The sequence below is a fragment of the Denticeps clupeoides genome, chromosome 2 (assembly GCF_900700375.1).
Source record: "Denticeps clupeoides chromosome 2, fDenClu1.1, whole genome shotgun sequence".
NCBI classification, from domain to species: domain Eukaryota; kingdom Metazoa; phylum Chordata; class Actinopteri; order Clupeiformes; family Denticipitidae; genus Denticeps; species Denticeps clupeoides.
In genome coordinates this window covers 34725679-34837438 of record NC_041708.1, presented here as the reverse complement: position 1 = coordinate 34837438, position 111760 = coordinate 34725679, and the positions used below count along the sequence as shown (strand labels likewise).

The window sequence follows — 111760 nt, the reverse complement described above, 5'->3', positions numbered from 1 at the left end:
GGATGGGGAAATGACACTTCCAGATGATTAGTGAACAAAGGACCGCCTGCTTTGACATTTGTGTCTTCATCGCTCTAAAGATATGTCTTTTCATGAGAGCAAATTAACAGCTCTTAATTAGACCTTGTTTTTCACTGAGTGATGCTTCAGGCTGAAGAAGAGTCCGCACGATCTAACTGAAGTCAACTTCAAGGAGACTGCTGGAAGCAGTGGGGAAATGGGATGTTATTTCAGAAGACACATTCATCAGCGCACCTCTTTCATATGCAAAATCTTCGCAAATTGCAAGAAATGGTATTCGGCTGATACACGCCGTCGTTCAAAAGTTTGGGGTCATTTAGAAATGCCCTATTGCAGCATACAGTCAGTCAGCAAATGTGGGTTCAAGCTTCGTCAATTTTGATCCATTCGGACTCATTTCATGTTCTTTTTTTCTTGTTTGTGAAGTTTTTTCTTGTTTCTAAGCATTTAAACATATTGTTACGAACTGCCCCCTAATCTACCAAAAACGTGTTTCGATATTGCTAGGACATCATTAATTTGTACTTTATACACAGAATACACAGACACACTTATTTTATTTTTTTCATTTTAACTCTCAGGCTATAGTATAATGATACGGTACGGCATATCATTTTGTGTGAAATGATAACATTACTTAAAAACTTGTGCTTATTGTGCTTTCACAATAGAAAATGCAGCCTTTCATACCGACCAATGCAACACCATCATTTAAAACGAGCCTTTTTATTTTTACAGGCCTGCAAAGCGCTTGATTAAAATGCTTCACTGTTCCCTCAGTCCTCTGTGTCGCGAAACAGCTCGCACCCTGCAGATGTCATTTTCGGCGATGGTTTGGAGTGCATGAACCAAATGGCTCAACCGAGTGGGTAATTGTTCGTAAGGGGTCCCACAGCAGGTAAGTTTACTCTAATAAGAACGTCTCGTCTGTGATTGCATTACAGCACTGGGCAGAAAAGAGGCGTATATCTCATGAATTTTAAAAGCGGGCCTCCGTGGCAAAGGACAAGTGGCGCCGTGATGAACAGTCCCGTCTGTGGGAGAATGTAAATGCGCTAGCAGCTGTTTGCTCACATCGGCCTTCGGCATCCAGAACTTTGGAAAGCAAATGAAGCCGCCAGCCACACGACAAAGGTCGTTTGGCAGCGTGAGGGCAAGGTGAAATTCTTAGGGCTGGCCAATGGGCGACTTTTTGCGACCCGGTCCTTTCCGTCGCTCGTCACATGACTGCCATATTTTACACCTAACCAGAACTCAGCATTTAGCCACGGACGGCATCCCTGTCAATATCTTTGTTCTCCTGCTCATTAGATTCATTAAAATGTACATTCTAATTGACTCGTGACAGATATGCCACCCCGTACAATAGGATCTGAATGTGAAATGTTAGCGTTTTCATAACGTGTGCCTCCGAGGGGTGGCAGGAAGTCGGGCGTGTTCACATTAACCATGCAGAGAGGAACAATTACCAGATTCTCAGTCTCTGTCCCTGTCTTACACTCGCTTTCTCTCGCACACACACATACGTCTAGACCAAATGTAGACGTTCAAATTTAAAAATGCAGATCACCAGTAGATTTCACGTGCTTGTGTGTAGGCTTTATGTTGACACGTCTGAACAGCGTTCTCATATCCTTCAGGATTATGTAGCCCCCCCCCAAGAACAAAAGAACAAATGAAAAATGTGGAAAAAATGGCTGCATCACATCAAATTATATTCAGGTAAAGTATCAGACACTTTTATCCAAAGAGAGTTACTGCCAAGAATGACAGCCTATGGAATACCGATGAAGGATGACAACTTGAACCTCCTGTCACTTATGGTTCATCAAGAATAAATAGAATAATTGATATTACGAATGGATAAATAATTATTCTGGAAGGTTCTTGACCCCATTTATTACCCCACGGGGTTCAGCTGCGCCTATCACAAAGGTCATCGTCTACGGTTTGTCCATACGCAGGGTAATAAATAACTGGAATAGCTTTTTTTTTGGTTTGTTTACGTTGGATTTATTACGTGGGTTCCATTCCCTGCAGGGTGAAAAAGATTCGAAGATCAGAGAACCACGGTGGCCTCACACCTTCAACCTTGTGAGTTGGAATCCCGGCTCGGACCTTGTGTGGGCGGAGTTTGCACGCTCTCCCCCCGGTTTCTCCAGGTTTCTCCCCACCTCACGAACACTTGGTAGATTGACGACTGCGAATCGTGCGTAGGTGTGTGTGTGTATGCGCCCTGCGGTGGGCTGAGTGTACTGTGCACTGTGACCTGTACTGAACAGGCTGCCTGAAGCTATGATGTGCGCTTCCGTAACGGCAATATGAAACAGAACCACGGTAGATGCTCGGCTCTCCGCGCTCTCACCGCGAAACAAGCGAAAACAAAGACGATTACAGTGTGCTGTCACTCTGAAAGATGGCTCCGTTATTGCGGGCCGGATGATAGGAGTTAATTAGGAGATAATGCAGCTCCGTTCGCAGCGAGGAACCGAAACAATGGGAGCCAAAGGGTGAAGGAAGAGAAAGGAAAGCGAAGGCTTTTAATTAATCCCAGTGACAGAGTTTAACAGTGTAAAATGGCTCGATTGGAAATGGGAGATTGGACCTCATTACGTTTGCACCAGGAGAAGTCTTTGTCTAAACGGTTTTGGACGAAGCTGCGTCCCACTCGGAGTTCCTCGGGGCCACAATCAAAATGGACATAAATATCAGATAAAAAGGAACGGAAACTCTGTGAAAGGACATGCTTGATTCTCCCCCATCGTATTTGCGATCTTGAGGGTTGGACACACTTGACAGGATTCCTCAGTTCCCCATGGGAGACATGAGTGGACTCTGGTACGGGATCTTTGTTCAACGCAGAGAGGCGCTGCTGTGCACGTCTGCCCCGCCCGATGCGTGTTCGACATGCTTTACTGTCCACGTCACCACGTATAAACATGAACAGGTTTTTACCAAACGATTAAATCTGCGGTCTAGACAAGGTTAGGGTAAAACTTACAGGGGAAAAAAGCGTAGTGCGGCACAAAGGAACACGCATGTCATGCAGTCTTCTGGAATTTCAGCGTATTCGGATCAGTCACCATCCTAGTCATCACTGAGGAACAAATCATCTGCTGTGCAGTCTACACAATGATCATCTACTTATCTACTAATCCATCATAATACTTCTTTACACATGAATTTGTAGCAGAAGTAATAAGTTACATTACTAGTTATATTAATCTTTGACTTTCAATGGCCATGCTCCCCTAAAAGAAGTAGCTTCTTTTAAAAGTGAACCCTGCCTATTGGAACGATTAACCTTGCACAGAAGCACTGATCTCATTATGAAAAATCTTAAAATTAAAGTTCTGTCAGCGCCAGCATTTCCCTCCACAAGTCATACATTGCTGTTGTGCTTTCAGACACTGTGATGAAATTTTTATTTTTTTTTTGCAAGTGAAAGCAATTCGCTGTTAGGATGACGTTTACATGAACATCAATAATCTCTGGATTTTTGACTGAGATGAACTGTGTAACGATGCTCTCTGGTGTCCAGGAGAAATTGCCTGAGTGCAGGCCCCTTCCCGAAGTACTCCCCACTTCTGTTGTCCCTGCACCAGTGTTCCGGATACGATCTACGGCACCGTGTGTGCTTGGTACGAGTGAGCGTGTGGTGTGCGGTGTAGGGTCAGAGGGTTGGGATATCTCAGGGGTCTGGTGTCTTGGTGTGTGTGTGTGGTAAAGGTGTGTTTTAGCGTGGTATGAGTGTGAGTGAGCCTTCCCCTTCCCTAAAGTAGATTCCTATACGCTTGTCCCATCCTTAAAAAAGTTTTTTTTTTTGTTCGAGCACGTGCGCCTGGATCCTTCCCTTCCTTGGTGCTGAGATAAACAGCAACAAATTGATTGATTGGTTTTGAGAGCCGAGGAACGTGTGAAGTGAAATTGAACCCAGGCCTGGAGGACACCTTGTACCCAAAGGCTGCAGGAATTTGCACACCGACAGAGGGGACGGATTTCAAACAGCCGCAGAACTGGATTTAAATGTACATCCATCTCTTAGGGAAAGACAGAAAGCCCTTCCTGCTTCTACTGTATCCCTGCGAGACCTTGCAGAGAGGCAGGCTCTCCGCGGTCCGGGGTCGTCTATCACCGGTCGTTTGGTATTCGGCGGCACGCGGTGGAAAATGCACTCTGTGCGGAAAATGGCTCTTGAGATTTCATCCGCGATCCAATTTTTCAAAAGTAAGTAGACCATACAAGCAATTACAATAGTCTTCCCCCGCCGATTACGACGAGCGGTATATCACCGCGCCATGTTCGTTCTCACGCGGTGCCGTATCTGTTTCTCACATTTCTACGCCGCCGTTCCTCTGTTCTATCACAACGTTACGGTGTGGCCTTTTCCTATCTTCCATCGCCACCGCTGGAGGCTACGGTGGTACTTTCAGGCAATGATGGACTACTACCCATCATGCCTCATGTCCCGTGGGGTGGTAGTAGCCTAGTGGGTAACACACTCGCCTATGAACCAGAAGACCCGGGTTCGAATCCCACTTACTACCATTGTGTCCCTGAGCAAGACACTTAACCCTGAGTGTCTCCAGGGGGACTGTCCCTGTCACTACTGATTGTAAGTCGCTCTGGATAAGGGCGTCTGATAAATGCTGTAAATGTAAATGTCCCCAAATGAACTTGCCAGAGTGACCCGTCTTTGAATGAGGAAATTACTTTACGCTTTTTACCTTGGTTTATATAAACGTGGTTTATTCTAACGCACCAAATAGTTGCAGGAAAGCGTAGGCAACATAAACAGGCCCCCCCACCGCTTTCCAGCAAAAAAAAACCCTGTCCCCCCCGCGAGCCACACAGTGACAAACTGTACTCCCTCGTCCCCGAGCCGGGCCCATTTGACTGACCCGCGCTGAGCCTTCCGTGTGATTAAAATTAATTAACTTGTCTGGCGCGCGGCGGAAAACCAATTACGGCACCGCGCGCTCGCTTGTCAACACACTTCCTTTCATGCGGAAAGTACGGGCAGCTTGTTAAGATGCGGCGCGGCCGGGGCCCTGAGCGGCCGGGGCCCTGAGCGGTGATGGATGCGCGCCTCTGCGGAGGTGGACGACTCTTAATGAGAGTCCTTACCTGAAGACCGCGCCGTTACCAAACAGGAAGCGGCGTTGGGGCGGGGGGGTTATGAATAATGATGATTAAAAACAATGACAGCGACTAATATTTCATTTGGTCCTTTTCCTGCACGTCGGCCCGTTTTTAAAGCACCTTTTTTCCACACCTTCTTCCCTTACGGCACGATGGGGCCTTCAGGTGCACAAGTGGATCAGTCGTCAAAACCCGGTGTTATCTGCAGGAACGGATCTGCCAGGAGGCTGGTGTCAAGATGGCAACTGGACAGAATCCTCTAATTAGCAGGTTTGTTCAGGCCAGGACGGGAGAAAGGAGGAGGATTAGCGTCTAAAATGAAAACCCTGCGGTCTTTGGGTCGTGACTGCAGACGGCATCGACATGCGAGACGGTGTAGATTATTGCCAAATCCGAGGACGTTAATGGCCTGCATGTCCCCAGATCTGTAACGTGGGGCTTTAGGCCTGCTTTCACATAAAAAGTTGTGTCACAGCACGGTCATTTTACATTCTACATTTACAGCATTTATCAGACGTCCTTATCCAGAGCGACTTACAATCAGTATTTACAGGGACAGTCCCCCCCCCTGGAGCAACTTAGGGTTAAATGTCTTGCTCAGGGACACGATGGTAGTAAGTGGGATTTGAACCTGGGTCTTCTGGTTCACAGGCGAGTGTGTTACCCACTAGGCTACTACCACCATTCAAATGATCTGCCCAAATGACAGATATAAAATAATTCTCTATGCCGGTATATCTATTTTTTTCCGCTTGTACAACTCATGGCGCTTGTTATGGGGCTCAACGCTCATCGCTTCACCTCGGCTCCTTTGCTACCACACTCACCAAACACTTCATCTTTAATGATGTTTGTGGATGTGACTTAGTGACCAGTCCGAGTTTAAATAATCCAGAATGAGATGAGGCCGTGTCCTGGGTGGCAGATATAATTACGCACGGGAAGGGCAGTTCGTTTCTCTTCCTCACGATAGAGCTGTTTTTTTTTCTTGTTTTAAATTAGTTTTTATGCCTTTTGAAAACAATGGCCAATATCTAATTCAAATTTTCCTTCAGCTTCGATGCATAATGGAATTTACAGAAAAATACCTTGATTCACATTTCATCTAAAAATGGTGAATTTCTTTTCAGATGATCTATTTGGGTGTAAGTGAATTTCCCTGACGGAGGGCACACTTTCCGACTTTCTCACCACTCTGGGAAGGAATAAAACAATGAGCTTTATTCTTATTGCCATCCATCATGTCAGAAACATGGTGGACAGTGACAAATATGCCCCCACTCGCCGAGAACGATAACCCAACTGACTCATAAGTGTGCTTCATTACCGCTCTCCGTCCATTCACTCTCTGACTGTCTCCCTTAGAGACCCACTTCATCATGGCTAGTGGTCCGAGAGGGGCGTGGCCCTAGAGCTCCCTGGCAGCCGCTTGGGTCACCGCGGGCCCACCATTCCCCTCCGCCGGGGCAATGAAGCGCGAGTAACCCTGAGGACTCACAGAGCACGCAGGTATGAAGGGTGAACAGCGGGACGGATGACAGTGAACAGACTCGCTGGCCCCGCCCCGTATGTCGCCATCAACCATCTGGGGGGCCCACGCCAGCCGTGACGGTATCGCTAGTGAGATCACAGCAAACGCAGCACTTTGTGTTTATCCAACGGCCCCGGCGAACTCGTGTTGTCAGACCGAGCCGGATGCGACCTCTGACCCAGGACGTTTGGGTTTGATGGGGGATGGAGACCCATTGAGTTGAGGGGCCCTTCCACACCAGGAAATCTGGCTCCTCCGTAGACTTGGGACTGATTCATCTTTACATTTTACATTTACAGCATTTACCAGACGCCCTTATCCAGAGCGACTTACAATCAGTGGTTACAGGGACAGTACCCCCCCTGGAGCAACTTAGGGTTAAGTGTCTTGCTCAGGGACACAATGGTAGTAAGTGGGATTAGAACCTGGGTCTTCTGGTTCATAGGCGAGTGTGTTACCCACTAGGATACTACCACCCCGCTGTGGTATACAACACCATCAGTCAGTTCACTTTGAATTGTGTCCGGAGCTGAAGTGAACTGCAAACACCCCCCCACATTTAATTATGTAGCAACGCCGATGACAAGAGTCAAATTATTATGTTCTCGATGGTCATATTTTGGCAGGGAGGGAAATGTGGCACACATCACTGTGGCCATTCCTCAAGCACCCGTCAGTGTGTTGCGGTCCTGCATTATGCATGTGTAATTTCTCTGAATTAAACAGAAGGTCGCAGGCTTTCCCCGAGTGCCTTTTTCAGTGGGTGCGGTAGGAAGGTTACCCACACACTTCACAGATCAATGCCGGACCTGTTGGCCAAAAAACAACGAAATAAATAAATAAAACGGTAACACTGCTTGATATGTAAATCTCCGATTACTTCTGTCTTCGTGGGAGTGCGGACCTGACCTGAATTCTAATACTGACGGCGGTGCGGTTGGGCACGGAGAATAATTGCGGCGGACTGTACCAACCAGACGTGCACCAAACATGAAAAGGATACGATGAGACGACTCCAGACCACATTAAAGACGTCCGCAGCTTACTGATGCACAGTTATTACACAGTTATTACTCGGCCAGGCACAAGGCATGTATGGGTGCATCCAAAAAACGAATGGTCAAATAAAGCAGCTTTCTTACAGTTATTACTTTATTACGTGCAAGTTAACGTTCATCTTCATTATGTGTAAAGTGAAATATGTTGGTGATAATGTCTGAGGTCCCAGGAAAATCCAGTGTCCTATATCATTAGAACATTACCACTGGGGCAGTGGTGGCCTAGCGGTTAAGGAAGCGGCCCCGTAATCAGAAGGTTGCCGGTTCGAATCCCGATCCGCCAAGGTACCACTGAGGTGCCACTGAGCAAAGCACCGTCCCCACACACTGCTCCCCGGGCGCCGGTCATGGCTGCCCACTGCTCACTCAGGGTGATGGGTTAAATGCAGAGGAAAAATTTCACTGTGTACACCGTGTGCTGTGCTGCTGTGTATCACATGTGACAATCACTTCACTTTAAATTTAAATTCTTTAAATTTTACCTATGATGAAAAGTATGCAATGCAACATTCACAATACATAAACATCCAAAATTCTATTTCTGAGCTTGATTGGGGACGAATGGTTAACTTTTTGCAACAAAAAAAAAAACCGATCTACTCAATTATATTTTCACGCCATTTCGTGAAAATCCTTTGTTCAAGAGTGACGCGAATGCAAAACTGATCAAAAGACACGATCCTCCGTGGCACCGCCCACTGTAATAATTCTATCATAAGGAGCCGCTCGGCAACCTGCTAGAATGTTGTGAATGAAAGATATTTCCCGCCATCTACGTCGCGACAAAGGCGACAGCGGCTCATTAATAAAATAAAAAAAAAAACGACGCAATAAAGAGCGGACCGCTGTAAAAAAATAAAAAAATAAAAAATAAATAAATAATAAAAACCCGGGGGAGGATCTCAGCCCTGCCCGGTCAGACCGACCACCGGCGACCAGCGACCAGCTGCTCTTCCTCCTCCTCCTCCTCGTCGTCGTCGTCGTTCTCCAGGCGGCGACCGGAGAGAGAGAGAGAGAGAGAGAGAGAGAGACGCCGCTCCGCCGGGGGAGGAAGCAGGCGACTTCCAGCCGGCGTCGCGGACCGGGATTTACGGGAACTTGTCCCCGCCGCCCCGGAATTACCGCCGACTGATGAAGTGACGGACTTTTCGCGCGGTGAGTGACGTCTGTCACCGTCTCACTGCAAGTTTCTGTTTTTTATATATATATATATATATATATAAAGATTATTATGGACTGTAAACACTGCGGCCACGTGGTTTTTATGACTGAAACCAAATCGATAAATTAGACTTTTGCATTCGGTGACATGGCGAACATGAACTTTCTCGATGGTTAATTGCGCGTTAATTATATTTAAAAAAAAAAAAAAGAAGAAAACACGACCTTGAATTATTATATTTGCAGCTTCGGTCGCTTGGTGGCGCAGTCACAGAGTTCATCATTAGCGCGCCACGTCCGTCTCCGAACTTCTATATAGCTGCGTTTTTTTTTTTTTTTAAAAGAAAGAAAACAACAAGAACTATTTAAAAAGCTGCATTTTTATATTCCGGTTATAATGACTACGGACATTTATTATTTGGAATTACAATTAGAATCAGACACAGCAAGAAAGTGTAAAATAACGGATTGCAGGTTTGTTCATCACTTCTGTGTTCAATTCTGCAGGTCAGAATTGAACAGCGTACAGTACACGAATCGTGCTGTTACGGGCTTCGTTTGTCCACGCTGGCGAATTTGGTGTCAACACCCCGCTCTTTTCCAATCTCGTTTAACACGACGGAATTTGTCAGACCATTAAGCATAATGTGACCTGGGGCATGACAAACACTCATCCAGAATGAAGATATGTTTGTGGGAGAACGGGTCAATTCAATACGGAAAAAAAAAGAATAAAACCTCAGATTCTCTCATGGGCAAAAGCGGGAGCAGAAAAAATGGTCTTTTTTTAGTTTTGAATTAGACCACCGGTGGCACTTGCGACACAGCCGCCCAGATTTCACTTTGAAAATGTAATCCGCCCCGTACTTCGAGAAGAATGGCCTCACAACTTCGTACAGCCAGCAGGCCGTCATTCTGCATAATCTCCGTCGGTTCGACTAACGGCACACTTAAGGATGGCAGGTTCGCCTCACAGCCACTTTAGATCGCGGCTTAACCGCCAACCTGGGCGGCACATGCGATTATATCGCCGCAGGGCCTCCATCAGGCCGGGGTCGTCTGGGTTCGCTCCTTTGTAAAAGTCTGGCCGATGAAACGCCACCTGTGGGTGATCGTGTGTGTGTGTGTGTGTGTGTGTGTGTGTGTAATGCCACGAGTCTCTCGCGTTACAGCCAGAGGCCCGGGGAGAGTTCACACAGAACACAGCTATTTTGGGCCGTTACCCACAACCCACCAGGGCGCGAAGAGTCGCCGCTCCTCCATCCCGATTTTCGGGTTTATTTGAGAGAACAGGAATATCCGTGCGATACGTAGGACGGCCTGGCAATACAAGCGTGTGGGACACTGCGGGACAAACATAGTGGAGAAAACCTCGGCGGTCAGGGAGTTTCGGAACGCTCCTGACCCCTAGAAGACGCGCTGCGTGGTCGCTATAGAGACAGAGTCATTTGGTGGCGCTTTCTGTTTACTTGAGGACAATAGTTGGAATGCGTTTTTTTTTTTTTTTGGAGGGGGACGAGAGGTGATTTAGTCAGTAATTAAGTCCGAGGGGAAAAAGAACAGGGACACCTGCACTTACTTAAGCAGTAGCGACAGGACAATCGATCTGGCCATGCGGACCCTGATCAATACGTTGTTGTTCAGTGTGTACGCTGGCATTTGGAATATCGAGGTTTGAGTTTCATTCATGTGTCCTGCCTTCATATAGTCTTCGGGACGAAAGCATTTGTTCACAAGCCCCGTATTTGTCCCCGGCCATCGATTTGTCTGAACCCGCTGCTGTGTCCAGGGGGACGTTATTTCATCTGGACTGTGGGCGTCACTGAATGTGGCTGAGGTGCTCGGAACTGGGCGGCACACTGAGGATGTTGCGTGTGCTCAAAGAATTTTACGTGAATATGTATTTAAAATAGGAAAGAAACGCGATATTTACACTTACATTTTACAGCATTTCTCAGACGCCCTTATCCATGTAATGACACTTGTGCATGTGAGGGTATACATTAATTACAAAATGGTTCTTCTTCCTCATCCCGGTGACACTTTACCTTACCGTAGTGAACAAGGCCTGCACTGCACCATGCTTAGAAAACGGTGCCCCGTGACTGAGGAACTTCCTTTTTCGTAAAAATGACGTTTTTATTTTACATTTTTTAATTGCAGGTGCAGCTATGCACGATGGTATCGCTGACAGAGTATCGCCTAATGTGACCGTATGTGTTAGTGCCACCTCAGGCAAAATGATAGGAGGTGGTTCCGGTTTACGGTAAACCACCAGTCGCTGTCCGGAGGCTATGAGAGGCTGTCATGTTTAACGATTCGTCGTGATATGCACGCGAACATTCGCTCCGCCGCTGTAAATGCCTCTGCTGTGTTAGTGTTTGATTTATGGCCGTATGTTGGGTCCGGTGGACCTCCATTTCCGTTCCTGGACGCGCGAGGAGCGACGGCGTGCTCGTGGCTGCCTCGGCGGGAGAGGGGGGCTCCGTCTGAGAGAGGGGACCGGCGGCTGCCAGCGCGTTCCCGCTCAGTAAATGAACTTCTCTCCCTTTCCCCAGGTCTCTCCAGCTGCTGTGCTCTCATTCATCAGCGTTGTGACGTTGCCATGGCTACTGGCTCCATCGACTTCGGTGTCCGTTGGGTGCAGCGTGCTTCCATGTTCCTTTCAAACTTAAGGCCTTCACTATAAAACACTTTTTTTTTATTTTTAAGGTCAGGTCTTATAATATCTGACCAATCAATAGTCACCCGTTCCCACGCCTCGACATCCCAATAGAAATCTGTTTCAATAACCACTGGCCAGCTCAGTATCGCCACGGCTTTGCTCACCGCTTGCCTTTACGGCAGTGCGGAAGTAGAGGAACATGCCCGCACGTCAGGATCCCACCGCTCCGTTCCGCACGCTCAGCCCCCTGAAGCCCAGAGGCCTCAAATCTGGTCATTCCTGCGTCTCATTTACCGCAGCGTTTCACCAGACGCCGTTCACGCGGAGCAGTTTTACCGTAGACTCGTTAAATAAGGTCTGACTTACACCCACTGAGAGAACATTTTATAAATTGTTCTAAATCAAATCAGCTATTATAATAATAAGCCGTTTAATTATAAGAGTATACTAGTGCATGTAAAAAATATTATTTTGTGAAAAGGGTGTTTTCTCTCTTGTAATTTAACACAAAATGTTCGACATTCAACTGTGTAAATGAAGACACGTTTTAGAAGTTGTAGGAGATATTTTAATGGCATAATTGGTCTTACGTTTGCTGTGCTTTAATTAGTATTCGGGGTTGTCTTTGGATAATTGGATAAGGGCGTCTGCTAAATGCCATTATATTTGGTCCAGTACGGTAATCGGACATACCGCATTTCCGATTCTTGTGTTCTGTCACTCATAACTCATGAATGACTATATTCTCATTCTTTTTCGATGATTCTTTTCTAAAGCTGGGTTTCTATTTGAGTGTGTGTGTGTGTGTGTGTGTGTGTGTGAAAGCCTTCGTGCCTTTATTGATACGATGCCTCGAGGTTCTCCTTGGTCTACACTCAGTGCGTGTCCCTCTGTATGAATATACTTTCTCTCATCCCGGGGCTCATCTTCCGATGGCCACATTTTTCAATTAAACGGGTGGAGCGGCACCACCTGGAGAAAAGATCGTTTGGAAGCGTAACGCGAATCGTTTATGAACCCCAACGGCTTCTCCCAGACGCCCATGGTCATCATCGTCAGAGGCGCCACTCCCGTGACTGTCTGCAGATTCAGATGGGCTGGGCTGTCCACGTGCCGGTGAAGTATGGAGTGCCTCTGAAGTGTTATCTGAGATATTTCATAAGAAGAAATGGAGTTTAAATGAATGGAGGCTGTTAAATCTTTCCGTGGGGCCGTCTAGCGCTCTAGGAATACCCTGGGAATGGATGCAGTTTGATGATTGGATTTCTCCTCTCTGTAGCATCATTGTCTCTTATCTCTCCTCTGTGCGTTGATGGTAGGAGGTCTTTTGATCTCATATAAGTTTATCTTGAAAACAGCCTCATGACTACTGAATATGCAGTTCTCTTTTCTCCCAGAGAATGACTTGAATGTAAAATATCTATTAATCTGGAAATATCTGACTTTGTAAAGCTAGAAGAAGAAAAGGACTAATTGTACGTTAGCCAATCGTGTGGAAGAAATATGCTCAGCCTTTGCACACATTAAATTGCTGCAATCACGAAACACCTCATTTCCAGGTGATTTTAAACTGCGGAGTAGGGTGATGCTGTTGTATATAATATATTATGGTAATGCAGTTTCATTTCGTTTTAGTTTCAGTTGAATCCCCAGTTGTACCCTGTCTCACAACATTCAATGCATTGATATAGATTAGATTGTTCTTTAGTTTTTTTTTTCCTGAAGAAATTCATGTGGTGAAACATTTTGGGGTTTTTGCCTCAATCTTTTAAGAATAACAGCACAAAACTCTACATTAGCGAGGCATCGTCTCTGCAGCCCTGCTTCTCATGTCCTCCATTTGACTTTGACCTCTGAAGGTCCGCTGATTCCGCTGCATCTTTTTTTCCAGTGACCTCTGGGACAGCAGACCTGCTATTTGTCGTTTTTTCCCCCTCTGTACATTTTATCCATTTGTGGGTATTGCTTTCTCCCTTGACTCCTCCCTCTGCTTCTCTCCAGTCATGATTTTCATCCATCACTGACAGCGGTCCAGGTTGGAAAATCTACTAAAGTAAGGTCCACTATAGGGTCAGGTCATGTGCACTGCTTGGAGAAAGGTGTGTGTGTGGGTGTGTGTGTGTGACTGTGTGTAATGCAGTGAAGACTCCACTTCTGCACAAAAGCCGGTAACGAGTGGCTCTGTGACATGACACAAGTCTTGTTTTATCAGGGCTCCCTTGGACCCAGCCTCCCGTGGGTCATGCAGTTGACTGGTGTCGCTGGAGCACATCCTGAAATTTGCGCAGGGGATGCTCTGTGGCCGGAACCGCATGTACAGGGTTATAGGTCGTCTTCAGTTATTCAAACCTCTCCAGATCCTCTTCATTCATAAATTTGCTGTGGCCATCTCTCGCTGCGTGTTGTCTCATTTCCAGGGCAGATTATAGAAATTGTGAAATTAAATTAAAAATATATATATTCAACGATGATATGCAAAAATTCGTAATCAGAAGTAATCAGATCCGCCAAGGTGCCACTGAGGTGCCACTGCTCCCCGGCGCCAGTCATGGCTGCCCACTGCTCACTCAGGGTGATGGTTAAATGCAGAGGACAAATTTCACTGTGTGCACCGTCTGCTGTGTTGCTGTGTATCACAAGTGACAATCACTTCACTGACAATCACAATCAACAAAATAATGGTGCTTTGTGAGAATTGAGCCTATGACCTTCTAGATCCTTGTAGGTCCATTTCTACCGCACTAGATATCATTATTTCTAATAGAAGGTGCATCATGCAAGCTTTATATAACAGCAAGTGGGTGTGAGCACATCTGAGGGATCTCTGGGTCTGTGGGCTGGAAAATACAGTACAGGCCAAAAGTTTGGACGCACCTTCTCATGTGTTTTCTTTATCTTCATGACCATTTACGTTGGTAGATTCTCACTGAAGGCATCAAAACTATGAATGAACACATGTGGAGTTATGTACTTAATAAAAAAGTGGAGATCTGACCTCCACAGTCACCGGACCTGAACCCAATCCAGATGGTTTGGGGTGAGCTGGACCAACAAGTGCTAAACACCTCTGGGAACTCCTTCAAGACTGTTGGAGAAGCATTTCAGGTGACGACCTCTTGAAGCTCATCGAGAGAATGCCAAGAGTGTTCAAAGCAGTAATCAGAGCAAAGAAACTAGAATATAAAACGTGTTTTCAGTTATTTCACCCTTTTTTTGTTAAGTACATAACTCCACATGTGCTCATTTTTTGATGCCTTCAGTGAGAATCTACCATATAAATGGTCATGAAAATAAATACAACACATTGAATGAGAAGATATCCAAACTTTTGCCTGTACTGTATGTTTACTGGCAAGTGTTTCATTGCAGTTTTGTGGAATAGATCTTTTTTAAATTTTCTGTTTAAGTTTTGTTGCAGTAAATTGTTGCAGTTTCTTTTACAGAATAAACGTTTTAGAAAAATAGACTTTTTTTCGTACTTAATTATTAAGGTTAATGGAAACACAACTGGTGTCTCTCTCTGCATATACATATCTGTGTATCTGTGTGTGTGTGTGTGTGTGTGTGTGTGTGTGTATGAAATCATACTGAGAGCTGACATCTCTACTGACGTGTGAAATCAGCACAAGGCCCAGATCTGCAGGAAGTCAGACGCTGATCTGACAGCGGAGCCTGGGGGAGCCTCCCCAACATACAACATGCTGGGCTGGGCTGTACACTTTGGGGGGTTTAATGGCCGAGAGACAGAGAGAGACAGAGAGAGACGGAGCGAGAGAGCTAAAGGCTCTTAACATATCATCACAACGCACCACCCGCGTAATGAAATCCATTGTGCGCCTTTTTTTTTTTTCAGCGCCGCTATTTATGTTCCTGCTCCTGGCATCAATCTAATTCAGACATTGACAATCAAACCCATTAGGCTACACTGAAGTGGAGGCCGTTGAACGCAAGCCAGACTTTTCCCTGTGAATATCTTTGATTTGCGTGGCGACAGAGCTCTCGCTGATCAATACGAATCCTTCTAAGCCCTCGGTTCAAAGCGCCCCGCCGAAACCGTGTCCTGAAGTACAATGCTGAGTGATAACGTTATGTTACTATGTATGGTGCACTTATATTACATTGATTGAGTTCCACCGGGGATGGATGATTGCCCATTCTCCTCCATCCTCTTGGCCCCGGGGAGATCAGCGTGAGATTTACGCCTGCGATGGGCCGGGGTCGTTCGTATTCAAGATCAGCCCGGTTTTTGTACGCTGAGCGTCTGAGAATCCAAAACCGTTCTGGGTGACCGAGGCTGCGAATGAAGGAAATGAAGGGAACGGTCGACGCAGAATGGTTTTCCACTGCTGGACCGGGCCGTGCAGACGGGAAGCTGGAGGATCCAGTGTGAGGCCTGCACCCTTATGTCCTCATCCTGAGTAAATAGCAGATGAATTTAAGTTTGGCCGACCAATTTCCTGCCTGCCCTGAGTGCTTTCCTTCCCCGAGCTGAAAAACTAAAAATAGTTCCCGTTCTGCCATAATGCACAACAACCTCACATAACTACACAATAATACAGTTGTGCCCAGAGGTTGGTTATTTCAGGCAGTTTCTACTCCGACCGCTGGGGATGATGGGAGGTTTCTGACCCTGAGAGCTTCTGTTCTTTCTCCTCCATAATTACCGTTTTCTGCTTTAACAGTCATTAGGCATTGATTATCCTCGCCACACGTCATAGATACTGATAGATACCCGCGCTTTTAATGGCTTCTAAAAATAACAAAAGACTTTCTCTTGTTCCACAAACACATATGATGAAGCCGGTGTCCTTCTCCCTGTTTCCAGAGGTTTTACAGAAGACTCCCAGTGGAAAAATATCTAATTAATCATGTGTCTGTGTGTCTGTGTGTGTGTCCATATATATATATATATATGTATGTATGTATGTATGTATGTATGTGTATGTATGTATGTATGTATGTATGTATGTATGTATATATATATATGGTGGCCTAGCGGTTAAGGAAGCGTCCCCGTAATCAGAAGGTTGCCGGTTCGAATCTCAAACTGCCAAGGTGCCACTTAGGTGCCACTGAGCAAAGCACCGTCCCCACACACTGTCATGGCTGCCCACTGCTCACTAAGGGTGATGGTTAAAAGCAGATGACACATTTTGTTTTGTCACCGTGTGCTGCGTTTCACAATTCCAATCACTTCACTATCATATATATTCCTACTCAGGAAAGAAAAAAAATTCTTAAAAAACGATTAGTTCAGGTTCCTAAATTGGGTTGGTTTCTTATTTCTTATTTATTGAATATTAGTATATTTACTCATTGCCTTTGTCACATGTTTCATTATGTCACTTTTGCATTCTATTAATTGACTGAGGAGAATCCTGGGTGTGAAGATATATTGCATCGCTTTGAAAAGCATTCCGCATTGTTGCATTGATTAGTGGCACAGAGTCATGTGACAAGATGCCGCCTGAATGACGTTGCTGAGGACCAGCTGGATCAGAGAAGATGTTTTTCAGCACAGAAGAGTCCACCTGGAGTGATGCACAGCCTTGGATCTATTAGGCCTTCAAAGTGTTTTACATGGTACGGGTGATCATTCATTAATTCATTTGGACATCCATTAATTTGGTTTATGCTCATGTACTGATTTCATTAATTACGAATACATTTCTTTGTTCGTTTTTGCTCATTCATTAACAGTTCCGTGTTAGTGTGAGCCCACAAACCTCACCATTGTTGAAAATAACCCTGTGAAGAACAGTTGGGCCTTTGTTATACGCGCGTCCAACCCAAGCCACACGGCGTATTTCAGGAAAGGTAAAATAAAGGCTATTAATAAAGTGCGGTAAAGTGGTACAATTACACTACCCTCTCTGGTTCACAATGGTTCCTTTTCTTCGCGGCCTGCAAAAACCTGAAATGTTTCTTTGGAACAATTAAGGAAGGCGTCCTTGTTATTTCAGCCCTCAGCTTCAGAAACCAGAGCCCGTTCGCCGCGTTTCTGCGCCGCGCGCTCTCTGGAGAGTTGCGGCTCCGTTCGGCTTCTGTGGCCGCAGCGGCCTACGATCATTCGCGAATGGAGGTGTTAGCTGTAATCTGGGGCGGCGGGACCTTGCGCGACGGGCCCACCTGGGTGCCACATGTGTCCGACCCAGTCAGCTCATTAACTCGCTGCTCGTGTGGGCAGGGGCGGGGCCGGAAGAACACTGAGGCGCATTGTGTCGGGGGGTTCGGAGACGTCGGGGCCTGCACCTGTTTCTGTTTATGTATGGACCCTCGCCTTTAAATGAGGTGGTTACATGAGTGCTGCTGTACACATTTACAGGCCCATTTCCTTCTAACAGCAGATCCGGCCTGTTTGATTTCACTGGACTAAACCGAGCAGGAAGGCAGGATTTGTTAAGCCTTGCTCGGCTGATGGTGGCACTTTTCAAGTGAGGGTAAAGGCAGGAGGTTCTCAATTCTACGTTGTAGTTCCAGGGTTGTAAGTTAGAGTCCAGGCTTCCCTTTCGTCCGTGTAGAGTTTCCGTGTTGGGGTGTGTACATAAACCCGAGTCTCCCTTCAGCACCTCTAATGGATGCATCAGAATTCCCCCAGTGATACGGCTTGGAGTTTATATACATGTACATACTACAGAATAAATATTATATTGAAATATATCAATATATCAAAGGAGCACCATTTTCACCAAAAAGCGGTAATGAGAAAACCTTTTTTAAAAATCTGCTGTAAAGCTATCAGGATCGTCCCACAGTCAACTGTCCTCGAACCTTTCAAGCATTGCAGATTTGACCGTCATGTGATATTGTTACCATGGGCAAAATATTGATATATTTTTGTGCTGCAGGATTCTGTACATAATATGATTCTTTTAGGATTCGGCCTCACTGTGATCTCCTGGCCCTGTGCGGAACGAGGAGCCGCTGCTTGCCGAGTGTCACTCTCTCTGACAGTTACCATTAGGGAACAGGTTGGCTTACACAGAACCTCAGTCCTTCCAAAAATGGGTGTGAGTGCATTAACGGATCCTCTCCTAATATAACTCTAGTTTAGGTGTGCATTTTACCATACCTCAAAATATGAATCTGTTACTCAATGTGTCATGAATGACCCTAGTCCATTTATATGATCCTGATTAACCGTTTGACTCATTTTAATTATGACTATTAAATTACATTTTTTTTGTGCTGCATGTGTAAAGTAAAAAAAACTACAACATAAATTTCAATCTTTTTGTATTCATGTCACATGGTCACGAATCAGATCCCATGAAAGATCTCATATGAAAATGACTGAAATATAAACTTTGAAATCCACGGACATCACAACGTCGGTCTGGTGGTGTGAGTCAAGCGAAAGTCAATGTCTCCCATGTTCAGCGTGCACAATAGTTGCGGCCCTGGATGTATTATGCTGAAAGAAGGACTCAACAGCACGCCTCTCACCACACAAGCTAAATTTTAATGACCAGAACCATAAACAGCTCTTCGACTGGCACCAGTCACTTTATTGCTCCTTTTGCTGCTATAGTTCTATTTTATTCTTATGCTGGATTTATGCTTTCACTTTAATGGTTCAGCACTTCTACATCCACTGTTCCTGTCCTGGCTCAACGTTATCTTAGTCCACTGTATACTTGGTGATGGAAGGCAAAACAATAAAGTCCCACTTGACTTGAAGGATCTTGAATTAGCCTTGTGATCAGCATGGCCATATTTGGGCCTTTTCTTCCACTTTGTCCCAGTGATCTACTTGAATGCAGCAATTTCAGCACCAGCCACATAAAATGTGATGACTACCCATAAATGCGGCATTTGTTACTGCAAGTGCTGTTATTTCATGTAAATGAGGATGTGAGGTTTCGTTTAAACAGAGGTTGATGACCCTCTCCATCGCAACTTTGGCGCAATAACACAGCTGCTATAAACACAACAGGCTCCTCGAAAAAAAAAAAAAAAAACCCACCGCAGGCCCAAACGCACGGCCACTCACCGAGAATAAACAGAGACGTTAAAGATGCTCGGTCAAAGGAGGCCTTTGAAAAATGGGCCGCGGACGGACCGCCCGGTTGGGCTTAGTCATAAAGGGTCCACATCAAAAAAGCCGGGTTTTTTTTTTTTAAAAGATGAGACTGGAGGTTAACCGGGGGGGGTCAATGACTAACAATTAGGTAAGTGGACTGCACAGCTGGTCTGTGGCGCGTTTGCGTTGGTGGGAAAGCATGAGCCGGCGGCATAAAGCACTGCTGATGAAAATGGGGGGGTGCTAAATAGGACGGCGTTAATGCCAATGGCAGAGATGCTTTGATGCGAACACAAAGGAAGAGCTGATGGGGGTCGGTAGGCGCGTACAGCGGTGTGAATACTCAAACCCACTGCCATGTTGATCTTGGTATGAGAGTGGCGTAGCGGCGCTCCCGAGGTGGCGCGGAGACGTGATGGACGGCCGCGGTTGGCGGGCTGCCCCCGGCGCCGGACCTGCAGAGCTCCCCGGTGGTTTATTTAGACAGTAAAGCCTTCAGGGACTCACACCTGGTTTATGATCCCCTCTTATTCAGAACGCCGGGCACTCGCCAAATAATTATAGAGCTGTCACCCCTCCTTAGGAAATCATGGCCGAGCCCCTCCCAATCCAAATATTTGGAAACCGAAGATTTAAAGTGAATATATCAGAGATAAATTAACACTAGCAGCTCTCTAATAGGCCTGTCCTTAGACTATAATTAGCATATTTGGGAAGCCTCCTTAGCGTACATAGACTGGACTTCTGATGGCCTTTTTATAAACCTGAATTAGAAAATATTTTATGAAACCGTGGATTATTCCTGCAATAAAAGCTACACTTGGCCAGTTCACAATACACAATATTCTGTTACATGGGTGTATTTGAGCCTATGGGTGTTTCGGTTTATTATAATACTGATATCAGACATGGAGTCAGGTTTCATGCTGCTTAGGGCTCTTCTAAATACGAACAGTTGCTAATAGCAGGACTATGATAGTAATATCTTTTTATTTTAGTAAAATCTATAGGCACACTGCCAGAAATTGCAACACTGCGTGCATTCTTTTCAGTTCTAGGAATGTTTTGTAGCCAGGATCTTGTCAGATGTGCACATTCTGTACCGCATGTGTCTTGAACCCCACATTCTCCTTCAGTACAGTACATTACAGGGATTGTCTTCCCAGACGCCATGATTATTGGGTTTTGCAGGATTGTGAAACCTAACAAAGGGGAGTCGGACTGTTAGTAAGCGAAGAAGGCTTATGAAATGGGATTTGATCAGGCGCTATGAGCTCCAGCAGGAACGGAGACTTGACTAACTGCTCCCGTGCGCTCTCATTTTCTCTCCGGCGTTCCCCAGTCCTGGAAGAATGAGTGAAGAGCACAGCGCAATTAATGCCGTTACCAGGACCGATGGAAAAAGGCCGCGTTCCGCCCAGAATTAAAGATCAGAAGCGCACAACAGTGACTGTAGATCATCCTTACTTCACGGGGAAGCTCTGGCAGCTGTGTGACTGAGGGGGGCTCTTATCCGCTGACATCTCTGGGTCACCGTATCATGAGATAGTGCTGCCTGGAGACTCTCACAGGCTCTTCGTCTTCATTGGCCCGGCCTCTCCCCCACCGTAATAGCAGGTGAACGTGAGATATGGCCGAGCAGCTCTGCGCTTACTTACCTCGGACCGCCACTAATCAGCGGCCTTTGCTTTTTGCGCTGAGCTCACAGCATCTTTGAAGATGTTAAGGTGATGTCATGCTAGTTTTTTTCATTTGTAGTTTACCTTCAAAAGGGATCTGTGCTTCTCAGCCCCACCCTAAATACTCTGGGATGAGAGAAAATGTCAAAATTGCGTTTAGCGAACAAACTTAATGCCAATTTAAAAAATGCCTGTGTTATACAATATGACTATTCATATTGAACTGTCTCATTACGAGGACAAAGTTTGTATCAAATAAAAAAATAAATACTTATTTGGGATTCACTTTTACAGAAGAGTGTGGAAGGGCGAGAGGACAAGAAACAGATGTCATTTACTGCAAAATGAACGCTCATCTTAAACATTACAATAATGCAAACATTGAAGATTCTTACTTAGTAAATGTCAAGCAAATCGGAGTTGCCTGTCTACATACCAGAGGATGTAGATTTGCAGTATGTTACCATGTCTGTACTTTGTCTCTCTGATCCACCATTTCTCTATTTGAGAATAATGTTGGTTCTAATGATTTATTCTGCCTCTCATATTATCATTTGCTGAATGCCACAGCACATGCCTGGAACCTGATTGATGGAGATATGTTTATAATTATACTATCATCATTTTAGCAGACAAAACTTCACAGAAGTGCAGAGGCCTGATAAGAAAGCCAGTAAGGAGGAACTGAGACCAAGCAACGGCACAGCAGGCGTTTTCTAACCATCTGACACTTCCGAAAATGTGATTGTATTGTACTGAGAACACCAGATCATGGAAGGAATCATACCGAGAAAAATACAACACATACTGTCCTATTCCTAATTTAGGGCAACCATCTGAAGACTCTTCAGCCTCTGGTTGAGCTTGAGAGGAAGCTTATGCAGCTTCTAGAACCAAGTCTTCCGGGAGAAGACCAGATTTTACCAGAGCGGGATAATTACTTATGTTCCGTAATACCTTAATTGGTATGCCTCCTTTAATGTGTTGAATTTCAAAGATATATATTTACTTCCCTTCTGGGTCATAAACAAGCTTATTAAGCAGTGTTTTAAAAGGCAAATCCAACCTCGTGAACATCTGAGGGATGAACGACGAGGGAGAAGGAAAAAAAAAGACATTAACAGGGAGCTGTAACCCCCATCTGAAGAGATGTGGTTTACTGAGTAACCTACAAATTACAAACCGTCTCACCTTAAGGATGACCCAGAGGAGGAGGAGGCATTGTGGACATTGTTCTGGGCTACTCTCAGAGCTCTGTCAATGTCAGCGGTGAAACAAAGCCGAGTACGGTCTGGTGCAAGATTTACTCTAGATGTTGTTGAGTGAGTGTGTGTGTGTGTGTGTGTTTGGGGGGGGGGGGGGGGGGGGGGGGGGGGGGGGGGGGGTGGTTAATTCAAAGAGCATGCTAGAGCATTGAATCGTTGCATTAATGCAAAAGGCAAGTGTCGGTCAGAGACCCTGCTCTCTCAGGCCGTGGATTTGCATGGCTTAGAGCTTTCCATGTCCCACCACACCTGATTCAACTCAAGAACTAGGTCGAAACAAGTAGAGATGAGGACCAGGGTTTGTGGTTTGTGACCCCTGCCTGCTCTAGCTATTTCCAGGCATGGTTGAGGTGTGGAACCAGCGCAAATGTCTGGTGCCCACAAATGTGAGCATCACACAAGCTGCCCTCCCCCCTCCATCTTGCCATTAACACAGCTTCTCTCGTCCATTGCCTCTCTGTCTGGCTCTGTCCTCCGGCACGTCTTTATGGGACAAATTACAACCCCGCACAGCTAACATTAATTGGTTCCACTGGAGCCAAATAACTACTCATCGTCCCACCCTTCACATGTCTTAAGACTGCATGAAGGGCACGTGCCAAGGAGCAGGGAGGTGGCTGTTCTTCAGGCTCCTTGTTCTTGATGCCTTTTCTGTGAAAAGTGGAGCTGGTTGGTTTTGACTTTAATCGTTTGGAATATCAGTTATATATGTTCCATGGGCTCAGACAGATTTACACTGTCGCTCAGTCTTCGGTGCTTAATTAATCGCCACCGGCATTGCCGTCATGCCACGTCGGGGTCAGAAGGGAGAGGCTCAAAAGCCTAACATTGTGAAATAAGTGATGGTTTAACGAAAGAAAATTAACAGCGCGATACCAACAGGCAACTGCAAACCACACAGCGGCAGATGGGAGTACGGGAGAGACTTACAAATAAAGGATTCTAATCACCCCTACCTAACAGACATCACATGTGGGTGATTAGGACCCAGCACACATGTGAATGGCTAACCCACGTAAAGAAATGTAACAGTATTCATTTACCTTTACATTTTAGTGTGCTAACTTTTTAATTCTGAGGTGAAAAGGCGCTTAATGGCTCTGTTAATGGCATAGCTGTGTGGCCTCCCGGGCCCATTCACAAAGGAACATTACGTCTGCATGTTGACTCCAGGGTTATTTTCAGGGTGCTTAGCCTCAACCGTGCCATGTGTTCAGCTGGGGACAGTGATAGTGTAATTTGCAGAATAGCGTCACACTGCTTGCGTTGGCCAAGCGTGTAATTAAACTCCTAAAAATGTCAAACGTTCTCTGGAAAAAGGCATTATGGTTCTTATCTCCCTATTGCCAGGTGTGTGTGTGTGTGTGTGTATGCCCATGGAAGGGAGGGGTTAAATACTTTCTTATGTTCTTTAATGGGAGGACTCATACTGCACAATGAAATCACGCCTGCGTCACATTAGTGAAATGTGAAAGTCTGAATTCGTCTACCATTCATCTCCAGTCTTTCTATGGAGCTACATGAAAGTGGTATCAGGTTCTTTATACATGTCCATGACCGGGGTATTGAACAGAAGCCCTTAATTCTGATGAAAGGACAGCATACATTACAGATGTATCAGTCTGTAAAGAAATGCAAAACGATTGATCATTGTTTTCGTTCTTTTGGACGTATTCAAATTTTAATATGAGCCCCATCACTTATAAAAGTGACATGCCCCATACATGCAAATCTAATACACTTTCATAAACCATGCAAAACCATGCCTTTCATCTGCAAAGCCACTGAAATTTTGAGCAACATTTCATTACGAAAAATAGTTGTCGTGCTTCTCACCAAAGACTACATAACGCCGTCTGCAAAATCGGGACGGTTAATGGTCCACCGCTCGATGAGAGTTCATGAAGAATTCAAGCCAGGAGAGAAGCTCAGTTATTGTTAGTGTGGGACTGAGGGGCTTCGCGGTTTTTTTATCGCCCAGCGAGAGTTCAGGATCTCAGAGGAATATGTGCTGTGTTGTTATTGGGTTTTAGGGCTTTTTTTGGGCATGGTTTCAGACCATGGTTTGTCTTTTGCTCAGGGATGAGCTGTAGTCCTAATGGCTCAAAACCTCCCTTCTTCAATTCTGCGCTGGGGGGACCTGCCAGAGGTGTGAGATGCCGTTCATTTGGTGGCTGTTTCCTCCGTCTTTATTCTAGAATAAAAAAGACTCAGAAGATGGCATCAACGTTCAGCCCTGAACGTCCTGCTGTTAGTGTTTGTGTTGAATGTAGATGTGGGAGATGTGCCCTGTACACACAAAAATATGTCTCAGTAAACACTTTTTCTATAAGCCAAGATCTTTTTTTTTCTGGGAAGCAGCAGGAACACAGTGTGATAAGTAAGACTTTAACCTCAGCTGTTGCTCTAATATTTTACGTGTTGTTGTTTTTTTCATTCCGTCCAACTTACACTGGATCTCATCTACTGCCCAGATGGCAATCGAAGTTTTTTTGTCTTCAATCACCCACAAATCCATGTTTATTAAATTTGCAATACTTCTATGCTCTGATAAAATGGTCCTGTGCTTCCCATGCAGTTGTGTTGGTAACAAACCATTGGTTCTGGAGTGAAAACCAATTTGAAAAACACAGTGTAGTGGACCTACTGCCGCTTTGTCTTGTGTATTGCTACATCTCACTGAATAACCTTCCTAGGTGGCAGTACATGACTTACCTGGTATCTCCAGTCTCTTCTCTGATGATAGTCTAAATAACCATCACCTGAAGGACGGAAATATAATATGAAGGCTAGTTGTGCAAGGAACATATAGCTAATATGTTATGGGAATAAAGCAATGCCTGTAAGAGACACAGGGTTTCTGTAAACGGTCTGCAACCACCCAGCAATCTATGATGCTAACAATCACTGCTTTACACGACGTTAGAAAAAGTCAGATTGCTGTGTTTGTTGGATTTGCATGTAAAGTGGGACCAATGTAACCAAAAACTGTGATTGGAAAGCTTCTCCTTAGCGACTCGTACTCCTCCTTGGTGCTCTGCTCATGCACCACAATTCCCTCTCCAGGCTTTAGATGTGTCTAAACAAATGTAAAACTTGCAAAAATTTTTATCGGTTGTTTTGGTCTGTGATTATATAGGTCAAATGAAAGTTGGAGGAAGCTGAGTTGGACATACTGTGGTTAAGTTGTTATTTGAAATGTACTGAATAACTTCTAACAGCAAAAAAAAAAAAAATCTAGGTTTTTCACTTTTTTTAATACCACTTATCATGCACTGCCTTGAACCGAAACATTACGTGAAGTGCACATACAGTATGTCAAGTGCACATACTTTGTTCAAACAAATCCCACATCCCTGGACCAGACAAAACCCCTGAAGTTTGCTCAGAGAATGTGCAGACCAGCTGGCAGATGTTCTCACTGACATCTTCAACATCTCGCTGAGCACCGCCATTGATCCAACGTGTCTCAAGGCCACCACCATCATTCCCATGCCGAAGAAGTCTTCGGTGTCGTATCTCAATGACTACCCACCTTGCACTTACACCCATCATGATGAAGTGCTTGTCCGAAAAGCTCCATTGCCACCACCCTGCATCTGACCCTCACCCACCTGGACAATAAGGACACATACGCATGAATACTGTTCACAGACCTCAGCATTCAACAACCATCACGGTCAACAATCTGTAACTGAAAGTTCCACTGTGTTCATCTAGAGGAGAACCTCTTCTGGATCTCAATACCAGCTCAACAGCAAGGAAACCCCAACATCGTTTCTACTTCCTGCGGAGGCTGAGAAGCCCACTGAAAGCCCATCCTCACCACCTTCTATAGAGGGACTATTGAGAGCATTCTGACCAGCTGCATCACTGTCTGGCTAGGGAACTTAACCACATCAAACCGCAAGGCCCTACATTTACAGCATTTACAGCATTTACAGCATTTTACAGCATTTACAGTGAATAGTGAGGACAGCTGAGAAGATCATCGGAGTCTCTCTTCCCTCGATAATGGACATTTACCAGACACGCTGCATCAGGAAAGCCACCAGCATTGTGAAGGACTCTACACATCCCTCACATGCACTCTTATCTTGTGGATAAAAGTACCAAAGCATTTGGGCCCAGACTGCTTCATCCCACACGCCATCAGACACTCTCCTCTCTGAACTGACAATATGAGTAATATGATCTATTAATGCACCATTTTGCACCGCATTATTTGCACTATTTGTCTTTTATTAATGATTTCACTAGTTTAGCGCTGTCTGTCTCATTGCTGTCTACACATTTTCTGTTAAATGTTACTCTTGCACTGCCTGTTTGCACTTCATGTAGCCCAGTTTGTCTGTCACACGTGCACTTTTTGTCAGTATGTAACTTTGTTTAATTGTTTAAACATGTAGAAGGTTCCGGAGAAACGTTGTTTCGTTTCAGAATGTACTGTCTAACACGTATGCAGCTGAAATTGCAATAAAGCTTCAACATGCATATTTCAGTTGACACGCCTCCTGTAACCTTGGGTGGTCACGTGACCAGGTGGAGTCACGGAACTATGGCCCTGAATCACTCTCCACAATGCTGGGAAAGTGTCCTGGTTTGTGTCAGTCTTCAGAGCAAGGGGTAGTTAGCCCTGCATCCATCACCCAGACAGCGGAGGCGCAGGGTTAAAAATAAAGCCTGGATGGGGAGGCGGGGGGGGAAAGGCAGGGCGTGACCGGGCGAAATTGCTGGGTGTGCTGTCCCAAATTTAAATCGGACCAAGGCTGTGGCAAGCCGGCCGCAAAAGTCCCCCTTTCAAAGCCTTCCGCCCGGCGCGAACTGTCCCGGCGTTTTCATAAGCAGCGTGCAATTGCAGCCGTCTAATGCTCGGCCTCAGTCTGGCTCCAGCCACGCGCATCATCAGTTCCGCCCCATCCTCGCCGATCCTCATCTCCGCTCCAGAGTTCCCTTTTTCATCTGCGAGCTGCGCCAGTGTTTTGCCTGTCGCCTGTCTGATGTAATGTTTGTTTCTCCTCCGCAGCGCTGTTGGTTTAACAGATTGGGAGGCAGTAGACCTGAAACCCTGCGTAAGCTTCCTGGCTACGAAATATCACCGAGAGGATGAGGAGTCCTTTAGTGGAAAATATGTTGGTTTTTTTACCTCTTTGAGAGACAATAAATATTTACGGGATGAAATTTGCATGCCGCACCTGTGATGCCGCGCATGGTACGTTCTGGTTAACATCTCTGAGCATTGCATCTGGGTTTTTCTTCTGCCAATTATCTAAAGATGGCCACCTTTGTCTAATTTTGACATGGCATCTGGAGTCTCAAAGTCAACAGGATGGGTGCTGGTACCACTTGAGATGCATTGGTGTCCTGTGTGTGTGTGTGTGAGAGTGTGTGTGTGTGTGTGCTGGCTATTCTTGCTCTGGACCTCAGCCATGGACAAGTGGATTTAGAAAACTGAGGGATCAGTGAATGACTGGACGGTTCCAGAACCATTTGCCCTTGTCATCCTTCATCATAAGGCAGATATGGCTCATGGAATAGTTGTCAGTAACACTACCTGTCACATCCCCCATCCACCTGTCAAAGCTCGACGGACCTGGAATCCTAAACCTGTCTTTCTTCCATCCCTGGCATGCCTTTCTGAGTGTTTAAAGGTGCATTGTGCAAAAACCTATAACTAAAAACTCTAAATACATTTATATACAGTGTTGCAGAAATATTTACCAAAGTACTAAATCATCTTATTGCAGCATATATATTCTTATGCAGCATTTTATGTGGTTTCTCAGGCAGTCCTTTCGTAACTGTTTTACTATGCTGTCTGAAATCTTTTCTGTTTTATTCGACCCCTTGTTTAATTCAAATTAATGCATGTTCTCTCTTATTTTATTCTATTTTCCTTTCATTTTTAATGCACTTTTTTTTCCCTTTTTTTTTATGTACAACACTTTGGTCAGTTCCATTGTTATGTTAAAGTGATTTATAAATAAATATGGTATGGTATGGTATGGTGTGGTATAGTATGGTATGGTATGGTATGGTATGGTATGGTATGGGATGGCATGGCATGGCATGGCATGGCATGGAATGATATGATATGATATGATATGATATGATATGATATGATATGATATGATATGATATGATATGGTATGGTATGGCATGGCATGGCATGGCATGGCATGGCATGGCATGGTATGGTATGGCATGGCATGGCATGGCATGGAATGGAATGGTATGATATGATATGATATGATATGATATGATATGATATGATATGATATGATATGATATGGTATGGTATGGTATGGTATGGCATGGCATGGCATGGCATGGCATGGAATGGAATGGTATGATATGGCATGGTATGGTATGGTATGGTAGGGAATATTTTTGCAGTCAATAGTTTAATCAGAGTAACATTGTTGGAAATTCTGACAAATTGAAGGACATTTTGCTGCCATGGTGTCCATTTCTTCAGTCGATTAACACTGAGTCCATCCATATGTGTAGCACAAACTCTTAACAACCTGATCACAAGTCATTCGTGGAGCGTGAGCTCTACAGCTTTACAGCTGTACTCTGAAGTTAAGTTTTTGGATTTCATGTTGGCCTGCGCTTGTGCTCCATCTCAGCTCTGACAGTTGGATGGTCACCTGTCTGTACGTATATTAACATTCCATGTCTATGATCTATGTTCCATCAGGAACTTGCCAGGAGAGAGTCATATTTTTTAAATAAATCAGGAATTCAGTTGAAACATTTACATTTGTGTTCTTCATGGCAGAAGCATCAGTATTCCTGAAGATGCCTTTCAACCCGATCTGTCAAAGGCACCCTAGCTGAACACTGATGTTGACGTGGGTGTTTTATTATGGTGAAATAGCACTTAAATTGTGCTAAAATGCACCTTTAGAGGCTCGGGGTGCTGTTTTCATCGGTGGCGAGCAGCGGATTGGGTGGTCGGGCGGTTGTGTTTGACTGCAAGGCGGAGCGGGACGGAGACGTCTGTTTAATTATGCATCCGCCTGTACGGTGGTGCTCGGTGGCGAAACGAACGAGGCATCCTGCACATTTCTCCTGCCAGCGCCACGAGCGCTTAGCGCACCCGCAAAAGCAGACGGGACCAGGAGATGATGTGGCATTGTGGGAGTCGTCAGGGGCCGAGCCAGTTCGTATTAGTGGCACTTTAATCACATTTGATGGCCGGGTGTGGGCGACACTGTAGGCGTGGGCGGCTGGTGCTTAGTGGATTTCCTCTTGCAGCGTAGGATCTGGTTATAATGTGACAGACAGCCGGACCCCCCCCCCCCCCCCCCCCCCCCCCCCCCTACTCTTCTTTTTTCTGGCCTTGCGGCTGGCGGTGTGATCCAAGTCGCTGCCTCGAGTGTGTGTTTGGACAGATGGCTTTCTCTGCAGAGCCCGATCGTGACAGAACGCGCCGCTTAAAACGTTAATCAAAGGCCACAAGCCCGCGCTCACCTGCGGGGTCCGCCGCGGCCTTCATTTCCTGCTTCGGAGAAAGCAGGGCGCGGAGTGGAATTGATCCCCACACAGATACACTCTCTGTTATTGATGAACAACTGGGTCCGTCGTGGCTGGGCCGTCTGTCATCGCTTTCTTCCTCGCTTTCTCCCCGTGTCGGCTGCCAGCCAGGGGCTGTTTCTTTATCCGTTGCGTCCCGTGCGTGTCTACGTCCCCTTTCCTCCTCCCTTTGATGGAATTGAGGAATGGTTTCATGAAGGAGAAGAAGGACTTTGTTTGAGAAATGCGCAGAATCTATTTTCTGGGCTGACAGATGACAGGATGGCGGTGCTTAATGGCCGCGGTTCTCATTTTTTTGGAGGGTTCGGTGACGGGACAGATTCCTGCTTTCTAAATGTTGCTGTCATGTACAGGACATTAATTAAAGGTACAATTCTATCGGTACCCTGTGGCTATTATTTACCGAGTGCCAAATATGGCAATTTCTGTCAAATCGGAGCTATCAGGAAACTTGGCATTTTCTACTTTTTTCTTTTTCCTGTCTGTTTTGAAGCGATTCTGAAATCGCTTAAATGTCAGCGGCAACAACCTGCACACACACACACACACACACACACACTGCTTTAGTGATAGTTTCCATCGCTCGGTTAGACCACCAGCTAAATGCCTCCAGCCTCACTGCATGTGTGTGTGTGTGTGTGTGTACATATACACAGGAAATGGATATAGTGTACTTCTTGGGAGGGCCCCAGGGGTCTGTCTGGCAGATTACTCCTTTCTACAGATTGTTTGTGAGTGTGTGTGTGTGTGTGTGTGTGTCTAAGCCTGTGGTGTCTCCAGTAATCCATCTGCAAACGCATGTCCATTTGATCTGGATTCCAGTTGTAAAGACACCATATTGATTACATTTGAATCCTGTATGTGTGAATTGTGTGTGATTATTATACTTCATATGTACATACTTTGCGTCTGTAATGCAGATGTGCAGATACACCAGCCCCGACACATAAAAACAACCTGCCTAATATTATGGAAGTTATGGAAGCGGTTAAGGACGCGGCCCCGTAATCAGAAGGTTGAATCCCAGTCCACCAAGATACAACTGAGGTGCCACTGAGCAAAGCATCGTCCCCACACACTGCCCTCTGGACACCTGTCATGGCTGCCCACTGCTCACCAAGGGTGATGGTTAAAAGCAGAGCGCACATTCCGTTGTGTGCACTGTGCGCTGTGCTGTGTATCACAATGACAATCACTTTACTTTCACTTTCATTCAGGCCATCAAAATGTCTCTGAACCGTGGACCCTATGATGAGTTCTGTGATATCTGGCACAGAAATGTAAGTTTTTGTCCTGTAAGTTGAGAGGTCAGGCCACGCTATAGATCGAACTTGTGCACATCACTCCGAAAAATCAATTGGACCGAGATCTGGAGAATTTGGAGGCAGGGCAAAAAACCCTTGTCACGTTCCTCCAACGTTTCCTGAAGTGTGGTGCAGGCAACGGAGGCCACTGCCATCGTGGAATATCACTGCCATGAAAGGGTGACCTCAGTCCCATCAAGTATTTGTGACTCTGGTTTGTGAAGACCTCTACTTGCATTTCACGTGACTTATAGGATCTGCTGCTTGGTGTCAGATGCCACAGGACACTTTCAGGGGTCAAAGTGCTATTGGGAGGCGGGCCTACACAACTTTAGACAGGCAATTTCAATGTTGTGTCATCAGTTCAAACCCGGAAAATCAGTCAGAGTTATGAATTCAAGAAATAGAAGGATGCCGCCAAATCTTAAAATATAGATATGGTTAGATGTTATTTCTGTGCTTTCTGAGCCATTGTGTATCATCGGGTAACTTCGGATATTCTAAGATGTGGGGGAAAAAAATCTGTTATTACTTTGACCAGAGCCTCGATGACAATATTTCATAAATACGGCAATAATTCATGAAACTGCCATTGATGCCCAGCTGATAACTATTGAAATGATAAATAGCCGCAGTGCGCTCTGTTTCTGCTGCCGCTGCAGTATCCATACGCAGAACAGATAGGAGTCTCCAGCCGAAGCAGATAACATCAGTCTGGCCGGGGCAGCGTGAACCTGCATCGCATTATGCAGGACCCAATGAGCCGTGCTGGCCTTGGCTTGCTGGCTGATGAATTCCGCTCGGAACACGGCACCGGCCCAGTGACTGTTCCTGAGATCTGAAAAATGGCCTGTCATCTGCGAAAGATCAACATTTCCACAGAACCAAAAGGGTCCAGAAGATAGCAGGTGCTTTACATTAGAAACTCTCCGTGCTGCGCGGGGAAAACCTCTGAGCACAAAAAAAAAAAAAAACGTGAGGACGTGGCTGCTGAGGACGGATTGTGTGAATATGACACACCGAAATGTATAAATTCCACATTTTACTGCTTGCGCTAGAGCTGGAGCTCGTAAAGGGCTGCTGTTTCCCAGCATGCTGCTGGTGGAATGTGCAGCCGGGGTAGAGGCCGGCCGATCTATGTGCTCACGGTCAGAGGTCAGGGGTTAATGGTCACGGGGCGAATGTGAGGATTGTAGCAGCTGTCTGCACTCTCACCGCTGTCTCCGCCTTTTTACTGTTAGTCCTACATTTACATTTACATTTACAGCATTTACCAGATGCCCTTATCCAGAACGACTTACAATCAGTAGTTACAGGGACAGTCCCCCCCCTGGAGACACAGGGTTAAGTGTCTTGCTCAGGGACACAATGGTATTAAGTGTAAGGTAGTAAGAACCTGGGTCTTCTGGTTCATAGGCGAGTGTGTTACCCACTAGGCTACTACCACCCTATAGTCCTCTCTTATGAACATTAACAATTTGTCCTCCGTTGATCCCCTTTTGAATCAAATGTATTTTCTAACAGTTGCAATTTCTCATCGGTTCGTCTCTTCCTCTCCTGTAGGTTTAGTTTGCAGATGCCCAGTGCTCTGACCTCAGCCCTGTGGAGAAGTCAGCAGTGCCAGCCGGCCCCCTATGGCTCCTCCAGGCGCGGGACGCCCCCTGTTCTGCCGCCTGCACCTCCTGCAGGGCCTGTTGATCCTGCTGCCAGTGGGCACAGCTGCCAGGGAGTCTGCCTGGGCACCGGACTCCCCCTGCCTCAAAGATGAACACCCGTTTATCTCTCGTGCAGGTTTGTGTGCGTGTGAGAGAGATTTAGAGAAAGCAGATCGCGTTGCATTTCTGGAGCATGAGGTTCAAAAACAGGTTAAGTGTCAATGGGGTACAACAGTGGAACCCAATGCTAAATGGGTCTAAGTCCCAGCCCACTCAGTGACAGTTTCTATGCCTGTCAAGTTTTTGCACCGGGCTTGTCAGTCAATGGTACTTATCATGATATCAGTCAGAGCCGATGTTTTCAGATTTTGAATAGTCATGCTAAAGTTCCAGAGATGGAGACGGAAATGTCCTGTGTGCATTTTATTTGCCGTCATTAAAAATAACTTTTAGAATTTAATTTATTTTCTGAGTATGCTGCTACTTAAATGAGAATGGAGTTCCACATCAGTTTTCTAATACCAACATTCCAGAACACGTCCAAAGCACTACATATTATATAATGTATGTATGTATGTATGTATGTATGTATGTATATATACAACATTTTGAAAAAAAAAAAAACAATTACTTCTGCATTAAACCTGAATCATTTACAATCATTCATCTTTAGGTATTTCATGCTAAGCATCATTATTATCATTCAAATATGGTTCAAACAGCAAGGCATGTGTGTGTGTGTGTGTTCTACATTCAAGGTCTTGAAACTAATAGCAAGTCTTTCTCTTAGAAAACACACGCAGCACCCGGACCATAGCCAGATTTTGTTTCCCCCTCACCTTCCCTTGAGCGTCTGTCTCCTATTAAAAATGCTGCCCCGGAAGCACAGACTGCAATCAATGCAGATTTCATCGCTAAATAACAAGAAGTCGTTTAATAGCCAAGTTGAATGTTAAAGCCACGGGGCTGGGATGGGGTGGAGCGCCACTCCGCTGCGTAATTGAGTGGAAGCATAAGGTCGAGTCTCGCCGGGAAGGTTCAGACTTTGCACATGGCTGGTCGCATTTGCCCCACTCTGAGATTTATTGAGCGCGAGGACGCCACACACACACACACACACACACACACAGACTCTGTCCTGACCAGGCCAACAAGACGCCACTGAGCCGTCTGCGTTCGACCGTAGGTGTTCCTCAATGCCCACACACTCCATCGCTCGCACTCACAAAGGCGCTCCATTAAGATCCGGCCTGCCCACTCATAGACACACTGACACTGTTAATGAGCAGGCCATTCATCAGACATGCACGCTGAGCGCGCGCCTTTAATGGCAGTCTGGCAAAAAGCCTCTGGATCAGACGACTGCGACGAGGGGCGAACATGCAGCGTCTCACATCTCTGCTCTGGTCCATCCGAGGCTGAGTGTCCAGCTGGACACTCCTGAGAGAGGACACACTGGAATATCCAGCAGCTGCCATGTCACAATACCTAATAAGCCACACCGTTTCACTAACAAAACCGGCCCTGGGACTTATGGATATTCACCCCCCCCACCCCGCTTTTAGGTGAACGGCTCCTCGAGGACTTGTTAAAGTTGCTTTATGCTCTCCTGCTTTTTATGGCACTTTCATCTGGAACCCAGATCACATTGGCTGTTGGAATAGCAACTTGCGCCGTCATATTAGCATATAAACTGCACCTCACTTGGTTTTAATTTCTTCTGGCGGTAAAGTTCAATTGGAAACATACTCACAGACTATTATAAAGTAGAAAACGTCCGCGTCTTGATCACTGCAGATCACTGCACTTAAGAAAGCCATGCGTTGCAGTCAGGGCCAAAGCAGTTAATACCCTCTCTAATGTATGTTTTTATATTTCTCGTGGTGAGGGTGTGTCCTCATTACAGTGGGGTTCAAAATTGTGACAGTGACCGTCTAATAAAATGTCAAATTTTAGTAACGAGGTGTCACTTTTTTGAAGCTTGTAGGGGCAAAATGTATCACCAGGTTTTGTCCTTGTGGAGTCCATGCAACTTGATTGACACTGTCATTAAAGCCAAAGGGCAAACCAAATCCAATGCATGCTGATACCCCCTCACTCTCCATAACAACTTAATCCAGATCTGGGTCCTGGCCTGTGGAGCCCAGGACGGGGCGACAGTCCACTGCAGATGGCTAAAACTATAATTGCATAAAACTATAACTATTATAATTTATAAATAAAAACGCAACTCCACATTTCCTATATTTGACAAAAACGCATGGGGCATGTTCACCGGTGTCACAGCATTTGAAAAGGTATGTTGTATGGATTTAGATAAATAAACGGAAACAAACTAGTACAAGGAATTAGCTATCCATCAAGTCATTGTTCTTGGCGTGTTATTATTTCTTATTATGGCCTGTCAAAGCCCATTGAGACATACTGTATGTGATTTTGGGCTATATAAGAAATAAATGTTGTTGATGTTATTATTTCTACATTTTTTACAATGCTGATTTAACAGTTCTTTATGCGTTGCATTGAATCCTGATGTGACATATGCATGGCTGTCTTTAGCCAGATGAGGCCACATGTTACTTTTGGACTGAGCTTTTATTTCTAGTTACAATAAAACAAAGGCGACGTGACTCATGGGCTTTTGTGTGCTCTCTGCCCCACATGGACCAAACGCTTCTAAGCCCTTTTCCACTTCTCCATGGACCACAAGTGGCGATTATGTGTGGCTTCAAAAGCCTGGGAGAGCACCACTGCTGGGCTGTGCCCAGTGTGGAGGACCATAAACATGTTAAATATACTCTCCTCCAGGGCAGGCTGCACTCTCACGACTCTCCATCCTGTTTTCATGAGGACTCTTGTCCATTTGCATGGCCAACTGTGTTCAGTTGTGGCTGGCCCATTCTGTAGGAGGATTTGCGTGGGATCTTTGTTTGCTGCACTGGAGCAGGGTGTGCCGTGTGAGGACATCCCCGTCATGGCAGTGGGTTTCTTTTTTTTTAACTGAAGCCACTGCAGACGTGGGGCGGGGCTGCCTATGGTTTATCAACAAGAAGCAGGGGCTGCCTCAGCTTTGTGTGCAGATAAGAAGAGGCTTTGTGGTTAGGGAAGATGGGGCCAGCAAATCTTTACCTCTACATTTTCTTTCAGCATAGAAACTTCATTTCTGTCTCCATGCACTACTCATCTAGATCCCAAAACTAGAGTTCCCGGGTTTGGAATGTGATTGTTGCATAAATGGCCAGTTCAAGGGCTTAATAACAGCTGGCAATGTAGCACCTCAGGGAATTTTCTGGTTCCCACTGTTTGGCTATATACCCTGCTGATAGCAGCAGTCACTGTAGGAAACAGCCTGGGGAAACAGCTAATCACGTTCCACAAGGTGCACAGCAAGAGAGCTGAGCAATGCACAGCTGGGATTTGAACCTGTGATCACAGCTGTGTAATGCAGGACTGCACGAAAGGTGACTGATTACTCCTTGCGGTGCTACACAGGCTTGCCCATAGATTTTTCTGACAACATTATTGATGGCTGGAGATTTGTTTGTGACTGATTTTGTCCTTAAAGAGAACTTGTCAGTTTTGCTCATGGTAGTGAGTGAACTACGGGTGTAAGTAAATTAACACAGAATTTGTGTGTGACTGAGTTAATCCTCTTGGCTACAGAATGGCTACTGACTACAGAATTTGTTAACCTGCCAGTTTTTATATGCACATTAACACAACGATTTGTGTTTGTGTCTTTGCATTTTGATCTGTTGGCCCACCATATGCCTCTGTTTTTTGCATCTTTTTAAAGACTGTATGGAAGGGCAAATGGGGCAAATAGGCAGTGTGTTAAAGATATGGAGACCACAACTTATTCATTAAAATGCTACACATGGGTTAATAAAAATGGATAAAGATGGATGATGTATCAGTGTTGTTTCATTGGAAGAAATTTAGGCCGGTAGTTTTAATGCTGTGGCTGACTCGTATACCCAATAAAAGTGACGGTGGAGTGAAGTGATGACATCCATTCATTCAAGTGATGACATTCAGATTGTCATTGTGAAACACTGCAGCACAGCACACGGTGACAGGACGAAATGAGTCCTCTGTATTTAACCATCACCCTTGGTGAGCAGTGGGCAGCCATGACCCGGGGAGCAGTGTGTGGGGACGGTACTTTGCTCAGTGGCACCTCACTGGCTCCTTTTGCGGTTTGGTGATTCGAACCAGCAACCTTCTAGGTTCTTCGCAAAAATAAATAAACATTGAATTGAATGGCTGTTTATTAAAATGTAATTTTTTTACAAAGACTAGATGACGTCTACTTTGTCATTGTTCAACAGAAGTTGGCTGTTTGGTCAGGGTAAAATCTTTTCGTTCTCTTTAAACATTCTCCTTGTAAACGACAGGATGGATTGGAGTTTTATTGCGCACTCATTTTGTGGTGCTGAAGTGGTTTGTTTGTCATGATTTAGCAGCTGCCTTGGGCTGTCGTTCCAATATAATTTTGGTCGGAGGGCTCCGTAATGCCTGGTTTATTAACTTAAAAGGGCAAATGTGCAGGAAGCAACACAAAGTGTGTGAACTTGTTCAGGTGGCACATGGTCATATCTTTGGTCTTCTTTCTTCCATTTTGCCTTCAGATATTTTTAGTAGACAATTTATTTTGCGCCTTATATGAGACAAAAACAGACCCCTGAGGAGACAGATTCTGGGTGGAACAGATTGCAAATGGATAGAAAGAGGAATATGATTATGGTATTATGGTAAAATGACAGAGACTAAATGACAAAGCCACGCAATCCTGCCATGCCCCTCTTTGTCTCATTTTTTAACACCGACGTAGTTAAGTGGGGTTAATTATCCGTTAATGTGCTCCCCGAAGACCTATAACAGCCTGTTGAGAGGTGGCCATTAGTTGACACGAGTGCTGCACATCCCCACAGTTACATTTCACCGAATCAGGGCTTTCGTATGGCGAAGCCTTGGGATGCTCATTGGCGCTCTTATGAATTGTTATGAGTCCTTCGCTTGAGAAAAGACAATAAATCCCCGGAGCACCTCTGTCTCCCGCTTTAAACCTGCATTCTCATTGAAGTGAGGCCTCTCCCCTTGGGCGAGGAAAGATTTATGGGGGGAAGGTTCTGTAACTGAATCTGTGCTCCTCATGGGAGTCGCTGCTACATGTGTACGCTCCGGACGCTTTTATTAGAGAAGAACATCCCGGGCATGGGTATTAGGGCGAGCATTGAACTTTGTCCGTGTGAGGAATTAAAGGGTGCCTCCGTTATCCGGCGCGAAAGCCGCCTGCGGAATTATTTCCGTTGTCCACATTATGCAACGTAGCTAATGGCGCTAATGAAATCCCGTCAGAGCGTGCTTTCTGTTTTCCGACTCATCCACATCCAGCCTCCAATGATGTCGCTAATGAACAGGAAAATATATAGCACGGTGTGCATTTAACAGCAGTCCCTATGGATTTTCTCATTTCGAAAGACAATGGCAAAGCTTTTTTGTTTGTGGCACACTAGATAACGCCCGAAGGCTGGCAGGCTTTACCGGAGTGAAATAATTTCGAACCTGAAACAAGTCTTTTCATAAAGCCCATTTGGAGGGATTTGAATTGGGATGCATATGCACAGATGGCCCTTGGAATCGCAATAAAGATTCTAATCTGTCATGAAAAGAAACTCATCTCCATAAGGCTGTAAACAAGGCAGGTCAAGCATACCTTATTTTTGGTTTTAATGTTTACATGGACACCTAATTTAATAATGTAGTAAACTGATGAATATATTCGTCAGTCTGATGTCTCTCTCAATCTTCATCCCTGCAGTGAATAGCTATGTGACAGAAGGCAAGATGTATATATATATATATATATATATATATACACACATACACATATATAATATATAATATAATTAAGATTTTATTAAACATTTGTGGGGAAATACCTTTATCCTCTTATCTCAGTAAGGGCCTCCCTTGAGAAATGGCGAGGTCAGGGTGAATAGGCATAGCTAAACCGATCACCATTTATAACATGACACACTTGTAGGTAGGCAACTGGACACCATGTCTTGACATGTCTGGGTCTTCATACCGTGACTTGGGGTTAATGGGACTGGCGCCATGGTGACAGTTAGGGTTGTGACCAACACGGTCTTGTGCTACAAAAACCATGACATTCAAATCATACACCTAAATTCTCAAGTATCTGTGTGTGTGTGTGTGTGTGTGTGTTGGTAGTGTGGGAGTGTTTGGGTGACTGACCACTCTTTGCTTTCTCTTCTACAATTTGCAGAAATCGAACCATGGATCTACAGGTTCAACTCCGAGGGCACAGTGGATTATTCACAGCTGACCTTTGACCCTGGGCAGAACGAACTGATTGTGGGGGCCAGGTAATGGAGTGTTTCTCTGTATACTGTGTAAAAGCTGGCAAGTGTGTTTGATGAAACAAATTATCTGGATTCCACCAATGATTAAATCCCATCGATAAAAAAAAAAAACACTTATCACCATGCAACACAACACATTTCTATAATTATTGTGGAGAACAATTTATTTTTGGACATGTTGATGAGATGTTGAAGGAACACTGTTCACAGATAATAATTTATATGTTAACAACGTACTTACAGAATGATGTTGGTTTTTAGTGGAATACCACTCGGCCTTGCCGCTTACGTTGAGAGATTTTTCCAGATTCTCTGAATCTTTCTTTTGATCAGCAACTTCCCATATTCAGTAGATGATGAAATCCCTAGATTCCTTGCATTTGTACGTTGAGAAACGTTGTTCTTAAAGTATCGGCTCACGCACCGGTTCACAAAGTTTTGACCCTCACTTCATCCTTGCTCAACAGAGCCTTTTGGGGAAGCTCCTTTCGGAACATGTTGTGTGTGTGTGTGTGTGTGTGCGTGCGTGCGTGCGTGTGTGTGTGTGTGTATGTGTGTGTGTGTGTATATATATATATATATACATACATACAAAATAAAAATATTATCATCAATTCATCAATTCTAAGCAGACCAGATTTTGTTTTGCATGATTGATAATACCGTGGTATTTGTAAAGGTGCTGCATGCTGTACTGTGTGGTTTATGTAATGGATAGGTCACGGTTTTGTTCTCACGCTGACTATGCATCTAATTTCATTCTAATTTCATTTGCATTGCTTAACATTTTTTACTTGAGTGCACTTCTGTTTTGCTGAAGGTTGCACACTGATGGCCCTTCTTCTTTCTGTAATGGCCTTAGTTGTCAATGAACGCTCAAAAGGCCTCAGGAAATGAACACCAACGTGTGTGAGGCAATAGCAACTTGTTATTTAGTTATTATGAAAATTCAAGACACTTATTCATGCGAGCAGTCATGTATGAGGAAAGTGATCGTCTGCGATTTCACAGAAGAACTCTGGGATGATTTGCTCAACTTTTGATGAGCTGGTTGAGTCAAAGATCCATATGTTTTGTAATGACAAGGTCCCGAAAGAGCACCTCATTGTATTCTTGTAAAATATGTGTGTTTTCCTCTTCTATTCAAATTTTCACTTAATGTAATTTGGAGGCTGATGGAAACACAACTGCAGATGACTGCATTTCTGACTGTGTGAAAGAGATGTGTTATTTTCAGACCCCTTTTGGACCATTGGTGCTAAATCTGATACGTAACTGTTTGTGTGTATGTGGAATGACCCGTCCATGGCACCACTTTCTGTCCAAGTTGGAGCTTAGAGCTAACTTAATGCTTAATGCCTAATCAATATGGAGGGCACTGGCAGTAAGATCTGTTGCTAATGCTCATGCTGGAGCTGAAACTCATTTCAAGAGTCACGTTAAAAATATTAGATATAAGCATCACTAAAGCCTGTCTATATGAACAATAAACATTTTAAATACCAGTCCAGTTCAATGGCAGTCAAAGCAGTCTTTTATTTGAAATAGTTTCCTGGTTATTTTTAATACACGGCTCCATGAATAATTCATATAGGCACAAGAATCACATCTGGGTCACTTTTGACAAGGAGATAATAACTGTTGGCCTGGAAAATTGGGATGCTAGCCGAAACACTGAGCCCGAGCATGGAGGCCTGTGGTGTAAATGCATCCAGAAATCCCCGCTGCATCTAACAGCAAGAGGTGCTAAATAATTTACATAATAATGTACAGAAATAATTTCCAGAATTGCGCAGTGTAACAGATGCTCTTCTATGTCAGCGGTTGGCCTTTGGAGCATTGCGGGCTCAAATATCACGAGGGACTTTTGAGAATATTGTCCTCTGGATGGACGATCAGTGGTGTGCACAGTACAGTGAAGTGAGTTGCTAAGCTGGAAGGCCCTGGAGTGGATGGGTTTCCCTCCACCACCCCCCCCCTACCCTTCTGTCTAATGCCAGCCAGCCCTAATGGACCATGTGGAGGCCCTCTGGTGCATCTAATGCTGATGTTTATCAAGGTCACAGAGTCAGAGCTTTACCGACAGTCGCAGCCCCTCTGTAATGCCTGCTGATGTCGGCACTTTTCTAACACGTTGCCCACTTGCTGCCCAACATCACGCTACTGCAAAAGTATTCGTGAAAAAAAGGGTTTCATCAGTTGAATGGAAGGCAATCATGCGTTAACCCATGACCCTGAGGTGAATGTATTTATTTGATGACTATGTCTGTTTTCAAGGAGAAAGTAAGGTGCAGCTTGTACCTTTGAAACAGTGAAGTAATTGTTTAGTGGAAGCGTATGTTTATGTTCATTGCTATACTGATGATTAAGTGATAATTCATCAATGTAATGTTATTAGCAAAGTTTAATATTTAACAATGACCATTTTCATGAGAGGATAAATTACTGAAGATGACCTTGTATGGATGGGTTTAATTAGTGCGTACATTTATGGTTGAACAGATGAAGATGTGGCTGGATCTATTAAAGCTGATACATGCTTTTATTTGAAATCTACACTTTATCCAATACATCTGTTTGTCCCATAATCAAAGTGTGCATCATGACTACACAAGTCACAGCTTTAATGAGTGGCCTGTTGTAGTCTGGTATGTCCAGACCGGTTCAACTTCACCACATTTCAAGGTGGGGTCCTGGAAGGAGTTTGACCCGCCATTGTTCTTTTGCTACTGCACAGACATAAACATGCGTTTCTCTACTTCTCAACTGTTTAAATATAGACTTGACAATTAGCAACCCAAAATAGAGTTTGCTTAACTCATTGTAGTGACATAACTGTGATTGTAACGTAGGTTTGATGTAGATATATTAACCTTTAGACTGAATGTGAGCTTCAAGAACATACAAAATGTCATCTCTAATATCTGATCATTTACATCTTAAATATTTTGCTCTGGCCAATTGGTTTTGCGCTTTGACACAGTGGCCTAAGGCAAGGCTGAATAATTGTTCATTAAAAGTAAAGGCAAGCAGCCAGGTTTGCCGTGTTCTCCTTCAGACGCCAGAACAGCCCCAGGGCAAAATATCAGATCATTAAAAAAACATCCGTTCTCCTTTGCAGCTTTTACTTGTAAAATATCGTTTTTCTCAACATTTCTCTTTCTGTTCTGAAAGGGAGCCCAGGTGGGGTTTTTTTTGGCGATTTTAACACACAAGGTCTGATCCCAGCAGTAAAAGTTGGAAGGATGAGCGCACAGACAGCAGCTGCGCGTCTCTAAATCACACCTTCTTGTCTTTTCAGAAATCATCTCTTCAGGCTACGTTTGGAAGACCTCTCACTGATCCAGGTAGGTGAACAGCAAAAAAAAAACCAGCCACGTTTGTTTCTTCCCGAAAAGAACAGACTCAGCAGTGTCTGAGGCGGCTAAAGCAGGTGTTGCCGGCCTCCAATTACAGACCCAGACAGGAGACCAAGGCACGGTGAAGGAGAGCCGACCAAAAAGTGCTAATGCCCCGTGCCTTCACGCAGGCTTTTAACTCCACGTGTGAAATTCCCCCAGGCGGCGGTTGACATTCTTGTGGTTGGGGAAAGCCTGTTCCGTTATTATTTTTATGGCCCTCCGCGATATTTACACCCTATTTTCTGCATACCATGAAGCCACTCGAGCCTCTTTTTGTTTCACCTCGGTTGCGTGAACTTTTCCCCCGCGGACATGCGGGCTCTGTGATCGAGCTCGCGTGTGGCTACCGTAATTTTAAAAGCGCCGCAGTTTTACCCTGTTCTTCCATCTGAGGTTATGTCCATACAGCTTCGGCGCTGGAGCTCCGCCAACCTTACTTGAAGGAGGCAAATCTGCAGGGAATGCAGAACCTAACAGCACCAGCGCTGTGTTGTTTTTTTTTTTTTGCTTTCATTGATTTCAGGCCAGGTTTCATCATCCATGTCTGAGTATAGTAACCCATATGCCTGCAGCCCCAGGAGCATTTTACCACCGGTAGGTCTGTATGGCTGCCTACCGTTCCTTTTGCCCCTGGTGAGTTAAGCATCTTGTAACCCAGTAAGCGAGCATGCAAACACCGACACGTTAAGGGATTTATTTGGGCTCTGTCCCAGGCGAATAGCGGCAGGCTTCTGTGAAGGGGCCAGACGGTGGCTTCTTCACATGCCAAAAGAACAGGGGGGATCTCCATAAAGAAAGGACCCCCCTCGAGGTGAGAGCAGATCGACCAGGAGCGGGCCGCCTTTTGTTTGTGCCCATTGAAAAGAGAGATGGCTGTGGAAAAAACCGCCATGCCCTGCTGCAAAATTTCAGCCATTTCTCTTTTATGCCACTTGTTGGGGCTTATTGAACCAGCTGGAGCGAATCTCGGTGCTTCGCCTGGCCTTGGCGGACTCTGCCTCGGGCCGCTGTCTGAAGAAAAATGGTGTAATAATCTTTTTAAGGGCTTCAGTGCCAATTTAAATTGACCCAGGGCCCACTTTCCTTTTGCATCTGACTCCATGTCAGTTGTGTGTTTAAAAATTTGTGGAGTGAAGCCCTCAGGACTAAGCCAAATTGTGTGGTAGTAAAAGTGTTGTGTGATTTAGTCTCCCAGTTTTCTCCTGGGTTTAGTTGTAGTGTGATTTTCTTGCAGTAGGCGAAAGGCTTTTTTCTAACTCTACAATTAAACACATCAGAGTGTTTCTTTAGTGGATTCGTCTATGCCCGTGGAGCTCACATGCTTTCACCTGCGTTTATTGCTGAAAAACATACCATACTATAAAATACACTAAAACGACTAACGCAGCCATCGAACTGAAATGGATAAAAAATGTAAAAAAGACCATGTGGTGAGGGAGAAGAGAATAGAGTGTGTAGAAAAACTCTTTCTCCCTCCACACAAAGCACTGTATTCAACCACTCCAATTTGATGTTGCCTGGCAGAAAGAGGCATGGCACAATAGAGGTTAAAAATGAACAGTTTCTAATTTATTAACACCGGTAAATAATTATTGTAGTTACATGTGAATATTGAATGTAAAAAGGTACCAAGGTTACAGAGAAAATAAAAATGAGAAGAAGAGAAGAGAAAGAGAGGGGGAGAGAAAGGCTCAGAAGCCTTCCGGCTTCCGATGGAAAAACCTCTGAGCAAGAGAGCCCAGAGTTCCCTTTTTCCACATGTGAGCAGACCCCTGGCCTACAGGAAGTTGTCACTGGCCTACAGGAAGTTGTCACTGACCAATCAGAACCTGTTGTTTCTGATGTCACGCCCCCGGTGCCTCCCATTTGGGGAAGACAAAGAGGGTAGGCAGTCCATTCTTACAAAAAAAAAAGCTTTTCCCTGCTACTGCCATTATGTGTAGTGGCATATTCCCGGATAACTATGTTGAGAAACTAGCCATCAGAATTCAATCGTACCACTACGCGTTTCCTTAGCTTAGCCTGTGATTTCTTGTCAGACGGCATGTATGGGGGCTGAGTCGGACACAAAAGGCACTTGAAAGTGAAAGAGTCCTTTTTTGCTTGCAAGCTGGTGTGTTCTAAACATCTGTTTGTCCCATAATCAAAGTGTGCATTATGACTACACGTCACGGCTTTAATGAGTGGCCTGTTGTAGTCTGGTATGTCCAGACCGTTTCAGCTTCACCACATTTCCAGGTGGGGTCCAGGAAGGAGTTTGACCCGCCATTGTTCTTTTGCGTTTCTCTACTTCTCAATTGTTTAAATATAGACTTGACAATCAGCTACCCAAAATAGAGTTTGCTTAACTCGTTGTAGTGACATAACTGTGATTGTGACGTAGGTTTGATGTAGATATATTAACCTTGAGTGAAAGTGTTGTTTTAAAGTATTAAAACATTGTGCCATAGCACAGGAAAGGCATGGACACCGTCTTTGCATGGAACCGTATTGCAATATTGGTAGTAAAGGATTTGGCAGATTATATGCCCATTATTGAAATGAACTTGCTGCCCTAACCTTATTGATTTTATACAGTTTACAATTAAAGGATTGTTGAGGAAACAGGAGCAATGTTCACAACAGAACATGTGGACACATCCCGAGATTGAATACAGCACAGAGTATAGAGTATGGATACATTTTGATAGGTTGGTCCAATTTATTTGCATACATAGTCATTGCACAGTGTCACAGTGCAACTGGTGATAATGCCCCTTGCCCCGTGTCTGATTTTTGCACCACAAGGTGTCCAATATAAACCAGTCATCCAAGCAGTGTGCAGTTAATTCAGCATAGGATAGCATAGTTGGAGCTTTATTGAGCATCAGAAACTTATTTGAGTCCAGTATTTGTAATTGGGTGCTATTACCAAGCCATGAGGTTGGTAATTGAACGAGATTCATTTACAAGCTTGGATTCTGCTGGCATGCCTGGCTCCAATGCTCACAAAGCCACTGCTACTATCCTGAAAAGCTCCAAATTAGCTCACAGATGACACGTCAGGCTGATGGTCTCTTCAGGCCGTCTTCTTGCCCCGGAAGGAGAGGTTCGGGCAGGAATGTGTCGACTAAAGTGCTAATCTCACCTTCTGGCTGTGCTCAGAGGGACATGGGGGCAGGGTTGCGTAGCCCCTTGCCCGTGGTCTGCAGGGAGGGTTATCCACTCAGCGGTATAGCCGGTGGCACCACAGCTCCATTGTTTCTCCTTTAACTGTTCATTTCTGCAGCAGGGGGTTGCATTGCACCCTTGCTCAGCTGTACTTGTCTCGCTCCTGGCTCCCCGGAGCCTCTGCGCTTTCTCGCACTCACCCCTACCCGGCCGGCGCCACTCGGGCCCGGACCGCACAGAGACACTGATTAATTGCGCTGGTGAGTTTTCATTGTGCTAGCATTACACCGCGCCGCAGAGCTGATGAATGAACACCTGCGTCAAATTTCCCTCCCCGCGCTCGCGGTATCCGCGGGGCAGAGACCTTCCGAAAATGGTTTATTTTAAAATCCATCTTCTCCTGACCAGCTACCCAGCACATCAGGGGGAATGCCTGTTGCCAGGGTTGTGGCACAGGTTTCAATTCTGTTCTCATGTATTGAAACAGAAACCACATATGATGGATAGTTCATTTTGGAACTCATTTACAAAAACATTTTCATGATACATTTACATTTTTGGAGATACACTAGCATGATGTTTCCTTATAGGGTGGTAGTAGCCTAGTGGGTAACACACTCGCCTATGAACCAGAAGGTTCAAATCTACCATTGTGTCCCTGAGCAAGACACTTAACCCTAAGTTGCTCCAGGAGGGACTGTCCCTGTAACTACTGATTGTAAGTCGCTCTGGATAAGGGCGTCTGATAAATGCTGTAAATGTAAATGTAAATTCTAAGTAGTCTGTGCAGTTCTTCCCATACAATTGATCCCAAATTGAGCTAATTTCACCATGTAACCTGATTCCCTGTGTGCACCCAAAAGACAAAAATATTCCTACAAATGACTGTTGTAGCCCATCAGCAACAGGTGGCTATGCTCCTTGTCCTAGCTCTCTTTCTACAGGACTTGTCCTAAAGCTCTCATGATTTACCTCTCAGACCTGTAGTTAAGTACAGTGGAAGAATGCGAAAGTATCAGCCTTCAGAAGGCTTTTTGCCAGATCCGGCCTCTCTATAGCCTCGCTACAGCGGTTTGCCCTCTATCCAGGCACAGTGTCCGACTCGCAGCTCTCCCGGGGCACTGCAGCAAACGTCTGGAGCCCATGGTGCTGGGCGAGCTCCCTTCACCCGTCTCCCTGGCACGCTCTCTGCGAATCCCCCCTCCTCCCCACCGAGAGGACAGTTATCATGGTGATTTAGGTTAGTGTTCAGCACTCGGCTCCGAGGAGATGAATCCCAAAGCACAGTTTGACGCATGCTTTATTCAAAATGCAGCCGAAAAGGAGTCATTATTGCAGTGGATGGTGTTATCACTTCTGAAGCTTATTGCTCTCGTTTTTTTTTTTTTTTTTTTTTTTTACTTTTATAAAAATGTACGTATGGATTTCCAAAAGAATTCTTACACTATAATATTTTCACCACCTTGTGTAGTTATGACACCCAAATTACGAAACTCTGATAATAGAATGAATATTCAACTCATAATAATTTCTCTGGCAATTACAGACCTTCGGTGAAACAATTACTTTGGCTGATTAGCTGCTAGCAGAACACTTGCGTTAATTCCTGCTAATTCAATCGCTTTAAATAAACTCGTTTTTTAAATGCATGGACTAAAGTGGCGCGAGCGGGCCGACTTCGCCAACACGCTCAGTAAAGCTGACAGGCTCATTTTCGGAAGGGCACGGAACACTTCTCCCTGGTCTGTGGTCATATGTGGTCATTATATTGTGATAATAAGTACTCAGCAGCTGGTGGAAGAGTGGCCCATTTACATTGGTAATGAGAGGAAATGCGCAGCTTTTAGCTCAGGGTCGGATCAGGCTCGTGCTGGATTTGATGGACAGGGTTTTTTGGTGTTTTTTTTTTTTTGGGGGGGGGGGTTGTGCTGGCAGAAGAGAGAAGAGAGACTGTGAGACAGATAGCGTCCAACTCTATACATCAGCAAGTCCCCACCATCCCCCCTGATTAATTCGTTGAGAATTTTTTTTTAAGTACTTTACTTTACTTTACTTTATTTAGCAGACGCTTTTATCCAAAGCGACTTACAAGAGGAAGACACCAGCAATTCTCCTTCGATTTCTATAGAATATTGAGTTTACAAACTAAGAGCCCTGATTAGGCTCAAACTTGTCAGTGAAGAGCATGCTCAGAGATTGTTAGGTGCTAGACGAAGAAAAATTATAATGTATTTATATATTTTTGTATTGTTTGTGCAGTGTGTACGCATGTGCATGTGTAAGTGTTAGATTTGTCTGTAATATCTTTTGAACAAGTAGAATAAGTAAATTACAGTTTATTGATTATACACGTATGGACATAATACATAAATGGAAATGATTTGCAAGCTAACAGCCATTCATTTATCTAAAATATATGGACAGCGTTGCCAAATAGACGTCCCTGCTCCCAACCTGAGTGTACAGTAAATTCCTGTGCCCATTCAGGACAGCAGAGAGTACCTTGGCCAGATCCACAATGTTCTGCCTCACCCACCACACAGGCACAATGGCCCCTCAGTTAAGCCCCGTCTGCCATCTGAACCCCCGAAGGACAGCGTGGGGACTGAATGGCATCTCATTAAAACCAGTACTTCTGTAGCAAGAATAGCATTCCATGTTTGTCGTCACGACGGACAGTGTGAGGAAAGAATTTTTGTGTGCAAGCCCAGCCCAAACATTTATGCTAATAGGAGCGTGTGTTGAATATCTCAGAGTTATTGACCACTGTTACTGAATGTGTGTTTTTATGAAACAGCTCAGTTTTGTCATGTTTTTAGGAACTGCTTTGGAGGAAAATGGTATTAACATTATCCAGCTATGGCATCATTGATCTTTCCTCGGTATTATGATACCATTAATAAATGCTGCAGTCAAATGATGAATTAATGAAGTAATGACCATTTCTTGTGCAATTTGTAAAGCGCAGACCGTTTGACCATTTGTCAAGATAATGGTTTCGTTAATTACACCTAATCCAGCGTCAAACGTCACTTGTATAGGCTGCTTTCAAGATTGGCCACAGGGAGGTGCCTGCCATTTGTTTGGGCTAGAGTGTAATATGCGTGAACTCCCCACGCGGACCCCGCCGAGCCTCTCCACTGCCGCATGTGCATGCCAAGTCTTTTGCTGACACGCACTTTGTTTTTAAGGGTGACTGCCCCCGAAATAGCCCAGATTTGGCCTGGAATGCGAGCTGGACTGTTGTCAAATGGACGTAGCGGTGGGTTCGCCGCTGCAGCCAACCCCTGGGCTCCCGGTCCATCTGTGTGCGATGATGTGCCCGCCCTCTGCCATTGTTTACACAAAGCCCCGGTCCGAGAACGGAGTGCTGAAAAACCTCGGTCCTCTTCTGGTCGCAGGTCGTGTTTTCATCTTCCCATCCTTCAGGGAAAGGATGACGAAGAAGCTAAAATAAGAAGATGGGAGGGTGAAAGAACTGTAATATATGTAGAGTGTGGCGCGTGTCTGCTAATTAAGTCAAATTGAATTTGTTTTGGGACAGATTAAAACAAGAAAGTGAAATGTCGATTTGATACACAATACAACAAAATGTGTCTTATGCTTTTAAGCCATGACCTCAGTGAGCAGTGGGCAGCACTGTGTGGGGACAGTACTTTGCTCAAAGGCACCTTGGTGTTTCAGTATTCGAACCCACAACCTTCCGGGCCACCACTGCATTGTTAGTTTTTACTGGTGTGTAAGCATTGGGTCTGGGGTTCGTCAATAGAGCTGTCAGGCATAAAAAGTTTGGCCCAAACACGACCTGAGCCCCACAGAATCTGGCAAGTACAGCCTTTAAAGCCTGAACATCATTCATTCAGGTCAAAATTACTCCATACCGCAGACTAGGCTTTCGTTACGGGCAACTAAAATATAATTGCCAGAGGCTGGCGTCCATTTTACCTGGTCAGCCACGGGCCTGACCCTGACCCTACCCATCGGGTTTGTCCAGCTCGATAAAGATGTCCAGCTGTATTACTTTATACCTTTTCTCACTATGAAATGGTTCCTGAAATATCATATCAAATATGGCCGGTCTGGCAATGCTGGAATGCCCTTCCCTCTCTGTTTCTCTTCTGAGATAAGCATCGAGCAACATGCTAAGCCCTTAAGATACCTTTAAGATTAATGTACATGTAATAATGTTTGTGCATGTATCATTAGTGCCCCACAAGTCTGATCTTTCTCATAATCTTGCATCGGCTACTAAATCAAACAGCCGGAAAGATTATCGGCGCTTTAATTCAAGAATTCTGTTTGTCGAAATAGCGCATTTTACATTAGTTAACGTGAACTATGTGTTACCTCGCACAACCAAAATTTCTCCCAAGGTTTTTTTTTTTTTTTTTGTTCTCAGAAATGTTTGCAGTGGCTTATGCAGTGTTTGCACTATTTCCTCTTCCCCCTCCAGGCCATGGAGACATACGAGCCGCGCTCCCTCATAAAGTCCTGATAAAAGATTCTTCAGGCTCCACTGCAGAGGAAATGGAATAAAATTTCACCCAAGTGGTTATATTTCAACCCCTTGGTCATATTTTATCATGCATACATTAAGTAGGATAAACCTGCCTTACTAAAGTTTGTTCCCCATTTCAGTCCCTCCTTAAAGGTCTCTATTTGTGGAAAGATAAGATTGTTGAACTTTTAGGAGGTAGCAGATTGTGCTGTAATGTAATTGTCTTAAAGCGTTCGTAGATGAATAGCATTGGAAAGTGTGGCTTGCATATGTTTAACTGCGCTTCTGCCACTGCATGAATGGATCAATAAAAGGCCACCAAGAACTTTTTTTAGGATAAGGGCAGATTTTTTTTTGTCTCTTCAGACAGCTTTATCTGTCCTTTCTATAGTTAAATTTGAAAAGTAGGTCTGGTTAGCCTTGCACAGACTCACATTCAATCACACTCACATTCAGGCTGCAGAGACCGAGAAAAGATTTTCCCCTTCTGCGTGACTGTGAACCAAATTCATTCCATTATCCTCCCTACATCCAGCCAGTCCGTGTCGACCAATCTCGCTTACCCCCTGTGACAGTCAGTAATACACAGCTGAACAAGCTGTAAATGAAATTAATATAGAATTCCGGGAGTTTTGGGGAAATGTCCGGCAGCACCTGCGGCCCGCTTTATGCTGCTTCCTGCTGGATTACGCCTGGTGAAACTAACACTGTCTGTTGTATTCGCTGTCACCTCCACAGGAAGCTGAGTGGCATTGTGACGAGTTCACCAAAGGAGCCTGCTTCAGCCGGGGCAAGTCTGAGGTGAGAATTTTACATATCCAGTTCAGGCTAGTCGAGTCATTAATGGCCTTTCCATTACCTCGGAAACTGCTCAAATTGAGTGGTGGTTCAGCTTTTTTGTGTGTTCTGGCATGGTATGAGGAGGAACGAGAGGCATGGACAGTTGGTACCACTGTATGGAAACCCAGTCATGTTTCAACAGCATTTTGAACATTTCACTTCAACGGAAAAGCAACTTTTGTCTCCACACAATATCGGTAAAGATTACCTCTAGTCTGCACTGGATAATTAACATCGGGGTGAATTGCAGAGATGCAAACATCTTCTACGTTTACAGATTGTCTTCACATCAGGAGGGTCCCATGCGTCTTACGTTACGTCTGCTCCTCCCCATAATGTGGCTGAATGGCATTAACCAAAGAGAAGAATGGCCCCAGCCAGCCCAAGGCTGAAACTGCATTGCGTGTTTTAAAGTGGGTTGTGAACAAGATGCTCAGAAACAACAATTACCAAATGTTGCATGGGCGTTCAGTTCAGGAGGTCATATTTCAGAAGGGGTCATATGAGAAGAAAATAGCATTTTAGAACATAAGATCAGCCAGTGGGAGCAAGTTTGAGGTGGGTCACACAGAAAGAAAGTTAAGGTAATATTTGCGCACCAGGGCAACTAATTCAGGGCTGCCAGCAATCAAACATCTGCTATGAAATGCTCCCATGCTCACACAAGAAATCTCACACCAAGTCTATTACCATTGAAATGTTTAAGAGATGTTTACTCCCATATGCTGGACCAGACTAGACAAAACAGTCATGCCAATCTGTCAATGCTGCACGGAACTGAATTGAAGTTCAGAACAGTGTTGCCAGTTTTTCAGGCTTCAAATTTGACATTGTGGTTAAAAAAGGTTGAACACAATTTGGGCTGCTTGAAGGACAATTTGGCATTTATTTAAAACACGTGCGCCTACGTTAGTCTACTCCATAATTGTAATCTAGACAAAGAAACTATTAAGCCATTATAAAATAAAAATTAACCAGAGCAAAATGATTATGGGGACAGAAGGTCCTTTTTTTAAAGAAAAAAAAAAACGTATACAAATAAGAGACATGTGCAGAGAGACATGAGACATTAAGCCTTAAGGTAGAGATCATCACTAGTGGAAAACAATCACAAATTATGTAAATTACCAAGATAATTGCTAAAGGCAGGGATATAAAGCACTGGGCTCTGTATTGTTTTAACTTTTGTTTGTGCCATAACAAATGTGCACGAATCTCACAAGAGCCTGAAAAATTGAGTTGTACTCTAAAGCACAGCTAAATTCTGCAACGTGGACTCCCAGCATGCATCAGCTCATGGCCGAGCACCGGGGAGATTTATGTTTCACACAAAACCTCTACCTCTAATTTAAGGTAGAGAGCAACAATGAACAGTGAGACTAGCGGGGTTTGGGAAAGTGGTCTTGCTGGTCAGTGCTGGACTGTTTTATATAGCAGGGACGCCTGCCAAGTGTACAGTGTACTGTTGAACTCACCACCGTCCCACCGTCTGACCAAGCAGCCAGAGGGTCCCGGGCTTGTTGCCATGGTGTGTTCACCTTTGTTTGCGATGGCTGAGTGAACGAGAGCAGAGTCAAGCCATGGTCTGGCGACGCGGAGACGCTTTAACCCAAGGCCACGCTACTCTGACCCTGGGCTTGGAATACACTTGAGCTCTTCAGCCACTTCCCGGGCCTTCACTTGCCAGCTGGGTCTGACCCTCGGGTGAACCCCAGTGCCTGGTGTACATTTAAGGGGGGAGAGTAATTTTGATTGTGAGAAAAAGGCCTGGAGAAGGTGAGCCCGCGATCCATAATAAGCATTACGCTGCCCAACATGTGATTGTCATTGGGAATTACAGGCTGAGCCACCTCACCCTTGAGCGTGTGGAATTTTTGTGTGTTGTGTTGGCTTTGCATATGCATGTGCATTTATTTTTTTACTGTGAAGTTTTCCTGTATGTCTTTTGCAGACTGTAATGGACAAGACCAATGAATATTATTTCTAAAGGACAAGACGTTACAAACAGATCTCAAAGACAATTAATAAACACATCACACTGATATGTGGCATCAATTTAAATGTACATATATTTACACATGAAAGCAATATAAACATGTTTAATGAAAATTACATGAAATATAACCCCTGAGATTTAACTCCAGAGACCTTCCAAATGCACATTATGCATTTAAAAATGTTATATTGGTTAAGTTGCCAAAATGTACATTTTAATACTTGGTCACAATCGTGACCACTGGGAAACAACATAGTCCTTTTTTCCCAAAATCTTAAAATAAAAGTAGTGATGACAGTGCCCATTAAGCACAGAGTAATGAGATATCGTTCATTTTTTTCCTCATAACTTTATTATTGCGCTTCTCAACTCCCATCCCCTGAAACATCACCCACCACACACTCAGCTGTAACATTAACTCACCCATTACATAGTCTTTTTAAAAATATCTTGTGGATAACATTTCAAGGGGATGACTTTGACATTCTTGACAATAAGCTGGCGTGTCAAGAAGACTGAAAGATATAAACAGGTTGTCATGCACAAAGTGGTACTCAGGAGGTACCTCAGCCTATTCAGCAAGTCAACACTTGTGCCCTGTTCAAGGCTGTATCAGGAATGGGAGTGTACCCTCCTCAGTAGGGCTCCATATTGTACATGTACCCTGTAGGTGATGGAAGACTCTACAGCATGTAGCTGGATCGGATTGACTTGCCCTTGATGAACTGCATTCAAACACACGGTTTGCCAGCAAGGTTGGCAGAGTTGTGGGGAAAATTCAAGGAAATTAGCCCACACCCTCATTTCCCAATCCAGGTCCTATTGCACAGGCATCGACCACTTCAGGTCCTATCACTATCACGGTCACTTTCCACTCCATTTCTCTCAAGTGTGGGGGCAACGGCAATGCTACAAACAGTCGGTCCAACATGTAGGATAATTTAAAACTGTATTTAAATAAGTCAATATTGACTTACATTCATTCCCAATTCAGTACAATGTATTATGCTAGCGGTCACAAAATTGGTCACTTTTTTGACCATTGGGATTAAAATGAGTTATGGAGAAGGCCGAGTAAAATCAGGCACTCACTCTCACACTTTATGAGTTAACAAGCATCTTGATGAGGGAATAAAGTAGACCTTCTCCCGGCTCTGAATTTCTACTAAATCAGAGTCTGGAGAGGGAGCGCCCCTGAAAGCGGCGTGATTTAAGGGACTCCATATTTCTTATCTAAAGAAATAAATCAATAAAACCGGCCCCCGGTTCACAGGGCTCATGCTACCGCATATGGCAGGCAGAAAAATTTCAGAAAGGTTGAGAGCACTATTTCCTTCACAAGAACAAATACAGAGCGGGGTAGAGACGTTGCCCGTGCCCTTTACCGCCCTGTAAAGGGAATTCACGGCCTCTGAGGAGTGGTGTGAATCAAAGGTCATCAGCTGCACTCTCAGATCAATTGATGAAGTAGCAGACAGCACATCAGGCTGTGGCGTAATCCCTCATCACGCGATTCTTCCCTTTTCACTCTCCACAGGAGGACTGTCAGAACTACATCCGCGTCCTTCTGGTTAATGGAGACCGGCTCTTCACCTGTGGAACCAACGCTTTTACCCCCATCTGCACCAATCGAACGGTAATGAGCCAAACTTCCTGTGTCTTGCTAATGGGCCCCATCATTACTTCAAATAAATGTGCCCTGGAAAGTCTGGCCCGCGCCAGACTCTAGGTCCTGCCTGTTTATTGGCCGTCCTGCCATGGGACGTTTGTAATGTCATCTGTGTCTATCCTGAGCTATAAACAGCATGGTCACTGAACTGCAGTGGCTGCTCGTTGCTATGGCGACTCATGGTAAATGTCATGACCTTTGGGATTTAAGTCCATTGTTGTCAAAAGCATGCTTTTTTTGCTTGAATCTCTCATGGTTTATTGTGCATTGTTGTTGAATCCTGCATTGCCTTCTTCCATGAAATGACAGTATAAATCAGTTCTATGTTACTGGCGGACCATCCATATAAGCATGTAACTTATGAGCAGATTACAAACAGGAACAGGCATTTGATTCATCCAGGCTCAGCATGCAAGTAAGTAAATGTTGTTTGAAGTCCCTGCTTTAATTGGCAGGATTATATGTAAATCCAGTCTTCAAAAGTAAGCAAATGAAGATGACAGTGATATTATTTGCACTGATGATGGTCCGCCCAGCATGGCTTTGAAAAACGAGATGAATTAGTGTCTCAGAAGCTGAACGCTGCTGAGACGGAATGCTGCACCGTGCCAGTGGGGAGTGTTGCATGAAGAATATCAGGAATTAAAATAAACCACAGAGCTCTCTGTGTGCGTAAAATACACACCATAGATCTTCATCTTCAAGAAGAAAAAAGAGCCACTGGTGATGCTAAGTCACTGCAGTGTCTTCCCCTGAGCACAGCTGGCTGGGTTGTGAAGTGCCCTCTTTCAGCCTCCTTGTTTAAAATGCACATTGGGTGGCATGTCTGTGTCCGCTGAAGCTGTGAAATGCAAACGTCTGAAGGTGGTCCTTCAGTGCCCGTCGTTCATCTTACTGAAAACCCAAAGAAGAGCCCCTCATTAGGTTCTGAGCTGCCACTGTGGAAGTGGCCAAGGAACTGGAAGTCTTTGGCTTCAGGTGGCCATGCTAATGCACCCAGCCTTCTGTGGCCACAAAGAATCGCTCTGTGCTTTTAAGGAAGCTGAGTCTCCATCGGTCGCCACCATGGACCACTTCCACTCACGATTTTCTGGATTAGCCATAAGGATGCCATTCAGATGATGTGAGAGGTGTGGCCAACAGCCTAAGAGACAAGATTATGATTCAGCATCAAACAGCAGACCAACTGACCTTCCCTGGGGGCTGTGTGATAAGAGAGCTGTCTGCTGGAATACTAATGCATCTCCTTATGTGGACGTGTGGAACAGCCACCACCGGCTATATCATTTCAACCTTGGGGTGCTGATTTAAATCCATTATTGCATAAAATGGAATTAATATTCCATATTCGGACTATAACCATATCTGCCCTAATTATAGAAAAGGCTGCATGCTGTTAAAACTATAATTTAAAGCATGTAACAACATTAAAGAGTTAAAGAGGACAAAGAAGATGCATTCTAACCTCTCTTTTTAATTTTGACTAAGAACAGTTATAAAGCCATATTGTTAAAATTCGGAACATGAGGAATGCTGGTTTAATGTAGTATCTTGAGGCAGCTGAAGTGGGCAGCAATATTGATGAGATTTTATGATAGCTTCTCCAGCGCAGCAGATGGACATTCGTCACTGTGCGCAGGAAAGGCAACCTTCTGCATTGTAAAGTTACATTAAAATTACATTAAACCTAAGGAATTGCACCAGTGATGCAGCCATTACCAGCTGCAGTTGGCCTCTTCCTCTCGCGCTAATGTCACTTTCCTTACGGGATGCTATTTGTTCTTTTGTGTGGATGCATGGTTAATGTCTCAATGATTTGGTTATATTCTTATAATTTTATTTTCATATAAAGACAGTCAGAATAAATATCAGAAGATTTGCATATAAGCACCAGAGCACCTGGCTGCCAAGTCAGGAAAACAAAGAGATTAATATTCAGTGTCTGGCTAGAGAGTGAGAAAGAGCTGGAGACAGAGAGGGTGAGCCTAGATGAATCGGGTGAGAGGTGGGGAGAATCGGGAATAATAAGCATGTTGGAGGAAGCGTTTTAGAGTGGAGGTGAGGTAAGTTCTGGGGTTTAGTCATGGCCATGGTGAGTTGTGGATATTGGTGGGTGTCTGTTGAGGGGAGAGTCAAAGTTGAGTGGGTGGGTGAGTTATGGAGAGGGGTATGGCGATGTGGGGATGGTTGTGGGTGTGAGTTGTGGATTGGATTAGGCTTGAGTTGGTTAGAGCTGGTGTCAATACTGCAGAGTAGGTGGTATTTGGAGGAGAGTGGGTTTGGGTATGAGTGAAGGCCATTTACAAAGTTTATGTGAGACTTCTGGAGAGTAGGTTTATTGAAGAGAAAAAGTAGTGATTGGTGGATTGGTGGTACATCTTGTCTCTAAAGGAATAACCTTGCAGTTCTGTTACGCAGTGACATTTTGAAGGCCGATCCTTCGTTCTTCTTGGATTAAGCACTTTTTACGTAACTGTAGCCTTGTGTTTTTTCATCTTTCCTATTCAGCCAATACCAGTAATCTGACTCTGAATCTGTCTGAATACACTCAATCTTCCTCATATCCATTCCTTTTGTTATGCTCTAGCTGACCAACCTGACCGAGATTCATGACCAGATAAGTGGAATGGCACGCTGCCCCTACAACCCTGTGCATAACTCCACGGCCCTCATCACCTCTAGTGGGGAGCTGTATGCTGCCACAGCCATGGACTTCTCTGGGAGGGACCCGGCCATCTACCGCAGCCTGGGGGGATTGCCTCCTCTCCGGACTGCCCAGTATAACTCCAAATGGCTCAATGGTACGTCAAGAAACTTGAGGCGTGGTAATGGTGGTGTTTTCATGGCTTGCAGTGTCTGTAAAACAAACCATTATTCTAAAAGGAGTATAGCCAACCCCTCTCTTGAGAGCCACTGCTGGATTTATCCCTCATTAAATACCCCCGGTAAAAAGAGCTGCCAGGTCCATGCTCTTTTGACCACAATGACTGTCAAAAGCAGGACTATTGGCTGCTGAATATTGCATATTCAGTGCTCTCCTGAGCCTGGGACTTGTGTACTACATGTGCATCTGTTGGCTATCTGAATACAGTCATGGTCCATGGGCAAAACGAATGCAGCTTTAAGAAAATAATAAATGCTTTACAAGTGACTGTGAGTTGTTGGGGGGAAAGTAATAACTATGCAAATGCTAAGCATTGCAATCTGAATTGCCACCTAGGCAGTTCCGTCCCCTTCCCCCGTCCTTTTTTTATTACTGCAGACAGACTGAATGTGAAAAACTTTATTGTTTATTAAGCTGTGAGTCATCATAATTCATAATGTGAGTCATCTGGTATTTCAAAATTTTTGATGTGTATGGCTGTCTCAGAAGCACATGGCCGGTTCTAGCTCATTATGACATTGAGAGCCTAAGGTCCCGGTCAGGTCCGTACTCTGGACACAAGCTGTGGAAAGATGCCGTTATGTTTTGGAGAGCATTCCTGGATTATCTATGGGAGACTAGACAGTCCCAACTAGTCCGCTGTAAAACTTTGAAACTAGCTGTCCTTGTAAATATTGATTGCAGTGACACTCTCTTTTCGTCCTCTATCTATTTCTTGTTGAGAAGGACATAAAAGTGATGTTCCTATCTGACACAAAAAAAGCAAATCAAGTCCTTAAGTGTTTGATCTGACTTCCCACCTGGATCCTTCACCTCAAAATTGAAGAGCTTGCTTCATTTGTTGGGTAGAAAGAGGAGGTCAGCAACTATCTTGTCAGTGAAGGATTTTATCTGATTCGCATTAAAAGAAAATTGAAAAAAATAAATTCATGTTCGTACATACAGGGCTCACTGGAGCCTCAAAGAAAAAAAGCTTTAATAACAAATTTTATGGCAAATTGATTTTTTCTGTCTTATTGATGCTGTGCTGAAGAGCAATGACTGGAAAAATGGCCCCTCACACAAAGTGGGATTAAATCACTGTCAAGAAGAACAAACCTCTGTGTTTAAAGTCAATAATGTCATAAAAATTAACATTTTGCTGATGAAAATCTGCACCCAATCATCAGTTTTAAATGGGGTGGCAATCACAGGAAAACCGTGAGTTTGTTGAGGTCATTTTTTTACATTTTTGAATGAGAAATGAGTTTGTTCAGAAAAATGTGAGATATTAATAAAAACAAAAATAACCTGCCAGGCACTGCTCATATTCTGTATTTATCTACAGAGCCCAACTTTGTGTCATCGTACGACATCGGCAACTTCACCTACTTCTTCTTCCGGGAGAATGCTGTGGAGCATGACTGTGGCCGGACGGTCTTCTCACGGGCAGCCCGGGTGTGCAAGAATGACATCGGTGGGCGCTTCCTGCTGGAGGACACCTGGACCACCTTCATGAAGGCTCGTCTGAACTGCTCCCGGCCCGGAGAGATCCCGTTCAGTTACAACGAGCTGCAGGGCACCTTCTTCCTGCCGGAGCTTGAACTCCTTTATGGCATCTTCACCACCAACGTGTGAGTTCAGTGGTAGCAAGCCTGAGCCTGTTGCCGACAAATCAGTTTCCGCTTAAATGACAGCGAGAGCTAGAACTGGTGATTCACAGCCTCCTGGATAGACTGATGCTGTCAGTTGATGTTGTGTGTATATGGATGGCCAAGTGTACCAAAAATGATGCCTGTTCATGTTCTTATACATTTACCATGAAATGTGTCATTAAAATATGGAACAGACACAGGGTAGAAAGTAAGCAGGTGGAGAGAGGGGCTTGTAATTTAATTTGTTAATTATTTTGCATGTCTTATGAGACAAAAAAAACGTATCAGTAGGTTTTCACTGTGCAGTGATTCCTTAGACACACATCATCGATCCAGTGGCTTGCAATTTTATAACCTTCATCTATAAATCTAGATGGAGCCATCATTTGTCAGAAAAATGTTCTCCTTTAATTTCCACATTCCCCTGTGGTTCTGTTCACTGCTTTAAGTTACAGACATAGAGAGAAAGAAACTGGTATCTTGCTAGATAAGCGTTAAGTATATGTAGAAAGTGCAGGTCATTTACATTTACATTTACATTTACGGCATTTGGCAGACGCCCTTATCCAGAGCAAACACCAAAAACGAATGTAAATGTTTTATTTTTGTTTGCATGTTAGCGCTCAGTTTGTGGTCATAGTGAACTTTTCTGCCAATTGGTTATATATTTATAGAATTATTTAATGTAATAGAATGTTTTTCCTCTTTTCCTGCTCTTAAAAAGAATTGTTGCTTTAAGTGCTATCAGAAGTTCAGTACTAACATTTATCATGAAATGAATTCTTTATGCCTTTGTGTTTTTTTATCGTTCTGTATGTGTGTATATTTTCATTTCCAGCAAAGCAATTATGGTTTAAATTAACATTTATAAAAGTATACTCTTTTAAATTAAATGTTGAAAATCGTTGTTCACAATAGTTGTGAAAAAAGTCAAAATAGTTTTGTACACGCCCTACTATACGAATGTTTGTTTAAGACCTAATATATGAACACGTATCGCTTGTAACCCTCAGAAACAGCATCGCTGCCTCAGCGGTCTGTGCGTTCAACCTGAGCGCCATCACCCAAGTGTTCAGTGGACCCTTCAAGTACCAGGAGAACTCCCGCTCTGCATGGCTGCCCTATCCCAACCCTAACCCAGACTTCCAAGTAAGTCCCCACTGCAACTAAAACAACAGGAACATTTAAATTCTCTGCAGGCAGGCATGTTCACAGCCCTCTGAAAGCAGAATTTTATCCGGGGCTCATCTGGATTACACCGACACCTACAAAGCTGGAATCTGACACTGGATTCCTAACGCCCCACTCCCACATTAAGTTGATGCGTCCGCTTTTAAATAAATATATTTGAATTTGTTTTTATTCTTTCAAAGATTTTATTTATTTATTCATCATATTCCATTTTTATTTTTTGAAAGACATCCAGTTATGAAAAGAACACAAACCGGCGCATGTTGTCTGAGACAAAAAAAAGGCAGTTGGGGAGGACTGTTTGTGCTTTCTGTGTGTGTGTGTGTGTGTGTGTGTGTGTGTGTGAACCCACGAATCATTGTTTTCCAGCCTGTCTCTGCCACGCTCATTAACTTGCTCCTCAATCATCGCCTCATGAATTTATTAATAACCACCTCACATTATAAAACTCCTCAGCAAGAAATTTACAGTCGCGCCGACCTATAAAAGTGTCAGTGTTCAAATTCTACAGAGTGTTATGGTTCTTAATAACTTAGCACTGTTACCATCATTTGTGAATGACACTTAATGTTAATGTACTGTTCAAGAGCTCGGTCTTTTAACGAAATTAGCTTTGCGTCCCCAGATGGTTTCTTGACTCAGTGTTGAAGTCTTGCCGGTTTGAGGGACCCCGGATGTGTTAATGCTGAGTAGTTGCTGGCTCAAGCGATAGCGAGTGGCTTAATCTGTTCCAGTTTAATGTGGTTTTAATTCGCCTCATGACCCATCACTGCACAATCTTGACGAGTTGCATGTTCTAAAGTATTCTACACTTTAGTTCCAGGGTCCTTAAAATAGTCTGGTCAGCACACGTTTCATTTTAAGCTCAATCTAGAGAGGAAGATCTACTTTATAAAAAAACGTCCTTATGTTCCCCGCGATAATGATACCTGAGGTCTAGACAGAGGGGTGGAATTTTTTAAAGCGAGAATGAAAATGATCCTTTTTGAGCACAGTAGGATGGGCTTAAGACTGTAGCTTCACAGTAAGTGGACCACACTTTATCTGGGTTGCAGTTGCGTAAGTAAAGCCTTATCAGGGCTCTTAATTTGTAAACTCGATATTCTATAGAAATCGAACGAGAATTGCTGGTGTCTTCCTCTTGTAAGTCGCTTTGGATAAAAGCGTCTGCTAAATAAAGTAAAGTAAAAGTAAAGTAAAGTAAATCTGCATGAAGTTATGTATAATATTAAAACAGCCTGCCTGGTTAGCATTGTTCTGACAGATCTAATTTGCATAAAGAAGAATAGGCAAACCCTGACTCTCAGTTGTGACAGCTCATCAGTTTTAGGTGTCATATAAGAAAGCACCACTAGATGGAGTGGGCTGAAGTTTCAAATGAATTGTCAGCTGATCAAGAACCTGCACAGTTTATATTGATTTATATTGCCTAGCTACATTAAATATGAATGATGAATGATTTGGAAAGTGCAAATATTTAATATAATTGTGTGCAAGCTAATTTTAGGGCATCAGTGAATTTAAGTGTCAATATATCAATATTTAATTCATATTGAATGAAATTTTTTTAGAGATGAATGCAGATGAAAAGTCCAACATGTTGCATTATTTTCATGAGGCATGCTTTGTAAACCCTGCTTTGTGTTGTTCCTGAAATTTTTGATAGCACGCTGCTAATCTTCCCAACTTGTCACAAATGGGTTTGCGCATATTTTGCCATTAATAGTGTTTTTTCTGGATGAAAACATTCCTCCACATTTGCAGAAAACATTGCGTCAACTTTCTCCGAGTTTTGAAACAAATCAACTTTCTCACTCCAATCAGACTTGGAACGAGTGAAGGACGACGTCACGTTGGCGCACCTCGGCCTGCGCTGGAGCGTGGGATATGCGATCAATGTCAGGCTGCAGCCGCTGGCTGTGCTTTTTGCCGTCATGTTGTTCGGTTAGGGGTGAATTGGACCCGCCCCCCTTTCTGTGCATGACCAGCCGTGCTCTGTCCCTGAGAGTCTGCTGCGCCTTTCCCAATGAATTTCTTGCCTCTTTGCCCTCCCACCCTTCCTGGCTTCCCGTGAAGCGTTTGCCTGAGGATTGCTGGGGACTGATGCGGATGGAGCGCCGGCGGTGTTGATGACTGCGTGGGGGACTGATGTGGTTTCTCCACACTTTCATAGTGTTCCTCTCTTCCTTCCTCGCTAACATACACGCATGCTCTCACACAGGGGGGCTAATCTGCAAACAGATGATGTGTTTGGCTAATTAGTGCGTTATAAAGTGCAGTGTTTTTGGCTCACATTCACCCTCCCCTTTCCCTTCATGCATTTCTTCTGTGCCTACGTCTCTCTTTTTTTTTTCCACTTCACTCTTATAATTCAATTGTTCACGGATGTATGATTAATGAGTTTTCCTAGCAGACTTCGAGAATTAATGTGCTTATAATCCATCCAAAATCCATATTTGGTTGGGTTGTGGGCCACAAGCAACAGAAATCAAGTTTGTGATGTCTGCTGACGTACAATTTTATGAGAAAGAGAAGCAGAGTAAATCAGAGTAGGATGGGAAGGTGGGCATGTGTGATGTTTTGATAAAAGGGGGTTTCAATGATATGGTACATGAGAGCTTTCAGTCATTGATATGGGCTCCTCCCATATTTAAATTTCTTTTAAAGAAATTTCTTTTTCACATGATGAGTGTCTAGTTCAATAATTATGTCCGATTCATGAAAATCCCAGTGCGCTTACTATGTTTATTAGAGGGCCATGATTCTCCCTATTTCTCTTACTCTTATTGAATGTGTCTCTCTCTGTAGTGCGGTACCATAGACTACGGCTCCTATGTGAACCTGACTGAGAGGAACCTGCAGGACGCACAGAAGTTCATTCTCATGCATGAGGTGGTGCAGCCCGTGTCTCCAGTACCCTACTTCATGGAGGACAATGTGCGCTTCTCTCATGTGGCTGTGGATGTGGTCCAGGGCAAGGACATGCTCTTCCATATCATCTATCTGGCCACAGGTACGTATTTTACTTCTCCTGCTCTTCACTTAGCCACGTTCTCATGTGAAAAAAAAAAAAAAAGTTTCAATTACCCTACAATTTTTTAAAATTTTATTTCTCCCCAAATCTGCAGTCTGCCGTTTCATGTATTTAAATTATTCAGAATTGCACAGAGCTCATTAATTACCCAGAGTTCATTAGTCAAGAGCCGGGTGCATTTTAATCTGCCACTACTGTGTTTGTTGTTGAAGATTTAACAAAAAAACTAAGACACATGGGAAAATAAACCCAGACTAATAACTGGTGGTCCAATTGATTTGCCGTCTTTTGAAGTGTGCAACAGTTGGCTAACAGGCCTGGCACAGGCATAAAAAGTAAGCCAGTCATGACGCATCAAAGCCGGCGAACACAGCATGTTATCCAGATGCACTGCAGAGTACTTCGACTATGGCATCAATATGGGGAAATAAGTCAAATTTGAATCAAAATTTTCAAAAAACTTACTTGTGTTCTTTTTAATATAAGTCAGGAACTCATCTTCAACTCATCTTTTAAAAAATATTTTTAAAAGAACATTCCATTTAATATTTGTCCCTTGGTTTTATTGTCCTTTCCACTACACACTATTAAACAATATTTTCGCAAAAAATTGGGGGATTTCTAGAGAAAGCAATGGAGAATAGAGAAATTAATTTTATTAATTTTTATGTTCCATTTGTTTAAATATTTCCCAGAATTACCCAAAGAAGGATAATAGAACAATTACCCGTAGGTGTGTGCTGACGTTAAACGCCAACAAATTACATCCAGACACCTACCAAAGGAATACCGCTGCCATTGAGTGACCCTCTCAACCAAACACGAACTTTTTCTCTCAACAGATCGAATCAGCAACGTACAGGGTACGTGTCCGTACCGCATCTTTTTTTAAGGGCTTGACACCTGTTTCCGGCTGGGGCTCAGTGGACTTACTGAAATAATCTTCTCATTGTATTGCTGGCCATGCAGCTCGATTAAAACCATTCACATGAGGACGCAAGCCACTGTGCGACAAACAGTGCCAAGGCTATCAGTCAGCTTGCTGATTTGCTCAAATGCAATTAGGTGCGGAGCATCTACACCAGGAACAAAGGCTTTGGATCAGGCAGAGAGTTTCATGCAGGAAGGGGGAAACGTGAAGTGTTTACTTCACCATTGGAGAAATCTGGAAGAACTGAGTTCCCACTGCTGTCCCTACCCGTAACACGGCGTAGCTCCACCATATTACATGGCGACAATGAATAGCTTTTTAATAATACCTCATCCTGGGGAATAAATGAAAGGTATTGTCATTTTATTCTCCACTGGCGGTTTAATTAAATGGCTTGAAAACACGCCTCCACCCAGGACATTTAAAAAAAATATATATAGTGTGAAAGATATTTATAATTTAAAACCAATATTAAAGTTGATGTAACAACCCCTGTAGGTTCCAGGGAACATTATAATCCCTTTTAAAGGCGCTCAAGCTTCAAAATGTAATATTTATGAGTTTGATTCCATGCTACCAGGGAGAACAGGGTTCTCTGAGAGATGGACAGTCGCCGTCCTTGCTCTTTCGAGGAAAATCAGGGACACATGCATATTTGATGACTGTGGAGACAGGTGACCGTTTTCCCCTCTGAATGTCGGATGACAGGCACGGGTGTGGCTCTCCTGGCAGCCTTTTCACGTCAAAGGCCGATACAAAGATTTCTTGTCTCTCTACAATCCCTCTCCTCCCGGATATAAAATTGGAATGAGCTGCAGTGACATAACTGGACAGCGGAATTGCGCTTGCAAGCACACAAATAACAATGTGCAGAGACACTAAAATATATCCAGATAAGTTTGTCAGGTTCTCTAAATGTAAATAGAATGTGATGTTTAAGTTTGTCTCCCCTTTAATGGAAAAGTTCTCCTGAAGGCTGTTGATTCCGGACGTTAAATATTCTTTCAGCTCCTCAAATGCACCGTGCACTTCGAACGCTGGCTGAAAATGGGAGAATAGTTTCTTACTTTCTGACTTGCCTTGAGATACAAAGACTCAAAAGATGCATAGATGTTGTTGGTGAAAGGTCAATGCTATCAAGTTCTAAAGTTCTCAGGGTGCTATCAGAAACAACACAAAGCAGGCGTTACAAAGCATGCCTTATGAAAATCTCCATTCATCTCATTCAATATGAATGTCCTTAAATATTGATGTATTGACACGTCCAAGAAGACATTGAGGGGATTTGGAAGAAACGTTCACTTGATAAAATGAAAAGATTTTGGTGGTCAAAGGTCAAGGTCAGTGTGACCTCGCATTCTTCTGAATGCAAAATAACAGGAACACCACAAGAGAATTTCTCTGAAGGTCACCCCTTGCTGTCTGAGAAGATGGTTACCTGAAAGTGACCTGGTTTACAAAAGTGTGAGGTGGTAATGCTACATGTTTTCTTTTGGCAGGACTATAACATGGATTATTAATTTCCATCTTCGTTCATAAACCTATCACGTAGTTTTACTGTTATATCGGAGAGCAACAGGTAACACTTTTCTGGTTTTCTCTCCCTCTCCGACTCACAGTGGAGCAATCTAGAGTGCAGAATGGTCCAGAAAGTAATGAAAATGTTCAGGGTTCCAGTCAATTCCATTCAGTTGCAGCTTGGAAGAAGGGTGTTTTCTCTTATATCATTGTGTTCTCGCTGTCTTTCTCTCTCTCAGATTACGGCACTATTAAGAAGGTGCTTTCGCCGCTCAACCGGACAATGGGCAGCTGCCTGCTGGACGAGATCGAGCTCTTACCTCCGCAGGAGCGCCAGCCCATCCGCAGCCTGCTGATCCTGCACAGCCGCAGTGAGCTCTTTGTGGGCGTCCGTGACCAGGTCATCAAGATCCCACTCATGCGCTGCAACTTCCACAAGAGCCGCGAGTAAGTCCTCACCTCTCCTCCGCCTGCAGCCGCCGGTGCTGCACTAAGCCTGCGGTGATGCCGCGTGTCTCACGACTTATTGGATTTTTTTTTTTTAATGTACGTGACAAATACAATGCTTTAGAAGAGGGATTAGCAAATCTCATTAAAGAAAGTAAAGCTAAACTTGATATTTCCTGTGGTTGTGTGTGTGATTGTACGTGTGTAAGTGTGTGAAGAAGGTGTTAGGATGCCCAGGGGCGGTTTGAGGTAGCCAGTTCTCCTCACCTCTTTGCCTTCGGGCACCGGGCCCTTCACATTTCCCCTGTCTGAGTATATGAAGTATATGAAGTATATTTGCACATATTGTCTGGATTACAGAGTTGCATCCTTCAAGCAAGCGAGGGCCAGACTTGCCCATGTGCATCCCAATGAGGAGTGCTGAGCACTGGAGAAGATCGCAGGCATTTAGCTTTACTGTCCTGGTCCACTTCACACGCCAGGCAAGAGGAGGTTGACCGCTAGTGGACTTGTTTATAAAAGACAATGATGCTAAGGATGCCGACTTAGGCTTTCACTCCCACATGCACCCACTTGGGCCGACGCCTAGTGTGTGCTTACGCTGCACTCTTAGGCTCTCGGGCACACACCCTCTCGAATGGACACCCACTTCTACACAATGACATTCACTTCACTTCAATGTAAACATAAAGCATGGCTAGGTTGTGTCCTGGGATTGGGGAAGACAGTAATGACCCTTCCTTACAAGGGAATGTGTGGACCTCAAATGTCCCACGAATGATTTTTTATTCAGTTTGACTCAACTCCTGAGTTTTCAATCAATGACATCACTGACAGTCCGACTGGTCTGGGCCACAGTGTGGTTCTGTCAGGCAGCTCTCCATCCCTCGCCTGCAAAAAGAAAGAGATAAAGTTAGACTGAGATGCTTAATGAGCCTGTTTTGTCTACAGCGCTTGCGTCGGCGCTCGAGACCCGTACTGCGGGTGGGACCTGGTTCTGAAGAAATGCACCACACTGGAGGAGAGCTTGAGCATGAGCCAGTGGGAGCAGAGGATCACTGAATGCCCCGTGAGTACCCAGCATGCATTGCACACGGCACACCAGGGTGGCAACTGTGTTCTGCAGGCAACCAGGCAGCATCCTTGTGCTGCAAGCCTCATTTGGTCGATTTTGATCACTTCCTCCACCCTGAAGGAAAACAAGGCTGTGCTGTGTAATTGTTGCAAAGAGTCTGAAAAACTCAAAAATATTGCTGCAAGCCCACCAGCATTCACACATTTTAAAGCACGAGAGCTTGTTTTATTTATTGCTTTTATTATCTACTTCTTTTCTTTTGCACATTAGCCAGAAACCTGATTTATTGTACGTTTTCTGCTAGAGCTGGCCAGTATGCCGATATTTATCATGATATCCACCATATTATGAAGTTCTATATAATGAGATCTGTAGAAGGCTGTAAGAACAGGTGGTGCACAGTTTTATTTATGAAATGACTTCTTTAATTTCAACTCTGTAGGTGTTCCATTATTAGCTGGAGTTGCTTTAGTGGCAGAAATGCCAGGATAAAGAAATACTGCGACAAGAACCAGTATGAGAGCTATTTGTTGATAAAAAAAAATAAAAAATCTGATTGTTCAAAAGTTGCCCTCTGTCTGCAGCAAAGTGCAGGCATTTGCCACAATGTCAAAAGAAACATAATGGTGTCCAGTTGTTACGTGGTAAGTATCGCACTCAAATGTACTACCATGCTCCCCAGAGAACATAGTTTCCATCAACACTCCTGATAATCCTGCAGTTTGTCACTCCATCTGACACAAATGGGAACACATTCGGCCAATCAATCAGCTGCTCATTGTCCCACCGGAACCATTATACAACCCCACATGTTCATTTCCAACATTTCACATATTGATTTCCCTCTTCCGCCCCCAAATGAAATGATAATAGTGTTTCATTTGACGCACATCAGCTTCTCAAACCTCGTGCATGTGTTTGCGGAGCTGTGTATAGATTTCCCCTTTATGTGATAAACTCACTGAACACGTCGCGCAGCTCCGCAAATACCTGCAGCCAGCGCCTCTTGGCCCTGATGGAGGGCTGGCAGGCCGTGAGCATCTACATTAATCACGTTCCCTTTGAAGCTCACCATAGGCTCTCCCTTTTTACAAGGTTCCAAACCAAAGGACATCAACCGGCACCAAGCTGGGCTGAGATGAAGAAGTCTCTTTAGGAGTCCGGAGAAGGCCTTTGTCTGTTGAAAAGCTTGGACCATGAAAAAATGTTATAGCCAAAGGCGCTTCAAAAAGTGTTCGGTGACTTCAAGCACACAGCTTCTTGTCTGACAAACGAACAAAAACCGGCCTTAAAATTATGTACAAAAGTGAACTTTTTTTTCCACTGAGCTGAGAGCCAGATTTGTTCACAAACACCCAGGTTTCAACTGAATGTTCTTTGAAAGGGGCGGGGGCCAGCATGGAACTGGCTTCACCGGTGCATTCGGTACAACCATCTGGAGCTGCAGTGCCCACACCACTGGGAATTTAACAGCAGGGAGAGCTAGCTTTTACACTGAAAGGGGGTGATTCACATTGTTCGTTCACATGAGAGGTTTCCAGCAGTAAGCACTCACTACATAATGAAAACTGCCATTGCACTTTACAGAATTTACATTTTACATGTATGGCTTTTATCAATTTATTTATGGCATTTATCAATTTAGCTGACACTCCTGTGCAGAGCAACTAAGAATCTGTAATAACAGGTTAAGCGTGTTACTGTGATGTTTGTTCCCATGAGTTAATACCACCAGTTCCATGTGGAACCAGTGGCGTTTGGGTTCTAATGACATTTTTTCTGGTATTGGATGTGTTCAGTGCTGTAAGATGAAATATGCATATATATGTGACAAAAGCATAGTGACAAAAAAACTCATAAGGTGAGTCAAGCCAAAGATGAGCAGGTTATTACAGGTCCAGCTTTGTAGTACCAAAGTAATGATGCTTTTGAATGGTTTTGCTTGGTGTTTGTTGCGCTTGTGAGGTTATTAGCTTTATGTAAAAGAAAAGCATTTTTTCTTGTTTTCCCTGAGGGTTATTTCCTTTTTTTGGCTCTTCTAAAAGACAAGATCACTTCCAGGCAATATTTGTACACACGTCTCCTTTTAGTGTGGCTTTCGTTGTTTGGAATTGTCATTCTAATGGGCTGTGATGTTGAGCGATATGCCACAGGTTATTTCTACACCCTCTGAAAACCTTTTTTTTCCCAATATTACAACAAAGAGCGGGTGCATTTGCCAAATATTGAAGAGAGACACTGTTTCAAATGCAACCTACTCTGGGAGCAGTTATCGAGCACTGTTATCTTTTATGATAACCCCAAAAGAGAGACAATTCATCAGTGAGTGTGTATATATGTGTGTGTGTGTGTGTGTGTGTGTGTGTGTGTGTGTGTGTGTGTTCATATTGTGGAAAATGTACCAAATGTACTATCATTGTTCCCATTCTCTCTCAGGTAAGGAACGTAACAGTGGACGGAGGCTTTGGGCCATGGTCAGGATGGAAGCCGTGTAGCCATAGCGATGGGGGCAGTGTGGGTGCGTGTGTATGCAGGACGCGCGCGTGCGACCACCCAGCCCCTCAGTGTGGAGGTCAGCAGTGTCGTGGGATCAGCGTAGAGGTGGCCAACTGCTCCAGGTGCACAAATTTTTTTTGTACTCTATTATTATTAGTTTATGTGATTTCAATATTTTTAGTTTCTGCTTACTTTCAATAGACGAAAACCTATTTTTACACACACATACATGACTGACGGACATATGCACAATCTATAAAACCCACTCCAACACATTAAAGCACAACACACTTTACACACATATATTACATTGTGCACATCCTCATAAGACACTCACATGCTTTAACGCATATGCACAATACACCGTGTGTTCTAATGAACACACGGCAGCCCCACTCAGCCCTGTTCATTGCTGTCTGTAGATGTGATAAGCTCTTGACCTGGAGCACAGACAACACACTCTCATTCTCAGCTCATAAGAGCCCTCCAGTCAGTGATATTCATGGCTGAGCAGATGTGTAAGCCATCCAGTGGGTCTCATCAGCAGATGGGCGAATGACAGAAGAGGTTCGTTGAGCCCCAGTCCAGGTCTGTAACGGCTGACTTTCTCCTGTGTGTTCAGGAATGGCGCATGGACACCATGGACATCCTGGGCCCCATGCAGCACCAGCTGCGGCATCGGCTTTCAGGTCCGCCAGCGCTCTTGCAGCAACCCCACCCCACGGCATGGGGGTCGAGTGTGTGTGGGGCAGAACAGGGAGGAGAGGTACGTACCCATACCTGTACTACACACTTTCCACACAGGCTGCTCACATGACCCATATATAGGTGCTGGTCATATAATTGAAATGTCTTCGAAAAGTTTTTTTATTTCACTAATTCCATTCAATAAGTGAAACTTGTATAATGTATACATTCATTCCACATAGACTGATATATTTCAAGGGTTTATTTCTTTTAATTTTGTGATCATTAGTCTATTAGTCTATACTGAATTAGGGTCATTAGTCGTCAGTTATAATCATCAAAGGAAATAAACACTATATCAGTCTATGTAGGATGAATGTATACATTATACAAGTTTCACTTCTTCAATGGAATTAGTGAAATAAAGACTTTCTAAAGATAATCTAATTATATAACTGGCACCCCCTTCCATATTTAGGCATTCAATGCAATTCTTGATCCTTTGACCTCAAACTAAAAACATTCTCCCTTTTCCATGTCTCATGTAAAATGGAGTGAACTCCATTAGGCTAAGAATTCAGGCAAAGAATGCAGTCACTGGTGATCATTAGTCTATGCAAAGATATTTGGATGTCAGATGTTAGACAACCATTCACTATGGTGTAAATATGCAAATGTGTGCATCCTTAGGTGAACATACTGTTTATTAAAATAGATATCCTAATTAAACGTTAATACTTACTTCTTTATATGGATGTAGTTGGTATAGAAGCACCTGAACCTGTACATGGCTGTGTTACTCATAGCCGTCACACTTTTCATACACATCTCACACCTCGGCACCATATATGTATCCCACCCCATTCGGCACACTCAGGCAATGCACATCCTACAACCAGCCCACCGCCACTCGGCACACAGGCCACGTACATCCTACAACCAGCAAAAAACACCATTCGGCACACTCAGGCCATGTACATCCTACAACCAGCCCTCCGCCACTCGGCACACTCGGGCCATGTACATCCTACAACCAGCAAAAACCACCATTCGGCAAACTCAGGCCATATACATCCTACAACCAGCAAAAACCACCATTCAGCACCCTCAGGCCATGTACATCCTACAACCAGCCCACCGTCACTTGGCACACTCAGGCCATATACATCCTACAACCAACAAAAACCACCATTCAGCACCCTCAGGCCATGTACATCCTACAACCAGCCCACCGTCACTCGGCACACTCAGGCCATATACATCCTACAACCAGCAAAAACCACCATTCAGCACCCTCAGGCCATATACATCCTACAACCAGCAAAAACCACCATTCAGCACCCTCAGGCCATATACATCCTACAACCAGCAAAAACCACCATTCGGCACACTCAGGCCATATACATCCTACAACCAGCAAAAACCACCATTCGGCACCCTCAGGCCATATACATCCTACAACCAGCAAAAACCACCATTCGGCACCCTCAGGCTATGTACATCCTACAACCAGCCCACCGTCACTCGGCACACTCAGGCCATGTACATCCTACAACCAGCCCTCCGCCACTCGGCACACTCAGGCCATGTACATCCTACAACCAGCCCACCGTCACTCGGCACACTCAGGCCATATACATCCTACAACCAGCAAAAACCACCATTCAGCACCCTCAGGCCATATATATCCTACAACCAGCAAAAACCACCATTCAGCACCCTCAGGCCATATACATCCTACAACCAGCAAAAACCACCATTCGGCACACTCAGGCCATATACATCCTACAACCAGCAAACCACCATTCGGCACACGTGTCCCACACACATCTCCAACTCCTACACTGCTGTTCTCTCAGTGGCCTCTGCTCTGTGTCTCCAACATCCAATTAAGTAAGATAAAATGATGCCATGGCATCATAATTATGTTCGACCACACACACCGCCACTTAGTACTCTTGAAGTGCAGGCACCTCATCACAGCATAATTACCTTCGGAACTTGGAAAGATGGGTATGGTGTCTAGGCAACTGGAGCAGAAAAATAGAGACTTGTGAAGAGAAGGAGGAATAAAGGGAATGTTCGAAACAACTAGCAGAGAAAGTTCTAAGTGTGTAGCTTCCCTGTGCCTTTCTGAAATGAAACACAGGAACACCGTGGCAACCGTGCCTCTTTGTCATCTGAGGAATCTGGTGACGTGCTTATTTTACCCCTGAGTGTGTGTTAATGAAGTATGGCAGCTTTTGGTACAGTAGAGGTAATGCTTTTGGTTGCTGGTGAGTTTAGGGGGATGGGGACCAGGGGGAGTCGTGGCTTCACGCTTCTCCTCAGGTTGCCATGGAAACCTACAAGCAGGAGGCGAAGATGGAACAACAACCAGAGACTGTTTCTTTTTGTGGAGAGTTTTTTTTTTTTTAATAAGGTTTTTTATAGGTTCTTTCATCTTGGTTGTTGTCTGGTGTGTAGGGTCTGGGCATGAAGGAGACCAACTTCATCTTCACACCAGCAGCTCAATTAATATAACACCTCGACCTGCTCAGCACCGGTAGTGACTGTGAATATATCAGCAGTCTTCACACATGCGTGCATTGTGCTTATGGATGAGATGTCCTCTGTTGGTTGCCTTGCGGTGGTCTGAGCTCATTTCATTCCAGGCTTTGTCACAGTAGACAGCATCTCTTTGTTCCTGGATCCTAATGCTATGAGGGGTGCTCTTTTTCTTTCTTTCTTTCTTTCCCCCATTGACTTGTCATGTTGGCTCCCCTACGGCACCTCCACTCAAGCTGGGGCCTGCGGGGGTGTGCAGCGGTGTGTACCTTTGTCAAGTGAGGGTGAGAACAGTGGGAAGATGTGCTAACACGTTGTGCCTAAGAAGCATGTGTAGCGCGTGAAGCTGTGTGTCTGAGACAGTGACAGGACAGGTTGCGGCTCCCATTTCATCTCACTGTTACAGAGGTGTGGGACGGGCTTGATAACGCAAGTGTATGACTGTGTGAAGACAAAGAATGATAAATACAGGAACCTATTCTCCTCACACTTTCTACTGAGTCTTTCAAAAAAGCAGATCTAATCTGAATGAGTGATAACCCCACACTCTAATTGTCACTGCTTTCACCTCGGCCATAAATCTCCCCTGGTGTATGGATTGCCGGTGCACTTTGTAAAATACATAGAACAGCAGGTAGTGCCACAGGACGGTTGCTTTCCTGCAGGGCCGCCTATTAGATCTCGCCTTTGCACTCTGAATAAAAACACTCTCTTCTCAGTGTGAAGCAGTCATTGTCCAGTGGGCGTTTTTTCTCTTTTCACTAGTGGAGGTGTCTAAAAATGTCATCCCTGAACCCCCTTGACGTCAACGGACAACCGTCTTTGGGCTGTAGATGATCACAAATTAGCAACTAATGCTTCAGCGTAGAGCCCTGACTTGTACATTAAGTATTAAGAAAGCTCTGGAGTGCCCACACATCACTACACCCAGCAAACAGGGGACATCCACAGGATGTGTATCGGTTATCACCACAATGTTATCTGTCATGGTTCTGACTGTGGGGTCACTCCGCATCCATGCATGGGGTCATTTTATGTCTCCATGTATTCCCCTGTTGTTGTATGTTGTCGTACATGCCATGCGATTGTTGAAAGTTTAACCCCTCTGTGTCTCTGTGAAGCTGTGCGTATGCATCCTGTGTTCCTGTCTGCCATCATTTCTAGGTCATTATTGACCTTTTGTTCACTAGACATGCTGACTCAAGCCATTCAGCCTTCAGACCCACACAGTAGACAGCAAGGTATAAGAACCCAGTGTGTGTGTGTGTGTGTGTGGTGTGTGTGTGGAGCTTAGTGAGGAGTGTGAGAGAGACACTGACCGGCCGTCCATAAACTCTGCATCAAATCACCCAGCCTCATCTCTGACTCTCTTCACCTGAACCACAGATCTCATCCCACGAATCGAATAGGTCCTTGAGTGAACTTGTAATGCACAAGTCCAACCCTCAGTTTCTGATTTGATACTTTAAAGAAATTGTAAGAACGTGCACTTTCTGTTCCCGCAATTACGTTATAATGAGATGCTTATAATGTGGCAGCAGAGGCCAGTCTTTGTCCCCATGATGCAATTGTCTAGCAGGGATTTTGGCCTTCGGTATTATTGTACTGTGTTGAATTTGTGTTGAATTGTTATGTGAACATTTGTTTGGTTGATTTGGGGGATTTCAGCCTGTTGCAGTAGAGCGTTGGTTCCACCCATTTGTGGCGGGTTGCCTTTGTTAAGGTAAACAAAACTCTCTGAGGCACGATGAGAGGTAATTATTTTTCACCGTCCCTGTCACGGGGCTGTGGTGTGACACCATGAAAGAGCGAATGTTGGAGATAAATCGCGAGATGAGTGGTGGGTGAGTCTACACCGTTTACTCTACGTTCAGCGTGCACTGCAACCCCCACAGAGGTTGGCGCTCGCATAACAAAACACAAGAGGGAATCAGGCTTGAGGAAAACAGGAGAAAGGATCAGGCTTACTGGAGATGAGGGGAGTCACGCAACCGAAGTCACATGACAGTCCCAATGTCAACTAATTGTTGTCTTGCCATTACTTTTTACTAGTAGTAGTATGCAAACATCCCCTGGACATCTGGAAAATGTTTCCCCAACGTCCCTGCAATGTCATCAGAAGATTTCGAGACTTTTTGTCCCTTAGGACAGAAAGAGAACCCTGCACACTGACATTTTGGAAATGTTAAGGAGAAGTTATTTACCCAGTTTTGGGATAGAATGAGAAGCGCTGATGTTGCTGTAAATGTAATCATCAGCCCTGGGTGTGCATTTAAACGAACATATCCACCAGTTACAGCACATTTAATACAGTAACTGCCTTCTCTTAACACCGTGCAGTACGTTTTCTGTGGCATAAGTTAAGTTTTGTGCTCCATGCATAGTTTTGCTTGGCTGTGTGGCATATGGATTTGATTATGAGGTCCACAAGCTGCACATGAGTCCTGAACAAAATGTATTTAAATGTAAATGCATATCACAGTATTTACATTTCTGGCATTTATCAGATTCCCTTATCCAGAGTGACTTACAATCAGTAGTTACAGGGACAATTCCTCTGGAGACAGAGTTAAGTGTCTTGCTCAGGGACACAATGGTAGTAAGTGGGGTTTGAAGCTGTGACAGATTTATTGTAGACAGTTTTGTCACACTGAACATTACTCTCATTGAAATGTCAATGTGCCTTGATTTGAAAACATTGATTTTCAGGCACCATGCTTGGTATGACTATCTTGTTTGCTAATGTGCAATATATACATTCAAACTCACACACACAAACACACACACACACACAAACTCAACCAAATTTCCTCTCTTACAGGTACTGCAATGAGCACCTGCCCTGTCCTCCTCATGTCTACTGGTCATCCTGGTCTCCGTGGGAACGCTGCTCAGTGCCCTGTGGAGGGGGCATCCAGTCTCGCCGGAGGACCTGCGAGAACGGAAACGAGTGCCCAGGGTGCAGCCAGGTACCCGGCACAATAAAACTCACACCACACAACATTCACAATGTTCCTGCACACTCGGGTACCACAATTTAATCTAGTCTACAGAACTACAATTCTGGTTGTGTTTTTATTATCTACCTGCATACTAGAATTGTCCAGAAATTCAACTAAACTGAGTTCACAGTTAAAATCTTAATTCATGACCAGATGTGTCTCAGCATGGCAGCCTGACTGTAAATTCTGCACTGAGTTGTATGCTCGCCACTGTTATTCTTTAGGTCTATAAATAAAGCTGTCTGAAACAGTGAATCCCTGTGTGTGCAGTACTGAGCAGGGAGGGAATTTTAGCCATCCTGGTGTCAGCTTAGATTTTGTGGTGGTGATCTGGCTGCAGCACTATTTTTAAAAAAGGGCTGCAGTCAACAGTTTAAAATACGCTGAAGTCACATGACTAAGGGTCTTGTGTTTATATCTTTCCTGGAAGCCACTTGAGAAATATGGCCAGCAGGCCGAGGTCAAGCTACACACCACTGTTTTCAATATTCATTTCTCCTTCCACTGGGATGAGCTGTGGCCAAACCCCAAGAACTCAGAAAGGCAACAGACAATATCAGTGCAAAATTGTTATTTTCATGATCTAATTGAATGTTTCGAATATCATGGCATTGTCTGTGTGGTTGGCAACTCATTGCAAAAAGCTGAGGTCAAGACTTGACACAAAGATGTCATCAGCCAGTACTTTTAGTCCTGAATGGATCTGACTTTTTTATCTCAAAAAGATCAAACACATGTTCCTGTGAAATCCTCTAAAATCTTTCTTTGAACCAAGCCTGGATATTCTAGATGGCCAATATATCCAGTCCTCTACAGGTGGCATTTTAACCCGGATCATTGGCACTTTGTAAAATATACTTGACTACCTGATTCAAAATTCCAAAAATTACAAGTATTGTCACCAAACACTTTTTTTAATTTTAAGTACAGTTACAAAATTGTTACAATGATGCTTAAAAACAAGCATAAAGCCTTCAGCTGATTGTCCAATCTAATCGGTCGCTTGACGGGTGTGTTGGAACAGCAACAGTAGAACTTGGTATGCAGATACATTTATAAGAAATTGTCACCATTTTAGGCCTCTTTCACCTTCATAAGTAGATTAAGGACAGGTTAATAGGTGCATCCTAATGCTTATCACAGACCGCAGCAGCCTTAGAGCCTCAGAGGCATCATGACAGGCAGACTTGTCCTGAGGTGCTCCTCCTCCAGGGCTCAGGTCTGTCAGGTCTGTCACCACGCGGAAGACAGGTGTGCCCCCAGAATATTCCAGAAATGCCACAGTTGCTCCAGGGCCAGCCCCATCACTCAGTCAGAGGTGAGTGTGTTTGCGAATGTGTTGCCAGATTCAGCATCCCACCCTTTTTTTGCAGCAACACCTTTTTTTTTTTAAGATGACAGATTACAGAGTCTATCAGAGGAATCAGGATATTATGCCCAGGGCCTGAGGTTTGGGTGACGGGGTTCCTAGGGTCAATGCTTTAAACCCCTCCCTCACCCCCTCTCTCAGGCATTATTGGAATTCATCGGCACACATCGTTCCCCCGTCTCACCAAGATGGTTCAGGCTCTAATTGAGGTTGTCTGGCTGGTTAATTACGTTTTAGATGGGCCTTTCCCTGGGCAGCTGCCAAAGGGGCCAACGCTGATGCATCGAAACATTCAGCAGCAGAAATGAAAATTGCGGATGTAATTGGGTAACTGAGAGTGTTGTCCTCAGGTCGTGGGTGTGGTGCACGATACTTTGGTAATGACTTCTTCTGGGCTGTCCATTAATCACAAGGAAGTGTTTATTTTTTTACCTCATTTGCTGTGACATTCAATTTGTATTACCTGGTATCTGGCTTTCATTACAGGTCTGGCCTATATCTATGGGGATATTCTCCCCAATATCTACGTATCGGTCGCCTTTTCGCCTCAGCCATGATATGCAGGTTTTAGATGGACATTTTGTTGCTTAGAACATATTGACCAATATTATCCTATACCAAATTCATGGGGAGTACCACGTAAAAACCTGCTTTAAGCATTTTTAAGACATACAAGCGCTGATCCCACTACATCTTTCCATTGGATAATGCAGGAGGACACATTACTCGACCGAGCGCTGAGCAGGACGAGACATGTCTTGTCCTTATGCCACGCGGTGTGTCGTTCTTCTCAGGAATGTAATTATGAGTGATGGTCAGCAGAGCCGCGCGATTGCACAGCCCGGTTCTGATTACAGAGCCAATCGTCGAGTTTATATTGGCCGCCCCGCTGAGACAAGCCGGACCTGTTGTGTGTGTCTGCATGAATTAATACAGCCGGGACCACCTGCCGTCCTCTGCAGGTATTTGTCAGCCATTAATTGACAGAGGATGGATAACATCTGTTTCGCGGCTCGGGGAGAGCGTCAGGCGCCAGCCCACGGGTGCCAGCGGGGTGGTAAATCTGCGAGGCGACTTCGGTGGAAAAGTTGTTTACTTTTCACTCATTTTTTTTTATTCTCTCTCTCAGCAGGCTCACTGGCTTTTGAAGTGGTCTTTAGGATGGGCCAGAGTCCTGAGGCGGCCGCGGGTTTAATGATGGCTTAATTTCACCTCGTGAATGCATACATTCGGTCTGGGACAGCGGTGACGCTTGCGCCCAGCCAGTCCGTCCTCGCCGATGAGCCCTTATCTTTAATGAGCATATGCGGCCGGCCTCCATGAAAAGTAATAATGGTAGTGGTGTCAGGTATTGATGTTGCGTTTATGAAAGACTTCCTCCGGCGCCGTTCCTCAGGGCCGTGCCAGTGCGGCACTTTGACGTCTTCGCACAGCAGTTCACGATCCATCCACCCTAAAAGTGCCCCCATTCCCTCCACGTTAAAACTGTGTAGAAAATGAGTAAACTTGATAAGTGGGGGCGTTGAACATGAACAGATGCTGCTGTCGTGCGCTGACTGACGGTAGCAGGTCCAGCCGGACGGCATCGCTGGGGAGCGTTCATATGTGCGGCGCAAGACTGGTATTACGTTTCACCGACCCCTCTTGATGGACCGTGTTCTTGCCAGTGCTGATAATTGATCTTGTTTGAGTCGGGTTCATCACATTGCTGGCGCCCCAGGTGGGCAAGTGGTGACGTATGACGTCCTGGCCACCTGGGTGATGTTCGCTCTCATGGTGGCCTTCTGGGGACACCGTGTAGCACTTGGGTGGAGGAGGGACATCTGTGCTCACACACACACACACACACACACACACTCTTAGGGAAATGTCTTGGCTCTGCCTGTTTGGGCTTACTGAAATAAACACTGGATTGAAAGTAATGATGCTTTGAGAAGCCCCAGAGGCCGCAGCCTCACGTTATTCATTAGCGGCCGGATGTCCAGAGACCAGGGGCCAAGTAACGCTCCGCTGCGCGGGGCAGCCTCCAGCAGGCTCTGTCCACGGTCTCCTGAGCCTCGCAACATTCATAAAACTGCCTCTCACAAGCATAAACGGCACAGCTGCGATGGCGAGGGGAGAGTCCGTGTAGAGAATATCTGCGTAGAGAGAGAAGGTAAACAGCACGAAAACGGAAAAGCTGACGGTGATAATAGAAGAATGCCTGGGAGAAAGGGCTCATATGATCTGACCGTGTGCACGTAGTGACGGATGAAGGCCCGTCCGCTGGTAGACGCTCCAGTGAAATGTGATGAAGACCCGTTGTCAGAGGACAGAGCCACCAGCCGTTGCCGTACTGCTGTCCGGGGAGTGCAGGGAAGAGGCCCGTCTGCCGGGTATAATGCACATGGATAGTCACAGTTGGCGGCTGTTGCAGGGAACTGGCAGACTAATTGAGGTTTTCGGTTTTTAGTTCACAAATGCCCGTCGTCATGCCTGGGCGGGTTCTGTAGTGTTATCACTTTCATTATTTTAGCTTCCGGTGGAGCTGGAGGGTGATCCCTGTTTTTTTTTTCTTTTGGTTTAATCTGAAGAGATGATAAAACCGTCAGATGGAAGATGAGAGTGTTTTTTTCCCCACGAGTGCATTTTCAAGTGAAATTTATTACAAATATATTTTATTCTCCAAATAGATTAGGAGATATTTGCATGCTGAATTCTTTTCTCCCTTTTTTGTTTTTTTGTTCTTGTCATTGTTCTTATTTTTATTATCTTTTTTTACTAGTGAAGCTGTGGCCTAAACGTTTGTTTCTGGTGATTGTACAGTTCATAAGATCAAAGCCATGGGGTTTCTATGTAGCTTGCCAGATGACCTTGGACATTTTGTGTGACTTGTCTGTTTTATCTGAAGAGTTAAACCAGATTTAGTTTTTGAGGTGTGGTTGTGGTGATTGCCGACCAGCATGCTATTCTGTCTATAGGTGTTATGAGGCATTGAGATTATGTGAAGTTATAGCTTTTGGAGATTTCAAGGCATCCATATTAAAACTATAGACCATGTAAACGTTACGCTGCTTTCCTAAACACTTGAGCAGTAGGGCAGCTCCATCTGGTGGTGCTTCCTTATATGACCAAACACATAAAGTGTTCATTTTCTTTATTGAAAGAAAGCATTAGCCTTGGATTTCCATTTTCTAGGTGCATCAGTGTGTGTGTTGTTTGTGTGTAGGAGCATGTGTGTAGTTTGTGCACACCACTGTGTGTGTGTGTGTGTTTACTTATACGTGTACTTGTACAGGTTTTTGGAAGGAGGTACCCAGGAGTGACGAGGTCTTTTTCTTTGGTTCCTGCTGACAATTTGACGGATGAACAAAGCGAACCTTTATCTTATTTTGTCAAGGTCTGGCAGTTACTCAGGGTCTGCTCAGCATAAATAAATAAATAGATGAAAAAATGGACACATCAGCGTCTCCCCTTTCAATGAACATATCGCTCAACTGAAACGTGAAATCTCTCGTCTTCTCATCAAGGTATTTTTGTGTGAGTAACAAACAGACTGGCCTTCAATCACAGATTCAAACCCCAGATACCACCATTCTGTCAAATTTTCTGGGACCATGGGATGTTTTTTTTTCTTCTTTCTATTACATTCTTTAGTTTAAAAGGATCAACCTTCATATATGCAATTTTCATTGGATGTTTGTTGATGACAAGAATACTACAAGAATATTTTAAACTATGATCGATGAAAATTTTTAAAAACATTTTTGTTCATACTGGCATTAGTACTGTACTATGTGTGGAAACAACAATGAAAGTGTTTTGAGGTGATATATTGGAATTTTTGCAGCAGGTGTCTGACCAAACGCCCACAAATTCATTCTAATGAGCTAAGTGGTACATTAATGGCACATTTTAGCAGCCAAGGCATAAGAGTCTCAGTTAAATGAAAATTTGACTCCAGAGACAAGGATGACCAGGTCAGAGACACCACACAGTCAATCAAGAGTACCAGGTTACTTAAAAGGCAGCCTACACATAAAACAGGGTGTACTGAACAGGCCCGTTTTTCATTTTAACTAGACGATGTCACAGAGCCCACAGGCTGTCAGGAATGGCGACTGCCATTCTTCCCCCTCTTTTTTTTATTGACCAGACCCCTTTCACCCATCCCCCCGTTACAAATTACACTTGATCAGTGACCTTTTCTGTCGGCCTTGCTTGCTGCTTGAACAAAGGGCATTATGGAAATATTTCACATGATGCAGTAAAACATGAGGAATGCTGCACCTGTGTCTGTGACTGGTTTTCATTTGCCTCCCCCTCCTTACAGGAGTACCAATCTTGCAACACGCTCCCCTGCCCGGACTTAAAAAAGACCACCCCCTGGACCCCGTGGACCCCCGTCAACATCTCTGACAACGGCGGGCATTACGAGCAGCGCTTCAGGTACACGTGCAAGGCGCAGGTGCCTGACCCGAGCCTGCTGGAGGTGGGGCGGCAGAGGATTGAGATGCGCTACTGCTCCAGCGACGGCTCCACCGGCTGCTCCACTGACGGTGAGAAGTCGACTCTCTCTCTCTCTCTCTCTCTCTCTCTCTTTTCATTGACGTGCTGCACGCAGACTCATTACAGCCTCTCCAAGCTTTCCCTCGTGAGCCCTGTAAATAAATGTAGCGTTATCTTATTTGGTGCAAGCGCTCAGAGTCACATCCCGCTTCTCCAAGCTGCCGAGAGCCGAGAAACGTATTAATGAACTCCAAACCAGCCAAGGCAGCCTGGGCCCCCCTGGATGTTGAATTTAGAAAGATCCAGGGATCGTCTCAGGAGCCATGTCTCTGCCCCTCGCAGCTTTCTCCCATCTCGCCATCCCGCCGGTGCACCATGCTGACTGAATTAGAAACAGTAAAGCTCGTAAACAAGCCGCTAATCGCTGCACAGCCCCCGGCATCAAAGGGAGAGGCGAAGCGAGAGCGCGGAGCGGAATAGAGATCTTAACTGTGAACACTCTTTTTGTTTTATTGGGAAGTTTGCCACCCGACGGGAGCCGATCACTGGAGGGCTGCAGCTAGCGCTTCCTGTCTGGGTTGGCCTCCCACCGAGGCCTTTTCTGCAGAGGGGTGGTGCCAACGTTGGCCTGCTTTACTGGCACGGCTCTCTCTAATCAGACCGCTGATGTTAATTCCCTCAATGTCTTAATTGAGGAACAACAGCTCCAGTGTTGGTGAGGTTGGGATATTTGTCTGCATAACAACAGCACAGCACAGCACATTGGGCGCCTCCTCTAGATCCCGTGTGGGATCAGGATTAGCAACCACTTGAAAGGTAAAGGGATTACTGGAGAACACTGACAACCCCACAGAGGCTGCTTTTTAAAAACACCAGTGAAGTCTCAACTGTGGCACAGATGAATGAATGTTTAATTAGGCATTGAGAGTTACATGTTGTGCAGCTTACATGCTCCTTCCTTCTTAGAGCAGTAATGTTACTGACAGCAACAAAATTATTTGTATTTGTATTCAGATAAATAAATAACAACCATATTTTTATTTCTTAATTTATTTGAATGTCTATTTGCACACTTAGAAGGTTTTCAAAGTGTTGAAAGTGAAGTGATTGTCAGTATGAAACACTGCAGCACAGCACACAACGAAATGTGTCATAACCAGCAGTGGGCAGCCATGACTGACGGGGAGCAGTGTGTGGGGATGGTACCTTGCTCTGTGGCACCTCAGTGGCACCATGGTGGCCTGGGATTCACACACAGCCCAACACGGTGATGGGTTAAAAACAGAGGACACATTTTCTTGTGCACACTGTGTGCTGTGCTGCAGTGTTTCACAATGACAATCGCTTCACTTTCATCTTTAGGATGCATAGATAAAACCAATTAAGTAGTTATATGTATATTGAGCATGAGAAACTAACCAACTCTTGGTGTCTAATTAGAATGCAATCTTTAATTATGTTTTTTGAAAGATTAAAATGTCAGGTGCCCATGGTTATCGATGACAGACAACTCTATTACATTTTAATCATTCCGGATCCAGTTCAGAATTTAAGATTTGAAAAATATTCATAAGCAATGTGTCCTCTGTGCACACAACAAATACAATGAAATGTGTCCTCTGCTTTTAACCCAACACTTTTAGTGAGCAGGGGGCATCCATGAAAAGTGCACAGGGAGCAGTGTGTAGGGACAGTACCTTGATCAAGGGTGCATCTGCTAGTTAGGAATGTTAGAATACCCTTCTACTCCTAACTAACTTTCCTAAGTAACAGATGCTATACATTTCGGTCTGAGAGTTTTTTATGTTCTGTCCACCCATATTCTCACTCATGGCAGATATACGTGCTGTAAAACCTGCAGGACACTACTTAACTCACCAACCCAGGAGGCCCATCCACAGATAATTACCACTGTACCGAAGCTCTGTATCGATGCCAGGGATTCGGCCCAGAAGATGAAAGAAAAAGAAATTAAGTTGCCACTTGATGAAGATTTAGTCCCACTGCCGGGCCTTTATTTATCGCCGGGCCTTTATTTATCGATTGAAATCCATGTGAAGGCAGCTATAAAGCAGAGCGACACTGTCCTGTGGCGGAAGCTCTGGATAAAAATCTATGGTTGCGCTGGAGATAAAGATCAGAGCGGTAAAGCACAGGGGACGCTGCAGTACATGCAGGATGTAATGCAGTGGGGGCAGGACAGGAGCAGAAACTTGTTCCGTGGAAACTCAAGATGAATGGCATCCTTTAATCTTCTTTCTGAGGGGTCAACCCAACTCTGGTATTTAAAGCATATGCTCATTCAGAAATATGACAGCTCTGCAAAATGCTGAAATCTCTTGTAGGCGTTGAGATGAAGGTCACAACATTTTCATACTCATAATCAATCAAATCGCTCAGTCAAATTTAATTTATACAGCGCTTTTTCCAATGTACATTGTCACAAAGCGCCTAACAATGGAACGTACAGAAGGCCCCATGTCAGCAAGACAAAAGCAACAGTAGAGAGGAAAAACTCCTACAGTCAGCAATGGTTCACCCTGGAAATATGACATATAGAGTATATTGCAGTTCCAGTTGTATTGTGATGTGAGGTAGCATTTTAAAGTTCTGGCCAATGACTATCAGGGGGCCTGTTAAAAGGGCAGGCAGTACAGGCCAAGCAGGGCAATGCACGAGGGTCATCGATGCCACGTGATCACTACGCATAACGCATTAATTGTGGATGGAGGCACTGTGATGTTGGTAAGACACCAACCCTTCCCTGGGTTGCCTCCCCCAAGTTTTCACTTTTACTTTTCCATTTACATTGAATGCATCTGCTGACCTTTTCCTCACCTATTATTTTGGACTTTGATAAAATGATGTACTACTGACATATTTCTAAGATTTAATATACTCTAGAGTTAGCAAAGGAAAAACATTTTATTTTTTGCAACTGATTTGCAACAAATTTGTCTGGGGTGCGTATTGAAATGAATAATGCATTGCAATTTGCAAATGTTTTTAAAGTAGCCAGTTTATCATTATCTGAAATTTTGCTCTTGATGTGGCTCAGGGGAGGACATCGTCAAGAATACAGAATGTGTAGTAGAACTGAGAGATTTTTCTTTACCAATGTACTTTTATTTATGTTGAGGGAGACGCTGTTAAATGTTTGTGTTTTAATAACTATCCCAAGTGCAGAACTCATAGCCAGTGAACGACAAAACCTTCTGTGGTATTATACACTCTAGATTACCTGCAACCTTGGGCCAGTTGCTTGTGACCATATGCTCATTTTCTCTACTCATGCTAGATTGAGAAGGATCAAGTTCATCATTGAAATGAACTGACTGTGCTGTGTTACTAGATCATCTGAAGAAAAGGCATTTCCCTTTTGCACCTTTTTTTGTCTTATGCAAATTGATCTTTTTCAGTTAATCTTTCAGTCAAACTTTCCAAAAACTTTTTACTAACGTTTTACTAATACTGTATAGTCTTGTGCATGCATCAGACTGGATGGTAGTCTGGAGGGAATAGCACTTTACCTTGGGTCTTGTGCCTTTTTATGTCTGATTTTAAAAGTTTAAAAGATCACGGGGGCACCGGGGCATGCTGACATTTTGAAGTGGAACATTTATTTGAAGTCACGTCCTTTAGAAAAGGACGAATTTGAAGTCTGCCCTGTGCACATAGGCCACACTGCTGGTCTGAAATGGTCACCACTAGGCCTCCGTTCGGAGATTCCACCATAGGAATTGACATTGATATTATCCACGATGCCCTTGTCACCACCAAAAGTTGGTGGGATTTGGTGGTTCAGGAGGTGCCACTGCTGCTCCCACACCAACAACTTTAGACTGTTCTGTTTGTGTTGACCTGTGCCTCGTCTTGTCCTCACTGATTACACTGGTGAACCTTCCTGTGTGTCAGGTATTCTGTCTTTGTACTATTTGCTTGTTTTTGGTCGTATTTCTCACAGCAATTTCATGTCCAGCATCCTCCTTGCTGTCACACCCACGGCAGTTCTATAGATCATGTTAATCTCTGCCTCAGTAGGTGACCAGGGTCTCTTACTCACACATACATTTCTCATCAGAACATTCAAAGTTGGATTTCTAATTGTGTGCCGTCAAAACCATGGGTCCTGGGCTCATTGTCAATACTTTTGTGATCAGCAGTGACAGAGAACTGTGCTGCCAGGTGTCCGGTTTCGCTGTATTAATCATTGGATCTGCATATCTCTGCAACTGAATACCGATGCAAACTTCAAAGCAATGTTCTGGATGAGCTTTTCTTCCTGCAAAATGCTGCGATTTCCATTCATACCAACCTGTGACTCCTTGGTGCGGAAAAGACCTTAACATCAATAGATGCCACAGTCTAGTTTAGAACTGCTGTAAGAAGCCCCATCAGGCAGTCTTCCTTAGTGTGGCAGCCAGCACTTTTAAAGAATTGTTTTACGTTGATAATTCTGCAAATGAGTCCATAGCAGGAAATGTAAGCGTGCCCATTTACTGACTAAAGCAAACCCAGAGTACAGGGTTTATTTTCTTCATCAGGATACCAGTATTCAGTTGTACTTTTAGCTTGAGGTTTAAAATCAGGCTATAATCACAAACAGATATTATAGATATTATAATTTTAATATTATTATATTTAACTGACCTCATCAATTCGTGAATAGAACTATTTTCATACTGCTGCAAAGTACCATGGTAGTGTAAGGTCAAAGGTTTCCTTTGGATTTACATTTACGGCATTTATCAGACACTTGTCAGTGACTTACAATCAGTAGTTACAGGGACAGTCCCCCCCCTGGAGACACTCAGGGTTAAGTGTATTGCTCAGGGACCCAATGGTATTAAGTGGTGTTTGAACCTGGAACCTGTGGTCTTCTTATTCATAGGCGAGTGTGAAGTAAAATAATAATAAATCAAGGGCCGATTGGAGTTGTTGACAGTCCGCCATCTCTGCTTTAAAAATCAGACTTAATAAACTAAGAACTGTCTGTTAACCTGCCTTTTGTGCACATAAACATGTTATGTTTGTACAGGTTCTATTTTTTTCTTTGTGGTTAAGTCTCTCTGACTGCAAACAATGAATGATCAACTATTTTGCTCCAAATAATTTAATGACTTGATCACTAATAGTAGTCATTTTGGATGATACAATAACTTTCCTTTAATGTTTCTTAAAAAGAAGGCCTCAACAGTACTAACACAACATTCCTAGTGTGTTTTGCATTGTGTATAAAAAAAGACTTTTAAAATGAAACCCATATGTTCTCATATTTGTCAATATTAAATCAAATCAAACAGGAAACCAAATATTAAAAATCTGAGAAATATAGACTCTACAGTGTTTCTTTTCTACCTTTCACACCTTTATAACATTGCCTTGTATCTGCTTTGTCTAAATTAGAAAATCTACACGTCTTGGTGCACTTTGGATATAAGTGTTCCCGTTCTTTACACCAATTGGTCAGTTACTATTTCTTTGATCCAATCACAAAAACAGAATATCCCAGACTTGGTACTTGATAAACATGATAAATATATAACTGGCCCTAGGGTCTGTGGGTGCATATATCTGGGTGAGTTTGTGGGTTCTCCGCCCACTACAGACTGGTGCCCTGTCCAGAGTTCCTTGCTGCCTGCATTTTTAGATTGCTGGGATGTGCACGAATGAGTGTGGAAAATGGATCAACTTCTCTAATAATGATATTTGATGATATGTGCAGTCATTTATGCTTTGGCATCATGGGGCAGAGTGAGGCAAGGAAGTTCTGACAGGTTTGTCAGTGAGCAGGGCTCCGCTATGGGACAGTGATAACGTGGATGGAGGCTTTGAACCCAATAAACTGTTTTATACCCGTCTGTACTTCAACCAGACAGTGATGGGGTCAGCGGAGGCTGCTGAACAGGCTTGGAAAAGGTGAGCTGAGGTCTGCTGCGCACTGTGCTATAAAAATGATGGCTTTAACTTGTGTCAGTGTTAAATCCTCACTCTTTAGCAGAAGTCTCACGGGGGTCTGAACAGGAGTTGCTGAAGCAGGACGTAAAACATGAATATCTGAAATCCAAATTTTGGAAATGTTATGGCAAATGCAAAGTACATCAAAAAAGTAGTTTTAGTATTTAATAGTTTAGTCTTAGATATCAGGCTACAGCCAATGAGAGTGCAGGACTGCAAGAATGGAAAGAGGTGGGGACCTCACTATGAAAATTGTATAACTTTTTTTTTGTGTCAGCCATCCATTTTTGACAACTTTTTTTGGCAAAATAAAAATTCAAATGGATGAGCATAATACAGGCTTTATACAGGCCAAGCCTTTCAATGTAGTCCATGAATTATTTGTCTTTTGTAACATGCGCCAGAGGCTTGAACGATTCTCTAATTTCTGCTTGACTTCTGTCCAAAATAAAAAGTTATCTTTGAGGAGACCACCACGGGAGGCAACACAGCCTGAACGCACATACATAACACCGATCTCCTGTAAATGCAGTTCATCGATTGCCACTAACCATGCTCTGAGTGGACCTGCTTCTGTTGTTCGTTTCTTCCAACCCCTCTTATTGTCTTGTTTGACAGTTTAGTTTCTATGTTGAGGTTCCAGCACACTTTCTGCAATTTATTTCCCCTTCCTTCTTATGAACAGTACTGCAATCAATTAAAAGAAATAACAGGGTGACATGAGTTGGTGCCACTATCTCTACCAAGCCGTAGCTGGTGATGTAGGGTCTTAGTCACTCATCTTCAAGGACTGCAGGTTATTTTTTGCCGCTCTGTTGATATGCAGCCTGCATATACATGGTGCGGGTAAACTAACAGGACTGTGGAAGACTTGGACAGTGCATGTAGCACTGCAGTGTAGGTAGCAAGACGGTGCTAGATTTGCCAGACAAGTGTGGCGAAAACAGATGATAAACAGAACCTTACCTGTCTGGGCTGAGCACTGCTGAAATAGAACTCTGTCTGTGTTCATTTTGCACTTGCACCACAGTATTTAAGCAGCATCTTGCTTTATATGGAATATAAACATTATTACTTGTGCCAAGCTCATAAATTAAACAAAAAATATGTTTAATTTGGAATACAGCTATTAAGAAATATTTCTTTTTCATTTGATTATTTAATAACCTTTATTAGATGGTCAGTAAAGAAATATATATTAATCTCACAAAAGTCATAAACAACTAGCTTAAGATCTTTTTAACTTAGACAGCTCAACAGTCAAAGATTTGAAACGTTTGATTGACTGGATCATCTAATTAGCACCTCGACGTTTTGAAGACAGCGTTGGTGTTGAAATTCAAAATATTTTGGACGTAGGACGGCTGCCATTCCAAACCAAAAGGCTGATTTTTATATGGTCTCTTATTGTATAGATTATCTTGCCCAGAATTTAGTATAGTTTGTCTTGTTTAGAAGGGAATGTGTGGGATTAGCAATTTGCATGCAATTTTCCTCAATCATTTTGTGTTATTGTATATCCCATAAATCTCTGTGTTAGAATGTGTTTTCATGGGAATTGATGTCTTACAGATTGTGACATTTATGCCAAACATGACAAACTTGGGCCGGAATCTGAGGTCTTGACATGGCAATCCTTCTTCAGTGTAAATGTGAGAGTAAACATTAACGATGGTGGCTCAGGTCCACACTGGCCAGTGGAGATACCTCCATTTTTCTGGCCAGAAACAATTGTGTGTCAGTCAGTCCCCCCGTCTCTTTTCCGCTGTGACCAGTGCGAGGACAGGTCCTCTCAGGAAAGCGCAGATTGGTTTCCTTCGCTGCTACTCCATAATGGGTCTCCTGATTATCTCCAGTATCCAGCAAGGCTATTTACTATCTGCTCTCCTGGTGTACCTCAGATGTGAAAGCTGGGTTACGGCTGATGAGTCTCTGGCCCTCTGTGATAGGGATGCGAAGGAGATGGTGAAAGATTATCTCTGACATTAGCTTGTGTTTATGGAGTTCAGTTTGAAAATATCTTTGAAATATATCACACCATTCGCAAATATATTTCTTGATTCAGCAACAAATGTACAAGATTCACATATATAATTTATGACTTACAAATAAATGTAACACTGTTCACAAATGCATTTTTTCTTGACTAAAAAAAAAAGTGTACGTCAATGTCAATGCAATGCGATAAATCTGCATTTTCAAACCACCGTATATATTTGTTAATACCCTTACATACCCTTACAGCGCTCAATTCACAAATGTTTAAATGTGTATTATATTTATTGTATTGTGTCACTATTGTATTGTGTCACTTCATACAACTGATGTTTGAGAGTTTGATTTAATGTTACACTACTTTTGCTCATTGTCGTGATTCCTTGGAAGAGGAATGAATCGAGACAAAAGTCATAAATATAACATGTTTTGTTGTGTTAGTATCTGTGTTTCTGCTCAATTTAAATGAAAGTTTCTCCACTTGCTCATCTCATGTGGTGTCAGTCGGTCACATGCCAACACAGACAGCCTGGTGTGCGGACATAACCTGGATACAAGAATACGATCTGAAATTGTCTGGACAGGCTCACATCTGAATGTGCAATAAAGCCTGAAAGAAGTTAACATGGGCGTGTCCTTTCTGGTGAGTCTGTGGCGCAGCGTGATTAGTCGCAGAATCCCGAGTGCTGCTGCATTTTAGACCGCATTTTATTTCTAATCCCCAGGGGATTCTTTTTATTTCCCCCCGGACTTTAGCCCCAGTTTAGGAACATTGTTTAAGTTAATAAAAAGTTCATAAAAACTGGACACCAACGATTGTTTTGTTTCGTTTTATTTGATGATCAGCACTTCATTTCTTGTTACATTTGCTGAATCAAGAAATATATTTGTGAATGGTGTGATATTTATTCGTCAATCTATCTCCATATGTGTTTAAGCAGAATATTGATCCGTAAATCCATGGAACAGCAGTGCCGCATTGCTTTCATCACCCCAATACCTCTTATGACCCGCGACGTGAGCGTGGAGCGTACTGGCAATTATCCGTCTTTGCCGGGGAGTCTGGTTAATGTTGCAGAGCCCATCTCCAGCACGTCGGGAAGCGACTTTTAATTGTGCTCTCGCCAACTTTTAATAAGCACTCGCCGACACTGCTGGCCAGTCTGTCTGACGAAGCGAGATGGCGGTGGGAATTGTGTCATAGGCCCGCACTGAAACACACAAGAGCTTTTCATTTACTGGATTATAAGAACCATGATGCAGCCGCTCTGCCTGGGGATGTTGGGGGATCTGAGAGTCCCGTTAGGGCAGGCTGGCCTTTCCTTTTCAAAATCAAATTAATATACAACTGTGTGCGTGTGTGTGTATGGCTGTCTCAGCTTTTTGAGTACTTATGATAAAAACTTAACAACAAATTTAAGAATGATAAATAGAATTACCTTAATTTTTGGTCTATGCATTTTTTGTTGAAAAAACACATGATATGAAACTGGCACTAAAGCGCAGCTAGCTAGGGGTCTGTTGGCTAGTGTAAGGTCAGGATTTATATGAATATATTAATAAAACAAGAAAGAAACACATAGATTTTTTGAACAATGGTTTATGGTCACCACCTCCTATTTCTGTAAACTCTGCATTAAGACGATCTTAGGAGTGGCATTTTATTTGCTTGTTTGGGAAATAGGCACAAGAATGCTACAAAAAAACGTTCATGAAATTGCTTGCAAGGAACACACATAACTGTTAAGATGCATCATTATCAGGAAATGTGTCATCAGGATAACTGCCTAGCAGATAACTTCACATTAAGCCCCACATTTCGAAAAGACCGCCATAAAATACATATACATGCTTTGACCTGAAAAACCTGGGTGGGTAGTATAATCCTCCTCTCCAGGATGAATAAATGGCAAGCAGTCCTCTTTGTATCTGTTTATTTCAGTAAATCCACAAGACTTGCTCAACGTGACAATGGCAAAATGCCCCAGTCATATTTTGGACACTCTAAGTCACTTTGTATATTAAATAGCGAGGCGTTTGCTTGTACAACTGGGCGATTTGTGTCATAGCAACAGCTGTGTAGGAAAATAAAGGCAGCGAGTCCAACCAAGTGTATCTGTCATATTGGCTTTTGTCTAGTAAAATAGCAAACTTCCACACTTTCTGTCTTATGCATAAACCTTTGCTTTACCTGAAGTCATTATTTTACTCAGAATTAAAGTCGGAATCAGAATCTAATTAGTTGTCCAGATATTTTATATGGGTGCTAGTGTGTAAGACACTTGCTTATGAACCAGAAGACAACAAAGTCCCAGGTTCAAACTCCACTTACTACTGTTGAGTCCCTGAGCAAGACACTTAACCCTGAGTGTCTCCAGGGAAACTGTCCCTGTAACTATCGCTCTGGATGAGGCCGTCTGATGAATGCTATATATATGTAAATTTAACACACTGAAGGAGTGAAGAAAAAATTATGATTAAAATGATTTATAAAATGAAAAAATGAACAGTATAATAAAAGTAGGCCTATCAATGAATTAATCCTAAAACATGCTATAATGCATATTTTAAACTATGCATTAATTCATTTAAATTATTTTACAGTAATAGAGATTAAGAGTGGAGGGGAAATGTGAGCAAAGGAAGAATCACTTATGTGGAAATGGTAATTACCACTCGTGTACCAAGGGTCAGGGCTGTTTCAAACTTCCACTCCAACATGAACTCTATCAGCATCTATCAGCCAACATTTACCCGATCAGTGCAACAACGCCGCAGAGTGAGTGAAAAAAGAAGATAAAAAGCTATGCCAGTGAGTACTGAGGAAAACAATGTGTCCGCGGTACCAAAACCTACTAGATTAAACCCTGCTTTGTTCTGATCTGCTTCAATGTTTTCTTTGCCATAATCGGCGGAGTCTGTTTCGACACCCACTGTGGTAGAACAGCATGTTATTTGCTGCCAGAGTGGTCATCAGAGTCCGAGGTCGCTTGCCATCATGACGAGGAGTTTGGCGCTGTGCTGCAGATTACGCAACACCCCATTGGCTTTTAGAGGATCCTGCCTTTTGGAGCAGCACCTCGATAAAGCGTCCAGGTCGCGGTGAGAGGCGGCTGAATCCTCCGCCCCCACGGAATCAATAAAGAGTCAAGTCTCAATGGGCCTGTCAGCACGCCAGCTCTTCACACAAACTTAGATCTCCCCCAAGGTCAAGTGTACCTACAGAGAGGTCAGGCTCCAAATGGGTAAACACGGTCAAAGCTGGAAAATGAATACAAAACACCCAGCAGGCAGGCCTGTTTATATTTTCCCATGAAATTGGATTCATTATTTGCTGTGGTTGTAACTCAGCATCTACCTGGAGTATTTCATTATGATAGGGCTCAAGTAAAGTGATATGCTGTTTTCTTTATTTTTTTTTTCACTTTGAAATGCAAGTTTAAAGGTTAGGTTGTCCTCAAAATTGGAAAACAAAATGTGCATTTGATTAAGAGTTGCAAGGTGCTGGATTTGCACAATTTTCAGCCTCCACTCTCATGCGCTTTTAATTTGCCCTTGCAGCATTGGTGGACCATTACATTACCAATTGGAACAACCAGTGGTAATAACAATAAATTATTTCTTTCGTCAATGAAGGTAAAATGGAATCTAAATAATTTAATAGATGAACATTGGCAATGGACAATTCAGTTTTCAATTGTGTAATTCCTACTTTTTTATAATATTCTATAATTTTTGTATAATTATGATGGTGTCATAGTTGGTGGCATAAAAAAAGAGAGCTGATCTGTTTGAAAAAGAGTTACAACAGTAAGCATATAGATTCTAATACATCATGTCCATGGTCATGAGTTTTATCAACTAATCATTTTATTTTATTGTTATTTGAATTCATGTGCACTGCTGTGCCGAATAGTGAAACACTTTCTGCTGTCCTGCTATTTCTGCTCAGGGGATCTGCTGCGGTCAGGACGAATCACTGGGCTCACGGTCAACGGTGGCTGGTCGGCCTGGAGCTCGTGGTCTCAGTGCAGCAGGGACTGCAGCCAGGGCATCCGCACCCGAAAGCGCACCTGCACCAACCCCAAACCCAAATACGGGGGCATCGCCTGCCTAGGATCTGCACAGGAGTTCCAGGAGTGTAATGTCACACCCTGCCCAGGTGAGGAAGAAAGGGAACCAAGGGGACATTATGCAAAAGACATTATGCACTAAAGCAGTTTGTGCCGTTTATTCCCGTACACGCTTATTTCCAGCCCAACACATTTTGATTCTGACACATTCGTGCTGTTGAGATACAGTGCACCACCCATGGTGATCAACTCAAGGACTTTCAGCTCAATTTTTCTCCCCTTGTAATGCCAAGTGCAAGACTGCTGTGTGTCTGTGAAAGAAAATGGATGCGTCTGAAGAAAAAAATTGTTCCCTGTTAGGAGGTGAGAAGACCCCAATTTACAGATGAAATTTAAGCCCAATCCCTGTGGCATCATTGCGTGTAATTACATGGCGGGATAATTATTCTCCAGGCGGCGAGGAGCTGTTCGCCATCGCCGGAGCCTCTGACAATGTGATATCGCTCACTCTGGCGCTGGAGGGCGGGGCCGCCGCTAATTAAATGTGGGCCTCTCTCCTCTCAGTGCGTGAGGGAGCGTGCCGCCGGTGCACGGCTATCGAACCGTACCTGGCCGAAGATGGGGCCTCACACAAGCGCAGAGGGGTTCCTTTCTAATCGCTATTAATCAAATACCGTTTGAGGGGCCCGGCGTCTCAGTAATCCTGCTTGCCTAGGTCCTCCTCAGCAATCTGTCTTCATATGTGCTGATGCGCATGGCCAACGGCCGGAGCCCCTAATCACATTGTTGCTAATCCATCCACTTGGGAACGGCGTGTAGCCCAGAAAACAGGACAAACAAATGGGGGCCATTATGTTGACCATCTCCTCTGCAAGTACCATTATCCATTATGTCATCCCATTAACCTATACACATTAGTCAGTACCTTTTACTCCCTTATAGTTCATCCATTTTCAGCACTTACCTTGATTTTGGTCATTTGTCTCAACTTACGGTTGAGTTTTGAGAAATGCTGATATGCCTTCAGTTCCTCTTGTCAAAGCTCCTCAAGTCCAACATTCTCATTATTTGTGTGTATTTTGAATTGTTTATGCACTACTCTTCATCCAAAAACTACAAAATCAAGAATTTTTTTTTTTATGGATGAATGAAAAAACATGAACAAACAGGATTTCTGTTGCTCTACAGCAAAAACATTGAGTTCTTGATAGCTGGCAAATAACACTACCGAAAATATCCAAGCATTAAAATGGATTATCTATCAAACATAAATTTTCCCTACCCAAATTGATTATATTATGTGAGTGATCACATTTTGACTGGTCCCAGTTCTAGGCTGTATTGTACCAGTCTAAAACTGTCTGCATATTTTTAGTTTATAGTAAAAAAAAAAAAAAACAGAGGATCGCTAAAAAGGAGAACCAATCCACCATGCCAAGTGCTGAAAACAAGTTCTGTCCGTGGACTGTGATGGGAGGTTGTCTGTATGTGTTAACTGTCCACCCAGTCCTGTGACGTGATTGGCTGGTTAAAATCTAACCCCTGGTCTAGGGCCATGGGGGAACAAGGGTGGTGAAGATGTGAGTGTAGGTGTTGTGTGAAAACGTGGGGAACATTGTACAAAAATAGTGGCAGAAGTTTAAAACATATACACACACACACACACACACACAGGTGAAAGCACCATGGACACTACTAACCCTACAAAACCCCTAGTCCTAAGGGTTAGTAACACACAGGTTGACTACCTGGCCTTCCAAAACTTCCAAAGCGCCCACCCACTACTATAAACAGACACTTACCTATGGGTGATATATAGGAGCGTGCTCATACTACCTTTTCCCTGCACATGGGGTTCACCAGTCCACCGTGTATTGAAATAACATTTCACACAGAAAACCCCCCACCCAATAGTGCAATAAAAAAGAAAAATATATATGTATATACACACTAAACTAAACTATACTAACTAAAACTAAAGCTTAAATACTGTACAGTACAGGTTATCTACATTTACGGCATTTGGCAGACGCCCTTATCCAGAGCGACTTACAACGTGCTTTCAAGTTACCATCGATGAAGAGATCAATTCCGGTTCACTAGGACCCCAACTATGAATACATCTATTTAATTCACTCTGTTGTAGATTCTGTACACAAAGTTTGACAAGAAAATTACAATTTAATCTAAATATTCTTTAAAGAGGAAGGTCTTGAGCTGTCGTTTGAAGGTGCTCAGTGACTGAGCTGTTCTGACCTCGAGGGGAAGTTCATTCCACCACCGCGGGGCCAAGACGGAGAAGAGTCTAGATGAATGTTTTCCTTTTACCTTCAGAGATGGAGGGACCAGGCGAGCAGTACTGGAGGCTCGGAGTATACGAGGTGCAGTGCGAGGTGTTATAAGGGCTGTGAGGTAGGATGGTGCTGCTCCATGTTTGGCTTTGTAGGCCAGCATCAGTATTTTGAACCTGATGCGTGCAGCTACTGGGAGCCAGTGAAGGGAACGTAGCAGAGGGGGGGTGTGGGAGAATTTGGGAAGGTTGAAGATCAGTCGTGCTGCTGCATTTTGTATGAGTTGTAGAGGTCGGATGGTACATAGAGGTAGACCAGCTAGAGAAGGAATCTACATGAGCGGGAAAGATTGCTGATGTGAGTTGAGAAGGAGAGTTGGTTGTCTATTGTTACGCCAAGGTTGCGGGCTGTTGCGGGCTGTTATCTCAAAAGCACAACTATGTCTCTACTCAAAGATAAGGCAATTCTCTAAACAGGCACAACTCCAAGATCGACAGAATCAATGCCAGCCGACCCATGTCTTCATTTTTAATGGCCTAAGAAAAAACACAAAGCTCCACCCGCAGACGATCTCCTGACGAGGGTTTGGGGGGGAGGAGCCTGAGAGATGATCCTGGAGAAGACAACAAAGCAAAAACAAACCAACATGTGCCCAATACACTGCATATAAGAGACAGGCTGAGGGATTCCTTGTGCTTGCGCACGGTCCTGTGTGACACTCAAAGATAATAGCACTCCACAGCACACACAACACAGGGAAGAGCACGGAATTCGTGTTGGGTATCCGCTTTGTAGACTTTGGATCACACGGGGCTTATATAGAGGAGCGAATGAGACAGAATGAAGACAGAACTATCACTATCTGTGTCGATGGGACCTGGGGAGAGACCGTGTTAATGAACCCACCACCCGGAAGTGCAAAAGGTAACAGCAAGTGCACATTACAGGACTGGGACTTACCAGGGAGCCCGCGGCTATAAGCAACACGACACAGACACAGATCCTAATAAATTCAAATGTAAACTAAATGTAAAAATAGCATTTAGCTGTTTATTATTTAAAATAATTTCCCAATCCTGGCCTGGGACAACAACCTGTCATTTTCAGTGTAGGTGGGTGGCATGTTTGTTTTGGGGTTGTTGAGGCCTGCTGGTAAGGCCATTGAAATTGGAACTGGGTAAAGTGAACATCATCCTCCCTCAGCTCAGGATTTAGTCTTGCCGTGTGAAATCCACAGGCTGGGCTTGATGTCAAGCATCTTATTGTATTTGGGAAAGAGAGAAAAGGGGTCTCTGGGAACTCTATTCATCTGGGCTTTGAAACAAATTAATCTTTTCTTGTTGCTGGAGCCCCTGGACCAGATGAGAATATTCGTCATACGCAGACAGGAATTGACTGGTCTGTCACTTTCCAGTAGAGAAATTGCGAGTAGATGGCAAAAATCTCTAAGGGGTTCAATTACGCATTCACTACTGTTAAAAACCAATCTAGAACAATCCCCGAACACTTGGCACAATACTCATTGTGGCTCTTCACCCACTAATAAAAAGACGTGCAGCGCATAAAAGCGATACTTACATTGCAACTTAAATTCCAAACGGCTGCCTTTGTTCCTATCCTGGGTTTCAGGATATTTAGTTGAAGCAATTACCCCCGACTTTCAATTGTGACATCTGGAGTCATGGAAGATGTATTAAGGAGGCCGGGTTAATGGGAGCCAGATACTTTATTTAGTTTCCTTAATTGCCAAAGGGGTCATGCCGGTGTGAGAAACGTTGTGTTCGCACTGCATGCTTGCCTCTGTACTGCTTCACACACACCGTTATGTGTGTGCCCTCGTGCTATTTCTTTTCTCCTTAAATGAGCTCAGGATATGTGAGATAATTCTGAGATTAACCATGTGAAGTCCATTTCACGTCCATTTCACACCGTGTCCAGAGCTGTGTGCAGAATCCTTCTAAATGAATGCTACGATTATGTAAGATGCAATATATATATGAGGGATGGAGGCAGTGTAGGGCTATGATGTGAGGTTGGAAGACTATTTCTGCTCCACAGATAATCACTACTGTCAATGCTGCACAATACTCGTGCCAGCTGATGAGAACTGCAGAATATACAGTATATTTTATGAATTCTGAATACTCTGCAGCTTCTTTTGGAATTGTTCAGTATTGCACAAGGATGATAATAACTATGTTCACATTTCCAGTAGCAGTCAACTCAAACACAAGTGCATCGCCAGTCTAAGTGCATTGTAATGTGTGATTGGCTTAGAGGCGTTTTCAGAAATGACATATTCAGAAGGTCTCTTTAAAGCATGAAAGTGCTTCTCATGAGAGAACCAGGAATTTAGCATGTATCTGCAAACAGAACATCACTGAATTAGTTTGCATTTCCTCTGCTTCTGAGAAGATTTCAGAAGTGTAATCCTTCACCACTAATGCAACTTCTTCTCCTCTTGCAGTGGACGGGAGTTGGTCATGTTGGTCAGCCTGGTCTAAATGCTCTGTGTCGTGTGGAGGAGGACATTACATGCGCACACGCACCTGCAGCAACCCCCCACCGGCTTATGGTGGAGACATATGCTTGGGCCTGCACACGGAAGAGGCCCTGTGCAACACACAGCCATGTCCAGGTACACACTCAAACTACAGTACACTCACCTATGAACCGGAATGCCACAATGTCACAGATTCAACTTACTACCACTGAGCCTGAGCAAGACAATTAACCTTCAGTGTCTCCAGGGGGGCTGTCCCTGTAACTACTGATTGCAAGTCACTCTGGATAAGAGCATCAGCTAAATTCCTTAAATGTAAATACACATGCAGATGGTCATATGCATATAGACTTACATATATTCTCACACTTACTAAGCTGCATGTAAATAAATGCATTAAATAAATGTACATATATTTAACAATTTTACACTGTGCACATATACTAGAGGTGTGAACCTTCACTGGTCTCGAGATCACGATGCATCACGATGCATTCACGATGCAATCCATAAATTGTCCATACATTGTCACATGATGTTTTTAAATGCAAGAGTTAAGGTCTACAATGAGCAGGAAACCTGTCAGCATTGTTAAGATCACATTTTCCTCCATTTCCACTTGGTATGTGTTTCGAAGTGGCAGAAGGTACACTAACTCGCTTTGATTCTATTGGTTTAAAAATGTTCCGCACGGCATGAAACTCCTACCCAGAGCGGCAAGCAACGTCATTATGATGTACTTGATTATATTCTGCACTGCATCGATGCAGAATCACCATGATCTGCATCACGATGCATTGATTATACGATTAACATACCCCTAACTTACACCACCTGTCAAAGTTTGGACACACCTACTTATTTGTGGGTCTGGCATTTTTTTCATTAAAGAACAAAACTGAAGACGGGACTCTGAAATAACCCATGTGAGGTTATGTAATAAATGTAAAAAAAAAAAGCAAATAAGAGTTTGAAATTCAAATGTTAGAGAAACATAATTTCTCGAAAGCAGCAAGATTTTGCTGTGATTGCAGCATTTCACACTATTGTCTTCTCGGCACCACCTTAAGTTAGATAATGTGCACGGTTTCTGTAAAAAGAAGTATAAACACTCTCTTCACACAGCACTATATTAAAACCACTCCAATCTGATGTTACCTGGCAGAAACCACAAGAGACCACAAGAGAAAATTCTTTTATGCATTTGACTCCCAGGAAGTTGGCGTAGACCAATCAGAATTAGTTGTTTTCACCATGTTGCTCCCGTCGTCATTTGCCGACCCTTGTCGTCTCCTGCTTGCGGGTGTCGCCGCAGTCCAATAAAGACACATCTTACATTTTCAGCAGTCCTGAAGGTTTATGCTGAACACTTTCTTATCATTCACTCAAGTTAATGATCATCTCGGCTTTTGATGAAAACAGTGAACAAAGAAGCCATGAAAAAACGAAATATGTTTTTGCGTTGGATTCTACAAAAATGGCCTCTGTGTGCATAAAACTCATACAGAGAACGTGTGATGTTAGCATTAATGTGAAGATTTAAGGTAAAAAGTATATACATGTATGTATCTGTTAGGAATATGTCATCTATATATTGGTAATCCAAACCTTTTAACCGTAATTATTGCCTTTTTTTGTTGCAAAATGTCAGCCAAATGTCTGAACTTTTATTGAAATGTAGGTTTTATACACACGGTTTACCTTTCCATGTACAAAGCTCACCTTCACAAGTGCACTTTTATCTTTTCTTGTGGTGTACTGATGGACCATCCTGCATGCTTAATGTAGAATAGTAGATTATCATGGAGACAAGCACGTGAAAACGAAAATGTCACACTTTAAAGCAAAAGGTTCGTTTCGGTGTCCTGATTGAAGTAAATGCAGGTAAATTACTGCTGGGTGCAGATGAGGCAGATGGAGGTGTGATTGGAGGCTGGCTTATCAGAACGCAGTAAGGTTAAAAAATGGAGAGTTCCCTCAATGCAAATGTCAAGTCATCCATTACCTCGATCCAGACAGACGCTTACAGATGACCTTTCATAGGTTGCAGTCGCCCGACTTCTATCACTGAATTAATTACAACTAACAGGGATCCGAACGACCGTAGAAACCTCCACGGAGAGTTAGCAGGGGCTGCCCAACTCGTCCATTTCTGCTCCGAGCTTTATCGCAACCTTTCACTGCAATCACACCCTGATCAATAACTTCTAATTAGCTTGTGACTTTTTCTTTTTAGAGGGGTTAATGTTCGTACTCAGGTCACATCTTTCTTCCTCCTGCAGAGAGCTGGTCTGATTGGTCGGAGTGGTCGCCCTGCGACTCCTCCGGCTTCCAGACGCGCGTGCGTCACTGCGACGTGCTCTTTCCCATGGGGAACCAGTGCTCGGGGAACAGCAGCGAGATGCGCTCCTGCCTCCCCGACTCCAACTTCATCCCAGGTGGGTGCAGCCTTCCCCCCAACAACTCCTTCCATCGACAGGCTCGTAACGTGAGACACACCAAACCATCGATTTGTAGCTTTGCAGGGATAATTAGGCTCTCGTCCATTTCCCCTTCCTAAGTGGGCTGATCGAAGGAGCACATTACAGCGATCTCTTACAGTATCGCCTACACGCACGAACCCTCTAGTGGGCGTGACAGCCAGGGAGTAACAGGGAGAAACATAATAAACTCGCAAATCCGACAAAGATGTGCTGTGATATCCCTCTGCGGCTGGGGGTAAGCTGTGGAACTCCGGGAGTCTGGAAAAGATCTGGGAAAAATGGCCTCATGTCCTCAGCAGTGCACCAGCCCTTTTCGGAGTAATGTGTCATTATGCCTCATTAGAAGAGTCTTGTACTCCATTTCTTTTAATGACTCCTTAAGCAAGTTAATTATCGGCCATTTAGATTTTATGGTGATGTTTCGTTCTGTATTTGGTGGCAATTTTCGCTGCTACCAATGATCTCATTTGTCAGCTTAACAAGTGCTGCTTTCATCTTTTTCTTCTTCAGAAATCCCCATTGCTCGGTCAAGTCATGACGATCGGCGATGTGGAGGTAATTTGCTCTCTTGTGATGGTCATCTTGCTAATGGACATTGTATAGAACACAATGGCTTTGGACGACTGTGCTGCAGCGTGAATATTTTTGGTACCTGTGTAATAAGGTTCCAGATTTCCAAATCCATCTAGTAAAAGTCCCACCTTGACCTGTCCACAGATTTCAACGTATTCCACATGATTGCTGTTGGCCTCAGCAGCTCCATCCTGGGCTGCCTGGTTACTTTGTTGGTTTACACCTACTGCCAGAGGTACCAGCAGCAGTCCCACGATGCCACGGTCATTCACCCAATATCTGCGGCCCCACTCAACACCAGCATCACCAACCACATCAACAAGCTGGACAAGTATGACTCTGTGGAGGCCATCAAGGTCTGTAGAGCACTGTTCCATCTGTAGGCTGCACATATTTCCATCACGCATACTGCAGTGTAGCAGCGGCAGCCTAGGTTCAGTGGGTGTTAGCTGGTGTGTGTGTGTGTGTGTGTGTGTGTGTATAGATGCGTAATGTATCGTGTCGTAGATACTCATACTCTCATATACTGCTTTCTCATAAGTGAACAGGCAGCCACTGCCAGCACTAGCATCTCACATTACAGTTCACATTGTTAAAGAAAGTCACTAATGAGAATTAGAAAAAAAAAAAAAGATTCCACATGCTGAACCAATGAAAGCCACTGACATTGTACCTTCACTCAGGAGAGAGAGAAAGAGAGGCAGAGAGAGAGAGAAAGCTATGAAATATTGATCCGTAAAAGCCTGCAGAAAAATCCGATATGTTGGTGTTATAGTGAGCTGCGTGACTGACAGCCCATCAGATGAGAGTAGTAACTTTGACGGCTCCAGGAGAGCCGTACCTGGCAACGCTGATAATGGCGATAACTCCCACGATTGATCAGCTTGCCTTGAAAATTATGGTGCATATTCCCAAAACAAAAGCCCTCTAGACTAGCATTTCCCAGATTTATGTTATGGAGGGCACTGCGTCCCTGTGTCCCCCCCCCCCTCTCTGTCCTCTTCCTCTATGGATGACCATTCCTCTCACCGTTCCTCTTTGCAGCCTGACGTTTCCGTACTGTTGCCCTTGGACGACCACAGCATGCGCCAGGCTCTGTCTTCTAACATTGGCGTGACGCGGGGCCTGGAGATTTTCTACTAACTCTGACCGACCTTGCACCTTCTGCCTGTCCGACTTCTTCCGAATTGCGCCTCCTCCTGTGAGCCCTCTTGTGCGTGGCAGGTCGGCGCCACTGCATTGTGTTCGCCTGCAAACACCATCATCCATACCCATCCCGCAGGGCAGCTCTGGGGCTTGTGAGAAGGCAGTGTTCTCCATAAGTTTCTTCTGTTTCTTTTGCCTTTTTTTTTTTCTCTCCGCTGTTCGTTCCTCTTCTTTTTTTCTCTCCCCTCTCTCAACGCCCCCGTGTCTGGCTTTCACCTCCGTCGCATGCTTGTGGCCTTCGGTCTCTCACAGTTCCTGCACTAATAGTCTTGTTAGTGCAGATTAATCCTTTGTCCTTGTATCTGTCCATTTACTCAATCATCAGCGCCTTCCTGGTCCTGGTCGCTTTTTTAGTTTACCAGGATCCAACTCGTGTAATTATTCTTTCCAATTATTCGGGGGGGATGGGAAGAGCTCATAATCTTTTTTTTTTTTTTTTTTTTTGTATCAAAAGCTCACGATGAGAGACCAATTACAGTGATTCATGTGACTTATGTGGCAAAAATACACGCTTTGTTCCTTCTGTCGCATCTGGTGCATATATATATATATAGCTTTAGGTTTTTAATTAGTTAGTGCAAGATTCAGTTGCAACACTCTGGTTTCAGTGTAATAAACTGTGTGCAATAAAAAGGGCTGAACAGAACAGTCCTGGACAACAGAGGCTTCATTTTGTATGCAGTTTGCACTTGCAATATTTGTCTCACTTGGGGAAAGCCTGTGGATAATGGGATCTGAAAATGGGGTTTCAGGTGGGGGTGGGTCTGTTTCTTTAAGATGCCCACTTAAAGAAACAATGCTGGTGGTGGAAGTGGAATTTTGCCAAAGTCTAATGTTTTATGTTGCTGTTGTTTGGCGAAAGGATCTTAAAATGATCATGCAGTCTCTGCCGGCAGGTTTATTGTTATCCAAAATGTGAATTAACTTCCTCAAGTTCAGCAAGAACATCAGCCATTACATTATGACTAGTGAAGTGCATATTATTGATTATCTTGTTGCCTTTATTATTTCATTTCAACAGTGTTGAAGTTGATGTTTAGGATGCTTTGACAAGGATGAAATTGTGATGGGTAGAGTGACAGAACACACATCACAGTTTGCTGTATATGTGGATGACGACCCTTGGTCACAGCCCAAAGGACTTATAATGGGCCACAAGCAATAGAAGGCGTCCTGGCCTGATGAATGACATTTTCTTTTAAATCATGAAAAAAGGATGGCCAGCTGCTTGTGCATTGTCAGCTATATTTTTTAAATGTAATTATCTGAGTAAGATACCATGATACCAGCCTGCACTATGGGAAGACTTCAAGCTGGCAGGAGCAGTGTGATGCTTTGGGCAATGTTCTACAAGGAAAACTTATATCCTGCATTCATTTGACATGTACCACCTACCTAGTCCTGAGACATATAAACCTGGCTCACAAATGGCTGCAGATACCAGATACCACAACATGACTTCCGTGCCTGGTAGGGCCATGGCTATTTTGTGCTCAAAAATAGCCATAATGTTATGGCTGATCGGGGTAGACGTGGAATGTAAAGTGACTGTGGCAGAGCACCAACACGATTGAATTGAACCCTAAGTGTCCATAATAAACTTGTAGCAGTGTCTTGGAGTGTGTTGTGTTGCAGCTACATCCGACGGCAGTGCAAGAATATGCTCACAGGTACCAGGTTATTTCAGGTTATGGTTGAGACTCACAGCTGTGTTCAGCATTTGGTCCCTTCAAGAGTGAGCTATTGGGGTGTTGTAGCGGAGGTGAACGTACAAATACTGTGTATTCGATTTCAAATTTTGCTCTAAAATTTTGCTCACAAATAGCCAAAATGTCATAAATCTATCAACTGCTTCTCATTTTTGTTTTGCTGTTTTGATATGGGCTTATTATACTATTACCTTGTAATATTGCATGAAGAGCTGTCAGGCTGCACCCTCCTTGGGCGCCATTTGGTTTGGTTACAGTATTTAACATCAGCATGCCCATGTTGTGTTGATCCCCGGTACTTTATTTCGTTATTTTCAGATCACTGCATTTTCTTTTACCTTTAGTGGCCTAAACAAAGGTTCATCCATACAGATGAAATAGTATTATTGTTAATATTATGTATTATTAGATCTTGACTGACCTAATGCCTCTTTCTTTGCAGGCCTTCAATAAGAATAACTTGATCCTGGAGGAAAGAAATAAATACTTCAACCCCCAGCTCACCGGAAAAACCTACACTAACACATTCTTCACAGATGTGAACACCTACGACGACTATTAATGTGGCTTCTTACGTTGGATTGACACATGATAAGGACACCACCATCATGCATACTGTAGTAGATTTATCTTTTTTAGGCTTTTTTTGTGGTCATGATGTTAAAGAGACTTTCTGTGTGGGACCATGTCACCATCTACTGCCAGTGAACTCATGCGCCACGCCTTGCTTTCAGAGTTAAGGTAGGATGCCAGCGCCAGCAGGTGCATGAACTTGGGAACAGTTCCAACTGTGAAATTTTTGCTCCTCAACATTCACACTCCCCAGGAGAGTCAGGAATAAGTTAGTTGGAAGAGGTGTTTTTTTTTGTTTTTTTAAATTCCTGTGAACTCTCTGAAGAAGAAAAAAAAGAAGAGAACTTTTTATGTTTGAGAGAGGAGAGACATAAAGCGCTTTGCATGACTTCACCAGACAGACTATTTTGTTGCTTCATTTATTTGCATGGTTGAATGCATTCCAGCGTCTGGGACCCATCGCCCGGGGGACATCGCCCAGGGGACAGCTGTGTCTGCGGTGCTGTGTCAGCAGCCCCTGTGCCTCGCTGGGGAGCCTCCAGGGTGCCCAGCGCACTCGCCTCCCCGGGCTGTCGGGCCGACTGAGCCAGAATTGTAGATACTTTGTAGGCCATTCGTCAGCTGGGTTCATGTTTTCTTTGTCATATGGGACTCTTGTTAGTCGAGCTGGTATTGTTGGTTGAAATATCGATGTTCTGTATAGTAAACTCAGTCGAGTAAATGTAATGGCAGTATTATTTTTGTGTTTTTTAGTGAGTCACACGTGACAGTAAAGTGCACTGCAAAACACAAAGCAAAATTACTAATTTTGGCAAAACATTTTCATGAATTAAATGTAATAACTCCAAATGGTTTTGGTGAGTAATGCAAATAATACAAAAATCATTTAAAGTAACTGTATTGTTATAAATAATACAATGTAATACAAAAGAGGGCTGCCAAAATTAACACGTTAATTGCTACAATTAATTCATAAATATTTAACAAGTTAGAATAAATGAATACAATTTTCACAGTTGGATTTTATTTACTTCCTGTGAGGGGGTTTGACCTTTGACATTCATCTTAGCCAGAGACAATCCCTGCATAAAAATGGAGATGCATGGTGAAGGGCCGTTTTAAGGCCGATAAAGAGTTTTATTTTTTATTCTTATTTCATGATTTAAAAAAAATAAACTATCATTTCATAACTATGATGAATAATGTTTTTAGATTTTTATTACATTTAGGCCCACAAAGGGTCATGACCTCACTGCTAGGTCATTAATTCTGTAGGTCATTCAACTGTGTATAATTTCCACGGTGTGTTTTGCAGTCCACTGTGTTATACGATACTAAAATACACAATAATGAATACTGGCATCAGATTGGCTCCAGAAGCCTCACTGGTCTGTATGTGTGTGTGTAGCTTTTTATAGACCTTCATTCACTGATGAACAGTGCTAGTTAGGCCATGCTAACTAAAAACAGTCATGCTACTGTCATTCATTTTTTAATATAAACTAAAGGTATCTTTACATTTTTTATTACAAGAATACCTAATACACTTGTTGCTTATGTACATAATTTTTTTAAGACATCCAGGTAACAAAATGAAAACCACAGGGTTATTAAAAGTAAACCAATGAGACGCTTCAGTTTTCATCCTTCATCATTAAAGCGCCTTGTTGGGTCTCTTTTGATGATGTTCTGGTGATTTTCAAGCTCCTGTTTAACAGAGCATATAAATTGTATATCACATCAAATCATCCTTAACACAAACTAAGTAACACTTATTCCAACTGTTTAGATTTTTATTTGTAAAAAAAAGTCTTTTAAAAACACCACAAGTATTTGATACTTGAGGTTCCTCATGTTTCAATTTCTACTTATCCTGTCTTTTTTTTTACTTGTATGTTTTGTTTGCTTGTGTGCATAAATTAAAACCGCTTCCTACACTTTGATAGCTGTCCGTGTTTTGGCCTATGCAGCTCTTTAGCCTGCTGTAAACATCGCACAGGTTCACTGTGATGATGGATGGTGCTTCTCGCGTGGGAAGGGTACCTGAAGGATACCTGGCCATTTGGCTTCGCGTGACGTTGCTAAGCGCAGCAGTCTTATTCTCCATCAACCTTCAACCTGATGGGCCATCTGTGTGAAAGGGTAATTGACTAACTGCAATTAATCAGGCCGGGAGCCGCTCGTGTGGAGGGAATGCTGATGCGGCGGAATCCATAGCGCTCCCCCAGAGAATCAATCTACCTCTACCTTGGCTCCTATGCACTGTAGTTTAGGTTATTGTCACCGGTTACTGTGTGTGTGTGTGTGTGTGTGTGTGTGTGTGTGTGTGTGTGTGCGTGTGTGTGAGTTCTTCCAACTACAACAAACTGTACATGACATGTGGCACATCCTGGATGATTTGGATAAAGTTACATGCCCCATATTCCATGAAATCATGTAGCCCGGATGCTACTGAAGCACCCCAACATAGATGTTGTTCACAATCAATGACATACAACATCATCACATCAGTTACTGATAATGTTAATTTAGTGATTTTAGAAATACTGATGAATAAAAAAGTTTTACATCATGTTTGATGTAGACTGGAATAATGTCTTTTGGACACCAGAACAGCATTCTCAGATATAAATACACACACATACATATACAGTTTGTGGTCTCCAAATTACATTAACAGAGAGGTAATGGAACAAATTGAAAAATGGGCATTTTACACATGAATGTAAACACTAAAATTTAGCAATAACACCCTGGACAACTGATTTTCGCCTCTATAGTCATACTCAGTCTTTCTTATATGACACTGAATAACTCTTTTTTGTGGTTTTGTGGCTCCGTGATAAAATTCCATGCAGTTCATTGTTGAGCATATTTCATAGTGGCATCATATAAACAGAACGTCCAAATATCAGAGCTAAGAATAGTCCAGAAACTTCATTCTGTAGGTGTGTACCTCACATGACGCAGAGGTGCAGGACACGGCCCTCTTTTGAACTGGCGATGACCTTTTTCAGGGGCCGAAGGCAGATGAAATCACCAGTGCTGACTACGGCGGCTACGTTCTCCCAGCGATTGAGTCTGGCATGATGCGCCGCTGCATGTCACCTACTTACTCTAATCACATCTGAAAATACATAACCTTTACCCAGACAGCGATACAATCCTCCATGTGACATGCCTGTTTTCAGCAATCAATAACCAACCAGAATTCATGGTGACAGATGGAATAAAATGACATTTCGAGCTGCCTTTGTGAAGACTTTCTCATACACTCTGTTTCTAAAAATAAGTGTCGCCACATAATTCAATTTCTGAAAGCAGAGATAGCAACTGTTTGAAATAGAAAACGCCACCTTGTCTTTGTGGGCTAGACTGTTAAGAAACCTTTCTACGTGTTTTTTTTTTTCTGCTGCATCACAGCAGGAATTTATTACGTCAACTATTGTGGCAATGCAGCTGGCAGAAAGGAAAAATTTACTTCAAGCTGTTTCTCCTTTTATTCATTTATTTCCCTCAACCCTGTATCTATACCAGGAGAAGACCCGATGCCACCCGCCCACTTATTCACTTGACTCATTTTTGGGACACATTTCAGATTCAATTCTTTTTTGCGTTTTCAATCAATACTGCATCTCAGTCCAACTTGATTGACTTTTTAACTCACCTTCGGTAGCTTGCTGTTCCCCCAGTGGAGTACCGTGTCTGCTCGGCTTCTAAAAGTATTTCTTTATTCCAAGTTCGTCTCATGTTCAGTCCACTACTTTTTTCATATAAAAACTCATAAAAAAAAAAAAATTCTGTTTGTTTTGTCACATTGTCTATTCTTGTGTGCATTTGGAGCATGCTGTAGCAAAACCACACCACTAGTTAGGCATCATAGTGTTGTCTTTTCACAAGTAAAACTAGTCACTAATACAAATCTGCCTCTAACACATTAGAGACACTGTATGCCTATAATTCGAAGCTCATTTGAAAATCATGTTTCCAAGTGACATGTGCCACTGGCTCGTGGTATGATAAATGTATGATTGCTTGAAAGGAAAATATGATCGCTTTACGATTTTAGAACCTACTGGGAATGTACATTCTTTAACCCAAACAGGTTAACTAAGAAAACCTAAAATAATATCCAGTTACTATTATGCCGATCAGTCGGGTGTACAGTGTGCGTAGATTAGCTCTAGTGAATGCTGACAGAACATGAGATCCAATTACCAGGCATGAAGTTTCTTTGCAGGTTTCAGAAAATCCATTCGTCTGCCCTGCTAACTGTGGTGTTTTCCTTGAATGTCATGCTCAGGTATCAATACTTTAAATCAATACCTCTTACCTTCGCATGGCCTTCCACAGACAGCTTGTACTGTCACTGTATTCATGTGTTTTATCTCAGTTTCGACCTGTAATATGTGTAAATGGAATGGTAAGGAAAACGACTCTATAACTGGAGTTGTCTTAGGCAAGACTAATGACTTTAATATGATTACATTAACTAATGTATGTTTTTTTCATCATGTGATTGGCTGAGATGCTTTGAGGCTAACACTGTTTTGCATTTTCTCTTGCCTTCGGTTATCCAGTGATGAACGGAGGGATATCCATTCACGGCGTTCATTGGTATTGATCCATTCATCCAGCAGAAGCCCCCGAGCCAGAGAGGAATGTGGCTCTGCCGGTAGCCCCCCCCCTGTTACAAGCAGCTCAGCGTGCAGGAGCTGCTTAACTGTCCTTCCCGGAGCCATGTAGTGTCACACCCCTCCCAGGGACCTGCTGTCATCCCATTCAACTTCACCGGCTAATTAACAAGTCTGCAGAGGCCCGAGAGAAACAAGTCGACTCTGTGCCACCGTGTTTGTCTGCCGCTGACAGCACCAAATGCTCCATTAATTTCCTACACCTCCCCAGGGAGGGCCTTTTTCCACTCGCTTCTTTCAAAAATCACTTTCAGGCGGAATATGAAAGAATTTGAATCAGGTTTTATGTGCTGATTTATTTTATCATGCAAATAAGATGTTTTGTGAGGAAAAGCCAATTATTTCTGAATGAGCAATTGTTTGATGAATTCTTGGCTATTTGTTGTCCCAATCAGTGCATTTGGGCAGAAGGATCTTTTGAATCATGTGAAATGATGTGCCCGTCCAGTGGTCTTTTGAAATTTAAAGACCATGGTGTCGACACAAATTAACATCTAACACTACGCGCTCAGGAATGGGAAGATAAATTAAACCTCATTCCACCCCACGAGGCTCTGTATGAAATTTAAAAACACGCCACTTCATCCACGTCCTGCAGAATTCACACGAAGCTCTGCGGGGCGTCTTTCACCCCCACTTCCAGAGAGGCTTTTCGCTTAAAAACTCCCTTCAGTGAAAACGTGAAAGTGACAAGGCGCAAATACACCAGAAATCCCACACCAAATCCCTGTGATCTCAGAATGTAGGCAGTGCTGTAATGATTCACCTCCACGACAATCCATCATTTAGTGCTTGTATTTGAATTCCGGATCTGTGCCATTTTGGACCAGTCACAGACAAAGATACAGGTCATAAACATCTCAATGACAGCTGATTATGTTTGTGTGTTTTGATTTAATGTTTTTTTTTTTTTACTTTTATTGGCGTATTGCTGGCAATATGCTGACATTTTTATTGAGTGGATGTGGTCACAGTCACCCACTGCCAGCAGGATCCAACACTTTCAATATAAATCCTGGTCATTTTTTACTAGTTTCCCAAAATACGCAGGGAAAAAAAAAAGAATTAAGTCAAACATCGTTGACCATTTTCACTTCTGCATCCTTCTTGGCGAACTAGCTGTTACTGACAGGTAAACTGCATGCAGTTCAGTGAATGTCAGGAGGTGGAAAAGATGCCAGCTTACAGTACTTCATTGACTTCAAAGATGTCTTTCAAGTCTTTGAAAGGATCTGAGACTCCTTCATGAATCCCCACAAAATGACCTTGACCAGCACTAGATCATTCATCTGGCCACTGCTAAGATTACACATAGTTACAATTCATTTCACTGCAATGCAATTAAATTAGATTAATTGCATTTGGATTAACCCCTAAACTGTGCATATAAACAACGCATATGTTATA

At 43.7% G+C, this 111760-nt stretch overlaps 1 protein-coding gene across 3 annotated transcripts; it reads left to right on the top strand.

Annotated features, from left to right (window-relative positions):
• The first annotated feature begins 8680 nt into the window (after positions 1-8680).
• sema5a (sema domain, seven thrombospondin repeats (type 1 and type 1-like), transmembrane domain (TM) and short cytoplasmic domain, (semaphorin) 5A) lies at positions 8681-107602 on the top strand. Of its 3 annotated transcripts, none has more exons than XR_003748925.1 (23): positions 8681-8907; positions 32955-33182; positions 39342-39441; positions 42740-42785; positions 51226-51288; positions 54861-54959; positions 57580-57793; positions 59204-59489; positions 60524-60659; positions 63510-63714; positions 66424-66631; positions 67583-67700; positions 70143-70324; positions 70825-70968; positions 76258-76405; positions 82120-82345; positions 94201-94410; positions 99080-99250; positions 101398-101553; positions 102109-102153; positions 102316-102527; positions 103216-103384; positions 105529-105661. XR_003748925.1 is itself a non-coding variant. In XM_028970384.1 (22 exons), the coding sequence occupies exons 2-22, from the start codon at positions 33026-33028 to the stop codon at positions 105646-105648; spliced, it is 3246 nt and encodes a 1081-aa protein (XP_028826217.1). In that variant the 5' UTR covers positions 8681-8907; positions 32955-33025; the 3' UTR covers positions 105649-107602. The 3 variants fall into 3 exon arrangements, 1 of the variants encoding a protein (XP_028826217.1); XR_003748924.1 differs by having other exon boundaries at positions 103216-103395; positions 105529-105648; XM_028970384.1 differs by lacking the exon at positions 103216-103384 and having other exon boundaries at positions 105529-107602.
• Positions 107603-111760: the final 4158 nt, after the last annotated feature.

Coding starts and splice junctions, on each gene's coding strand:
- sema5a (XM_028970384.1), top strand. CDS start 33,026: ATGGCTCCTCCAGGCGCGGGACGCCCCCTGTTCTGCCGCCTGCACCTC. Junction 39,442..42,739: donor GAACTGATTGTGGGGGCCAG/GTAATGGAGTGT, acceptor TTGTCTTTTCAG/AAATCATCTCTTCAGGCTAC. Junction 101,554..102,108: donor CGACTCCAACTTCATCCCAG/GTGGGTGCAGCC, acceptor TTTCTTCTTCAG/AAATCCCCATTGCTCGGTCA.